This window comes from Eubalaena glacialis, chromosome 7 (assembly GCF_028564815.1).
Source record: "Eubalaena glacialis isolate mEubGla1 chromosome 7, mEubGla1.1.hap2.+ XY, whole genome shotgun sequence".
Classification (NCBI taxonomy): domain Eukaryota; kingdom Metazoa; phylum Chordata; class Mammalia; order Artiodactyla; family Balaenidae; genus Eubalaena; species Eubalaena glacialis.
Window position 1 is genome coordinate 97465358 of NC_083722.1, and position 144179 is coordinate 97609536.

The 144179-nt window shown below is 36.7% G+C and overlaps 1 protein-coding gene and 1 non-coding gene across 2 annotated transcripts; one reads left to right on the forward strand and one right to left on the reverse strand.

Moving 5' to 3' along the window:
- Positions 1 to 2164: 2164 nt before the first annotated feature.
- Positions 2165 to 2267, reverse strand: LOC133095792 (U6 spliceosomal RNA). The gene has a single exon (XR_009701656.1). It is a non-coding gene; the product is annotated as a U6 spliceosomal RNA (small nuclear RNA).
- A 34854-nt stretch (positions 2268 to 37121) lies between these two features.
- On the forward strand, positions 37122 to 117360 carry CHL1 (cell adhesion molecule L1 like). The gene is made up of 26 exons (XM_061197488.1): positions 37122 to 37212; positions 42876 to 42981; positions 45999 to 46186; positions 57126 to 57248; positions 58292 to 58462; positions 59415 to 59462; positions 61284 to 61404; positions 65973 to 66157; positions 72618 to 72782; positions 80082 to 80222; positions 80549 to 80660; positions 82043 to 82209; positions 86593 to 86758; positions 92884 to 93008; positions 96647 to 96748; positions 96932 to 97129; positions 98674 to 98744; positions 103480 to 103702; positions 104956 to 105071; positions 105207 to 105411; positions 105655 to 105777; positions 108378 to 108557; positions 111907 to 112068; positions 112709 to 112840; positions 114497 to 114569; positions 117144 to 117360. Exons 1-26 carry the CDS (start codon positions 37122 to 37124, stop codon positions 117358 to 117360), a joined length of 3711 nt encoding a protein of 1236 aa, XP_061053471.1.
- The last annotated feature ends 26819 nt before the right edge of the window (positions 117361 to 144179 follow it).

Genomic DNA, 144179 nt, shown 5'->3' on the forward strand with positions numbered 1-144179 from the left:
CACCAAACTGAGCATGCATCATGAGACTGAAAAGTGAGGCAGGCAGTTTATTACAGGGTAATTTACTCACAGGGTGGGATTGGGCAGACAAAGATCTGGAAGCATTTGCAGCTGCATTCCACACTGCCGATGGGCCATTGGGATAATTTTATAGTTAACCTAGGGTATAGGGATAGGTGCTTGGAAACAGGACATGAATTCCTAAGTCAAGATTTATGAATGGGTAACTATCAGTAGTTTTGTGGCTGGGGAGAATAGTCAGTGCAAGTTGTCATCATTGTTTGGGGAGTAATGGGACTAACAGAGCATAGAGGCCATCTGGTCCTAAGGATTATTAAATGATACCTATTAACTACAAAGCCCTTCATAACAGAAGTGATTTACTGCCCAGTACAGTCCTGGGTAGGGTCAGTGGAAGCACAGGAGAAAATGTAAGAGCCCAAGATGACATCAGTTGTGCTAACAGCCATACGTGGTGCTAGGCCCCTCTGAGTCTTAGCCACATCATCTGTCCAACTCATCACTGGAGCCTGTAATGGTTAATTTTATGTGTCAAATTGGCTAAGCCACAGTGCCCAGATGTTTGGTCACACATTATTCTAGGTGTTTCTGTGAAGGTATTTTTTTGGATGAGATTAACGTTTAAATTGGTGGACATTAAGTAAAGCAGATGGACCTCTGTGATGTGGGTGGGCCTCATGCAATCAGTTGAAGTCTTTTATAGAACAGTGTCTGACCTTGCCTGATGGCAAGAAGAAAGTCTGCCAGCAGACGGCCTGTGGACTCAAACCGCAACTCTTGCCTGAGTCTCCAGCCTCTTAGCTTACTCTGCACAAATGCAGTTTAAGAAGCCCCACTATTGTGTGAGCCAGTTTCTCAAAATAAATCTCTGTATATCTGTATCTACATCTATATACATATATACATATCCTGTTGGTTCTGTTTCTCTGGAGAACTCATACTAATACAGGTTTACTCCATCCTGGTATAGTGGCTCTGTGGTTTTCTATTCAGCTCTTCCTGTGTCCTCCCACAAAAGCCCATGGAAACTTCTGGATCTTCAATTTCCTTGTTGATCTTCTGCCTAGTTATTTTATCCATTATTGAAAGTGAAGTATTGAAATTTCCAACTATTATCGTTGAATTGTCTATTTCTCCCTTCATTTCTGTCCATTTTTAATCTTGTGTATTTGGACTCTGTTTTAAGGTACACTTAGTTTATAATTGTTATATCTTCTGACGGGTTGACTTACTAGCATTATAAAGAATGTCCCTCTTTGTCTTTAGTAACAATGTTTTTCTTAAAGTCTATTTTGTCTAATGGTAGTATAGCCACCCAAGATCTGTTTCGGTTACTTTTGCAAGGTATTTATTTTTTCTTCCTTTTACTTTCAGCCTATAAACATTTTTGAGTCAGAAGTTTTTCACTTCTGAACAGCATCTAGCTGGAAAATTTTCTTTAAGCTCTGCTTTCAAATTAGAGTGTTGAATCCATTTACATTTAATGTAATTATTGATACAGTAGAATTGACATCTAGCATTTTGCTATCTTTTCTGTCAATTTTTTTGTTTTTCTACTCCTCCCTTAGTACCTTCTTTTGTGTTAAATAATTGCTAGTGTATCATTTTACTTCCCTCGTTGCTGCTTTTTCTGTATTTTAAATTTTATTTCCTTAATGGTTGCCATGAGGATTACAATTAGTCTGACCTAAAACAATCTATCAGATTAATACTAAATAATAGTATACAGAACCTTTGCCCCAATATATTCCTGTTATCTCCTCTCTGCTTTGTGCTGTTATTGTCATACAAGTCACATCTTTATACAATGTAAGCTCATCAGTAGTTTTATAATTATTGCTTCATGTCATTATCTTTTAATCAGGAGGAAAAAAGAGTTATAAAAAATACGTATACAATGTCATATATTTTCCTTTACTGGTACTCTTTATTCCCCTGTGTAAATTCAACTTAACATCTAGTGCCCTTTCATTTCAGCTTGAAGGAGTCACATTAATATTTCTTGTGGGACAGATATGCTAGCATCAAATTAAGTTTTTATTGACCTGGGAATGTCTTAATTTCTCCTTAATTTTGAAGAATTGTCTTGAGGGACTTAGAGTTTTTGGTTGATCATCAGCACTTTGAATATGTCATCCCACTGATAAATGTGGAAGACCTCATAAATTTACATGTCATCCTTAAAAAGGGGCCATGGGAATCTTCTCCGTATCATTTCAGTTTTAGTATATGAGCTTCCAAAGCATACACTATGGGTCCCTCCATACTATAGTGGAAATGAGGAAGACTTGGAGGAAGCTACCTCTACTCCCTATCTTTTTATAAATCCTGCCTTTGCTACTTATAACCTAATTTATGAGCCATGCTATGTAAAATGTAGGACCTCCAAGGAAATAAAATTTTTCTTTTCTGTCCAGTGATCTAAGTATAATCCCCACTATTGGAGCATCTGTTTTTGAAAAGCCTCTGCTCAAACTGTTTGCCTAGATTCCAGTTTGCTACCGAATCATATGCAGAAGCATTCCATCTACATAGTTAATACATTTCTCACTTGTCACAGTGATGCTCGTTTTTGGGAAAGAGACACATGCCTTTCATTTGAAGAAGACATTATATTTACTTCATGGGGCACCTAACTAAAAACTGGTGATCGGTTCTCACTTACAGCCAATCTGTTCACAGATACCGTTAGCAATAATGCCAAAATGACCATACAGTCTCTCCCCAAACTCATGTGCATCTTTTTATGCAGTCCAATATTTTATTGTTAAAAAGAACAAGTTCTGTGGAGGCACAATAAGATGATAGCAAGACTGTAAATGTCCTGCAATTAGCAATCACTAATATGGTTTATCTTAGTCCAACACGGAGTGTTGTGACTGCTGTGGTTTGGTTTATATATGCATCTATCTATCTATGAAGTACCCATTCACCCAGCCATATATCCCTCTATCTTTCCATCTAGCAAGTCAACTATCTATTAGTCAATCTGTTTGTAATCCATCTACAACATGTCTTTTTTTCTTCACAGGAATTCAATTTGATACTAGCATATGATAGTTGTCTAATAAATATGTGTTAAGTTAAATTCTTATGAGGAATAGAGAATAGTATAAAGCATTAACATTCTTAAAATTGGGGGCTGGGTACTTCTTTTTTGTAGGGTGCTATCTTACACAATATTGGATGCTTCACGTCAGCATCCCTGGCCTCCGAGTAGATGCCAGTATCACCCTGCCAGTTGTGATAAGTAAAAACATCTTTAGATATTGTGAAATGTCCTTCCCCTCTGCACTCAGTTGAGAACCACTGGTATAAAAGGCATTTTTTCTTCTTTCATCATAATATACAAGTTCTTAAAAATCAGTATTAAATGATGCCTAAAGATGGGGTATTTATTGGATGAATGAATGTATTTCCATATGTGTTTCTCAGGTTTCCATTCTCACACATTGATTCATCCACTCACATATCATTCAACAAGCATTTATTGTATACCTCTTATGTGCCAAGTACTTTGCTAGGTAGTGGGGATGATTCATGAAATATAAGTCTCTGTTCTTATGCTGTTTACTGGCCTTGGTTAGAACCAGGGGGGGAAACAAAAGAACGAATGCCTAAACAAAAGTTATCGCTGGTAAGTGTTCTGTTAATAATAAAGCAGGAGGTTGTGAGGGAATGACGGGTACCATTAGATTAGTGAACTAAGAAGGACTGTCTGAGGTGACCATGTGAAACCTGAGTAGTACGAGGACAGCAAAGCAAGGATGTGAATGAATTATGCCTTCATGTTGACTTATGTCTTATTCACACAAGGTTTATGTTAGGAGTGTAAAGAGGTGATCGTTTGCTGGCATATTGACTTATCTGTACATGTGAACAACACTGGAATGTTTGTAGGGAAATTTTTAGAAACTGTTCCAAACGAATTGAAGTCTGGCTCATTTTTAAATGAGGGTGTATAGTCCTACCAATGTAAAGATATTCACTCTCATAACAATGCCGTGAATACTGGACCATTAAAAACACACGTGAGATGTGCAAACTTTTAAAACATCCTGTGACCAGAGCTGGAAATTATTCAGAGAACATGACAAATATGATTTCTACCTTCCTGACATTGTATATCACTGGAGAGATGGGAGTGACCAGAGAAAATTGCTAAAAGAAAATCCTGGCCTGATAGATTTAAAGAAAAGGAGGGAAATGATATTTATCTTGAGAATGGCTTTTCTCTCTGACTTCGTTAGACCCCAGATCATTAATCAGACATTCCTAATTTTTCTTTAAATTCGAATTGGACTGAAATACCCATTTTAAGGTAGGCATAACTGAATAAGCTGGCTATATTTTAGATAATTATATATAGTGGTAATGGAAAACTATGAACTTATGAGTATGTGGATTCATTTATAATTCCATTGGTGTAGATAATGAAATTAAGTATAAAATATCACAGAATCTATTCTGTCATTCTTTGACCAATCACAATAAGACAGTCTGAACACTTGTTGTATTTCCTGTTTGAAGAGAAATCCTAGATAAATCTTTTGGGGTATGCTTGCCTTTTACAAGCTGGTTTATCTATTGGAAGTAAAAGGCTGTTTGCAAGCATGATTGAAATATTAATTAGAATAATGACTTCACTATCACATCTTCATCTTTTATGCTAGACACTGGATCAAGTCAAAACTGGATCAAGCTGCCATTCAGGCATCTTGATGAAATGTGGAATTCTACAAAACAAAAATACAAACTACAAGATAAGATAGTTCTTATCTGAGGAAGGTATCGTTACAGCTGTATGATTTGGGCATTTCGGTGAAATCTGAAGTCCCTCCCACTGTTTTCTCTACAAGTGTCACTGGCTTGTAAAAGTTGTGTCGCCAGAGAAGCCAAAGTCTATTTTTATACTGCAATTATGTAATTGAGTACCAAATTCAGTACAGTCAGTGGGAACATGATTGGATGAATAAAGAAAGCCAGAGAAGATAATCATTTCAATTCTTTCCCTAATTTTGCTTTCTAGCATAGTAGTTAAAAATCACAGTCTGACAGGTCCAACTGTGCTTCAGAGTACAAACCCGACTCCTCCACAGCTGCGTAATTGCAGACAAATTATTTAGACTCTATCTTAGTTTACTCAACTGCAAAACAGAGTTTATAACACTTGCCTTCTTGACTTGTGAGGATTAAATGAAGTACTATACATAGCATGCATATAACATAGCCAAGGCTTGATAAATAATAGCTTTATTATGAGCAATTTATATCCCCTGGAAGTGACTTAACAACAGAAACTGTGGGATTTTTCTTTTCTTGGTTTTGTGGTCTTTATTGATTATGAACCTATGTGACTCTGCATTGGTGCTTGAGGTAGGAAAGAAAAATGGTTGCAGTGAGAGGGAGCAGTGTTTCCAGACTTGTGATGAAACTTTATGCAGTTTTGCTCATTATGTTTCTCTCTGGCAGTTTTTTTTTCTCCTCCCCACTTTCATAATTGAATATAATTATAATAATGAGCAACATATGAACAACATTCACAATGAATATAGTTCATAAATTTCATTACCCCCATTTTCACAATTCTGGTTCCAACATAAATATCCCAAGGGAGACCTCCTTTAAGCCCCCTGAGATGTCCTTGCCTACCCTATTCTCAGTTACGTCACCCAGTTTGTCTCTTGCATGGCGCTTACCATGACCATTATATTCATTTGTATTTCTCTTTGCCATCATTAAAATATAAATTCTAATAAGTCAGTGATGAAGTCTGTCTGGTCTTTCACTGTGTCTCTGGATGCTAGCTCTGTGCCTGGCACTCATAGACACTCAATATGTATTAGATGCTGGAGATCTTTCCTTTTCCGTTCAAACCGTAATTGCCACTTGGTAGACTTATATCTTGAATTGTTTTCTCACCGTCTCTTGTATAAACTTGAACTGAGACATTAAAGGCATGTGGCTTTGTAGTTATTTGTTGCTATAAAACTGTGCTTTGGGGAAGAGGAGGGAGACATCTCTTTGTAATCTTAGAATCTATCCTAAAGTTTCTTCTGTAGAGGTTATAAATGCCACTCTCTGATCTGATATAATTAATCCTTGAGGTTATATATTCAATACATGGAACTAACTGGATTTCTAAGAAACTGTTTAATTTACTTACAGCATCCTTTTTATTGTGATGTGCCTACTAAAAGAATTATTTTTGTTCTTGAAGAACATATGTATTATTTTACTGGTAACCTTTAGCTAGCTAGCTTCATTTTACTTTGATTCTGATCGAATTATCTCCTCCTCAGAATACAGGACAGAACAAAGCTAAATTAATGTGACTAAGTGAATATACTTGGTACAATTAGTATGTTTTGCACCGGAAAGTTCATCACTACTTTAAGATTTAACTTTCATTTTCCATTAGAGGGAGTTGGTTAATCTAGTACCATCTCTCCCTAACTTAAATCATATTAAATTCTTGCAAATTTTAGGTGCCAAGCATACCCAATTTACATACACACATACACAATTTATATACAAACATACACAATTTACATACACACGTTATCAGTTTACAATATAGCCATAAGGTAATTAGCAGTTGGTTACTGTTTGCTGCTAATGAGGTCAAGGTTACATATCTACTGTTCCTTTGAGTCTATTTTTTGGCCCAGTTCCATTGCCACAGATTTTACCCTGACCCCTGGGCTGCTATTTCACAAATGCTGTTTGTCACCAGAGGGGGCCATGTAGGAGGATGTGAGCGGTTCCCTGCCAACCCCCCGCCTCTACTGGTCAAGGCTGTCAGCATCTTCCTGACAAATGACGTGTGTGTGTGTGTGTGTGTGTGTGTGTGTGCGCGCGTGCGCGTGCATGTGTGCGGGGTGGGGGGGGGTTTCATCTTTGCATTCTCTGTGTGTCAGGCTTTGTTCACAGGGGTGGACCTTAAAGTATTTTTAAAATCAACAGGACCATGAACACCATTTTTATGTGGAGAAGACAGGTTATTAAAAAGAGCTGGGGATAAGCTTTATTGTGAAACTGAGAAGCATTTTAGAATACCTACCTATCAGAATACCTATTCCATTCTTTTGAATACCTTTAATCAATATCTCTTCCATTGGAACACAGATCAAATGACACTGAAGTGCAATCTAGGGGAAATGTGTGAACTGAAAGCCTAGAATTCAAGCAAAAAAAAAATATATATATATATATATATTTATATATGTGTATATACATATAAGCATCGTTTATTTGGCTTTAATTTCATGATCTTAAAAAATATTTTTTCATTTAAAAGGAAGTTGTGGAACAAATGTTTATGTAATACTTTGGCAATTAAAAATTCACTGCTGCAAAGTTCATTTCTTTTTACCTTAAACACATGAAAACTTGATACAATTAATATTGTGAAGGAAATTATGGAGAATAGGTTACTTAATCCTTGGATTTTTGGTTTAATCTTTTATTATGGATTAAGATTATTCTCAAACTAATTCAAAAATATGAGAGATGCTATAAAATATAACTAAAAACAATAACAATTACAGCTGATTCTCATTATTTAAGGTAGTTATATTCAATAAAGTTGCCACAAATACTGATGGAATACTGAACCATTGTTCCTAAGGGGAAACACAGGGTTAGGTTTCTTAGAGCTTTTGATCACAACATTTTCGATAACCGATCAATACATAACCTTATTGTATGTATGTTTTTGTTTAAAGACGCTTCATTATATATATTGTTTATTCATTAACATTGATCTTAGGGCCAATAGCACTGTCACTCATTCCTGAATGAAACTTACCTAATACATGTGTTTTTGCTGCAAACTCGTCACAGCCTTTTTGAACTTAGGAACGGTAGACAGCACTTGAGCACCACACTTTTAAATAGTGAGCCATTTTATGTAGTGAAATCACCAACAAAAAGCATTAAAACGAGGGAATTCCCTGGCAGTCCAGTGGTTAGGACTCCGTGCTTTCACTGTCAAGGGCACGGGTTCAGTCCCTGGTCAGGGAACTAAGATCCTGCAAGCAAGCTGCGTGGTGCGGCCAAAAAAAGAAAAAAGGCATTAAAAACAAGAAAAACTAAATAGGCCGTGAGAAGGACACTTCTTTACAGTATGAGAACTGCAACAAAAAGGCAGAGCCAACTCCTTGTTCAAGGCAGCTGGAAACACTTGTATCAGGCAACTCAAAAATTTTTGATGCTTTGTACATGTTTGTGAATGACCACAAAAGTCCTGTATTGATTTGGGGGCTACAGATAAAGTTTAGTAGCTAGGTTAATTTGCAAATATAGAACCTGCGAATAATGAGGGCCACCTGCATATGCTTTTTAGGTTAGAAAAGAGAAAACTAGCTCCCCGTAGCCACTTAATGAGCCCATGGAAGACTTTGGTTTAGTATTGCCTCCCATCTCTTGGTTCCTTATTTGCTTAATTGAGGGAGATTCTAATTAGCCATCCCTGACCAATACAATTTAGGAAGGAGCCATGTCTTCACCCCTTTCTCCTTCCCAACCCCTGGCCTTATTCTGGGAGCATAGTAGGCGTTCAATTAATGCTTAAAGGACTGCATGAACCCCTTTCCTCATGAAAGAGGAACTTTGTGGAACTGATGTTAACATCAAATGCCAATAAGGTGAGTGTAGCTGTAACCGCATGCAAAAATGTTAGCTATGGTGGCAATTGTAACGATTTTTAATAACATGGTAATTAGCATCTTGATGAATTTATAAGTGATATACAGTTTAACACATTAATATAGGACATTTTTGCTATAAAATAGGGATTGCCTATTTAATATGTATGTTTAAATATAATAATTAACTAGTGGCTCCCTTAATGCAAGGGCAGGAGGAAAGATTGGTTAACAAAAGGTTAATTTTGCAGTTAATAAAGAGGAAGGACTTTCAAATCTATTGTCCTCTGAAAACATAAATGTAAATTTATAATAGTATCATACATATCAGCCTAACTCTGTTTCACTATTTTTATAAATATATTCTACCTGCATCTTTTTTATTATTGAGGTTCCTTGCAAAACAAGTTGAATAAATAAACTATATAATTTTCTTCATGTTGAATTTGGTTTTATTTTTTAGTTTTCTTCCTCAGAGGGAATTAAATATTCCAGCAGTGGAAAGATGGCCTAATCACTCTGGCCATCCCCTTGGCTTTCTTATAACAGTGTTTAAGGCCACTGATAAAAACTTACAAAATAAGTAATTGGTTTACTTAAGCAGTCAAGTATGAAATTTTTTGGAATATTGATATTTTCAATTAACCATTATTCTTCAGATTAGAGACTTTTAAAGGACACCTTTTGATTCTTTTTTGAAATGATGACTGGCTGCCTTAGAAGTGTTAGACCTATGCTTTTTCAAAACGATTGTCAGCAAACATAATGAGCCTTGGATCAGTCCAGTAGCTTAGGTAACATATGTTTGCGGAAGGATTCTTAACATCCTGCTGACTGTACTGGTCCTGTAGAGCCTCACAGCAGGGAAATTCTCTTGCAGTTCAGCTTATGAAACCTTTGCACGTTTGGAAATACTCCTGAGGCAGGATTTATACTTACCTTTGAATCCACGTTCTTATTTTGATAGCAGTGTTAAACAGGAGAAAGAAAGGCTCACAATGATTCATCTTGCATTTTTCATAAATGTTAAAACTATCTATTATTTGTATGTCACTCTTGATTGCATTTTCTGCTATGTACAAGCTCTGGAAATGATAAAGGTGTTTCTTACGAATTCACAATCCAGAAATGCTGACGCCATATGTTAAGTCCTACAAACGTATCTAAATGACAGACGCACCATTTTCATCAAAGATGCTTTAAGTCAGGACTGTAAAAGCTTGTGCTGTTACTGCAAACAGGGAAAATGTTGCTTGAATGAGTCCTAATCTTTTAGGCACTGACAGGCTATTTGTGATATGTGCACATATCTAATCGCAAAGTTTTGCTTGCCTCTACCGTATACTTATTTATTGCTATTTTACTTATGGAAATAAAGAGTCATCTTTTTAAGTCATTCATTCAGTACATCCTTTTAAAATAATTCTTTTCTAAGTATAAAATTTTTATATTAGAAACTTTGTCTACAGCACTAGAATAGAAATTAATACAGCCAACATAATTTGTAAGTTTGATTCACCATGCCCCAGGAGGTAAATCTTGTTGGGGGGGAAAATTGATATTCTTGCATAAATAAAGTACCAATGCTTTTTAATGATTTTTATCATCCTGACTTATGGGTTTATGGTAAGACCCAATAAATGTTTATTGATTGTTTGGATGTAAGTATATAGATAGAGCATAATGCCTCAGGTTAGTTTGTAAGACATTATCTTTCCTTTAAATAATGAACTGTTGATGCATTATTAAAATTTAGAAATGCTGAGGTAGAAAATGTAAATGGAAACTTTTTAGCTGGAAAAGAAATAGATTGGATATGTAAACTAGCTGGATCTTTCCCCATTTTCCTGGAAAAAAAAAAAAAGCAAATGTAAAATGAACAGAAGCCAATAATATGGAATATTTGTTGAGAAATCAAAGGTCAGGCAGGATATGTTCTAATGTTTGAGATACTGGCTATTCCTCTTCATCTTTCACCTCTGTGCTCCTGTCAAAGCTTCCAAATGATGATTCTTAGCCCCTCTGACTTGAAGATACCATTGAATTCATGTTTGTGTGTTACATTGTGCTTTGTAACATGGATACGAGGAAAGGCTGTACAAGATTTTTAACAATAAATGTTAAAATCAAGGAGGTTATTTTTGAGTCCACTGACTTAAGTAGAAAAAGAGGGAATTCCTTGGTGGTCCAGTGGACTCTGTGCTTCCACTGCAGGGGACACAGGTTTGATCCCTGGCCTGGGAACTAAGATCCTACAAGCCATGCGGTGCGGCCAAAAAAATAAAATTAATAAAAAAAAAATTATCAGAACTCACATTACCCACGTAATATTATTTAGCTACATATGCTTAGAAAAGCAAAGTAGGATTATAGTTTGTGACTGATACTCTAAAAACAATGACCAAAACCAAATTATACCAAGATTCTTCATGATATATTAGGCATCTAAGAGAAACCGAAACCCTTCCATTTTCTTCCTTTTTTTTTTCACGTCACTACTGTTACTGTATTTTGAAAGGTAGCCATTCACTAAATCCTTAAAAATAATTCTTATTTAAAAAATTTTTCAATTTATTGAAACTTAAAACAAAACCCAGTTTACCCATTTCTCTATATTCTCCATATCTATATCTATGCGCTTGTTGTTTTTAAGATTCCACATATAAGAGAGATCATACGGTATTTATCTTTCTGTCTGAATTATTTCATTTAGGATTATGCTGTTGAGGTCCATCTATGTCATCACAGAAGGCAAGATTTCATTCTTTTTTGTGGCTGGATAATACTCCATTGTGTATATATACACACTTCTTTATCCATTCATCCATTGATAGACATTTAGGTTGTTTCCATATCTTGGCTATTGTAAACAATGCTGCAATGAACATGGGGAGGGTGCAGATTTTTTTTTCTGAATATGAAATTAATATATTAATAACAGTACACCAAGTAGGAACTAATAATTAAATCAACATAGTTAATAAGTTCAATTCACCACATCACAGGACAGAACGCATCTTGACCTTTAGAAGTGAAGTTGACCAGAATTCACCTTTCAAACTACTCACCGTGACCATGCATGAAAATATATGTCTAAAGGGTAGGAGGTCTATGTCATTGATTTATTTTTATTGATTTAATAGACATTTATGGGATGCTTACTATGTGCCAGACACTGTAATGCTGTTCTAAGATATTTTAGATTGCTTATTGTAATCCTACTTACTAAAATGATAATTTATAGATAGATGAAATTGACTCTTTTTTTTTTCCTTCCTTCCTTTTTAACTTCACAATTCAACTGAGTAAATTTTAAAGATCTAATTGGCTTTAATGAAAGACTCATGAATCAGGCAGCATCCTATCTAGTGAGTAGAGAGGAGCTCCGTGCTACAGAAAGGGAAAGGTTTTTAAAGGCAAGACAAGGAATTCATAAACAAAAAAGATGATTTCAGGCTTAGGTAACCTACCTATAGGGGAAGCAGTCTGTGTGGCAGATTTTGTCACCTTCCTTTGGGGGTTGGAGATGGTCCTATGACAGATCACCTCATTGATGCTAACCAGAAAGTTCTTGATTGACCAGTTAGGACTACATTTCTAGGGGAGGTCTGAGCTTCAGTTAGGTTAGGTATTAAGCTCTAGTTAGGTAGCGTGGCCTAGCATAAGTGACTCCATGTTGGGCCTGTGTTTGTTTGTTTGTTTTTAACACTTTCTTTCTTGGGTGTTATAGCCATAAATATTCCACCAAGTCATTTCTGTTTGTAAGCACACTTTTCCTTCCAATCCGCATCCCAACAGTTTGGAGATCCCAAGGGTTTAGAGAGAGAGCTGGATTTCACATTTCTTGAGAGGGCCCATAAGAGTGATAAGGAGCTAAAGGTCCATACAGAATTACCATCCTTACATGAATGGTTACCATTTCAAAGAAGCTAAGGGAGAAGTCAAAGAGCACATAGTGTTTGATTGCAAGAGTTATTAGTGCCCCAGAGCCACAAAAGGAACAGCTGCTTAAACGTTACTTGCCCTTTGACTAATGGGCAAAAGCACTGAATGGGACTTACATGTGTAAGTCTTAAACAAAAATAATACCACCAACAACAAAAAGTATATTAAAAAGTAGCATTAAGTCATGAGAAGAAAGGGGTCATGGACACAGAATTATCAAATGTTTTGTTCTTTGAAAGTGTGTGAGGGGGAAAATTTTTCCCTCTAGTTTCTTGGCTGAGACCCCCTGTAATAAAAAATAAAAAAAAAAAATCAACGTGGGAAAAGAAACAAAAGTTTAATAACATGTATATCTCCTGTATATATGGAAGATATCCAGGAAAACTGAGTAACTCTCCAAAATGGCCCAAGCGATAACCTTAAACCGTCTTCAGCAAAGATAAAAGGAAGATATTTAGAGGTAGGAGAGGAGGCCAGTTAAGTGAGTTTATGAGGAAAAAGCACAGTGAACAAGGGTAAGTTTATAGTGTCCATTTAAGTCATTGCTTTCTCCATGAATAGGAGTTTCTAGAGTTTTACAGTCATTCTTCTCTTCCTGGTACAGGGAAGGAGAAGCCCTTAGAAATGGGGAGATTACCCTCATAAATGAAAATAGTGTAACTATCTCTCATAGAAGAGTAACTTCTACTCAGTTTTTAGAACTTATCCTGTGTCTGCTATTTCTTAAAATAATCAGCCTAAAATGCCAATGATCCGTATGCCAAAGAGGCATATTTGGGCCTGGCAAATTCTGCTCCCCTTAAAAAGGAAGGCTTTTTTCTGTTCTGAATCATCCATCTCTACCAGAGTCCTTAAAAACATAAAGGAAAATGTTAGCCCTATTCTAAGGGAAAGAAAAAAATCAGTTCTCTATCTCTAGATAATGTAGTTGAATTTGGAAGTATTATCAAGTCAAACGCAATTTGCTAAGCACATGAAAAGGGCCCATGAAACAAAGCAACGACGGTGACTTTTCTTTTGTACTTCCTTTACTATTTGCTCTTTACCAAATGGCAGACTTCTTGTCTAGTGAAGAGGTATGCTCTGTTCCATTGTTCCAGGCTTAGGTTTTAAGTGGTGACCATAAGTAGATTTGTACAATCATCTGTCAACTCTTAACTCTCCCTCATTTGGTTTGAGTTTAGAAGATGGAGCCATAGCACGCCTCCTACCTGGGGGAGGATGGGAGTCGGAATCACTGCACAAGTCTCTCTAAAGAAATACTCCTCTAATTTTCATCCAACTCACCATCTTTTTATGTCTTTGATGTGGTGAGGAGGTTAGGACCCTTCTTAGTGAATGCTATGATTTATCCATCATATTCTTTGGAATGTACTTCTTGAGTCTCTTGGTGTCTCAGCTGAAATTTCTATTTTAGCAGCCCATTATACACTGAATTCCTTACTTGATAAATATTTTGGTTTTTCTCCAAACTGAAAACTACACCTTCCTATCACCGAGTTCAGATCTGTACTCCAAAATATAGATTTTTATATTTTTACAGATAAATTGCAAGTGATGAAAACTGAGCTCACATTAGTTAATGTCAAATATGGAATTTATTATTTCATATAAGAAAAGTGTGTGAAAATATGGATGGATCTTGCCTTACAGATACTGATATGAGGACTCGAATGCTTTTACCTCTCATATCTGTCTCTCCTTCTATTTGTGTGTACGTTTCACTTTTTCTTTAAATTGACTTATCCATGAGTTTAGAACCATGGCCACTGGCAGTTTTTGATCCATGCTTTCATAAATTCATGACCACAGGGGAAAAGAGGCTTTGGGAATTCTCAGGGTATCATTTTCATTACTCACACTTGGGCCACACATTCATATATCACAGTGACCTGGAGAAGTCAGGGGTTGTGGAAGACCCACCTTAGACAATGAGGCCACACTGGGGACAAAATGCGTGGGAAGTTATTTAAAAAAAAAAAAAAGGTAGGATTATAGACACATAATAGCTGTTCATCATATCATGACAAAAGCACTGTAAGGGGGGAAATATAGACTTAAATCAGAGCAGAATAGTTAAAACAATGTACATATGATTTTTTTTAGGTTTGTTGAAATATATACGCATATAATGACGTCACTTAAAGTGCATATGAAGTCAGGGGGACAGGGTGAATGATAGCAAGTGTGGGGAGGAGAATATGTGCATTGGGGAAGAACAGAAAGAGGTGTTGGGAATTCTGAAGTTAGTGAGGAGGGCATAGATGAGAGAGGTACCAAGCAAAAGGACTAGAACAGAGACATGGTTAGAGGATGGGGAATAAATATGAGGGCGAGAGCCAAAGATAGAGAGAAGGACCAGAGATCGACACAGGGGAAGACAAGAGATCAAAAAAGTGTCATTTGTTGTAAGAAAATTAAAGTGATATTATTATTATCTTCATCATCATCTTTGCATTTGCTCTTCTTTGCCAAGTAGAACATTTTGGCATTATTAGGAGGCATATTATCCTTTGGGGATTGTGGGTAACATTGATTTCATACTTAGAAAATGCCTTTCAATATGGTATGAACCAGTGTAATAATAACAATTCTTAAGTAGTGCTATTTTTAATCAATGGGAGATAGAACATCATATATTTTAAAATCCTACAATACTTCAGACACTGAAGAGAGAACAAAACTGTATCCAGTCATGCATGAATGCTGTGTATTATAGCAGTACTCCTTCTGATAGAACACTTGAAATATCATTCGGCTGTTACTTCTCCCTGGGTTTGCTTTGTATCCCATGGAGATGATCTGACCTTAAGCTTTTGTTAGCTTCAAAGAGAGCTCCATTCTTGCCTTATCTCTGTGGGACTGAAGAAACAGACCCTCGGTTAACAACAGGAGACCAAATTGATTTTAATATTGTGATTTCTTTACTCTGATGCAGGAAATGTTGTCTCGGCCATCTCAGTGGGCTAGTGATTATAGAGCTGAATTAGACTTCAAAATACAAACTAACTCTGTAGGTCTGTTATAGCTCTAAGGTCCAGAGGTAGCAAGTATTAGGTGGCTCACTTGATAATCATATGTGATTATGTTAATGGACTCCTAAGTGGACTTGTTACTTCCATCGGAGTGTATACAACCGAACTTCTTCACTGTTTTCAGTGGTTATGAGTCCCAGAAAGAAACAGTGTATCAGCCTATGAATGTTGGTTGGATATATCCAATGAGATCTCCCTCAGAATTTCCGCCCATTATGCTAAATAGGCATAAAAATGTGTTCTTTTAGGAAATATCTATTGGAGGTTGAGATAATATAGTGGGTTGAATAGTTCAAAACAGAATCCCGTGAATCACGGATCTGACCCAAATGTATTTTGACTAATAATTTTTTTTTAACATTTGTATATATTTATTACTTCTTGAAAGAAAAAAAGCAGCTTTATTGAGATATAATTCACATACCATGCAATTTACTCTTTGAAGTGTACAGTTTCGTGGTTTTTAATACATTCACAGAGTTGTGCAACTATCAACACTAATTGCAGAGCATTTTCAGCTCCACAAAAAGAAACTTTGTACTCGTTAGCAGTCACTCCCTATCTCCCCGCTTCCCCCCCCCCCCCAATTCCCAGCCCCTGACAACCATTAATCTACTTCCTGTCTCTGTGGATTTAAATATTCTGGACATATCATATAAGTGGAATTGTACAATAACCATACAATATATGGCATTTTGTGTTCCACTGTTTTCAATTAGCATGACGTTTTCAAGGTTTATCCACATTGTAGCATGTTTCAGGACTTCTTTCTTTTGACTAATAATTTTAAAGGTACATGTAAGGTGAAGCCCTGTGTAAAACTGGGCCCCTTGCATGCTCTCATGCAGCAAGAAAGAACTTGGGAACTTCACCGGAGGTTGAGGACTTCTTCCTGCTTCCTGTGCCTTGTGATTACCTGAGGGAGAAGTCCTTGACTTCCGGTGAAGTTCCCACGTCCTTTCTTGCTGCCTCAGAGCATGCATGCTGCCCAGTTTCACACAGGAGGTCTCTAAGTGATGTGTGCCATTCTCATGACTTGTACAAAGGAGTATTTGGATCATAAAAATCTCCATTTTATGTTCAGATAATAACACAGCTTTTTTTAATAGACTATGCCCCACTAACCTTATCATTCCGGGTCATTTAACATAGGCAGTGCTAGACAGTCAACATTTCATAGATAAGGACTCTCTCACTAGTCAGTGCCGTTAACTTACTTGCAAGGAAGTCTGTCATTATCTCCATTAGCTGGAGATTTGACTGGGTCACCTCATTTATTTCTGAGAGGTGGTCTCTTGGTAAAGGGAGATATTGAATGGCAGACCTGCTGTTTAACCATATTCTTCCTAAGTTTTTTCCTCAGTGATGTGGATACAGAGATGAATGAAACAGCCCCTGCTCTCAAATATTTTTACAATCTAATGAGGGGAACACAAAACTAACATCACAGATAAGGAATCTAAAACCCTAAACATGGTATGTGGCACAGAACAAGTCTTTCAACAGATGGCAATTTTTTTTAAGTAGTATGAACAGTGCAATGGTGAAGTGCTATAACATGGTTAAGTGCTGTGAGAAGGGTAAGGTTCTTAGTGGATAATGCAGTTGGTACATGTTTCAAGTTTACTCACTCTGCTGACATTTATTGAATAATTTCCCATGTGCCAGACACTATAGGAGGGTAGATGAGACAGAATTCCTGCTTCCCATGAGCTTTCAGTCTTGGAGGAACATAGCCAGGTAAATAAATAACACATTGTGGCATTACACAAAGTGAAGTAAGTCAAAGACAAATACTGTTCTTACTTGATTGTGTATATTCTCACTTATCTTTGGAACCTAAAGAAGTTGAACTCACAGAAATGGAGAGTAGAAGGGGGGCTGAGGTGTCGATGCTATGGGGAGATGTTGGTCAAAGGGTACAAACTTCCAGTTAAAAGGTGAATAAGCTCTGGGGATCTAATGTAAAACATGGTGATTATAATTAACAATACTGTATTATATACGTGCAAGTGAAGAGACTAGATCTTAAATGTTAACGCCCCACAAAAAATGGGTAATTATGTGAGGTGATGGAAGTGTTTAAAAAAAAACACACATTATGATAAGGGTGCTTTGAAAAATTTATTGGTTATCTTTCAAAAGAGCAGCACAGTTGATCTCCAGAAATACAGAATCAATGTACAAGTTAAATCTTGAGGCATGAGTCAGCAATTGCTGGGGTAAAGCAGGAAGATAAAATGCTTTCAGGGGGTGGGGGGCGGGGGGGGAGAAGGGCAGTGAGTTGGGCAAAGCATAAGGGAACGCAGTGGGCCCAAGGAATTGTAAATATTTACCATTGGTTCCTTTTTGGGTGATAAGGGGAGAAAATGGTGGGTAAGTAGATTAGGCCAGATGATAAATAATGTCGATAGGAATAAATTATAATAAAACTTTCGCATATTGCTACCAATTTTTGAGAACTTGCTATGTTCCAGGTACAATATTAGGTAGAAATGTTGCAACACTGAATGCTCATAGCATATTCGGAGGACATAGTATCTTGATTTTATAAATGACAGTGTAGTCCAACAGCTAATTAGAACTGTGTTGCTGAAAACCCATTCTCTTTCAATGAGTTTGCACATGGTGAGAGAATGGGTTTATATTTTACACTCCCATAGGCTTGGAGGTTGCACATGGTACTAACCTGATTGGGAAGCAATGAAACTACATCAGCAATGATGGGTGGCTTCAGGACGACAATTAGTCCCCATCTATAGTTTGCATCTGTGTGCCTCTGCGAACAGCCATGGTAACACAGAAACCTACAAATAGTGAGCTTGCTTGGAAATACGATATTAAAAAAAAGTCCACTTCCCTTTGCCTTCCATCCAGGTCGCAGCACCTGGTCCCACTTTAACACAAAATGTTTAACCTCATCTACCTAGAAGATTTCAGTAGGAGAATGACAAGATCATTACTGGGTTTCAGAAAGACAAACTGGTCAAGAATTTGAAGGGAAAAAGTGGGAAACTTAGAGAACATGGAGTTAGAGAAAATTGTTAGAAGCCTGCCATAATGGACAGCAATAAGGTAGTAAGAGAGAATCTAGAGAGGCAACCATAGATCAACTGACAGAAACGAAAACTAATAAGATTTGTTTAGGACACTGAGGGGACTCAAGCTTTTAGCTCTGATCATGGCAGGCTTGGGGGGTGGTGACGGTGCTGAGATATAAACTGCCATGAGAGGAAAATAAATGCACCTCTGGATTTGCTGAGTTTGAGGAACCTAAAGGTTGAGGTTTGGGTCTTTCAGGTGGAGATAGCAGGCAGGAATTTGATCTGAAGCAGAGTCACTGGGGAGAAGACATGGATTTCAGTGACGTGGTTCAGTTGTCTTCACGGGAGTGAAGGGGAAAGCACATTCAATGAGAAAGACTGAATGATTCTTGCTCTCATGAGTTTATAGTCTAGTGAGAGATAAATATCATCAGATATCATGCCAGTGAATGTGTATTTACAAATTTGTATACATGTTCTGATGGGAAAAGTCTTGCTCCTAGGGGGGAAAAAACCCCAGTGTAACTAAAGCCTGTGATATTGAAAGGCTCTCTAAGTAAGTAAAGGCGGGTTGGGAAATGAAAGATAAGGAGTTGTCTCTGCAAAAGGTGATGGAAGTGAAGAGTGCTCCAGACTGAGACAGAGGCTTGTGGCAAGAGATAGTTTGGAGTGTTTGGGAAGTTAGGAGCAAGAGAGAGAGCAGTGAGAGATGTGTGCAGGATGTAGACCATTCTGAACTAGTGGAACTGTTGCAGGAAGGGGGACCCCTTCCAGGGCCCAAGAGTGGGCTCTTGTCTAACACTCAGAATGAATTGTCCAAAGAGACACACGTGCTGACAAAACAAAAGACTTTATTGGGAAGGGGCTCCCCGGTGGAGAGCAGCAGGGTAAGGGAAGCCAGGAGAACTGCTCTGCCACGTGGCTCGCAGTCTCAGGTTTTATGGTAATGGGATTAGTTTCACGGTTGTCTCTCGCCAGTCATCTTGCTTGGCCCGTATTTGTTCTGTCTCAGCGTCCTTCTTGGTGGTGTGTGCATCTCTCAGCCAAGACAGATTCCAGCGAGAGAGTTTCTGGGAGGTGGCAGGATGTATTGTCTCCTGTCTCCTCCTTTTGGCCCCTCCTGAACTCTCCCGGTTAGTTTTTGGTGGCAGCACCTTGTTCCTTATTGGGACCTCTTGTTGCGAGACAACTCATGCAATTTGTTACCATTGTGCCTGGCCAAGGCGGGCGGTTTCCGTCAACAGTTTCCTAAGAGAACAAGGTAAGACTTTTATCTGTTTCCTAAGAGTGAGATACCATTTAAGGTTTTCCTATCTAAACAATTGTTAACCTTCATCTTCTTTACCTGGATAATACAGCCCAGGTAGGGAGTGCTGTGGAACCAGAGCAAAAATAGAAGGAAATCATAATCTCCCCAGAGGGTCTGCATTAGGAGAGGGGGGAGTCTCATAAAGCTTTCTCCACAGCTTTTTCTGCATGCACGAATAGGCATGGCCGGCTTAGTCCACAGACCACGTTTTTGTGTCACCTAGTGCTTCAGATGGCAAATGACACATCTCTGGAGAAACTAGATTGTTCCAGCTATACATCACCCCCCCAAAATAAGGAGAATGCAAAAGAACACTTTTTGCTGCTTCAGAGAATTGATTGCCAGCCTCTAGTGGCAACTCTAACCCAAGAAATAAGCAAAAGTGACTTGTCAGAGTCAGCAGTTATCTTCTGAGTACCATTATCCTCTGTTGAATGATTCAGTACATAATGGAGGTGATTTCAGGTTGCTCAGAGCATGGATTCCTTTGCAATTACCTAGCTCTTTGCAGAGACTCAGCATTGTCTAGTTAAAAGTGTAAGGAGCAAAATGCAGAAATCATGCTGTGAAAATCACTTGTAAAAAGATGCATCATTGCCATACAGTAGTTACCCTTGTTGTGTGATTACTATATGGAAATTGCCTCCTTGCCTGGGGATCTTCTTGCACAAAGAAGTCACTCTTTGGGTGGTTGGATGGCAGCTTTATTTATCAGTTACTCTCTAATAAATCACATGGTAGTTATACCTGATCATGGATAAATGTTACTTCCTTTTTGACTCTTTTAGATCTGTTGAATTCAGATTGTATGACAAACCACAGCATCTCTCATTCAAGGGAAAGATCTCTAACAAGGAAGATATCATGGCTAAAAGTCACTTTTAGTTCACATCAAGTTTCATCAAAACATTTACAAGACACCTTCTTTGTCACTGTCATCTGAGAGTGACTCAGGATATTCCACTCGTTGACTGAAAAAAATGCACAGTGTAAGAGTTGTGAGTTAAGTTTTATTTGGGGCAAAATGAGGACTATAGCCCAGGAGACAGCATTTCAGATATCTCTGAGAAACTGCTTCGAAGAGGAGGGGAGGTCAGTGCATACGTGATTTTGGTGAAGAGGGGATATATGCAATCAAGCACACATTTTTACGGAAGGTTATTGCTAGTCACCAGGAGCAGATGTCGCCGTTTATGATTTTAGTACTTTTCTAGATAAGAGAGGATGAAGAATTGGGCTCATAAAATCGTCTACCGAAAATATCTAACTATCCGAAGTCCTGTTCTGCCAGTTTTTCCCAGAGCACCGAGTGCCTCATTCTTGATCTCCACCCTGCAGTGGAGATCAGGGTGTGTTGAAGGTCAGCGGTCACAGCAGCTTGTGATTTAATCCTTGTAGAGGCAGATGGCAAGTGCCAATTTTTAGTTGGCACAATGCATATAGTATTGTCTTTGGAGTCACAAAATGTAATATTAAAGAAAATTTTCTATAGTAGAGAGAATGTTCTTTGTACTTAGAAATATCCAACGAATGAATTAATGTTGGGAATGTTGATGAACTTACAAACTTTCATAATACTGGCAGCAACCTATGTCCTAATTATAATTTATAGCCGGAGAAGTTTAAAATGTTTGCTTTTCCTTCAGTCATTCTTTTTCTAAACTGAAATGAGAAGAAATGACTTTCCCAGGAAGAGCCCCATGGTCTTCAGTTGTTTAGTTCTATAAATATCACTCTATAATTTTGTTGACTTAAAGAAAGACACACAACATAAGAGTTGTGGATTTAAGTTTTATTCAGGGACCTTACTGGTGACTATAGCCTGGGAGGCAGCCACTCACTTAGCTATGAGAAAGCTGCTCTGAAGCGGTAGAAGAGAAGTCTCTCTCTCTCTCTCTCTCTCTCTCTCTCTCTCTCTGTGTCTCTGTTTCTCTCTCTCTCTCTCTCTCTCTCTCTATATATATATATATATATATATGTATATATGTATATGTGTGTATATATATACACACACATATGTGTATATATATATATACGTGTGTATATATACACACACACATATGTCTATGTATGTACATATGTATTTTTTTGGCTAGGAAATAAATGCAGTCCAGAATACATCTTGGTAAATGATTACTGCTAATCACAAAGAACAGATAAGTTAATGATTTTAGTGCCTTTCTATTTATGGGGAGATGCAAGAATCTTGGGTCATTAAAATTCTTCCTGAGAGATGCATCTAACTATCTAAGGGCCTGTATATCCAAAGCACAGAGGGCCCCATCCTGTTTTTCATCCTGAATTCCTTTCAGGTGACACAGTGGGTGGGCAAAGACAGTGGGTTATGACTTAACCCTTGTGGAACTGAGTGGTAGACCAACATTCTTTTGTTCTTCTTTGTTCACAGCTTGCCTTTTTCACTTAACAGAATATCATAGATATATGATAGCATTTATGTAACAATAGATAAATTATATCCTTATAGTATATATGTTCCCATAGAAAAATGTCTAGAAGTGGTCATACCTTAATTGTTGGCTGGGTGGGGTGGAGGGAGAAGGGAGGTATGTAATCTTTTAATCTAATTATTATAATTAAATATTAATCTAATTGTTATTTTAATATTATATATTAATATATTTAATTATATTCTGTTAGAATTTCACAGGGTTATGTTTTTGTTATAAAATAGGTAAACAACAAAAAATTTTAAATGGTATGTGATAATACCGAGTACAATTTTAAAAGTATTATTGGTGTTAGAATCAAAAGGCATAAGATTGTTTCATATTGTTAACATGTATTAAGAAAGCTGTATAACTCTACCACAGAAAGTTGTATCTAACTGCTTATTGTACAAATAAAACAAGGTAATCAGTTCAGAACGACATATAAGGTGATATTGCTTTCTTGTTCTTATTTCTTATTCATGGAAAACGAGTACAAGATATAAAGGGTTTAGAGATCTAGGTCATGGGCCCAGGATTCTGCCTTAATTCTTCTCATAAAAGTACAAAGAATGATGACTCAACTTTGTCAGCTCTAATGCCATCAATGCTTTGTAAATGATGTTGTTTAGTTCTATAAATATCACTCTATAATTATAATTATATATATATATAAATATAATATATATTTAATAATATTATTAAATTTATAATAATTTATAATTTAGAAATATCAATATATTTATATTTATATAAATATAAATAAATATAATTATAATTGCTTTGTAAATGACCTAGAGGGGTGCGATAGGGAGGGTGGGAGGGAAACGCAAGAAGGAGGAGATATGGGGATATATGTATATGTATAGCTGATTCACTTTGTTATAAAGCAGAAACTATCACACCATTGGAAAGCAATTATACTCCAATAAAGATGTTTAAAAAATTTTTAAAAATAAAATAAAATAGTTAACTTTTTGAGTGAAGGAAAAAAAAGAGTAATGATGAGCCAAAGGGAATTATAACCTATTTATAAATTTCTCTTAAGTACCTAGAAATCATTCTTTGAATTTTATGACTTGAATAGGATTGCTTTTTAGGAATTGTTTGGTGACAAGCTTAAAATTTCTAGCATAACTAGGCATTCACACATCTATCAGACTATTTGCAAAAAAAATACACCTTTTTATAAACATAAATAAAGAAATCCTATTTTGACAACCCCTAGACTGTGATAATGTATAAATATTATTTCTTTAATATGCCCCAGATCTCATTAATCATAGTTGATTTGCTTCATTATATTCCACCTAAAAGTTTTGAATTGACAAGAGGGATATTTTTATGAACTACAAATTTAAAGAGGAAATAAGTCGAAAGTTTTAGTATTACTATATGGCCTTTAGCATTTTTAACCAATAAATTGCCTTGGATGCTTTTGCCTCAGAGAATGGGAAAAGAAATGGGACAAAACAGAAAAAAATGAAAAAATTAACAAGTGCTTGTGAAATAGTATAGACAGAAAATCAGAAGCAAGATACCCCAAATCATGGACCTGTTATCTTCATCATCCAGCCTTGTCCTCCCTGAAAGACCTAGTAGTGACCTGTTCCTGTGCTTAATAGTCACTAGAAGTTGATAACAATGATGACCCTCCCAGTCACTATAAGATTCTTAAGTGCCTTTCGAAGATTAGAGAAAAATAAGACCACACTCAAGTACCAATTGTTGGAATTTATTCCTTAAAGTGTTTGAAATAGAATAAGGTTAAGGTTAATGGTGTATAACTTCTTCAGATTTATAAGTATCTTTGTTGAAAGTGCCTCCTTATAGAAAGTTTACACACATAATAATTTCTTGATGTTAGCATCTTGACCTAATCCAATTCATTTTTTTCATCATTAGTTTTTTTTTCTAGATACTGGTAGTTTCCAGTACTTAGAGGAAGAAGAGGGTTTTTGTCCTCTCTCGTAACCTGGCTATCAGGTGCTATGGGGCAAGGACTGTCTTAGGCTGAAGTTTCCCAGGAGAATAAATACTGGGTTGGCCAAAAAGTTTGTTACAGAAAAACCCAAATGAACTTTTTGGCCAACCCAATATTTATTAACCATCAAATAAATACACGTGCTCATACATGTGTGCTCACACACGTGCACACTACACTCACTTATACCCTCTACTCTCTCAGCTCAGTGCCGTCCTGGCCATTAAACCTTTGAGGCATTGTGATAGAACTCTGCAAGAAAGCTTCTGTAGAGGCAGCTGAGTTGCTGTTCTAGCTGCTGGATTCAGCTACCCTTCAAGCTGGAGTGAGGAAAACACTCTCAATGCAGGAATGAGTAGGATCCTTAGCCTGGAGTGCAGTGAAATTGTCTGTAGGCTGTAGGGCTTGCTTGATTTTTATAACCCATTTATGCAGCGGCGCTTGTGTCGGGACAAACGTTTCTAGCGAGGCCACCTGTATCTTGAACACCACTTGTTTTACTATAGAACATTCTTCTAACATCTTTCCTGGTGATTAACAAGCCATCTGATATTTTAAAAAACAAAGACAGCTGAAGTACTTGTAGTAGCCAGTTCTGCTACATTTGATTAGAAATTGAGAGGAGTTATGATTAAAACCTTTCAAATATTATCTAAACTCACCATGGGATAGATTAAAATTACATCATATCTATGCAGCTCTAACATAGTTTATGTTGAAGTATTCTAAAGTAAATTTTAGAAAGTAAAATATTTCACTTCTGTTGGCAATGGTCAGAACCACTAAAAGCTATGAATATAGTTGGCCTCAAGTTGACACTGATAGAACTTTCAATGAATATCAATTTTATTTCTACTAGCTGTTATTATTGGAACAAGCCTAGCAATGTTTAGATCAATGTTTTACATACACAAATCCATATTTACTGTAATAAGTAATTCAGAAAATTTAATATCTGAGTTGTCTTTGGGTGAACAAGAAAAAAGTGTATTTAGAGTTTTATCAACATTGTACATGTTTATGCAGAATATATTTTGTGAACATGTGTATGAAATTCATTCATTCATTTATTCAGAAAGGTTTATTGAGTGTCTCCTACATTTTATTTTTTGAAATTATTTATTTATTTATATCTTATTTTTGGCTGCATTGGGTCTTCGTTGTTGCACGCGGGCTTTCTCTAGTTGCCGCAAGCAGGGGCTGTTCTTCCTTGCGGTGCGCGGGCTTCTCATTGCGGTGGCTTCTCTTGTTGCGCAGCACGGGCTCTAGGTGCGCGGGCTTCAGTAGTTGTGGCACGTGGGGTTAGTAGTCGTGGCTCGCGGGCTCTAGAGCACAGGCTCAGTAGTCGTGGTGCATGGGCTTAGTTGCTCTGCGGCACGTGGGATCTTCCCGGACCAGGGCTCGAACCCGTGTCCCCTGCATTGGCAGGCGGATTCTTAACCACTGCACCATCCGGGGAGTCCCTCTCCTACATTTTAGACATGCAAAATAAGGCAGATAGCATCTGGTGCCTGCCTCGAGGAATGTACAATCTCTTACAAATCCGTGCATGAGGCAGGTGCAAAAACAACCTGAGAACCGTTTTTTAGTTGTATAAGTAGACTGTGCCCATGAAAAGCATTTGACTAATACAGAAAAGTGAAATACCATACTAAAACCATCCAAAACTTAGGGATATTTTTAAATCAATTTTCTTTTTTAAAAAAATGCAATAATTAGTTGTAATCAAATATTATATCTATATAATTTATCCTTTTAAAAAATTATAAAATTCTTGCTTATGGTTGGTTTTTATCATTGATTTCCAGACTCAGTGAAACCTATTTTCACATATGTTTGTGTCATTGGTCTTAAATGATAAGGGAAAGAGTTTTTAACTTAGCTGGGGGTAGACCATTTCCTTTTTGAAAATGTCTTTATTGATACTCAGCAAAGTTGAAATATATAAGGAATAAATAAAGAGGGAATAAATAGAGGGGATAGTCGTTAATGAAAGGAGAAAAGTAGGGGAGGATAAAAAATTTTTAAATTGAGCTTTGATCTAATTGACAGCTGGATATCAATAGTTTATTTGTTAAAAGCTGTTAGCAATCTTCTGGAATTTTAGGTATTGTGAAGTGGGGCTAGAAGTGAGATAGAAAAAGGAAATGGAGTTGTAAGGATGCTTTCTTTAATTTAAGAACTTATATCCTGAGTTGACCTTTGATTATAGTTCAGAAATCTGTTGTAATTTTATGTATTTCGATTCTCTTATTTTAGAAAAGTGATTTCTTTTTTTTTTTTTAGATGAGACTATAATCCACAAATGCTTTCACTCAAATTAGAAGTGATGGACTCTTCTTGGTTGAGATAATTTTAGAGTGATATAAAGTTCTAGATTATCTAGTTGGAGATAATTTTTTCTCTGAAGGAAATGCTCTATTAGTGTATTTTAGCCAATTTTTCTAGGCGATATTATTCAAGACCTGATGGAATTATTCAGTAACAGACTTTCCATAGTAGCTTTCCAAATATTTCTTACTTAATTTGGTGTGTTTTGTTCTAGTTTTATTCTGATAGTCAATAAATGTCTTGAAATCTTGAAGATTATTTCTAAATGGTTGTAGGTGTAATAGTTAAGAATAATGGTTCTAGAAACATAATCCACTGGTTTTAACTTCAACTCAACATTTTAGTTGTAAGACTTTGGGCATTCTGTATTTCAGTTTCTTTATATATAAAATAAGATGTCGTTGTCATTGTAATATCTACATCATGCGGATATGAGAATTAAACGTAAAAGGAATTATGACATAAAAACTGCTCAATAAAGTTTAAAGGCTGATAGCTATTATTGATCTCATCATTAACAGTTATTATTTCTGATGATGACTCGTGAAGCAGTTTCTTCCATGTGTGGATTTTGATGAAAATTGCACAAACTCACACACAAATACACAAACAGATTTTCATAGTCAAATAAGTTTGTGAAACCCTGAATTTAGCAAAATAAGGTTCTCAGCCTTTATATGCTAATATGCACTGAAAGTTTTCACAGGTGCATATAATAGTGCATATAGCATATCCCTAATTTATTGAGCACACAACCTTCTTTTCACCAAGGACACTAAACACGAGTATAGCTTGGGGTGGAGGGGGAGCTTTTCAGCTAGGGCAGTTGTTCACTGGGCAGGACTTCTTGGAACAATGCAGGTCATTTAGGATCCATGGTTCCTTCACAGAAAATGCTAACAGCACTCCCCAGTCATTGTGACAACCAAAACTGCCCCCCTCCACGCACACACACACAATCCAGATGCCACCCACATTTGGATCCAGTAGGCTAGAGGAACACAAACTGGTTTTGCTTTCTTGTGAACTGGCCATCTGGAATCCTCTAGGAAGGAAGCTAATGTAATGCCTTGTGTCCCTAGAACTCCTTAAAAAGTTTGAGAAGTGGTTACATGAATTTATACATATGTAAAAATTCGCTGAGCTGTACACCTGAGTTCTGTGTATTTTAGTACATCTGTGTTATTCCTCAATTTTTAAAAAATTCACTAGGTGATCATCACTGATATATGAGTTTTGTGAGAAATGACTCAGAACATGACTTACATGTGGAAGTGTAATTTCTCCATCCTTATAGTCAAGTGACATTGAAATATGGTGGTATTGTTTTTCTGCATCTTGAAAGAATTTGAATTACATATCATTTCAGAATACTGCCTGGTAAGAATTTTGGATCTGTAGGCAAATAAAGGGGAAAACAAACAAAGAAAAAAATATTAGAGTCAGTTATATTCCTGTCAGAGCTCAAGCACAGTATTTTGCTATTTAATTAAACAATTGGTATTATTAATGGTATTAGTTTATTCAACATAATTATTAATGCTGACATTTTTCCAATAACATCAATTTGCTTATAATAAAAGTCTACATTTCTTTGATCTTCTGTAGGGAGGATGAATTACCACTCCAAGCAATTCTTTTGTCTTGTCACTTCAGTGACATGAAACAGAATTTGAATGGATCTGGCCATAATGTACAATATTTCCTTTGTTTTCAGAGCGAAAAGCCATTAGCAGTTATTTCAGGATTAACATGTTTATGACACTTGTAAATTGATTTATGGTATTAGCCAAGCATGTGAGTGAACAAAAGCCTTTTCATTTTCTTTGTGTTTATCCTGTCCCAGTTTCAAGGTGTTGAGTGATTCAGATCACACTTTAGTCTTAAGAAATACGCTGGACTTCCTCCCCATAAGACCTAATTCTTGAATCAGGGGAATAGTTTGCCATAGCTTGACAAGCACGTAAAAAGGAGTTTCATAAAGGGACACTTGAGGTCACAGGGAAGTGAGGGTGACATCCACCCCATCATGAAAATGTCAGATAGCCTTATATAAGACACTTGCTGTTGCAGCTCACTGATTCTTAAGCCCTTATTGTGTGAAAAAATAAAATTTAAATAATTCTATGTTATGGCACTGTCCCAGACTATTACACAAATCCAATCAGTTATTTTTAAAACCACAATTTGGACGCCAGTGTCATAATACATCCCTTCCTGCTGACTATAATAAAGGTTGCTGATCTATTTCAAGCTTCCTGAGAAGAAAAATGTTGTTTAATGATTTAGCGTGCCGAAGTTAATTATGATCTCTAGAAATCACGGTGGCTACAACAACTCAATGCTGTGTCTTAGTGAAGAGGAATGTCAACACAGCACTTTTTGGGGCTGTTCACCTTCTATGCCTTCTTTAGAAATGGCAGGTGGACTGCCGCTGACACAGCTGCTTTGTGTAACTGCTGCAGTAGAAATGAGGCTTTTAGAAACAGTGATCATAAGAGTTGGTTTTTTTTCCTTTGGAATTGCTTTATTATATTCTCTCTTTAGAAATTTGACCTGAGCATGTTTGTGAATAATTATTGACAGAAAATGCCAAGAATGTGAAAAATACCACCAAGATAAATTTTACTATCCTGAACTAGCTGCCTTCCTAAGCTGCTTTTGATTCATTCACCTCACTGGTCAGATTGTATTCCTTTTAAAATGAAGTAGAAATGTCTTTATTTTGAAATTCAAGTATATGAATTTGTGTTACATTATTTCCTTCAAGGAAAAAAAAGTGTTTATAATTCAACAGGACCTTGGAGAACAATAGTATCAAAGGTTTTGAGTAAACATGACACCATTACTGTTAAGTGTAAAAACCAACTGGTTATTAGGGAACGATTATTATTCAGAATATATTAACAATAGCCCGAGACCTTTCATTTTAAAATACTTGTGTTTCTCTTTGATTTAGAAAGATAGCATATAATAGTCCAATGTGACAATGTAATCTTCACTTCTTTTATTCCTTTTTGCCTTTCTTATACTTCATTAATGGAATTTAAAGCAGACTCCAACAGAAACAATGCAAAATCAGTGAGTTAAGACTGAAAGCATGAAAGAAATATCAAAAGACATCAAATATATACTAACAGCTACCCAGATTAAAATAATTACTATATATTGGGCTTATATTTTCTTTAGTTGGACTGTGACATTCCAAACCCATAAAACAATAAGGAACAGACATTGTGTTACATTATTTACTTGTCGTGCAGGATGTGTGGAACAGATACACTTATGTTAAAGGGACCCAAATTTTTCTGAGTCTAGTTCAAACAAAAGAGGTCTGGTTAGCGTGGTAGACTTAAAGGAATCTTTCTGCCTATGATTTTGTTTTTGTTAAAGAAGTATGCCAGTGGAAGTTCTCATGACTTTGTTTTGCCTAAAGTAATCTCCTTATTGCTGTTGGAATATTTTAGGCTAATCTCTGATTTCCACAAACTGAATAAACGTTTACAAATATCTTTATTATGGAAATATTAAAATATACCCTAAAATAGAATAGTGTAAGGAACTTCCATGTATATCTATTGCATAGCTTCAACAATTATCAATATTGTGTCAATTTTTTTATTCTATGTGCACTATATCAGTTAGCTCTTTCTGCATTGCAAACCATGCTAAAACAGATTGATTTCATACAAGAAACATTTATTATTTTTCCTAAGTCTGTCTGTTTGGGTGTGTGGAGGAGGAAATAATATATTTTTCCTTCTACTGTCTTGGCTGGGTCTCTGTAACAAAAGACAGATGAACAGAAAACATGCAACTTTATGTCATGTAAGTTTTATGTGATATGGGAGCCCTCATAAGGAAGTGAAGACCTGAAGAGGTGGTTACACCTGAATTTTTTTCATGCTACGTTTGGGAAAGAATGGAAAGCCGTGGGGAAATACGGTAGAACAAAAGGGGTCTGAGCTAAGTATAGTAAACTGCAAGAAAGTTGGCAAGGTCTGTTTATTTAGATTCTTGACAGCATCCCTCCATCTTTGGAGATGAGGATGCTTCTTTTCCCCTCTGTATAGGGAGAGCAACTCTTACATGAGGGTTTTATGAATTCGCTTCAGGGGAAGGTCAAAGAGTCTTCCCATTCCTAAAATTCCTTCAGCTTAAGATATTCAGTATGCCAAAGTATCATGTTTTGGGGTAGTGTGTCCTGAAATCTGTCAGGCAGTTCTGCTGATCTTAGCCAGTCTGGACTGATAGTGATCAGGCTGGCTCTTGCATATGTGTCCAGCTGATGTATCTGGGGCTGGTTCGTCTAGGATGGCTGTCCTTTTACATTGGTGGCTGGCTGGCTGTTGGCCAGGATTTCAGAGGGTGATGGGTGATGTCGTGCATCTTCCAGCAGGCTAGTGCAGTCTACCCTGATCAGAGTTCCAAAAGAGAGAATAAAAACATGCAATGCCCTAGCTCAGAGCTCACTCTATTGGTCAAAGGCCGGCCAGATTTAAGAAGTCAGGAAGTACCTGTAAAGTCATCTTGCAATGCACGTGGATGCAGGAGAATTGAAGACTTTTTGTTATCAATCTATCGTAGTCAAAAAGAAAAAAAAAAAATCTATCACAGTCCCCCCACACTTTGAAAAAATCTTTTTTTAGAGTGTTTAAAATCAATTAATATCATTCCACCATTAAATACTTCAGTGAAAAGTGTTTTATTTTTTGGTCATTACAATTTTATGATTTAAATAGAAGCCATACAAGTTATCTATACTCTTTGAATCAGAATATTATTACTAGAGGCTATATCCCGATTACCACTAACAAGAAAGTGACCATCGCTATCACTAGTAGTAAATTTCATTTTTTCTCCTGTCATGTATGCTACACATTTATTGCCTGACTTAACACTCATAAGTATGCTTACAGGGCAGCAACTCATATTCATTTATAGAGGTGAATGAGAAAGGTTAAGTGAACTGCCCAAGGCCACGTAATTAGTGAGCAATGGCTTTGAGGTCATGATAAACTGACTCCATTTTCCATGTTCTTATTTACTACATACCACGCTCTTCTGTGGCTGGTCAGCAGGCCACAGTATCTTGACATTTACTTGTGGAGGCCAGGTGGAATGAAAAGGCTAAGCCAACTCTCTTCCATTTCTTAAAGCAGAAAATGAATTTAAGGGAGTAAGTTGTTTCTAGATTTACCACAGTGGAGCTATTTTAAGAACATGAGAAGGATCTATGAGGTCACTTTCTAATGTTGATGATGTGTGTATGTTAGCGGCTGTTGTTTTGGAGAAACGAAGAGCTTCATTTCCTTATTGTTGTATTGGAAGTGTCTCATGTGGTATGCATGCCTGTCCGTGTTTCCGTTGCTGTCTCGAAACCAATGTGTTCTTAATCATTGTCGCGCTAGTCATCCTGGAGAGGCTGAAGCAGTCAGGAAGGGTCAGTTGTTAATGACAAGGAGACACCTATTTCCGTCTGAGTGAGATGTCAGGGATGATTTTCTTCTTTCCGAGGATGAGCTAGCATAGTAGGAAGATGTAACCCAATTGGTCCAGATTCATGAAAATTAATTGATTCTTTTTTGTATCTGAGTTAATGTCATTCAATCAGACATCAGTTTTATGTAACTGTGCCTCAAAAATAGTATATTTTTTTCTTGTCTAAGTGTCAGCTCCGTCCTGAGTTCCAATAGTGGCTTTTATCTTGAGGCCTGGTGTGAGGCATTAAATTCATATTCTTGGAAGAAAGATAAATGAGAACATAATTTTATTGCTATCTTACTGTTGTAAAACATAATTACTAAATAGTATGTCCTTTATGCATTCTGACAATGAGATTATGACTGACTTTTCCTTTTCAATAGGAAAGCTATTTTGGGCTGTCATCATCATCACATAATGGAGTCTTGCTTGCAGGGGGTCACATTTTAACTTCCAATGACTTTTCTATAACAGCCTCTTAACATATAAGTCTCAGGTAAATTGAAGCTACTCCCTGCAGGAGATAAAGTCAGATATCAAACTAACCATTATCCATATTCTGGAAACTGATGGTGTCATCAGTGTTTGTTATGGCGCTTAATTTATAGGCTTATTTTAAGCCAAGGCTTCAATGTGACAAACTTTTATGGGAGAGAATTTCTTGCATCAAGACCATGTAGTTAAAATCATTAAAATTTCAAAAGTCATATCATCACTATTGAACAATTCATATCTATAAGCCATTTACTATGGCAACTAGGGACTGTTGAGCTCACTAGCCTAAATCAGTAGGTTAATTGAAATTAAGCCTGTTCTCACATATTTGACTGTCTCGTGTTTTTATTCTCTATTTCTGGGTAGGATGATATATTAATCTGGACATATGGTCTCCTAATAGCATTTGAAAGCCTTATTCCTTACTGATAGAGGACAGCTCATTAAACAAATACATGAAATGCCCTTAAATCAGCATTGAATATTAATGGAACAGAGTATTAAATAATAGATAGCAGGTAAAGAGTGATATATAACTATAAACAATGAATTTAGATTACTATTACCAGAGTGTTTCAGAAGAGAGAAGGAAAAGGAAAATTCAAAGCCCACCCACAGCATTAATATTTTCTTCTGACTTTTCATCTTAGAAATAGCTAAATGGTTCAGTACCCCCCAAGTTTATACAAATATGCAGAACTGAGTTTTCGTCCTTAGGCAATGTTCTGCTTTTTATAATGAAAGCAATTTTTTTTCACATTTTGTTTTGTTGACTGGAATAATTCTTTCACCAGGAAAATGGGTGTCATTTAACATAATGACACATTTGAAAATATTTTTAATTACCAATGTAAGTTATTTGTTATTTTAGGAATTATTCTGAACCACACAAGGGTAGGTTTTGTTTGTTTGTTTTTTTTTCCAATTCCCATTTTACAAATGGGTCAATTGATGTCAGACAAAGTAGAGTAATGGCATTACTCTAATTTAAGAACAAACATTCACAACGTTTTGTGGGGCGGATGGCAGTATTTTCCTTAGTGCTCAATGTCACTTTTCTTAAATTAAAATATAAATGAGATTGTTGTCTCTTCAGACTCTCAAAGTTTTAAAACAGCTAAACAGCAGCATTAGTTACTACTTTAAATTTTACCTACTTGCATAAGTACATGAAAAGTTCTGGTCCATAATATCTTGAGGTACAACTTGAGGTGAAATAAAAAACTCAAAATATTTGGAGTTGAATATAAATTTAATGTCTTATCTGACTGTATGGAATTAATTTTTCTACTAGTTGTAAGTGAATAAATAAGTAAATTATTTTTATGGAAAAATTTATGTACCTAAAAAAACTAATTATCACATTTTGAAGCAAATTCATTTTTATGAATACATTATATCATTTGCAAATTTCCTCTCCCATTTAGTAGGTTGTCTTTTCATTTTGTCACTGGTTTCCTTTGCTGTGCAAAAGCTTGTAAGTTTACTTAGGTCCCATTTGTTTAATTTTGCTTTTATCTCCTTTGCTTTGGATGCAAAAGAATATTGCTACAATTTTTGTCAAAGATTGTTCTGTCTATGTTTTCCTTTAGGAATTGTATAGTATCTGGTCTTACGTTTAAGTCTTTAATCCATTTTGAGGGTTTTTTGGGGTTTTTTTTGTATATGGTGTTAGAGAATGTTCTAATTTCACCCTTTTACATGTAGCTGTCCAGTTTTCCCAGTACCACTTATTGAAGAGACTGTCTTTTCTCCATTGTATATTCTTGCCTCCTTTGTTGTAGATTACTTGACCATAAGGATATGGGTTTATTTCTGGGCTTTCTATCCTATTTCAATGACCTATGTATATGTTTTTGTTCGAGTACCATACTGTTTTGATTACTGTGGCTTTGTAGTACTCTGAAGTCAGGGAGCATGATTCCTCCAGCTCTGTTCTTCTTTCTCAAGATCGTTGCAGCTATTCGAGGTCTTTTGTGTTTCCATACAAATTTTAAAATCATTTGTTCTAGTTCTGTGAAAAATGCCCTTGGCATTTTGATAGAGATTGCATTGAATCTGTAGATTGCCTTGTGTACTATGGTCATTTTAACAATAATAATTCTCCCAATTCAAGAACACAGTATATCTTTCCATCTGCTTGTTATCATCTTCAATTTCTTTCATCAGTGTCTTAGGTTTCTGAGTAAGGTCTTTTACCTCTGCAGGTGGGTTTATTCCTAGGTATTTTATTTTTTTCGATGCTATGGTAAATGGGGTTGTTTCCTTAATTTCTAATTTTGTTAGTTCATTGTTAATGTATAGAAATGTGACAGATTTCTTATATTAATTTTGTATCCTGCAACTCTGCTGTATTCATTGCTGAGCTCTCATAGTTTTTGGTGGTGTCTTTAGGATTTCCTATGTATATTATCATGTCATCTGCAAACAGTGACAGTTTTACCTCTTCGTTTCCAATTTGGATTTCTTTTATTTCTTTTTCTTGTCTTATGGCTGTGGCTACAACTTCTAAAACTATGTTGAATAAAAGTGGTGAGAGTGGATATCCTTGTCTTGTACGTGATCTTAGAGGAAATGCTTTCAGCTTTTCACCACTGAGTATGATTTTAGCTGTGGGATGGTCATATATGGCCTTTATTATGTTGAGGTATGTTCCCTCTATGCCCACTTTCTGGCGAGTTTTATATCCAACACATATAAACAGCTCATACAACTCAACATTAAAAAAAACCCAAACAACCCAATTAAAAAATGGGCAGAACAACTGAATAGACACTTTTCCAAAGAGGAACTGCAGATGTTCAGCAGGCACATGAAAAGATGCTCAACATAGTTAATCATCAGGGAAAGGCAAATCAAAACCACAGTGAGATATCACCTCACACCTGTTACAATGGCTATCACCAAAAAGAACACAAATAAGAGAGGATGTGGAGAAAAGGGAACCCTCATATACTGTTAGTGGGAATGTAAATTGCTGCAGCCACTGTGGAAAACAGTATTAAGGTTTCTCAAAAAACTAAAAATAGAACTACCATAGGACCCAGCTTTCCACTCCTGGGTATACATCCAAAAAAAACCCCAAAAAACACAATGCACCCCAACTTTCGTTGCAGCATCATTTACAATTGCCAGGGTATGGAAGCAACCTAAGTATCCATCAACAGATGAATGGATAAAGAAGATGTGGTATTGTATATACAATGGAATATTTCTCAGCCATAAAAAAAAATGACATTATGCCATTTGCAGTAGTATGGATGGACTTGGAGGGCATTATGCTAAGTGAAATAAGTCAGACAGAGAATGACAAATACTGTATGATATCACTGATATGTGGAATCTAAAAAATACAACAAACTAGTGAATAAAGCAAAAAAGCAAATGCACAGATACAGAGAACAAACTAATGGTTATCACTGGGGGAAGGGTAATCTAGGGATAGGGGAATAAAAGGGTTATTAAGGGATTACATGAAATCATGTGTGTGAAACTTTTAAAAATTGTAAATTACTCTAGAGTTTAAAGAATCTTTCATTCAATTAAAAAACAATACATTATAAACAACGTTTGGATGTCTATTATCATAATGTTTCAGAAGAAAAGGAAAATCATAAGAGAAAGTAAGGGAAAATTGATATTTTAATCCTTACTCTATTTACGTCAACATTGGAGTGAATAAACATTCTGCCAAAGTGGAAAGTAACTGATGCTCTTATCTTCTGCTTGAGTAAAGCCTAGATTTGTAAATTTTAGTTGACATGGCCGGTCCTTATCCATTTGTTCTTCCTTTATCCCTTCCCTATATATTGCTATTCACCATCTATTAGTGTGATAATTTTGAACATGAAAATGTAGTTTGACAGGAAAATTAAATGTTAAATTTGTGATACTTAATGAATGACTTAGATGGGGTTGAATGCTTGATGTAAAGAATTGATTGAAAGAGTCACCTTTTGAGTGAAATGACCTAAATGAGGTTATTCTCATAGCCACTGACATTCATTAGAGTATACTAGAGTACCTTCCAAGTAAAAATTCCTCTGACCAAAAAAATACGATTTATTGGTTTACCATATAGCATTTATCAACTGTCTTTTATTTTAAATACAACAAGGAAAAACTAAGATTTGTGTGGAGTTATTTGAGAACAGTTTCATAAGGGGGAAATTATTGCCAACAGAAAAATGTATTCAATTGCTGTTATGTTGACCTTTTACAGTACGTGAACTTAGAATCCCTACAGTACATGAATTTGTTAGTCTTTTGTTTGTCTGTTTGTTTCCAGGTTAACCACGTTCTTCGCAGCTTTCAACCAAAAGTAAGAAGAGACATTAGGATTTTCATTCTTTCTGAGTTGCTTCCTTCCTGAAGAACAATGGGGATGCTGTTAAGTGGAAGAGGATTAATCACATCTCTAATTTTCTTCCTGTTAAAATTCTCAACAGCTGTTGATATACCACTTTCAGGTAAAGTGACAACATTCAATACCTACTTATAAAAGTCCATATTTGCATTTTGATTTTTAAGTAGAATAATTATATGTTGAGGATGTGATTTTTCTACCATATTTCTATAGATTTTACAGCAATCTGTCATCAGAATTCATGTTCTTCTAAATTTTTCAGAAGACTTATATTTGGCCGCTTGCTATAATTAATTATTTTGGAGCTTTTAGCCTCTTAGGCAAACTTGGCACATAACAAGAAATATAACCTATAGATCAGGTGCTATTTCACCATGTAAGATAATCTGCAATATTAGCAACAGCTATTACTTTTATGTATCAGATTAGTTTATTTTAGGGAGAATTGTGACTCAGAAGTTACTGGCATTCAACCAATCAGGACAAAAAAGGAACTGATTAAACTTTGTATTGTTTTTCAAAATGATTATATATTTAAGAATGGTACACTATTGATACTATGTATAAAATAGATAACTAGTGAGAACCTACTATACAGCACAGGGAAGTCTACTCAGTGCTCTGGGGTGACCTAAATGGGAAGGAAATCCAAAAAGAGGGGATATATGTATATGTATAGCTGATTCACTTTGCTGTACAGTAGAAACTAACACAACATTGTAAAGCAACTATACTCCAGTAAAATTTTTTTAAAAATTATATATTTAAGAATGAAAACAATTAGGACAATATTAAAAAGCCATTTTCATAGTACACAACTAAAAGTGTAAAATGATACCACCTCTGCAAATTTAGAGCATTCTATAGGGTGAATTCATATCAAAATGTTAGTTGTGATATATCTTAACATATATTGGTAAAATGGATGTAACTCTTTATCATAAATCAGTTTCAACAAGTTATAGTAATTAGAAGTTCAAAAAACAGTACACCTGCAAACACAATTTATGTAATAGTGTATTAACTATTTAATGTACAGGTTTGGGGAATTTCTCTTGTTTATAAGCACATAGGATTTAAAAAAAGACCGTTGAGAGATTACTTAGGTATTTTTATCCATACAGTTCAAGTATTAACCCCTACTATTTCTTCCATACCTAATTAGGAGAGTTATAATGTAAGAGATAAGAATGTTTATTAGAACATTAGCATTGGAAATGATCTGTGCAGATCATCTAAATTTCAAAGGACTAGTCTTGACTTCAGAAAGTTGAATAAATGTTAGAGAGGTGCTAACGCAACTGAAACTTTTCTTCAGAAGTACTTGGACAGTCTGAGTGTGACTAGAAAAGGAAATAATTCTCTGAGTGTATAATATGTTCCAAAACCATTTCCTAAGGGCTGCCTTAAATACTTGATGTAGCAGTTTCACGTGACACACTTTGGGTGGCCCTGCATTTGTATTTCATCCCCAAGGTAAGAATCTTTTCTCTACTATCCTCAAGTCTCTGTGTCAATATTCACCCTTTTAAGGAATTTCACTTACATGTTCTCAGATGTACAGATTTAAAGTTCTGCTTTAGTCAAGGTGAAATCTGTTAGCCTACACACCACATATACTGGCCTATTTGTACAAACACTGGTCAAGAGCCTGAAATAATTCATCTTAAGTACATTCTTTGGGCTTTGAGTATGCAGTGCCAAATTAAGAGCACAGTTCTTGGCAATCCTTGTGGAAAAAGGGGTTAATAATTTTACATTTTCTTCCCAGTAGCACCAAAGATGCACTGGGATTCCTGATTCAGATTCCTGACCATAGAATATACATTCTGACCATAGCATATACATTTTCCCTCCATCTTTTCTCATTTAGTTCACCAGTGGTGATTGGAAATTTTGTATTAGTACATAAGACACATTTTTATTCTGGTTGTCTCAGTTACTTATGCATTTTCACACTCTAATGTCGTTAGACAACAATTGTTATAAAATATTAATGACATGTTTTCAGAACATCTGAATACTACCCATTTATTTCAGTACTCTAGAGCTCTCACTACCAAATGCAAGTAAGGCAGGTATTCAATTTGAATGTCAATGAGTCTGGTGTCTCTGTAATTGGCCTAATTATGGAGGAAAGGATTTATAATGTAGACTACATATTCTTATAAACACCCAAAGGTTATTAGCTCCACTCCCTGAATAATTAGTTATGGCTGAGACTTTACAACCTTAGCAAATTTAAGAAAGAATAATGTTCTAATAGACAAGTTGTTCACAAGTTATTAGCTGATATCTTAGGGACTGTTGCTATTGTGCATCATCCCTCATCATTTATAACTGTAATAACATTTAAATAGTATGAATTTGCAGTAAGTTCAAGATCTGCTCTACTGAGAAAGAGTGGTAATCAGAAACAAGGTAAATGTCAATGAAGATATGAATGTTTTTTGCATGTTATTAAAATGTTTCTGAATATGAAGCCCGCACTTGCATTGTCACTAAACTAGTAAAATTCAATTATCAGATTCATTAGGCAAAAGTAAAGAAAACTGAAGTTTAAAATGGGAAATGGTTGTTGAGTTATTATTCTAGGCTGGCCATCAGTGCTCAAAATGTGATTCATGGACCCCTCAGGGTCACAGAGATTTGTTCAGGCAGTCCATGCAATCAAATGTTTCATGATAATACTAAAATGTCATTTTTCCTTTTCCATCATGCTGACATTTGCACTGATGTCACAAAAGCAGTGGTGCTAAAACTGCACTTGCCCAGCACACATTAAGGCATTGACACCAAACTCATGGGTTTCCTCAGGACCGTATACTCACACTAAAACAACAAAACATCAAAAAACATGAACCAAAGTTTTGCTTAAGATTGTCCTTGTTGAAACAGTTAAACATTATTGATTTTCTTAAATCTTCATCCTTGAGTACATTCTTTTTAATATTCTGTGGGATGAACTGAGAAATATACATAAAATAATTCTGCTGTGTAACAGAGTACTATGACAGTCTCTGTTCCTTGATTGTGTCATTATTTGAGTGCCAAGCCAAATACCATTTTTACTTAAAAGTACAACTGACAGACAAACTGATTACTTTGATGGATATTTTCCCCAAAACGAACCAAGTGAGCCTGTCACTTCAAGAGAAACAACTGATAATATATGCTGTCAATGATAAAATTTGGGTGTTGAAGCAAAAATTAGAATTGTGGAAAACTTGTATCCTCCGCTGTGAGATTGACAGCTTTCCCACATTTAAGGCTTTTCTTAGATCAGTGATGATATTAACAAATGTGAATTTTTAATATTGTATAGTGATGTGTGTCAGTATTTGGAAGATCTGCATAACTCAGTGAACCAATATTTTTTTCCAGATGAATATTGTATGATGTTACAAAATCATGCATGAATTAAAAAGCACCCATGGATAAAACACTTTAATGACAGAATATGAAAATTTATCCATATGGTTTCAGATTCCATATTGCAATAAACCTTTAAGAAACTGCCACTTGGTGAGTTTTGGTGTACTATCCAAAAACAATGCCCACAATAATCAGAAAGGACTATAAAATATGTCACCCTTTTTCAAGTACACATCTATATAAGGTTGGATTTTCTTCATTTATTTCAACAAAACAACTTACAGCAACATGTGGAATACCAAAGTAGATATGAGAATCCAGCTGCCATCTATTAAAATATTAAAGGTTTGCAATAATGTAAAACAATGCCACTTTTCTCATTATATTTAGTATTTTTGATAAAATATTTATTTTAACAAATGATAGTATTAAATGAATTAATAAATATTTAGAAGATTTCTCAGTTTTAATTTCTAACATGGTAAATATTATTAAATATCACCTACGTTTACAAAAGCACTTTGGGATTTCCTATAATTTTTAAGAATGTAAAGGGATTCAGTGACCAGAAAGTCTACTTACCTGGCTTGAATCTCTAATTTTACAAATGAGAAAACATAGTGGTTCAGGGCCTGGCTCAATGTCACAGGGTTTTAGGGTCTATTTGTAACTCCACTGTGGAATATTACCTATGAGAATCACACTCGGGGCCTTTCTGCAAATTGCTTTTCTCAAAGTATGTTTGCCAGAATCAGATTCCTGCTACTGAACCATTTATATTTCCTTGTGAATTCAATCCTGTCCCCTGACAGAGGTTGTTAGAACTGTACTAAAATTGTAATGTCTTAATTTGAAAACTATTGAGTGTTCCGTGACAGTAGATCTTAACATATATCATGATCTGTGTCCTATTTTAAAACTTAATCCAAGTTTGTATCTTCAGCATTAGTACATTTATTCTATAATCATAATTCTTGGCAATGCCATCCAGCTGCTTGAATTGGTGAGAGACAAAGTCACCCCCTACTTTGTAAATTTGTCTGGAAGGTACTTAACTTGTCAAACACTAAAAATGTTTATCACAAGATGAGGGAATATTTGAATATGTGGAATCCTTTTAAAAGAAACCATCATTTATTAGCTATTATTTTTATCCTAATGATTATTAGTGTTAAGTTCTATAAGGGGGAGAAGTACCCTCCAGATTCCAAGTGGGAAAAAGATATTAAAAAATGTGTGTAAATGGGAAGTTACAAATAATAAACAAGCTCAGGGAAAAATATAACAAAAGCAATAAATAGAAATAAAAATAAAGAGGAGAAGGGTTTTTGTTTTGTTTTTTTTTTGCTAATAATTAATGAAGTATCTTATTGTTTTAAAATGCTATTCTTGAGACTTCCCTGGTGGCACAGTGGTTAAGAATCCGCCTGCCAATGCAGGGGACACGGGTTTGAGCCCTGGTCGGGGGAGAATCCTACGTGCCGCGGAGCAACTAAGCCCGTGCGCCACAACTACTGAGCCTGCGCTCTAGAGCCCGCAAGCCACAACTACTGAGCCCGTGTGCCACAACTACTGAAGCCTGCACACCTAGAGCCTGTGCTCTGCAACAAGAGAAGCCACCGCAATGAGAAGCCCACACGCCACAACAACGAATAGCCCCCGCTCACCACAACTAGAGAAAGCCCGCACACAGCAACGAAGACCCAACGCAGCCAAAAATAAATAAATAAATAAGTTTATAAAATGCTATTGTTCGTTGGTGGCAAGGATGTGGGAAACCACTGTACTCATGTTTGTGGTAAATAGCCCCTTGTGAAATATTAACATTTATCCATAGTCATTACCATTTGTGTCCATGCCTGGAAATTTATCATGTCACTAATTCAATAAAGGAAAAATCTGTATGCTTGAGGCTGTCTATTGAATGAAAAAAATCTAATGTCCAAGAATAAAATTATTAAATAAATTATCAAATATCAATGGAAGAAATCATACAGAAGTAGTAAATTAATTATAATGTCTTACAAAACTGTAAAGAAAAAAACAGAATTGTCAATGACCGAACCAAGTAAAACTGTATAAACACATCAACGTACATGAAATGCCAATAATTTAAACATAGATGTTTTAAAGTTGTTACACTGTTACATTATTCTGGCATTAAATAAATTATATGACAACATGAATTGATGGCAGTGAAGTATATTCCCTACAGCTAAATACATTTTGCAAAGAGGAAGTGAGATTTGTTCTATAATTTTCATTCTTTTATAATCCTTGTACTTACCAATATAGAAAGCGTGTTTATTTCAAAGTATTTCTGTCGTAGCTAAACTAACTTCACCCAATTTTTGGAGAGCATGTTATTTAAATACGTATTTTAATATTTAGTTCAACAGGTTCCAACAATCATAAAACAGTCAAAAGTACAAGTTGCCTTTCCTTTTGATGAGTATTTTCAAATTGAATGTGAAGCTAAGGGAAATCCAGAACCAACGTGAGTATTTCCTTCAAACTAAATAATTGTTTAAATGTATACAATCCTTTATATTAATTTTTACTCTAATCATTATAAGCTTATTGGACTATAAATCTACATACGATTGAAAGTTAAGGATTTCCAAATGAATGATAGCCATGTCTATAAAAATAAAGTTTTGTTATTTTACATATGTTCTTTTGCCAGTTAAAATTACTTTTATCATAAAATGTCTTACGTTAAATACTTAGCATAGGCTTTGGCATTGTGGAAATATTAAACAATTCTTTACCTTATGAGTGAACAAGATAGCTAGAAAACAGAAGATACTTTATTCTGATTAGTGCAAGGTAGCATTTATTAAGCCAAAGTTAATATATTTATAAACGATATTCTATACATATTTATTACTGCATGTCTTTTAATGTAACCATATTGTATTCAGTGAATAGGTTGTTACTTGATATATTTTAAGTTGTCATAGAAATGTCGACTCATCCTAGATGGCAGAATACAAATGACATGGGATATTACTATCTAGTATTTTATTATTAATGAAACAATTATTACTGTAGGTAACTGTAATCACTGATGAAGTTTTTTCTAAGTACCTCCCAGTTTGGAGAGAAAGAAATGTGTGTGTATTGAGATTGAGGAGGGAAAAGATGTGGGGAGAATTCAAGATTTTAAAGTTCTACGAACGTATGGATACCAAGGGGGGAAGGCGGGGGAGGTGGGATGAATTGGGATATTGGGATTGACATATATACACTATTGATACTATGTATAAAATAGATAACTTATGAGAACCTACTGTGTAGCACAGGGAACTCTACTCAGTGCTCTATGGTGACCTACATGAGAAGGAAATCCAGAAAAGAGAGGATATATGTATACGTATAGCTGATTCACTTAGCTGTACAGTAGAAACTAATACAACATTGTAAAGCAACTATACTCCAATAAAAGTTAAAAAAAAAAAAAGATTTTAAAGTTCTAAATGATTCTGGGAAGCAAACCTACATACCTTTATGGATTTACCTGATCATTTTATATCCATTAAGAATGAAAGAATGGAAATTGATTATTTAAAATTGTAATGTGAATAACATTTTTATTGCCTGATAATTGGATATTTTAAAAATTATTAGTGAATCATTAACATGTTAAATTGTCATTATTCACTGGCCAAAAACAAGATTTTACAAATATGAATTAAGCAGTCTATCATTATTCTTTCTTTAAGGTGTAATTAAATGCCTATACAAAACAGAAAATATTAGAAAACGAGAAAGAAAAAAATATCCCATCACAATAGTAAAAGGAGCAAATCCAGCAATTTCAATAGTTAGTAACAGCAATATCAACAAAACTGATATCAAAAACTACGTAACATGAACTGTTTAGCATCTACATTGCAGAGTAGGATAAAAGAAAACTTGAATGAATAGAAAGATATAACATGTCACCAATTGGAAATGTTTAATTTTGAGTATGTGGAGTTATCCTAGTCAATGTATTGGAATTTTAAAGAACAGATTCTATGTGTTCTTTTGTAAGTAAAAGCAGTAACATATAAAACACATAGAGAGAAAAGAAGTAAAAGTTGTTGTCAGGAGAGAGACATGCTCCGAAGAAAAATATGTCTCATGAAATTTTGTTATTCTTTTTGAAAGATTATCAGATTATGTAATACTGTGTTGTCCTGAAGCAAATCTAAATTTGCATGGGTAATTCATATATAAAATACTAAATAAAATCTAATTGGGAAGTCATTATGTATCTGTTGGATTGATAAAGATTTAAAAAAAGGCTTTTTACAGCCTTGTCCATAGGACTGACTCTGTTATATATGGGGGTAGGAATTTAATTGTGTATGTTTTTTCTGGAATACAATTCTGCAGTGTTTATCAAAAGTGATAAAATATTTCTTATGTTATTGGTTTATCAGTCTCATTTTTAAGGAATTAACCTAATGAAATATTTGGATAAGTACCCCCAAAAATAAATATGTAGGGTTTTTTGTAACAGTATTGTTCATAAAAGGGAAAAATGGAAATGGTTAAGTAAGTTAAATAGTAACTGTAAGACAGAAGGTAATAAAATCTGTCTTTAGTAACATTGTAATAATTGGAAAAACTCACATGGAAAAATTATACATCCATTGTGGTCTCAAATATGTTACAGCTATGTCCAAAAATATTGATGATATATGACCAAATTTAATAGCACTTGCTTGTGTGTTTTTGAATTTTGAGTGAGCTCTTCACACGCACGTGCACACACACACACACACACACACACACACACAGAGACATATTGTATATTTATATTTTTTAGTCTCCAAATATTGCAGTCTCTAAAATACTAGTAAAGATCCTGCATTATCTTTCTAATTGGAAAAGTTTTAAAATATAATTTTAAAAAGAACAGAACAAAACCTATTTTCACTTTTTTTTCCTCTCAATTATCACAGCTTTTTCATGGCTTGTTTCTCAGTCAATTCTGGCTGCTGTAATAAAAATATCACAGATTGAGTGGCTTAAACAATAAACATATTTCTCACAGGTCTGGAGGTGAGAATACCAAGATCAAGTCACTGGCAGATATAGTGTGTGGTGATGACCTGCTTCCTGGTCACAGACAGCGGTCTTTCCCCTGTAACCTCACATGATGGAAGGGAGCAAGAATGCTCTCTGGGGTCTCTGTTATAAGGACACCAATCCCGTTTGTGAGGACTCCACCCTCATGACCTAATCACCTCTCCAAGGCCCTGCCTTCAAATACTATTACAATGGGAATTAGGCTTCAACATACGAATTTTAGGGGGACATAAACATTCAGTCCATAGCAGTTTGTAAGACTTCTCAGATTCTTCAGAGACCCTCTTTTGTATTCTATTATATTCAATTAAATGTGTAAATATATACTTTTTTTTTTACTATAAAATATCTCATTTTCCTCATTTCTGTACATTTGTTTATAAGTAAGAAATACGATTTTTCAGGATTACTAACTTTAGTTTTATCTTACAGATTTTCGTGGAGTAAGGACGACAAGCCTTTTGATCTCTCTGACCCTCGGATAATTGTATCCAACAACTCGGGAACATTCAGGATCCCGAACGAGGGGCACATATCTCACTTTCAAGGGAAATACCGCTGCTTTGCTTCTAATAAACTGGGAATTGCTATGTCAGAAGAAATGGAATTTATAGTTCCAAGTAAGTATCACAATGGAGATTTCATTTAATGTTTTAATGAAGTTTAGCAGGCATTATACTGGGCTGCAGTGAAATAACAGATTATTCATTTAATCAGCTTATATAGGCCTTATATTTTATTTATAAGGGAAATTGTCTTCCAGATCTTGATACTTAGAAGTGGATGACCTTGAAAGCAACCTAATTTTGCTGTGTTTCAGTAATAATATATGTAACATGGGAAAAAAAGAGTATTTGTTTTGCCTCATAGGATAAAGTTAAATATATTAGTTAGATTTGGCTAAATTATATTGCAGTCACAAGTAATCCCCAAGCCCTCGTGTTAACACAAGGTTATTCCTTGATGATGCAGTTTGCTGTGGGTCTGGCAGCTCTTCAGGGCAGCTGTTCTCCTTGCAGCCACTGGGCGATCCAAGCTAATGGAGATACCCATCATCCTGTGTCAGCACCATGTGAAACTTGTGCCATCTAGGTCAACGAGTGGGGGACAGAGAACATTGCTTCCAACAAGAAGTTACACAGGCAGCTTCTACTCACAGTTTGTTAGGTGGGGGCAAAGCAAATGACATGGGCCCACTTAAGTTCAGTATTGTGGGTGCCCCCTAGGAGAGGAGAACCAGTGATTAGTATACAGTAGTAATATTTTCCATAAATCATAATCATGGAAAACTGCAAGCTCCTTTACTCTTAAGAGTGTTATTTATCAATAACTATCCCAAAGAGTAAGCAACTTCTTCATTATCAGATCTGGCCTCTGCAGCATGGGATCTCTGATGACTGACTTCCAAGTTTGGTCATTTATTTTCCCAGATTTTTAGGGATCCAATACTACTTGATTCTAACCAAAGGGTTTACAGGAAAAAAATCTTAGACATAAAACTGTCAAGGGTTGCTATTTGGCAATTTCTTCTTACAGAGTTCTAGACACTGAAGAGAAAGTCATAGACCTTCCAGGATATGGACAGTTGATGCTGGGGGAGCAGAATGTACACAAACCTTGGAAAAACAAATAATGAAAAACTTGTGTGCATTATCCTCAAAGTTGGGACAGGGAACTGGGTTTAAATTTTTTTAAGTTTTTTATGTTTTTCTAGAGGAGAGAATATAGCTCAAATTTAGACTCTGACAAGTAAAATATGCATCTTAAAATTTATAGAATAATTACATTAAATGTACAGAACAAATGTGAATGATTATCAAACTATGTGGTATGAGGAAGAATAAGGCAAGAAAGGAGAGAAAAAGAAAGAAAAAACTATAGAAATAAATCTAAATATATCACTAGTTAAAGGTGAAAGTAAACAGACTAAATGCTCCAAAATTTTTTAAAAGCTATAAGCTATCTACCATATAACACATCTAAATCACAAGAAAATAGAATTGTTGAAACTAAAAGGATGGAAAAGATGTCCCAACTTTTGAAAACATAAATAGATATCTTGAATAAATATCTTGACTAGGTAAATACTATTCAAAAGAAAAGTAGGTATGGCTATATTAATATCAGTCAAAATAGACTATTTTATAAAGGCTTCCTGGAGGTTAATGTACTAGGCATATATAATACGAAAATGTTTGAAGCAGAAAAAGGAACTACAAGGGGAAAGAGAAAATACATCTACCATAGTGATGAGAGATGCTAACATATCTGTTTCATTATTTGGTAGCTCAAGCAGAGGAAACATTAGAAAACCCATAGAAGATTTAAAGAACCCATTTACAAGCTCTAGCTAATGAACATGTATAGAACATTATACCTAAAACTGCAGAATGTTTTTCAATATTTGATGGTATATTAGCTATGAAGTAAATACGACCAAAATACAATGGAGAAATCAGTATTAAAAAGAAAATTAGAAAAAGTCTTATATCTTTCAAAATTAAAACATGTCTAACTCAAAGGGCAAATAAGAAATGGCAAAGGAAAATAGAATGTATTTTGAAGTGATGATAGTAGAAATTATGCTTAACAAGACAGACTTGAGGCAGCTAAAGTATTATGAGGAGAGAGGTTTTTTCATCTTCAAAATACTTTAGAAAAGAAGAAAGGATGGAAATTAATGATCTTAGCTCATTCATTTTCATCTTAAAATTGTTATAAGCTATCTTTAGATAACAGGTTAAACTTCAAAAGAGAGCAAAGGGGAACACTAGTATAGAAGCAGAAAATAAATCCAAGAAAGAGGTGTGAAAAGTACACATATTTATTGAAAAACATTTTTAAAAGATCTAGATGTGGGGAAAAAATACCATTTTCACTGATCTGAAGACTCAGTAAAGCTAAAAGGTTAATTCTTCTTGACTTGATGTATAGAATAATCAAAGTCAAAACTGTATTTGGTTTTTGTTTGTCTGTTTGTGAAACGTGACCAGTTTGATTCCCAATTGTATTTGAGGAACACAGTGCAAGGTTTGGTAGAAACTTGCAGAATATGTCAGGAGGAGTTGGTCTTATCAGATAACAAGACTCAATGTAAAACTCCAGTAATGAAGCCTATGGTTTTGCACAGCGTTAGACAAATGGACCAGTGGAACAACATGGAGGACCCGTAAACCAGCCCTCATATATGTGAACGTAGTGTGAAAGAGCTGGCATGGGCTTGCTTTCTTCCTTTCTTTTCTCCCTTCCCTTCCCTCCTCTTCCCTTCCCTCCCCTTCCCTTTCTTTCTTTTCTTTTCTTTTTCTTTTCTTTCCCTCCCTCCCTCCCTCCCTCCTTCCTTTCCTTCCTTCCTTCCTTCCTTCCTTCCTTCCTTCCTTCCTTCCTTCCCTCCCTCCCTCCCTCCCTCCCTCCCTCCCTTCCTCCCTCCCTCCCCCCCTCCCTCCCTCCCCCTAAATGGTATCTAACAACTGATTATCCACATAGAGACACACTTATTTCAAGTCCTAGGTCACATCATATAAAAAATACATTCCAAGTGGATTAAAGGCTTAACTTTGCAAGGAAAAAAATTTTTTTAACTTAGAAAGTGATTCAGACAATGTATTTATGACATCAGGGTAGAGAAATATTTCTTAAACAAGACGAATTAAATCTCCATTAAGGATAATTTGACTACATTTGATTTTTAGATTCCCTTTCATCAAAAGACCCCAGGAAGAAAGGGCAAAGGTAAGCCACACCCAGAAAAAAAATCATTGCCAATGAATATAACTAAAGATAATACTAATGTATTTATAAATAATTTTACCATCCTCTAAGAAAAAAACAAAAAATAAAGTGGTAAAAGACATGAACTTGCACCTCAGACTGGTATGACGAATAAAAATATGAAAATGCTTTTAATATCATTAGTAATCAGAAATAAATCTACTGTAACTCAAATAATAAAAGCATTTGATCCCACAAAATTGGGAAATAAAACAAAGTCTGAGAGTAACAATTTTAGGTGGGAATGTGCAGCTACCAAAACACATATCCACCGCTGATGAGAATAGTTTACTGCTTGGACTGTGGAGAATATTTGTCACTGCCTCCTTAATTAAAGATGTTCTCACCTATGACCCAGAAATTCCATTTGTTTGCTCATGTGCACATGCCCCTTACCCACGTGCACCAGGAATAGCTGTGGTAGCATTTTTGTATTTTTAAAATATACTGGGAAAAACTTAAGTTCATTCGTGATAGAATGAAACAATTGTGGTATATTCATACAAAAATTACTACTCAGCAGTGAAAATTGATGAACATTAAGAATATGTTGAACAGTAAAAGTAAATCTTAGGAAAAAAGGGTGATTTTATTTATTTAAGGTCAGTATATGTAAAAATTAATAGCATATTGTTTAGGAGTATCATTTCATGTGGTAAAATTATAATGCAAAGCAAGAAAATGATGAAAACAAAATTTAGGATGGTAGTTACCTCTGATGGAATGGGGAAGGGGTAGGATCTGCACCAAACAGAAAGATAATGGTGATTTTGTTTTTCTTATGATGGGTGGTAGGTAGAGTGTTGTATTTCTTTTTTTTTATTCTTTACATTTATTTTATAAATGGTCTTTTAATATATATAAAATTAATAAGTATGTAGCATACTGATTTGTCTTAATTAGATATCCTGGGTTATTAAGTGTGATATTATAGAATAATAATGGACAGAGCAGTGGCATACAGTGTTGAAAATTGGCCTCTGGAGTTTGGGTTTGAAATGATACTCAGTAGGAAATGTTCATGAATTCTGGGTCAGAAAACTGTGGTTGAGAATCATAAAATCATATAACTATAAAGCTATACTTACAGTCTATATTATATAACTATACTATAGTCTATAACATAGAACTGTAACTATATAATATATATCTAATTGACTGAAATAAGATGGGAGAGAGGGAGAGAAAGGGAGATGTTAAAAATCTGTTGTAGAAGACAAGGCACGAGGGTGATCCCTAACCTGAATTCTAGTGGTTGCTATGGAGACACAGAGGAAAAAGGCAGTTGCTAGACCTATTGCAGAGAAAGAAATGGCACATTTTAGTATAAGATTCTACAATGAGGATTTAAAAAAATGTTTTCTCTCATTATCTAAGCAGACCAAGTGAAGACATGAACAATGTAAGGATAATTCTGGCCAGAATCTGCTAGTATTGTAGTTAAGAGATGAGAGTTGAATCTGAGCTATGTAGTGGGTAATTGCTCCATCTTTTCTGCTGCTATAGAAAAGAGCAAAATAAATTAGGTTTCTTATGCATCATTTCCAGCCCCTCCTGAAATTACTTCATCATCTAACAGCTTTCTGTAATCATTTACATGTTGAATAGGACTGCCACCCCAATTGTTAGGAGTTTACAAATCAGAGACCATTTAAAGCTTCCTGCGACCTTTATCAATTGATTCTTCTCTTAAGCTGTAAAGAATTGATTCTTCTTTTATATTAAACTTTGTAATTTGAGTTTTAGAGTTTGTATGTCTCATTTCTTAAACTTTTCTTTAAACCAACCTTAAAGGCTTGATCCACCTAAGTTTGAACACAAGTACAGTAGCTAAAAATCTGGTTATTACTCCCTACAAACAGACCTTTATACACAATGTTTACTTTGCTGCTTTTAACAAAATTGCAGTTGAGTTTGCTGGAAAAAGAAAGAGTAAAAGAAAAACAACCAACCAAACACAACGTGCTATTTTCAAACATGGGGAAAAATCATTTAACTAAATGGATTTTCCAAGATATGGCATGGAGAGTTAGTGAATTATTCAACAGATCTTTATTAAGCTCCCTTCATGTGGCAGACACTCTTTTAGTAATTTGAGAGATAGCAGTGAACAAAACCAAGAACCTTAAATCCTGTGGGTGTGGTGAGTGGGTCTGGGGAGAAGGTGAGCTGTATTCTTGCCTTCATTATGACAGACGTCAGTGGAGTTAAAATGATGCTGTAAAGAATTGTTCTGGCTGTTCAGTACCATCCATCCTTCAGGGCACAGATCAGCCTTCTCCACTTAGCATTCTTAGTCCATCTTAGCCTGTACTAATTTTCCTTACCTTGGATTCTTTAAATAATTTTTGAAGTATTATTTACACATCATAAATTTTATGTGTTTAGGTACACAATCAGTGATTTTTTTTCATAAAAATTTTTAGTATAACTATCATTAAAAGCCAGTATTAGAACATTTCCATCATCCCCAAAAGATTCCTTGTGCCCATTTGTAGGTGCTCTCTCTCCCCACCCCCAGCCCCAGGCAATCACCAGTCTGACTCTTGCCTCTATAAATGTTTTTTCTGAACATTTCATGTAAATGGAATCATACAATATATGATCTTTTGCATCTAGCTTCTTCCACTTAGCCTGTTCTTCGTGATTTGTTCATGTTGTAGGATAAATCAGTAGTGTGTTCATTTTTATGGCTGAATAATATTCCATGATACAGATATACCACATTTTGTTTATCCATTCACCAGTTGATATCCATTTAGATTGTTTCTAACTTCTGACTATTACAAGAAGAAACGTTAGCAATAATTAGTAATGTTAGGAATATCCACGTGTAAATTCTATGGAATTTTAAAAGCATTATTTACTGTTTGGGGGAGTGTTTTGACTGTCATATGATTAATCAGGATGCTTAAAAGTGAGAAAGATAGCATCCTGTCTTATTCTTCCTCCTCTACATTGTCTTGATGCTGCATGAATGAATGTTATCGGTGATTGACTTATTAGTTCATAGACTAAAGAATAAAAGAATGAATAAAAGTAATAATGCAATATCTACACACTATTAAAGTAATGTAAGAAATGGCAGGCTTAGGGATGAAATCATCTGTATACTGTTTTAATGGAAACTAACTTGAATTTTTAATGTGCTGGGTTTCTACATTTGTACAGCTTCCTCAGATTCCTCAGGTCAATTTCCTTAAGACATATCTTGGCTATTTACTGCTCTGATTTGGGAGGGCTAGCAAAAGCAGGGGTCCAGTAGCATATGTTAACTTCTTCTACTAATATATGCAAACCAACCAAAGAAGATCAATTTGTTCAGTTGAGAGTGCAACTTAGAGTTTTAAAGGTTTATTGCTGGATTTTGCTGTCATCCGTCAGAGTATGTGAATGACTAGAATGAAATGGGCTGAATTGGTTGTCCTTCCTTAGTGTGAGTTCACAGACTGAAAGGCAATGTTATTTCTCTGTACTTCTAAGTGGGTTAATGGAGTACACCACAGGAAATGGGAATCAATTAAATCTCTTTGCAGACAGAAACTGGAGTTAAGGGTGATACAGCATGTGAGCTCAGTAGCATGCATTCATGATAATGGTGCCAGACTGTAAGCAATTTGCCGAGCACATTCAAGGGAAATGAAAGGCACTCAAAAGCTCCCCAGGCCAGTCCTGTAAACAGTGAGAAATCAAAATAGATAAAGTTCTTTGGCATAGGAAGGGCAGCACAGAATAATTCATTAAACAAATCATAGGTTCTCCATGAAATACGTAGTGTTTCTTCCCTCTGGCCCCCTCCCTATTTTCTCTAATAAAGTTAATTCCAAATAGTTGCATAAAATTGCAGAAGTTGTTATGATATAGGCTACACGAAAAATCAGAAACAGCAGCAAAGGAAAGCTCTTTGTCCCGTTGCCCATCTCATCTCTATACAATGTGGCTGGGTGTACCATGCAAAGTGAAAACATTTGAATAAGAGCCAACATATATTGAGTGATTTTTAAGTGCCCGGCACTATGTTAATTGATTTATATGAAATTGTTTATTTAAACTTTGACACAAATCAATGTATTAGGTGTCATGACAGTTTCCATTTTCTGAGTGAGGAAACTGAAGCACATTAAGTAACAGGCTCGAGTCACATAGTAAGTGACGAAGCCAGGATTCAGCCCTAAGCAGCTGGCTTCAGAGCACCTGTATAACGCGGTGCTACACAGTGTTGCCTATGCTTTGATCATTCTGTTGACACATCTTCTAGATGAGTTAGAAAGCGTTATACTTCTTTGTTGAACATAACCTTGGCAGTAATTATCAGACTCACAGAGAGGTAGAGAATATAGGGAGATTTGATTTTATTCTTTGGGTGCCAGAGAAAGATAATCTGTAGTTTACATAACTTGATGGTGGTTAAGTCACCAGTATCTTTTCATTGAAGTGATTAGTTAGAAAGATTTGTATTTAATTAAATTACTCTGATGCCATTTCATTACAGTTCTTTACTGTTAAGTGTGTTGGAATGGTGGGACTCTACAGCTTGCTCTTAAGAAATTTCTAACCTAGTGAGACTTTTGAGGAGCCCAGAGAGATGAGTTGAAAGGATTCTAGGATGCCAGAGAAAAGTAAAAGGGGGCACAGAAGGGTAAAGATATTGGTCTGAAGCTACATAGCCGTTAGTTTTAGTGTCTGGGCTAGAGCCTAGTTTATCCTGTAGGCTATCCTATAGATAAAAAATACCTTTTTCAGAAGTCTCTGTATTTCAAGTACAGAGATGTTATTTTTTTCAGTATATTAAGTTGAAAGAATTGAGATGATTAGTTTCAAAACCAATTGTCAGCATCTCAAGTTGTAGAGCCCCTAGAGATTTTGTATTTGCAGGTTTGCCGCGTGTTGATAGCTCCAATAAGAAGACTAGCGTGTAGCTACTTTGTCTTTAGGAAAGGTTTTTCATGCTAGATGGGTTTTCAGGAAATTGTACCCTTGGAGTTGTTACTAGAAATCTGTCTGCTACACTGAATAATAAATGTGGAAACTTGCTGGAGAACAGTAAAGAGATGAGTGCTATGATTTGCTTGATTTTCTGATGCAGGTAGACTGATGGGGACAAAATGTATATAGCTTCATCTAGACTTGATTATTGTGGGATTTCCAAACATTTTTAAAGTCCTACTTAGGTAGATGCTGATGTAGAAGTTGGTTCTGATCCCTTTGCAAAGAGACCATTCCATGATCAGGTCCAGTCTTACTGAAACACAATTAAATGATTTTGTTTTTGGTGATGATGGAGCACTCATTTGCAATGTTTTGGTAAGCTAAAGCAGGGTAGTTGGCTCACGCAAAAGAAAAACAATTGTTTACAATTCATTTTTTAAAGTATTGCATCTGTCCAGACTCAACAATGCTAATGTTTATACCAGAGAAACACAATTAGCGAAAGTCATTGGTTGGAGTTATTTTTAAATAGACTCATTTCTTTATTTGAATTAAGGTCAACTTCATGCCTGCTGTTAAGTTGGAGTAATTAAATTTCACATTTATCTGTGGATGTTAACATGTTCCTTTTTAGCTTTGCATCAGACTCGCTAAATAGTTTCGGAGTCAAAGAGTAAGACTTAAGAAAACCTGACAAATTTATGTCCTTTACAGTGTTTATTCTTAGACCTTAAATTATTAAATATATAAATATTCTTCCCTGTTTCCAGGTATTAATTTCATCTTTGGTTAAAGCTGTTCCAAAGATTTATGGTATGTGATAAAGGTTTTGTAGACTTCTAAATTTTATTTTATTTATTTTTTATTATTGATGCCTTGGAAGCCAGTTGAATAACGTAGTTACATTTTTGTAATTAGAATTTTACAATGTAGATTTAATTAATGCAAGGATGATAATGCTTCACTGGCGATACTATCTGTTTGAATTATTAAATTTTTACTGAAGAGGCATCTCTCCAATTAGGGCTTTGTGCAACTTAATTAGCTACTTTACAATAGATACCACCCAGAAAACTGTATATTCATATTTGGCACTGTAAAGTTTGCTGGTTATAGAACAGGATTACATATTCCTTCCATTTCCTAATCTATGTTTCCCTTCCTCTTTTGCTGCTTGTATCTGTATATAAACAGATTCAATAACTACCATGCAACACAGCTAACTTCAACACCAACAAACACCAGGCTTCAGTTATAGCAAGTTTCACTAAAAGATGATTTGAATTTAGAGCTTAGGGTACATACTAGTTTTGTAAGTTACTCTACTTTACTTGCATAAGGTATACTTTCTGCAAAATGACTTGCATAACATTTGTCAGTCAAAGCTAAGTTTTTACCAGATAGGTGGTATTGATATTTTACCTACAAGGTAAAGGTAGGGAATGTACTCAGCATTCTGTCCGATTTTTTGATGGAAATTTCATGCTACCTAGAGCAAAAGGATGATTGCAAGATAGTTACCATCTCAAATGTATTTCCAGACTCACCAGGAGAAATCTGTTACAGTGAGTTGACCAAGAGGGAATCCACTGAGGACTGTCACATGACTGATGCCTGCCTTTTGAACTGGCAAAGGCAGTGTAATAACCACACTGCCCCCTGCAATGTTAAGCCTTGAAAGGTCCCTGAATTTAGACAAAAAGCAATTCACTGTAACCAGCTAGTGCGTCGATAAGAAATGTCAGCAAATTCCCTCAATCACAAGGAGTTAGGTTAGGGGGTGAGGGGCAAGGGAACAAATATACAGGAACTGCACAAAGCTTCTCAAGAAGAAATTGTACAATAAATGAGTATATCTTTAGACTCCCAAGAATAATGATAATCTTTTGTGAACCATAATTTAAGAATGAGATACAAAGATGGAAAACCTGCTAATAAATTCCATCAGGTCAGGAAGGTTATAAATACCTTCTTAAGGTCTTTCTCGTCCATCAGAGTCTGAGTAATTCTATAATGCAAATTCCCATACCAAAGTTGAAAGGTACAAATAATGTTGAGGCAGAATATATTTTGAATATTCCTAGAACTATTTTATAAATAACTTCATAAGAATATCAAACATTGGTGTCAGATTTCAACTTCTGCCCAGTTGCGACTTATCGTCCCAATGCACTGATTTTTAGGAAATTGATTCCAGCATGGGAAAGAAGCAATATGCTGAAATACTGCAAACTCTCCTTTCCTACATCAATTCCATTTCACTTAATATTTTCATTTACTGGGTGTGATTTCAATGTGAATGACTCTCTTTGCAAAATATAGTGATCATGTTTGGCTTTTCATTGCATTCGTACCGTTTTCCCCACATGGGTTTTGAATTGTTTATTTAGTTTGATTATGCTCTGAATGGAATATTTGCCAATTACATTCAAGGGCTTCACAATAAAGCAAAAGACAGAAAATAAGTACCTCCCTAAAAATAAATCACAGTGTTTGGAGAAAAAAGATTCCTTATCTATCAAAACTTAAAACGAGCGACTCCTATGACTCAGAGCTTACATCTCTGCACAGAGAAATATGCACAGGCATACTGTTGCCTTATTGATGGCACAGCAAAGATATTTGTTGTCTACAGTTACAGAATGCAGAAATATTTTTAAGGTTGTATAAGGATGCACCACATATTTTTAACAGTATTTTCCTCTTCAGGAGAGATACGAGAACCAAGATTTGGGGTGTTGAATTTATTAAAAATACTCTAATTTTTAAAAAGAAGAACGCTTTAAGATATTACTTGTAACGTTAAAACATTACTTGTAACATAAATTTTAAATAATGTCTTTAAATGATTTTTTATACCAGATGTTCCAAAATTCCCAAAAGAAAAAATTGACCCTCTTGAAGTGGAGGAGGGCGATCCAATTGTCCTCCCGTGCAACCCTCCCAAAGGCCTCCCACCTTTACACATTTATTGGATGAATATTGGTAAGTAATGTTCTATTCTATTCTAAGGGGACATTTTAATTTCATGCATCATGTAAAATAACATACTGGAATTAAAGATAAAAAATTAATATACGGTTGTCAATGTGAAATCAAGTAGATTTTAGAAACTATTTCTATCTGTTGTCTTCTCTAAGTTCTAAATATACATGAAAGCACTAGAAAACCACTAAATATGTTTCCTGATTTTGTCATATCTGGAAAGAGTAGAGGCTATTGATATGATAAAGTATGTCTATGAAGGAAATACTTTTTGTATTCCAAACCACTTACCTTTGGGATATTATCCATGTCAAAACTGAGGATGGCTTGTATCTATGTTGCTAGCTTTAAATTTCTCTTTTAATAATGTTGTACCCACTTCATACAGTGACGCACATAGAAATTAGTATTAACTTTTGTGTTTAATTTGTCAAAAACTTTTACCAATTGAGTTGGAATTCCAGCTTCTTGTAAAGCCTACTTCTGGCATGTGCCTTAGCAGGGCTCTCTAAATGTTTTTCCATTGTGTCCCACAGAGAAAAATAATAATCGTACAGCATTTGAAAGAAAGCAAAAGAAGCTACTCTTGGCTGCAGCCAAAGTTCCAGATTCCATTCATCCTAGAACTTTCCAGGCTGCATCCATGGAAGAGAGATTAATATCTCAGACACACTTCTGTGAAAATTTGTTTTAAAGAAATATGATCCTAATAAAATAAGAGTAATAATTAGGCCATTATCTGAATTGGACCAGTTTTCAGATAAGCCAGTGCAGACCCATAAAGCACAGGTAGAGTCCTGGATGGTCAGGAGAGGTAGAATGCCCAGACTCGTAAGTGCACTCCCAAGGGTTTTGTTGTTGTTTTTTGTCTTTTACTTCTTACTCACTAATTGCTTTTATAGTAAGACCAGACTTGAGAGGAATAGGAAGAGCCGACATGAAAAATAAAATGAATTAATATAAAGGAAAGGATAATGAAAAAAGGAGATGAGACATGATAAAGGACAGTTGCCCCTTTTAATGACAAGATATTTCTTTTCCAGAATTAGAACACATCAAACAAGATGAAAGAGTATACATGAGCCAAAAGGGAGATCTGTACTTCGCAAATGTGGAAGAAAAAGACAGTCGGAATGATTACTGTTGCTTTGCTGCATTTCCAAGATTAAGGACTATTGTGCAGAAAATGCCTATGAAACTAACAGTTAACAGTTGTAAGTCCAAATAATTTATCATGCCAGCATGATTGGGGAATACAAATGTGTCTATAATTTTATTCTGGTTGAAGCCAGTTAGAGCTGGGTTGATATTTTCCACCAGTGTTTAGTTCAACTCTAGAGATGTCATCCCAATGAAAGAGGCATCTGCAGCTGTACATCGACGGTAGTTCTGCCTCCTGCATCCAGAAAATCAAATCTCAATTCACGGTACAAATGTATTTCACTTGACGTCCGGAAGGTCTAGTCATTTCCCCTGGGCAAAATACACGAGGAAATTCCAGGGTTTTCTAAGCAAGTCTCAGGCTCTGGATCTCTGTGATTTTGGATAAACCGGCAGGCTGACAATGTGGGAGAAAAGAACAGAGTCAAAAATAAAAAGAAGCAGTATTACAGTTTTTATCACATCAAGCTTTTTTGTCCTTCCCAAATTGGCAAACTTATTTGAATTGCTCCTCTATCCTACTTGATTCTGCAGATGCCAGTCTGGGTTCCTACATTTGAAAACAGTCCTTATTAGTGGGAGAAGGAACCGTAGATTCAAAGGGCGGAGATAATCTCCAGCAGTTCACTGACTGAGTAGTGGGCTCTGGTAGAGTCAAAAGTTGGTATGACCATTCCATTGTCTAATTTGGTTCATAATTTTGTCATCATTGTGTGTAGATTCACTATGCCAGGGCTTCACTATAGCATCCTTTTGGCAACCTCAGTTCTCTTTAATGGAGCTATAATTTGTGTCTTTTCCACCTGGATTTCATCTGTAGTAGTTCAAGGTTAAGCTCGTTATAAATATTTTTCAACTATATCCCCAAAGGTGCTGTTCTAGTGAAGCATGGTTATATCTCATTTTGTAATTTTTCTAAGAGAAAACTATGGCTTTTCATTCTGTTTTGATATCCACATCTACCATTATGTTTGTGAGTTTTTTTCTTCCATTTTTTTATTTCAGTAAAGCATGCTAATGACTCGAGTTCATCCACAGAAATTGGTTCCAAGGGTAAGTTGATGACGTGCAGAATATTAACATTTATTTTCACCTACGGTAGCTCATTGTCATCTTAGAATTTGAATTTTTCCTTTAATACCTTCGTGAGTTTATTAAAATACTAATATTCTTAGTAAGGAAAACTCCTTAGCGTAGAGGGTTCTATTTTCTCCCGTCCCCATTAAATATATGTAAAAAGGAGTGATATTTATAAATGCATAACTATATAAATACACCTATATACTTATACATGATATAATTAACATAAGTAAATACATAACACATATATAACACATTTTTTTTCTTTATAACACATTTTTAATGGAGTAATTATTATAGGTCTCCCAAAATGTCTCTCATGGTTGATCAGCAGTTTGGTTCAGAGCTGTTACACGAAGAAAAGGAAAAAGGACTGGTCGAGTGTAATAGACCTAGGGAAAGCGTTGGGTGTAAGAAAGTTAAATGGTTATTTTCCTTGCACGACCTCTTGGAGTACTTAATACACAACTGCGCATTGTGACTCACTGAGAAAGAATATAGGTTGCAGCATTTTCCAAACTCATTTGTCTATGAAAAGGTTTTTATTTTTTTTTTTGTTTCCCATAGAGCACTTACCACAGTAGTGTTCTATGGAAGATGCCTGAGTAAACCTGAATTATATAGTAGGCTGTTTTTCTGTAAAGAAAAGAATCATTTGCTTGAATGCGACAAATATTCCTTTTAAAATTGGCACCAGCATTGAACCCTCCATGCTAACTTAGATATCTAATACACTGGTAACATCGGCAGGGCTGGATGAGGGCTCCTCTTGGTGCACCCTCAGTTTGAAAATGGACTGACAAAGTATATATGGCCAACATCATTTCCTTTGAGGTCAAAAACACAAACATATATTGTCATATCTTTCCAGCACTCAATAAAAATCATTGCACATACTACATGTTCAAAATTATTTTTCAAGAAATAAACACTTGGAAGGAAGCTATAGCAAGGTACACACTGCTGCCAGTAACTTTCATTCGTCTACTCTGGTAACAACACGTCACCTGTTTACTCTTTGCATATCGCGTCAAATTACTTTGACATTGGATGTGAAACATAATTTGTGTGAACACTTGGAAATGAAATCAAAGTTTGCATTGAAAATGGAAGTTTCCTCATTTTCCATTGTATTTGAAAGTATTCTTAGGAAAATAAGAAATGGAACATTTCCTTACCCAGTTACTGAGAATGCTTCTGAATCTTTCCTACAACAGTGTTTGTCTTTGAGGGCCTGAGACTGCAAGTAGAGTCACCTAAAGAGCTTGATAAATTCATAGATGCCTGGTGTGCACCACAGGCTTCCTGAATCAGAATTTCTGGGTGCAGTGCCCAGGAAGCTTGTCAAATATTTAGGCACATTTAAATTCAAGAAAAATACACATGGCCATCAAACATGAACAGGTATGATTAAAATGTAGAATATAAAACCATTGACTGTCAATTAAGGGCTTTCATCAAGAAACTAATTATTGTGAACAGTGTTTGAACTTCTGAATTTGAAGATGTGGGTTAAATCATAACCTTTATAAAACTTGATGCAACACTTAATGCATCTGAAGGGCAACCCATGCTTCGTGGTACGAGTGGAATCTATTTAAATGGGAATATATTAAAATGTGTGAAATACATGTGAAGTAAATGTGTGAAAATAAATTAAAATGTGTGTGTAAATATACATACACACACATAGGTCCATATGGTTAAATATTTTTTAAGAAAGATCGAGTGCCAAAGGAGTTTACTTTTCTTAGTTTGAAAAAAAATCTGAGCCTTTTCTGTTCTGCTTTGTAGCGAATTCAATCAAGCAAAGGAAACCCAGACTACTGTTGCCTTCTCCCGAGAGTGGCAGTGAGTCTTCGGTTACCATCCTCAAAGGGGACACCCTGCTGCTCGAGTGTTTTGCTGAAGGCCTGTGAGTAACTTAACCCCGTTCCTGATTTTTTCCATTCTGTTCTGTAAAGAATAAGGTAGCAGTGAAGGGTGTGCCTGCATCCATCTTTAAAAATGATTTCTTTAAAAAAAAAATCCTGTTACTACATTCCTGCAGAAAGTAATTTGCACTTCACTCTACAGATTTCAGGCTGTGACTGAGATTGATTTATAATTAGATCGCTCTGTCAGTTGGTGAAAGTGTGAACGGAGGTGTCAGTGACAGCATTCTCCTTGCCTCAGTCAGCAGTGGGATGCCATCCTTAGAGCACGAGGTTGTTAGGAGTCAGCCCATCACTGTTAGTGCAAAGGTTTATGTCTCTCTGCTGTATTATGTGTCCTGCTCCTGCTTGTTAATGTTTCTTCAGGTTCCACGGAGCCCTATTTATCTATTATTTCACCCACCTGTCCTTTGCACACAAGCACGTCCAGATCATGCAATTTAAGAGAGTTTCACATCAGAACTAATGAACCAAACTTTTTTCACGACTGAAGAAGTACACTTTTCCAAATCCTCCAAGTAAAGGCTAAGGAGTCTTCGCTTGGTCACCTCTTGAAATTGTGACTTTATTGAGTAACTACCATTAAGTCAATGTAAACAAGGACCATCTTAGTTAATACTTGGTCATACAAGGTCACCTGTTTCCTATCATCATCCTTCTATGCTTACCGCCACATACCCATCCCTGCCATTGGGAATACCATGAGAAAATACATTCCACCTTCCTAGCACCCAAGTTTACATAATCAGTTTGTAAACTAAGGACTTTGCATAGCTGGGCATCTGGTTCATGGACTAGAGTTTGAAATTCATACTCATTCATAATCCAGTGTATATTCTGAATGGGTGGTTTTAATTGGATTATGAAGAAAAGGAGCAGACTTTAATGGTTTTACAACCCCTAAGCTTTGTAAATTTCTCTTTTCATCCAGCAGAAATATTCAGGTTGCTTATCTGTCTTAAATTGCCAAAGTGTATGATCATAAATTAATTAGACGTGCAGGGACATGGCCTCTGTTCGGGAATTTGGTCTCTGTATTATGTGAGGAGATGAAAGACTCAGGTTCAGTTTGAATCATGTTGGTAACTGCCTACTCTTTTGTTCTTATTCATATGGGTTTATAGTGGTAGAAATTAAATTCTTGCAGGGTTCATCACTATTCTTGGTTGACTCTTTGGGCAGGGAGAATATGTCAGTAATCCTTTTTTCCTATTTCTCACAAATGCTATAACTTACCTCTTGAGTGTGCCGGCAACTGCATGGATTGTCTTCAGTATAATAGAAAGGCTCTCATGTGCTTTTTGGAAAATGCAATGTCATGAGGCAATATAGAAGAAGAAAGTGAACGTCCATATGTGTTGTCTTTGGGGACTTGAGGATGCCTGATGCCTTGTCAGAAGAGGTTCACCGGAAGTGGTTTCTTCTTACTCATCGTGGGTTTGGGTTGGGAATCCTGGCTGATCTGGTTGCCTTTCAGGTGAAGGTGATACATTGTAAAACTTTTAGAGTACCTGAAAAATTTTCTCCTTAGAAGTTTTAAACCGCTGTAGCAAATATAATTATAATGAGGACATTGTCCTGTTTATTATGTGTCAGGCGCTGTGTTTTGCCCTTTACATACATTAGCTCATTTTTTTTAATATCTTTATTGGAATATAATTGCTTTACATTGTTGTGTTAGTTTCTGCTGTATAACAAAGTGAATCAGCTATACGTATACTGATATCCCCGTATCCCCTCCCTCTTGCGTCTCCCTCCCACCCTCCCTATCCCACCCCTCTAGGCATTGACATATATACATTAGCTCATTTTATCCTCACTGTTTCTCATGACAGTTATTCCCATTTGCAGGTTAGGCAAATGTAGGCCAGAGAGTTGAAATCACCTCTCTACACTTAGTATGAAGTGGAGGCTGGGATTCCATCCTATTTGTCTCCAGAACCCTAAACTCTCTAAATTTAACTTCTTTGGCATATTTCAACCAAATGAACTGTTTTGTTCAGTTAAAGGTGGGGTGAACAAAGGATGGCATTACCCCTGAATCTAAAGAAGTGGGATATAGTAGATGTTTCAGAAAATGGCTATTAATAATGAAAATATTGATACCATTAAGTAAAATGGGGAGGCTTTCACAGGGAAAGGTTGAAGGGTTCAGATTCTACAGATTCTGTAAGGTGGAAACTGAGAATAGTTAAAATGACATTGTGAATTTCATTCAGAAAAGAAAAGAAAAGTGTTCCCTCCCCGGAAGAAATGCAGACCGTGAGTCCCTCAGTGGAAAAGACCATATTCATGGGCCAGTGCACACTCAGTCACACCCTGTGAAAGCTTCAGTAGGATTAAAGGCAAATTCCCTCTGCTGACTGTTGGGCTCAAATCTTCTCTCTTTTCTCTCTGTTTTGTAAATTCACGAGTTTAAGCTAGGTACGATTCTTTTGCAAACAAAGGAAGTATAAGAATTAAAGTTGGCTGGGCAAAGAGCTGAACAAAAGCTTGAGATGATGACATGGTGTATATTTATGTATAAAAATTGATTAAGCAGTATATTTTCCTTCAAAAATTTATTGTTCTAGTGCTGTTAGTAAATGCTTATTAAATTAAAAAAAAAAAGAAAGAAAAAAATTAGCAAGAATATCGCTGGACCTTCTTGCAATGGTATAGATGTGTCCTTAGGTGAATTATGTCTCATAGTCATATGATACTTACAGATAATCATTTCCTCCCGTTCTTTCAAAGAATAGGTATTAGAGGATCAGACTGGTTTCCAAGGCCTAACCAAAAAAAAAAAAAAAAGATTTTACAGCAAGTGAGATGCTTGTACTATTAAAGCATGGACTCAAGAAAAACTCCTGATTTGGAGCAACTGAGGTCCAGAGCAGCCTGTAATTTGTCAAATTGCCATTTTGACAGATGGAGTGCAAAGCAAGCAGTTAGGAGGCGTGGGTTATGCATCCTGTTGGGTGGTGTGCTCAGGAAACCAACGGCTAATATACTCTCACAACTACCTGTCAGAGCTTCATTACTGTTTCCTACAGAAGTGTGCCATGTACTGTAAGCCTGGTAAAATAAAAGGTAGTGGTTCCAGATCTGTAAGGCTGGTAAGTACTTGAGCCTCGAGGGAAGGGGAAGAGACTAGATGTGTGTAAAAGACCTTCATCTTTACCTCTAATATTTTTTGCATAATAACCTTATTAGTTTAACCACCGCCTAAAAATACAACGTAAGATAATTGACACAAACAATATGAATTGTTCAATTATTAACTAGTAACCAAGTTGCCTACAAGCCTATATTCCAAGAATACACAGTTAGAAAGGAAAAAAAAAGAGCTGGAAAAGCACAAATGAAATAGAACACACTGATCAAAAGAACAAGTTTAGTCAGGCAAATTCAAGTTCTAATGTGTCATTTATTACCCCAGTGACTTTAAACAAATTAACTTTTTGAACTTTAGAATCCTCACTGGTAAAATGATGATAATAATGACCACATTTAGAACATACTCAATAACTTTCAGGTATTAATGATAAAAAGAAATATAGTGGGAAGGAAAAAAAATCATCAATAAAAGCAACAAAAGTGTGTCTTCCACTCAGTCATATAGCCCAAGTGAAGAGGAGAAAAAAAAAAAAATCCATCAGTTAAGATCAGGCATCAGTGTTTTCCACATCATTTTTAAATCACAAAAGTCTAGAGGGTCCCGCTTCTCCCAATTGTCTGGTTTTCATGAGATGGGATTTTTCTGTTTTAAACCCAGCTGGCTTGATTCCTCCTTCTTGTTTTCTACCCAGATAAGGTGGGAAAATGTTATTGTGTTGGTGTGTGACAAGTTATCAGTTTGGTTTTTGTTTTCTTCTTTTATCACTTGTTTGTTTTGATTGGGTGATCTAGTCTTTCTAAGCAAGGGAGATTTGGTTCATTCCTCTATTGGTGTATTCCCCATCAGGGTGGACAGCTACCTGCGTGGCCAGGTCTGTGCTGCAGAGCCCACCTTGCCCTATAATGAGCTATTCCTTGTTCCAGACAGCAGTTGGGCTCCCACATCTGAGTTTTATTGTCCAATATCAGCTTCATAAGGATTAAAGGGGGTACCACAGTTTCCCGCTACTTGCTGTTGGGCCTTACTTTATCGTATTTTTCAAACTCTTCTAGGGAAGAGGGCCATTATTTCTGGCTCTTTCAAACCACCCGCAAGGAGATAGCACACTTGAAAAATATCTTGTAATATTTCTACAGGTCCAGTAATCTATCATTCATCTAACCATATCTATTCAACAGTTACATGGAGTTAGCCCTCTCAGTAGAGGAAATAGAGGATTTCTGAGGAAGCAGCTTAGTGAAGGAGCTTGCAATGAAAGAGACTTGATCCAACCCTGATGTTCGCCATGGATGGTGGTGGGCAGGTCTGTGCACTAGGAAGCCTGATGTTTTTCAGTGGAACTCTGAGTGCAGACCTAAAAGCACCACAGTGAGGGATGTGTCCTGTGGATTTCTTTACTTTTTATTTTTCACTTAAAAAAATGTTTATCATTTATGTATTGTTTCACAGACCAACTCCACAGGTTGATTGGAACAAAATGGGAGGTGATTTACCAAAGGGAAGAGAAACAAAAGAAAATTATGGCAAAACTTTGAAGATAGAGTATGTCTCCTACCGGGACAAAGGAAACTATCGCTGCACAGCCAGCAATTTCTTGGGATCAGCCATTCATGATTTTCATGTTATAGTAGAAGGTACGTTTCCCACGTTGATTTATTTTTCTTCTATTTAAAAAACAAAAAAGGAATCCATATGTAGTCGACCTCTAATGCATATATGTTAAAACAGGTAAGCTGTTTCAACTTTTAATTCTAGAGAGAGCAATGGAATATATTACACTTCAATTAATCAGGTTTGTCATTTACCCCACAAAACCACACAGAAGGGACAAATGACAAGAAAAGATCTCTGGTTAGGGACTGAACACAGATGACTTCCATTATTTATTTGAATAGTCACTAAACCTAATCTCCTATATCATCATATTATGAGAAGAAAAATTTATTTTAATATACGTGTGACACTGCATAATATGAAATCTTAAAAGAAGTAAGCCTTACCATGGGAGAAAGTATGATGATGGGCCTGGAAGAGACCTTGGACTTTCCCAGTCCTTTCATTAACGTCCTGTGTCCTTGCCCAATTTACTTCACCTTTCTGAACCTCCATTTCTTCACCAATGAATTGAGGGAGTCAGACAAATTATTGTCTTAGTTCTTTCCTATTTTGGGAGTCTATATCTTGGGTTCAGATGATGTTTCATATGTTACTAATGGGGAAAGAAACATAGACAGTATGGTGTAAGTGTTATTTCTCTGTCAAAAGGTCCAGAAAAACATGTTATATTCAAGTCATCTTTCTGTAAACAAGCCTTTTGAGCAATAGAAGTTGGGCTCTTGTTTGTTGTACTCATAGAAATAAGTAGGTGATGATGTCACCATTTAAAAAGAAGGTAAGCCACAATATGTAGATAGCAGGGTTCTGCCTGCTGGGCAGATGTAAAGGTTACCCAGTCATCCTGTGAATTTGATTGATGCAGACTATTTTCTGTGGTTCTGATCACATTGAGGTTTCTGTGTATGGTTTGGTTGACTGTATTGATCAAATTAATGGGATGATTACTGCATTTGTACTTATTTAGTGCCGTGTAGGCTTAACTATTGAAAGGAATGGTCTCCTTCAGGTTTCCATTTAGTGAACTGGTGCTCTAAGTCTTCCATTTTTATTCCAATAAAGTTCACCTCTTAAAGTTTCATTTTGCACAAGGAATGCCTAAGCAAAGGCCCACTGTTTTAATCAGTGGAACAAAAAAATACTCAGACCCAAATTATATTCACAAGTAAATGTTAAGATAACTGTTTTAATCATGCTGCTGTTTGGAAGAGCAGCGTACTTCCAAGACCTCTCTCACAATGTGTGTGACTGGTAAAGTTAGGAAGAATGAAAAACCAAAGAGGAGAATATCGTTTCCCTGAGTTCAACACAAGCAAAACCTGTATAGGAGAAAGCCTAGTATTATGGATAAATATCAACATTTGCCAACAGTGACATATTCCTCTGACGTTAAATTATTCACTAAGAAAGTCAGAGAGGAAGAGTTTGGCAGATTCATTTTTTTCTCTAATTTTAGTCATCATTTGATGCCTGTACATAATATGGCTATACCATGCAACAGGGGTGTGTTTCTGTAACCCCCTGACCCAACCCCCCACCCCCGCCAGCTCCAGCACATACCCAGGAACCGGACAGGTCTCATTGTTAGCTGCTCCACTCCGAGTTGCTGACTATTAGAAACCCTTCCAGATGGCTGGAACATTGCTACGGTAGCTGAATATTTTAACAATCTGGCCATGGTTTTCTTGACTATAAGACTGAAGCTTGCAGAAGAACTGCAAAGGTTGCAAAAGGAAAAAATAAATCAAGGATGTAAAATTAATTACACAATTTAAAATGTTGACTGTAGGACTCCAAAGGAATATAGGTTTCCCAAACAAATTGTCCTCACTATTCATAAAACAGCTATTAGCACTATTGAGATGTAAATAATGTTTTTATGAGGAACATTTAATCCTTTATCCTTAATGAGAAACTACTAAATGTGCCCTCAGTTGTATGTTTCAGGAGTTTTTCTTCACACATGCGAGTGAAAAGCAAACTGAGCTCAAGAAGTCTTTTTTCTGTTAAGTGTGAAAGCAGTAAATATATCCTTCATTAATCATATGGACGGAGGAGTTCACTTTCATTCAGTTTTCTTCTGCCTTCCTGCACCTTCTTCTTTCCCTTTCTTTGTCTCTTGCTTGGACACTCAAATTAAATAACAAGGATTAGCCATATAGGAAAAGAGCAGTGTTACCGTGAACTTTGAAAATCTAGCCCGTTCTGAAAACACTCATTGTGCTTAAGTAAAAGCATGTATTTTACTGTATTCTCTATATCTGTGATACTTCTTCTTTATTACTAAACACAATCAAACTCCGTAATTTAGGCTACAACATTCTAAGTAGGAAAACAAACTGCACTTTCAAATCCTATAATATGTATAAGCAACAACAGCCGGGATGTCTTGATGAGGCACATCTATCCTTTCTAGGAATCCATGGTCTAAGTATCATATTACACATTCAATGAAAAGAGATCTATTAAAATGGCATCTAAAAGTTTCTAAATCCAGAAATCAAAGTATGACCACAGTCGTATTTCCACTGATTATATAAAGCCACGTTACAAAAGTTTACAGCACAAACATTGGTATCATGTAAGGCTTTTGAAACTTAGTAAGTATAATAGGAAAGTATTTATACATAATTATATACCCATAATTTTGCTGCATTTTAAAAAGATGTCATGAGCTCAAATGCAATTCAGTCACTGATCTATTTAAGAAAGCCTCATTTTCAAATAAATTTATTTCCAAAAAGTTGCAATGGAATTCAAGTTTGCTGAACCTAATAATTTTTGATTTGTTAGAATATAGATATTTTATAGAAATCTGTTATAAGAAAATAACCTGTGTTGTATGTTTCATAGGTACCAAATTTCCTGTTTTATTTTGTTTTCCTTCTAGTGAAAAACATCTCTCATTAGCTTGCTTATTACATTCTAAATGTTCAGACGTTTGCATCTCAGTTTTGAGCAGTGTGAGAGAAATTTATCATCTTATTTTTAAATTTACAATTATGACTAAATGAGTAAAGTTTCAACATAAGTTGTTTTCATCAGTTACCATAGATCTTAGGATAATAGATACAAGACTGGGATTCAATGATGTTGTTTTCTCTCAGAATTCTCCATTTTAATCATTCTTCTCTCTTGAGCCCTTTTTTCATCCTTTCAAATAGATCTTACCGGTTAGGAATAGAGTTGCATGTTCCAACCTCTGGAAAAATCTGTTCTCTGTCCCTACATGCCCTTAGCCTCACTTCAGCCACCAGACATTTCCTGTCCTGTAGCCAGTGTCCTCAGGCTCACCATGCGTCCTATTGTCAACAAAGTAGCAACGAGGTAAATATGTTCAATCAAGATATGAAATTATGAGATTGTGAGTGACCAGAAGTCAGTGATTCCCTCCTGTCCAAGGCCCCTTCCTTTTTCTCTATGCCTTTTTCACCGGAGTCTTTGGGGATCAGTCATTTCAGTTCAACTCAGAATTACCCCACATGCATCTGTCCTCATTGTGCCAGTGTCGGGGAGAAAGAAATTTTCCTCTTTCCTTCTATTTTGCTGGGGCTCATCTAAGAATTAAATTGACATGAGACAGATTAACAGGAGAAAATCAAACAAAAGTGTAATACTATGTATACATGGGAGAGAGCCAGAAAAACTGAATAACTCACCCAAATGGCCAAAGCCTCATCTTAAATACCATCTTCAGCTAAAGACAAAAGAGGATGTTTGGCACTTCAAAGGGGGACAGGACCGCATCTCCAAGGAAGACTGGAGATGGAAGAGCAAATGTTTGGTGTGCAGATGTTTGCTGGGCCAGACAGAGACAGTGGGACAGAGAGTGGACTCTCATCTCTAGGCCCTGCAGAGCTGCCCCTACCACAACTAGCCCATGTTCTTGGCAGATATTTCTGTAGTAGCTCTCTTCCAGAAACAGGCCTTCTATCTGAACTATTTTAGGCGGTTAGGGGGGAGGTCAGAGTTTCTTCCTGAGTCTTTTGGGCCTTGATTGTTTTCAGCTCAAAATAATCTGCATGCCAAAGAAATATTTTGGGGTGGTAGATTTTGTGCCCCTATACAAAGCAGCGGAGTCATCAGAAAGAGAACAATTCTGCCCTGGCTCTTCAGAGATCACTAATCCTAGTGATCTAGTTTAGGTGCTCTCACTACAGATCCCAGTTGTGAGATTCTCAGTCTGGGCTGGAATTGAGAGCAGTGTCATGACAGACCCAAGAGGAAGATGCTCTGAACAAGACAGGCTTGAAGTCCCTTTCACATTGCACAGCCAGTTCTACCTTTGCTCAGGAACAGCTTAATTCTTCAGGAGAAACAGGGATGAGAAGCGTAAAAACAAATTTCCAAACTTTTATAAACAAAGCTTATGAGAAGGGGTTCAGGTACAGTTGAACGATGATTTCTAGTGAATACGCAAAACCTCTTGAGTCAGTTGATAACTGTTGGGGAAGTGTGGATTTCGAAGCACAGAGTGAAAGTTGGTAAAGCTATTTGGCCTTGGTTCCTATCTGTGATCCAAATTAGTGAAATAGTAATGAGTTAGAAATAACACCACGTTTACTTGGGAGTCTCGGTGCTGATCATCCAATAGGTCTGCAGGTCCATGGAATGGCAAGAACAGAAAGTGGGGCTTCTTTTCCTGGTGACCCTGGGCAAGTTAGATGACTTCTCCAAAGCTCAGTTCTCCATCTGTAAGGTGAAATGGTTGGATAAGATGGTCATTTAAGCACCCTTTACCTAAGATCTAACAGTAGTAGATCTAAATACAGATACCGAAGGATTAATGAAATTTGTAGGATGAGAATAGAAATGGAGATCTTGATTTTATTATTCATAAAGATTTAGAGAAAGGTCATAATTACATGGTATCCTTTATTATTTTTATTGAAATATAATTGACATATTACATCATTTGTTTCAGGTATACAACACAATGATTTGATATTTGTATGTATTGCAAAGTGATCAGCACAAAAAGTGTCGTTTTCATCCATCACCACATAGTTACAATTTTTTTCTTGTGATGAGAACTTTTAAGATCTAATCTCTTAGCAACTTTGAAATAAACAGTACAGTAGTATTTATCCATTATAGTCACCATGCTATATATTATTTCCCCATGATCTCCTGTATTTTTACATGTTCTAAAAGCAATAGTCTTAGTTTTCTACTGTGAATAAGAAAAATTTCATGTTTTCTCTCTAACTCAAATGTTTAATTTCACTGTGGTTGTATGAAAAGACCAAAAGAAAGTAACAGTCACATAAAAAATGCAGACAAACACACAAAAACTAAAACCCTTCACCTCGGAGGGTCATGTGCAGTTTATCATTTGGACTACTGTATTTTAAACTAAATGACTAAATATTTACAAATTGTAGATTATGAAGACACATATGTAACTTGGAATTTAACAAGTCCACACGCTGTTGAATAATTACAAAGCCATGTCTCTTGCTCGGACTTAAACTTGCCAGGGATATTTGTATATTTTTGTTTTCCCTGGTGAATTTATAGACTTTTTTTTTTCCACATAATCCCTCTTTTCCTTAAAAAATTGTTTAAATGACATTTTTCATTTTATACATATATGTATCTTAAAGACTTTCCTTTCTGACTAAAAACGGAAATCCAGAAATGTCTTGGGGAAAATAAACAAACAACACTTGATGGGAATTACTACCTGCCGGTATTGTGCAATTTTCTCTGAAATCAAATTATCCAAAGCATCCACACTTTAATATGAATCTTTTCTTCACTCCTGACATAGTAATATACTTAAGGTGACAAAACATGACAGTAATGTTTGCACTAAAGAATGTCTCCTTCTATACTGAAGCACCACTTAGAATTATAAGATTGGAGCATTAGGGCATAGAAAGATGCAAGTATATGATTTAAATCTATCTTTTCCTCCATTGTTTTGAAGGCAAAAAGGTAAATATTGGTTTCAGGATTCCTTCTCCCACCCCCTTGCAAAAAAAAATTTCTAGGAAGTAATGTCTCCCAAATTCTTAAGATAGATAATTAGATATGGACAGATAAATGTTATAGAGTCATTAATTAAGAAATATTTAAAATAACGGCTGAACATTTTAATTTCATTAAAAATTTTTCAAAATATATTTCTTGAATATCAGCCACTTTGGATGACTTGCACTCAATAAACTTCACATGTTTTACCCCTCCTTCATTTTCTGTAATGAGATAGATACTTGCGTAGCTAAATAAAGTGACTGTAGGTAACTATTTTTAGTGTGTTGATTTTATTATACATGCTAAGATTCCAGATTGCAACACACACACACATAAAAGCACATAAACACACAAACCCTATTCCAGGCAAAAACAATGCCCGTCTTGCCTTAGAGAACATTTATGAAAAACAGCTAGTGTGAAACACTTTGTTGTGTCTGCCATCTGCTGGTGCATACTAGAAATACAGCCCTTAACATTTTTGGACCTTCTGTGATTGAGAAAATGCTGATGAGCTCTTCAGTTTATTTCCAGAGCCCCCTCGCTGGACAAAGAAACCTCAGAGTGGCGTGTATAGCACTGGGAGCAGTGGTATCCTGTTGTGTGAGTCTGAAGGAGAACCTGAGCCCACAATCAAGTGGAGAGTCAATGGTTTCCCAATTGAGAGTAAGTGAAAACACCAACTGTGAGGCAATGCTGAAGGCAGTGGTTTGCTGGGACACAGTGTTTAGACACCCTCGTTATGGCTAAAGTGGAGTTGGTAAGTGGCTGGACTGACAAGACAGATCTAACCAGGAAATCCAAAATTGCATCTTTCAAAGCAATTTGATTTATGCTTAGATTTATGGAAAAGCCATAAATAATATTTGTTGGGCTATTATGTTAATTGTATAAAAATAAGGTTTAAAAAATAAGACAACTGAATGACATAGAGGATGCGTCCAAGGAGGAAGGTTCCTCTCCCTGAGAAGAAACAGGTGCAGGGACCTAGTGGTTGAGAGCACAGGCTGGAGTGCAGGACTTCGCTTGGATCCAGGCAACAGGGGCTCCTCACTGGGCTCTGCTCTTTACAAGGACCTGCTATGGCATGCCTATCTCCATGATTTGAGAAATCCGCAGGGCCAAAGACACATGCAAAGCCTGAACTTGGCTCACTGCAGGTTCTCGACCAAGCTTCAGTACCCAAGACCAGAAAAATCCCCTGTGCAGTCAGCTCTGAGCCCTTCCCAGATGGGCTGGGTGTGGAAAAGAAGGGATGGACCAGGGCTGAAGGCCTAATCTCCCCACTCCACTGTGTTCCAGCATAGAGCTCCAAGAAGTCCCAAATCCTCAATTTGAACCTAGAGCCCTGGTCTTTTTTTTTTTTTTTTAAGTTTTTTTTGATGTGGACCAATTTTAAAGTCTTTATTGAATTTGTTACAGTATTGCTTCCATTTTCTGTTTCTGTTTTTCGGCCGCGAGGCATGTGGGATCTTAGCTCCCCGACCAGGGATGTACCTGCACCCCCTGAACTGGAGGGCAAAATCTTAACCACTGGACCGCCAGGGAAGTCCCATCCCTGGTCATTTTGAATGTCTTTGTTAAAGTAGGATAATAGAACAGATCTTATTGGTCAATTGATCAGCTTGATTTAGAGCATTTACAATATGGAGACATATGTGTGTTGATTCTATTAGTTCCTTTGCCCTAGACCCACTCGTATCAGGGTAGGCATCCTGGTAACATATAGACCTGGAGTCCCAGCTTGGCTGTGCACCGAAGCTTGGGGAGATTCACTAAACAGCTCAAGATCATACAGCTGGGAATCTCCTGAAGCTTAAGTTTTTAACTGCAAAATGGAACTAATGGTAGTTGGTTGTAATTGAAAGAGATCAATGGAGTCTACCAAGTAGGATATTACTTACCTGTAGAACATTGTGAAAGGTTATAAACTCTGGATCCAGAGGGTCTTTGTTTGCATTCAGGCTCTACCATTTACTAGCTGTGTGATTTGGTGTATTACTGACCCTCTTAAAACCTGTTTCCTCATCAGTAAAATGGGGATGAAAATAGCACCGACCATTGGGGGTTTTTATGTAGATTAAATGACACACATAGAGGATGTTTAGCACAGTGACTGCCACACAAACAACACTCCCAAAGTACTGTTTACTATTGTTTTCACATAGCAAATACTGAGGAAGCCTTCGTGCTCATTGTTATTTTTGAGAGAAACATCTGTTTTATTTTCTTTGTATGACAATAGGTACAGTGTCAATGACAAGCAGATACTAACTGAACACATTCGATGATGAGATTGAAAATTAAAATGATAGTTATTTTAAAATATCTATTACTCACACAAGCTTATGACTATTAATCTAGAAATTGTCAAATAACAGTATGACCATATCTACTTTCTCAGCAGATAATGAAACAAAATCACTTTCAGTTCTGTCTTGTTATAGCTTTCAGAAGAAAGAATGTGCCTCCTTATTTAAAATACAAATACTTTGGTAAAACAATGAACAGTTCTGAAAATTTTTTTTCTTTTCTTTTTTTGATTGATACATAACAAACATGCATTATATTAGATTCAGGTGTACAACATAATTGTTTGTCATTTGTGTATATTGCAAAATGATCACCGTGGTAAGTCTAGTTAATGTCTGTCACCTTACAGAGTTACTGAATTTTTCCGCTTGTGATGAGAACTTTTAAGATCTACTCTCTTAGCAACTTTCAAATATGCAATACAGTATTAATAACTATTACTGCCAGGCTGTACATTATATCTCCATGACATTCGTTTTATAACTGGAAGTTTATACCTTTTTACCCGCTTCACCCATTTGGCCCATCTTCCCACCCTCTGGCAACCACTAACTGTTCTCTGTATCTGTGAGCTTGTTTTGTTTTGTTTTGTTTTCTATATTTCACATATAAGTGAGATCATACAGTATTTGTCTTTTTCTGTCTGACTTATGTCACTTACAATAATGCCCTCAAGGTTGATCCAGGCTGTTACAAATGACAGGATTTTCTCATTTTTATGGCTGAATAATACTCCATTGTGTGCATATGTGTGTGTATGATATATATATATCTCACATTTTCTATTTTTTTTGCTTTTGTGGATCTGTCTTGTTTTTATTTATTTATTTTTTAACTTTTTATTGTATATTGGAGTATAACTGATTAACAATGTTGTGATAGTTTCAGGTGAACAACAAAGGGACTCAGCCATACATATACAGGTATCCATTCTCCCCCAAACTCCCTTCCCATCCAGGCTGCCACGTAACATTGAGCAGAGCCCCCTGTGCTCTACAGTAGGTCCTTCTTGGTTATCCATGTTAAATATAGCAGTTATCTCACATTTTCTTCATTCATTCATCTGTTGATGACACTTCAGCCCTCATTATTAGTTTCCTCAATTTGAGACATTTTTCCTCATCTCTTTAGAGAACAGAATAAGAAATGAAAAATAAGACTTCAGGTAAATCAGAAATGAAAACAACTTTTGTTTATAAAGAATGTTAAGGATGCTAAAATAAAAAATGCAGATTTTCTGGAACATAAAATCATAAAATTTTATATTTGAATAGCACTTGGCTGTTTATGAAGAACATTCACATACTGCTTTGTCCCCACAGGAGCCTTTTAAAGGGAGTACAATTATTTATATTTAACAGATTGATTATTTCATTCAATAATATTTATTGAATGCCTTCTTTGTGCCAGGCACTGGCCTTGTTGCTTGGGAGATAGCAGTGAATAAAACAGACAGTCCCTGCTCTCATGAATCGGACATTCTAGTGGGGAGAGACAAGCAACAGACAAATAAACACATAAATGTGGTAAAGTGAAAACTAGCTGGGGAAGGGGTGGGTGTAAGAGAAGTCCAGGACCTAGAGCTGCTCTCCAATTTTAAGATAATACTAGTAAGATCCTTGTGGTTATTTACCTTTGAGTAGAGATCTGAAAGAGGTGAGTGATGCAGCTATGCAACTACCTGTGAAAGAGCTTTCAGGGTGGAGAGGTCAGTGAGTGTAAAGACCCGAGGTATGTTTGGAGTGTTGAGAAAAAGCAAGGACTGCAGTATGGCTGAAGCCGAGTGAGTGAGGAGGGGCAGTGCTGGGAGAGATTAGTCCGGAGGTGCAGGGACCACATCATATGTAAAGGGGAAGGTCCAAAAGGGGACTTGGGATATTATTGTGAATAAGATGGGCAGCTCTTGGACGATTTAGAGCAGAAGAGTGACAGGCTCTAATTTATTAACAGAATTTTTCTGGCCTCTGAATGGAGAAGCAACTGTATGACTCCAATTAGGAGCTGCCTAAAAGATACTGGACCCTTGGGCTAGATTGGTAGTAGTAACAGTTAGGTTATGGATTTATATCCAAAATAGAACCAACACGTTTGTTGATGGATGAGCACATCAAGGCTGAAGACAAACTAATGCAAGATAGCAGAGCTGAGTAATGGCAGACCCAGAACCAAAGCCACATTTTTGGAACCCATGTTCTGTGTTCTTTCCACAGCTCTCCTTGCTTCCCTGCCAACAGGTCATAACCATTTATAATTGGGATGTTTGGTGACAGTGGGATCTTTCCACAGCTCTCCTTGCTTCCCTGCCAACAGATTATAACCATTTATAATTGGGATGTTTGATGACAGTGGGATCACTAAAGGGTTTGAAATCTCTTTAAGCTTATATTTTTAGCAATTACATATCCTTTATATAGAATATTTGAAAATTAAATCAAAATGATTACTATTATTGATTACAAGCCTAACCTTTTTCAAATACTTTGCATCCAATATTTCTGAGCCTCCTAGTGGGCCCTGTAAAGGAGATATTTTTATTCTTCAGGTTGTAGATGTGGCAAATGAGGCTCAGAGATTACATTACTTACTTGATTGAGGACACAACCCGAGTGAATTTAGAGCCATAAATGGAACTGAAATGATTAATTCCAGAGCTGAAGTTTCTCTCCCTATATTGCATTTTTGCCCTTTGAGCTGACCAAAGACAACTTATGTCAGGACTAGTGGTTTTTGTTTGATAAAGAACTTGGCTTTCTAGAATTCTGGAAGCTCCTGGAAGTCTGTATGCCACAGTACTCTGCAGTTTCCATACCTATCCCAGAAGGCATCTTGGAGCAATGTTTAATTACTTGTCACCCAAACAGGAGGCCATAGTTTCATTTCTTCTTTTTGTAATGCTATGCAGACTCAGTTTACCATGGGGCAAATGGTCTAAGAACTGAACAGGATGATGGGGTTTACTCTGACACTTGTAAAAACTCGAAGTAGGGTGTGAGAGTACAGGATGAGACCAAAGACACTATTCTTTTTAACGTTAAAAAACTTGTAAGAGCTACTCATCTTGACGCTTCTTAAGAGATAAATTGTCCTACGGTATTGTATCAAATTTCTATTGTTGCCATAACAAATTACCACAAATTCAGGGCTTAAAACAGTGCACATTTATTATTTTACAATTCTGTAGGTTGGAAGACCAACGCAAGTCTCCCTGGGCTTAGATCAAGGTGTCGGCGGTGCTGTGCTTCTTTCTGGAGGCTCTAGGAGAGAAACCCTTTCCTTGTTTTCTCCAGCTCCTAGAGGCTGCCCACATTCCTTGGCTCACGGCTCCCTTCCTCCAACTTCAAAACAGCAACGTTGCATTTCTCCGACCATCCTTTCGTAGTCACGTCTCTCTTTGGCTGGCCATAGCCAGGAAAGGTTTTCTGGTTATAAGGAGCCTTATAATTCCTTTGGGCCCCCTTGGATAATCCAGGATAATCATCCAATCCAGTTAGACTGTGGCCATCTTTCAGGGGCTATTTTTCTGCCATGGGTAAAATGCCACCCAACAAAAATGTTTTCAGTCATTCCAAGAGAGATTTACTGACTGCCTCCTCTGTGATAGCTGCTCTTTAGGCACTAGGAACATAGTGCACAACACATAGACAAGGTCTTGCCCCCATGGAGCTCACAGTTAAGTGTAAAGATGTATTTATTTCTCACTCCCAGAGGGAAAAATGATGTATAAGAATCTTAAAAAAAAAAAAAAAGGTTCTGAAGGACCCAGGGGCAGGACATGAATAAAGATGCAGACATAGAGAATGGACTTGAGGACACGGGGAGGGGGAAGGGTAAGCTGGGACGAAGTGAGAAAGTGGCATGGGCTTATATACACTACCTAATGTAAAATAGATAGCTAGTGGGAAGCAGTGACATAGCACAGGGAGATCAGCTCGGTGCTTTGTGACCACCTAGAGGGGTGGGATAGGGAGGGTGGGAGGGAGGGAGACGCAAGAGGGAGGGGATATGGGGATATATGTATACATATAGCTGATTCACTTTGTTATACAGTGGCAACTAACACACCATTGTAAACCAATTATACTCCAATAAAGATGTTAAATAATCTATTTTATTATGTAATATTCAGTGTTTTCTATGACCTTAAACTTAGCATAGTCACTTTTTCTTTTTTTTCTTTTTTTTTTGGCTGCATTGGGTCTTCATTGTTGCACGCAGGCTTTCTCTAGTTGCAGCGCACAGGGGCTACTCTTCATTGTGGTGCGTGGGCTTCTCATTGCGGTGGCTTCTCGTTGCAGAGCATGGGCTCTAGGCACGTGGGCTTCAGTAGTTGTGGTGTGTGGGCTCAGTAGTTGTGGCACACGGGCTTAGTTGCTCCGTGGCATGTGGGATCTTCCCGGACCAGGGATCGAACCCGTGTCCCCTGCATCGGCAGGTGGATTCTTAACGACTGCACCACCAGGGAAGCCCATAAATGAAAAATTTTAACATTTGTGCCCCTTATTCAACATTCCTAGCTAATATGTTTCTCTTCCCACTTCTTGTTTGTAGTTTCAGAGCAGGGCACGTGCTTTGGCACATGGCCAAATGCTGTGGGAATGGGGCTCCCCTGGTGGTGCAGTGGATAAGAATCCGCCTGCCAATGCAGGGGACAGGGGTTTGAGCCCTGGTCCGGGAAGATCCCACATGCAACGGAGCAACTAAGCCTGTGCGCCACAACTACTGAGCCTGTGCTCTAGAGCCTGCGAACCACAACTACTGAGCCCTCGTGCCACAACTACTGAAGCCCGTGTGCCTAGAGCCCATGCTCTGCAACAAGAGAAATCACCGCAATGAGAAGCCCGTGCAGCGCAACGAAGAGTAGCCCCCGCTCGCTGCAACTAGAGAAAGCCCGCGTGCAGCAACGATGACCCAATGCAGCCAAGATAAATAAATGAATAAATAAATCTTAAAAAAAAAATAAAGTACCATAAATATTAGATTTTCTCACTTCCAAAAGATATTTCCAGAATTATACATGGATAAGCAGTGGGGTAAGATTTATTGCCGAAAAGGTAGAAAACCTGGTCTGTGCTCTCAAGAAGAGTTTAGTCCTCCTGGGAAAATGAAATATATGAGCTATTTATCTGAAGTGGTTAAATAGCAAAGCAGGGCAATTGAAATGAATGGTGTAGATGGGAAAATTGCAGAAGGGCAAAGAAGTGAAACAGAGGAACAGCATGTCAAGGGGGAAGATAGCAGTCAATATTGGTGGATTGGGGGGATCCAGCTGTGTTGGTCATGTGGTTTATGCTGGGCAGTATCAGGACTTCAATTACAAGAGTAAGTGAGATTCAGTTCATAGTGGGACTTGAGTGCTAAACAGAAAATGTGGAATCTTACTTGTGGGTGTGGGTATGGAGAGGCAGACAGCTAGAGATCAACACATATTTTGGCAATAAATACTCATGTGAAGGACGATTGAAATTGCAGAAGGGTCTGGAAAGAAAAAATCATGGTTGATGTTAAGAAATTCTAAAGAATTGGCTTCAATGAACTCTTATTCACCCTAAACTGGTCTTAAAATATAAATACTGTGTGATACGTGTAATGAATAGTGTATAAATATTTTAGGTTCTATTTTTTATCACACTGACAGTCTTTAATCTCTTGTAGGAAATCCATTTTCTGGTGATGTCATCTCCCCCAGGGAAATCAGTTTTACCAATGTGCAACCGAATCACACCGCTGTGTACCAGTGTGAAGCCTCGAATGTCCATGGCACTATCCTTGCCAATGCCAACATCGATGTTGTAGGTAAGCATACCTGGGAGCAGACTATTTGTCTGCTCTTTTCTACAGGAAAATGTTCACGGTCATACTCACAAGTAGATTGAACTCTCGGCACATAAAACATGGGGAAAAATCAAAGTACCTTTCACCTTACATTTGAGCATGAGACCTCATACTAAAAGTTATACTTCCAAAAATGTATTGCATTGGGATACTTTCTAATTCAAGAATACATACTGTGATATTCAACTGCTTTCCCTTATTAATATGGCTAGGATATAGAAAAAAATTAGTTTTCTTGTATTACTTATATGAACATTTAAAACTGCATTTATATTGTTTTCCAATAGATGTCCGTCCATTGATACAAACTGCAGATGAAGAAAATTATGCTACGGTGGTTGGGTACAGTGCTTTCTTACATTGTGAGTTCTTTGCTTCACCCGAGGCAATTGTGTCCTGGTAAGCTGTTACACAGTTTTCTTAAGAGAATGTCGGTTGTAGATTGTGCCTTGTTTCTTCAACCATCATTTGATAGGCTGCACTGTGTCAAGTTATTACATGTAGTGAGTGCCTCTGAGAAATAAGGCAGCGAACTTACTTACCTACCTTTCCTGGCACTGTTGATTAGATTTGTAGTAGTCTCTCACATGGGGAAATATGGAGAGCCATTTTTGCTCACAAAGGAAAGCAAAAGATTGAAGTGATTGCTAAGACAATCTTATAGGTAGTTTAGGTCTCCATTACGGATATATCTAAGGTCATACATTACTGTTGCTGTTTTGGGTATTATCTAAATAATTGTTAAGTCTGCATTTCATTCCAAGTGCCTATATTTAAAACTTTGTCAACGTGTATTTTGAATTTAATTTCGATATATTGGTTGGTATAGTGACTCCAAACACATCATTGTATGAATCGACCATATTTGTTCCTTCACTAGAAAAACTTGGTTAAACTAGTCTTAAATAATTTTTCCCAGGGCTCTGCAGGGCTGAGATTAGAATGAGGAGAGCAAGGCAAGGTCATCCAAATATAGGGTCAGATTCTGTCTTTATTTAAAATTTGGATATTTTGTTCATTGTGGATTTTTTTGTATTATTTTTGATTTTTAGAAATACCTCATTAAAATATTTATCTTGATTATACTGAGATTTTTTTTGGCAACGCTTAAATTTTGTCTCTGAGGCAAGTGCCTCACTTGCCTTACCCTAGTGCCCGCCCTGTAAAATCTCGTGTGAACAGCAGCCAGACTTTGTCCTTTGGATATTTTCTCTGCAGTAGCCTCTTACTGTGAAATGTATAGGGAGAATCAAGCTGTGGCAGCAAATGCTTGGAAAATGGATGAATGTAGGAGAAAATGACGCTGGGTGATGAGGGTCAATGTAATCCATGTCCACAGGACAGGAAAGACTTCCTGGCCTATAATATTTCTGAGTGACCAGTGTTCCTCTAGGACAGCAGGAGGTTCAGAATGTTCATTATCTCTTTCAATTACTAGCTTTCCCATTTAGTACCCTGAAGCAATGACTAACTAAGGGGTTCACCATCAATAAGGCAGAAACTATTTATTAAACTCTGAGGACAGATGCAAAGTGGTACTGAGCGCTATTATAAATACAGCAGAAGCATAGAGGTCAGACGCAGATTTCCTCCAGTCAGTCTATTTGGGCAGGTAAGATGTATACCTATCGCCTATTTTGGAAAAATTGTGAACTCTAATGGAACATTTCATAAGGTCTGCTAAGCTCCTGAAGAAGGGATGAGACTGAATGACATCAGCGGCCAGTTTGCAAAAGAGTGTAGGATTCTATCAAACCCAAATTGATTTCTACTTTCTATAGGCAGAAGGTGGAAGAAGCAAAACCCCTTGAAGGCAGACGGTATCACTTCCATGAGAATGGCACATTACAGATCAACGAGACCACAGAAGAAGATGCTGGTTCCTACTCTTGTTGGGTAGAAAATGCTAAAGGAAAAACAGCAGTCACAGCCAATTTGGATATTAGAAGTAATTTTATTTTGTTTTTACTTTGCATGAATTGTCACATGGCTTCAGTTTTTCATTTTCCCAAGTGAAACAATACGATTTAAGTTCTGGCATCCGTTAAATTTCTTTAGACTGTTTCAAAACTCCTAGATTGGGTTTCATCTAAACGACCCTCACAAGAATTATAGGATATGTCGATGATGTGTCCATGGCTTTATACAATTGTAAGAGGGAACTAGGTGTTCTTGGTGATGGATGACCAGCAATATTTAAAAGTCCTCTATTTTGGTGTATTCCTGTAACTCTATTTTATTTCAATAACCAACTCAACGTAATGTCACCAGTATTCAACTCTTTGAACTAAAAATTTCACAAACTCATAAAGGATCAGTTTCGTAAAGACTCCGGCATGACAAAATGAGGAGGGTTTTGTCCTCTTTTTGAGTCATAAACAGCTCTGTATTTTTTCTCTTGTTCAAGCAGCCTGTTTCATTTTTAATTGCTCCCAATAGTTAAGTATGTGCCAAGATATGTCAGCGTCCCAAAGAGGAGCATCTCAGCACCTAGATTCAGGCTGACCGGAACCCAGATCCACAGGCATCAGCAATATTTTGATTTTAAAATTGCTCAGAGAACCCTTTTCAGGGAAACACAAAGAATAGAAAGGTTCTATAGTAAATGGAGGGAGGGTTTGTATTTCCTGTGACAGGTCACTCTCATGGCCTGCTACTACCTCTGCTTCGATAACAGGTACATATTCGTTTAATCATCTGTTTTCACTGCTACCTTAACATTTGTCTCTCTCTCTGCACACACACGCACACCCTTCTTTCCTTCTTTGATTCTTTCATCGTATTTTTTTCTGTACCCTAAGTTATCCAACATGCCAGCCCCATGGACTATATTTTTAAGGCACATTAATATTCATTGATGTCTACTTATAGTGGATGTCTCTCTGCATTTTCAAGTGGTATGTGCAATTTTTAAAATGCTCTTATAACATCAATGAAGATGATTCTTTTTATACTTTATAAAACCAACCTAGATCAAAGATAAGCAACTCCGCCAGGTGAAAGATAATGAGAGTGAAGTCTGGAATCCAAATGAACCTTCACATTCCTATTGCCCAACACAGCGCTTGGCCCAAAGTGGACCTCAAAACAGCTAGTGGCCAGAGAGAATGCCAAGTTCATAAACTTTTGGTCTGCTCTAATGTCCATTTTATATGTAAGGGTTATATAGGAATCGTATCCATGAGAGTTAAGGGCATACTTTTTACATATGAAAAAGGAAGGTCAGGAATGGAATTGAATAAGAGGCTATGCAGCATGAGCTTTAGTCTCTTCCAGTCTTGAGTTCAAATCACAGCTCAGTCCCTTACTAGTTAGAAAATATTAGTATCCTTACTTAATTTCATTTTAGCCTTAAGTTATCTTCTCGGTAAGGTAGAGATATTAATATTCATAGGATTGTTGTAAAATGTCACAATGAATGTGAACTTCTTCACAGAGTCTAGTTAAATAAGTGCTTATTAAATGGTATCAATTATTATTCAATGGATTTCTTTAAATTTAGAATTAGGAGTAGGATGTTTAGTAATTCACTTGAAATTAACTCAGTTTGATAACCTCTTCAAATTTCATGCTTGGAATATCAAAAACTCAATTTTACTAACACTTCAATTTTTAATCAGTTTCTTGAGTAACATATAGATAGCAAATATTAGAACATGATTGTGGAGTTGGAGGTCAGCTCATGAGATTTGGCTTCTGAGAGGATTACCAAGTGCCACTTTGGGGTAAAGTATATCTGCCTTTAATATGGTCCTTAAGAGTAAGGATTATATGTTTTGAAACAATTATAAAGAAACAGACATTTTCCAAGAGAGCCATGGTACCAATGTTTGAGCTTCATATTGTTTTGTTTTGTTTTTTAACATCTTTATTGGAGTATAATTGCTTTACAATGTTGTGTTAGTTTCTGCTGTATAACAAAGTGACTCAGCTATATGTATACATATATCCCTATATCCCCTCCCTCTTGAGCCTCCCTCCCACTCCTTTAGGTGGTCACAAAGCACGGAGCTGATCTCCCTGTTCTATGCACCTGCTTCACACTAGCTATCTGTTTTACATTTGGTAGTGTATGTATGGCAGTGCTACTCTCTCACTTCGTCCCAGATTACCCTTCCCCCTCCCCGTGTCCTCAAGTCCATTCTCTACGTCTGCCTCTTTATTCCTGTCCTGCCCCTAGGTTCATCAGATCCATTTTTTTTCTTTCAATTCCGTATATATGTGTTAGCATACAGTATTTGTCTTTCTTTTTCTGACTTACTTCACTCTGTATGACCGTCTCTAGGTCCATACACCTCACTACAAATAACTCAATTTCGTTTCTTTTTATGGCTGAGTAATATTCCATTGTACATATGTGCCACATCTTCTTTATCCATTCATCTGTCGATGGACACATAGGTTGCTTCCATGTCTTGGCTATTGTAAATAGAGCTGCAGTGAACGTTGTGGTACATGACTCTTATTGAATTATGGTTTTCTCAGGGTATATGCCTAGTAGTGAGATTGCTGGGTCGTATGGTAGTTCTATTTTTAGTTTTTTGAGTAACCTCCGTACTGTCCTACATAGTGGCTGTATCAATTTAGATTCCTACCAACAGTGCAAAAGGGTTCCCTTTTTTCCACACCTTCTCCAGCATTTATTGTTTGTAGATATTTTGATGATGGCCATTCTGAGTGGTGTGAGGTGATACCTCATTGTAGTTTTGATTTGCATTTCCCTAATGATTAGTGATGTTGAGCATCCTTTCATGTGTTTGTTGACAATCTGTATATCTTCGTTGGAGAATTGTCTATTTAGGTCTTCTGCCCATTTTTGGATTGGGTTGTTTGTTTTTTTGATATTGAGCTGCATGAGCTGCTTGCAAATGTTGGAGATTAATCCTTTGTCAGTTGCTTCATTTGCAAATATTTTCTCCCGTTTTGAGGGCTGTCTTTTCATCTTGTTTACGGTTTCCTTTGCTCTGCAAAAGCTTTTAAGTTTCATTAGGTCCCATTTGTTTATTTGTGTTTTTATTTCCATTTCTCTAGGAGGTGGGTCATAAAGGATTTTGCTGTGATTTATGTCATGGAGTGTTCTGCCTATGTTTTCCTCTAAGAGTTTCATAGTGTCTGGCCTTACATTTAGGTCTTTAATCCATTTTGAGTTTATTTTGTGTACGGTGTTAGGAAGTGTTCTGATTTCATTCTTTTACATGTAGCTGTCCAGTTTTCCCAGCACCACTTATTGAAGAGGCTGTCTTTTCTCCATTGTATATTCTTGCCTCCTTTGTCAAAGATAAGGTGACCATGTGTGCGTAGGTTTATCTCTGGCCTTTCTATCCTGTTCTATTGATCTATATTTCTGTTTTTGTGCCAATACCATATTGTCTTGATTACTGTAGCTTTGTAGTATAGTTTGAAGTTGGAGAGCTTGATTCCTTCAGCGCCATTTTTCTTTCTCAAGATTCCTTTGGCCATTCGGGGTCTTTTCTGTTTCCATACAAATTGTAAAATTTTTTGTTTTAGTTCTGTGAAAAATGTCATTGGTAGTTTGATAGGGATTGCATTGGATCTGTAGATTGCTTTGGGTAGTATAGTCATTTTCACAATGTTGATTCTTCCAATCCAAGAACATGGTATATCTCTCCATCTGTTTGTATTGTCTTTAATTTCTTTCATCAGTGTCTTATAGTTTTCTGCATACAGGTCTTTTGTCTCCTTAAGTAGGTTTATTCCTAGGTATTTTATTTTTATTCCTAGGTATTTTATTCATATTGTTATTACTAATTTACTTTCCAAATATGACTCACTGTAACTCATTCAACAAATACGTATTGAGTACCTACTGTACACAGGCTCCCTTCTGGGCTCTGGAGTTACTTGAATGAAACAAAACAAGCAAAGCCTCCACGTTCATGGTGCTTATGTTCGCATTCCACACCTTCATGTTGTTAGTTCATCTATGCATGGGCTTCACCATTTAATCTCAGATTTGAGTTAATAATAAACAAGTTAATAGAAAATTAATTGATTTCCTCTTTATGGTATTTTGATCACATGTCCAGAAGCACTAGAAGGACAATTTATATTATTTTCAATATCCAGAGGCATTTGCTTGCTTACACTCTTGGGAAATTGCTATTAATATATACTTCTACCCAGGTGCCCTGGCTTGGAAGGAATGAAAATAGTAATGATATGTGATGTTAGGAAATAACAGTGTGACAAACATTGCATGAGGATTTGACTATCAGTGTTGACCATTTTGGTTGATTAAATTGCAGGCACTTGACAGCAAAGTAAGCTGTGCTCTATAGCTCTAACTAGTATCTTTATTTTATAAAAACAGATGCTACAAAACTTAGAGTTTCTCCTAAGAATCCTCGTGTCCCCAGATCACACACACTTGAATTACATTGTGAGAGCAAATGTGACTCACATTTGAAATACAGTTTAAAATTATCCTGGAGTAAAGATGGAGAAGCCTTTGAAATTAATGGCACAGAGGATGGCAGGTAGGTAAACTATTTTTTTTTTATCTTTATTGGAGTATAATTGCTTTACAATGTTGTGTTAGTTTCTGCTGTACAACAAAGTGAATCAGCTAAATATATACATTTATCCCCATATCCCCTCCCTCTTGAGCCTCCCTCCCACCCCCCCATCCCACCCCTCTAGGTCATTACAAAACATTGAGTTGATCTCCCTGTGCTATGCAGCAGCTTCCCACTAGATATCTATTTTACATTTGGTACTATATATATGTCATTGCTACTCTCTCACCTCGTCCCAGCTTCCCCTTCTCCCTCTGTGTCCTCAAGTCCGTTCTTTATGACTGCGTCTTTATGCCTGCCCTGCCACTAAGTTCATCAGTACCATTTTTTTAGACTCCATATATATGCATTAGCATACAGTATTTGTTTTTCTCTTTCTGACTTACTTCACTCTGTATGACAGACTCTAGGTCCATCCACCTCACTTCAAATAACTCAGTTTCGTTCCTTTTTATGGCTGAGTAATATTCCATTGTGTATATGTGCCACATCTTCTTTATCCATTCATCTGTCGATGGACACTTAGGTTGCTTCCATGTCCTGGCTATTGTATATAGTGCTGCAGTGAACATTGTGGTACATGTCTCTTTTTGAATTATGGTTTCCTCAGGGTATATGCCCAGTAGTGGGATTGCTGGGTCATATGGTAGTTCTATTTTTAGTTTTTTAAGGAACCTCCATACTGTTCTCCATAGTGGTGTATCAATTTACATTCCCACCAACAGTGCAAGAGGGTTCCCTTTTCTCCACACCCTCTCCAGCATTTATTGTTTGTAGATTTTTTGATGATGGCCATTCTGACCGATGTGAGGTGATACCTCATTGTGTTTTTGATTTGCATTTCTCTAATGATTAGTGATGTTGAGCATCCTTTCATGTGTTTGTCGGCAATTGGTATGTCTTTAAAGAAAATTACAGGCCAATATCACTGATGAACATAGATGCAAAAATCCTCAACAAAATACTAGCAAACAGCATCCAACAACACATTAAAAGGATCATACACCATGATCAGGTGGGGTTTATCCCAGGGATGCAAGGATTCTTCAATATACACAAAACAATCAATGTGCTACACCATATTAACAAATTGAAGGATAAAAACCATATGATAATCTCAATAGATGCAGAAAAAGAATTTAACAAAATACAACACCCATTTATGGTAAACTATTATAGTATCTCATAATATTTGCTTGGGATTAAACCTTGCATTTGAAAGAAAAATAGCTGTAAAAGTATACACACTGAATTAAAATATAAAAACTGCTTATTACATTTCAGTCTTTAAGGCAGTATTTAAAAGGTCAAACAGTGTACTTGTTTCACTTTACTTCCACACATTTCTCTCATTTTTGCTACCGATTTTTCATGTAACGTGTACCATCCTGTGAGTGCAGGCAACAGAAACCGCTCCTGTTATTTGAGGAATATTTATTGCGTGGGCTTGGGTGCTCACAAAACCATTGGAAAGAGTGGAGGAGATAGGTCTATGGGTGCTGCTTACTAAGCTTTTGGGTTCTCGGTGATGTGGCATTGCAGCTGCAATTCACATGTCTGGAAATTGCTGCTGTCTTCACTGCCCCCCTCACTCCACTGGTTCTCCTGGTGAGTCCAGCACTGCCAGCTCTTATATCTGCCAGAGTCGCTGTCTGCTCACAAGGCCCCAGAGGAGATGGTGCCCATTTCTCTTCTACCTCCCAATCTCATAGGAATTTATCTCATGGGTGGAAGCTAAATCATATCTCAGATCCTTCCCATTGGTAAGTATTGACAAGTATATTTTTGAGCCTTCCAGCTTCTTTGTAAAGAATATGTAAAAGTGTAGAAGAGAGAATATAGAGTAAGTGTGACTAGACGCTGACTAGTACTATATTTAAACACTGTTAAGTGTATCAAAGGAAGAGAAAACAGTCGATATTTAATGAATGCGTGTACTGTCTTTTGGAAGCAGAGGACATTCCTCTTCCTTTTGCGTTGTTGCTGAGTTAGGGGTTAAAATTTGACCATCCTTGATCCAAATCTCACCCGCCGTCTTATTTTGTTATTCATCATTCTGAAAAACTAAATCTGAAGGTCTTCAGACAGGACTTGCATTCCTTAGGCGAGATGGTGGCAGTGTCATCATTAAGAGCATGGGCTCTGGAACCCAGGGGCTTGGGACTGAATCCCAACTTTGTCACTTATTGGGTCTGTGACCTTAGACAAGCTGCCTAACTTTTCTGTGCCTTAGTTTTATATTCTATAACATAGTTTAGTTCAAAAAAATTGTTTAAGGTAACTTCATCATAGAGTTATTATGAGTTAACACCAAGCACTTAGAATATACTCAGTACTCAGTCCAATTTAGCTGTGATGACTCATTCTCCTCATTTCTCTGGTAGTCTTGTCTCATTTCTGTTACCTGCTTGGTCTTTTTTGGTATTTGTGGGTGTGTGTGCCACTTCTATATAAAGGCATTGATTAGTCTCAGGCTGGGTACTTAATATATTCCATCTCATCCCTCCTCTGTGTTTTGTGTTTGTGGAAAGGCAGCATATGTACTGCAACCAGTTGTCAGTGACACAGAAGGAGAATAATTGTTGATATCTAACAGGCTACACGTTGCAACAGAGATCTTCAGCCTTTGGTTAGGTGTGAGTTGATTTGTCATCTGCTCAGATCCCCCCCATATTCTCCCTCTTTTGTCTACTGTGTAGTTATTTGGGGTCTTCCGTATAACCTCTGGGTTATAGCCAAGAAGGGAATCAGACTTATGCCTTGTTGGTAATGTGACCTGCATATTTAGGCCCTGAATCCAGACTCTCCAACCAGCCTTTTTGTGTGACTCAGTTTTATAGCTTCTGCAGGATGCTGGGGCTGACACTCAATTGAGCCTCTGGCTCTCTGAGTCACCTAAGTAATGCAGACATTGTTCTAGTTTTCCTTAACACAGAAGTGATATTTCGGGTGGGAAGGGCTGGGAGTGACTGTTGCAGGCTGGTCTTGACTGGAGCCAGGAGCAGGCATGGAATTGTAGCAGGGAGTTGAGATCACAGGTATCTGCTAAATTTCTGTAGAACCATTAGTAAGCTCCCATTTCTCACCTTCTGCCGGGACACCTTCTCCTTATCACTAGGCTGGGAACCAGAAGCTTTTACCTAGAAAGTGGTTAAATTTCCGATCCAAAGGCACATAGAGGAAAATGAGAAGTAAAATACCTTCTTGTCTCCCCTTTTGTCCCCTGTTATGTACAGGGGTATGAGAAGCGTTGGAAACTGCTACCCTGGACCATTATACCTGCTGGGTGCCTCACGTTACGTTAGTGCCTCCCATACATGCTTTCCCTCTATTATCCTCACAGTAAACCTATTAGGAAGGCTGAAATGACCTCAAGGAATTTTCTGTGGATTTCTAACCTGCAGGTGGCTCTAGACAATACAATGTTGTTATGAAAAATGAAATGGAGTATGGATATGATCTCAAACCACTTTTAAAATTTAGACTGTCCTTAACAAATGTAATGGGGACTGTTCATGACCATAGACAGAGTGAACGACCCAGTCCTGAAGGAGAGGGATGGCAGAGGGATATGGGATGTGAATAGGCGGATGAGAGGGAAAAGGTGTCAAAAGCACAAGTGGGAGGGCTTTATCGTGGTATCAAGGAAGGGCTTCTTTTTCCCCTCAGAAATGGCAGCAGATGAATGGGGTAGAACTCAGGGCTGGGGAATAAGAATGCAGAGGTTATAAGGCATTAGATTAGGCAGAGATTATAAGGATAGAAGGGTCTCTTCCTAAGAAAAGAGGAACTAAGGTAATTTGTTCAAGCAGAAAGGCAGGAGGAATGGGAGTTGGGGGCGTTAAGAAGTGTGATTAGTTACAAGCCAACAATGAATTAAATCAATTTGATTAATATTATTATTAACCCTCTTTGAGGACATAGTAAGCCAGGCTCTATACACGAATCACTTTATGTGTTTTCCCTCATTTACTTCTCCTGAAAAGAAAGAAAATATTGTTATCCCCATTTCTTAAATAAGGTGAATTAGGCTCCAAGTTTTGTGCAAGATTATACAAGTCATAGTTGGTGGAACTGAGCCTCAAACACAGGTCTCCAAAGAAAGCAACATTTTTAATATTGCCTGGAGCGAAATTTGTTACAAGACGGAATGGAGCAAGAAAACACCGGAGGTTAACATGGTTCGGGGACTAGCGATCTGGATATTTCAGCTGAAGGAGGTGAGAGGTTGTAGAATGATGGCAAGTTCCTCATGGGAGGTAGTTAAGCAGGTAAAAACAGGGGAAAAGACTGAGAGGAACAGAGATGACGATGAAGCCAGAGAACAGGTTCTATGTAGAGTAGAAACCATTTTTAAAATGTATAATGTGCTTAACAAGGATTTCTTCAGGCAGAATACATTTGACCTATGATGGAAACATAGTGTAAGACAGAAATAAAGAGTTGTGGTCTTAGGCACTGAGAATTTGGAGCTGTTTGTTACTTCAGCATAGCAGAGTGTATCCTTGCTAACACAAATAGTTGTCAGATTTTGATGTGAGCCGGAATTACCCAGGTATCATGTTCAAATGCAGTGGCCCTTGTCCTATTCCCAAAAGTTCTGACTTGGAAACTGGACTGAGCCTAACAAAGGAAATTTTTAATAACCTCCCTGGGTACATCATACCTACCAGATTTCAAGGACCAGGGGGTCATTCTACCTTGATTAAATGAGGTACATTTGTGAGTTTTAAAAGACAGTGCGTTACAGAAAAGTTGCCCTAAAGTTGCCCTTTCTTTCTGGCGTGAAGCAGCCCCACACCAGGGTACAAATCTTGGCAAGAAGATTGTAGGCTAGATTTCAGCTCCCCTGGGCCCTCGTGGATGTGCAGGGCACAAACAGCCCTCTTGAAGAGGTTATTAAATTGTATTTCTTCATCTAAGAAGGTAAACTTTGCAAAATTGTCAGTGTATGTAATATTCTGATATTTGTACCAAATGGACACATAACTAACATGAACTGAGAAACTGTGTCAAAGCTTTATCATTAGAATTATAGTGAGATTCTTGACTAGCAATACCAGGTAGTATTGATTAGCAAATCATTCAGTGATTGGTGGAGGGGTAAGGGGCCGACTTTGTCTGTAATCAAAGGGCAGAACCATGTTTGACTTTACTACAGTTTTAATTGTTTTTCTATAACTCGAACTTTTCAGCAGCCTATACGAGTTTTATGTTAAGAAACTAAATTATTTAAGATTTTCTCTCCCTCCCCACAAGGAAGACATTGTTTATTTCAACTAAATAGCACACTGCTGTGAATATATCTCAGATTTAATGGAACTTTATTTTTTAAAAAAATACTTGAATAGTTATGCTAACAATACATAGGCATAGGGTAAAATGTATACTTCATATTTAAAAAATTCATATAGTAAACTCAATTACAAATTGGCAAAAAGAGAACAAATAATAAAAAGCCAGCACCAAATGATTTGCAAAAAGAAGTACTAGTCTGCCATCTACTGTTCAGATAAGTCACAGAGTTCACTTTTTATCACATCTTAAAGTGCATTCTATGTGGGAGGCGGAAGGATGGAGAAAAGAGAAAGTTGTCAAAAATAGAGATTGCCAGACTTCATCTCAGATATTCTGGTTCTGTAGAACTGGGGTGTGATTCAGGAATCTGCCTTTGTAAGAAGCACCCAAGTTGATCCTATGTAGGTGGTTCCCTAAACATACCTTAAGAATTATTCAAATTTATCTTAGCTATTGTGAGGTACGGTACACTCTTCAGACACACCAGGCAAGATGGTTCCATCACTGACCCATGAATCACAGATGGTTGGATTTGGTAATTTAAAAACCAACCAACCAACCAACTAACCTGATCCCTTTCATGGCTTGTAGACATTTGTGTGTGCTTGAATGATACTTTCCAGTTTTCAAGTATGGCATTCTCTAATAAAATTTGCATTATGGGACAAGTTTTTTTTAAATTCTTCCTTAAATTGCTTTCTATGCAGAATATTTAGTTTTGAAAGGATTACATTTCTATTGTTTCTGTTTGTTTCATCCTCATCATAGACTCACTTTTTTCCCGGTAGGATAATTATTGATGGAGCTAATTTGACTGTATCTAATGTCACCGTAGAAGACCAAGGTGTATACTCGTGTTCAGCTCACACTTCTCTGGATAGCACTGCTGCTATGACTCAAGTAACTGTCCTTGGTAAGTGCACTAACGAATAAAGAAATCTTTGTTCATTTCTTCTCCATTACTGATTAAATTCCACTGTTCTTAGGCAATTAAACCAATGATTATTTAAGCCCGTGCAATTTATTGTTAGTTTGAAATGTTCAATTAAAGAGTGACCCTACTTTCAAATGCTTTCGCCTCTTCTGGTTCTAAAGAAGTTAATTGATGCTTAATTTCTTTTCTTCTACTTGGGTAATGTTGCCAGAAGCAGTGGGAGGTGATGCTATCAGCAGAAAGAAAACTGAAGCATGCTTGAGTTCCCAGGACCCTTGAGCTACACTTTCCTAGTGCACAGAGAAATGTGGCTGAGGAATGGAGATGGGCTAGCATGGAGCGGTCAGGGTAGGGGCCCAGTGGTGATTAAACAGTGGTCCTGCCCTAAACCAGTGGCCTAGACCGAGCTCAGCTCCCAGGGTCCCAGGAAGGGGGGGAGGGAGGGACTTCAAGGGTTCTTCTGCAAAGAAAGGCCTCTGATTTTTTTAAATAATAATACTAATTAGAAAACAATGTGCACACCTCAGTGGTGTAATCAGTGCAATTACCCCTGCAGTTACCCATGTTGATAGCTCTTAGACCATCTGTTGGATAGCTCTCCTAGTTTCCCTTCCAGATTCACCGTCCACCAGCTCTCTGAATCTGGAAACCTGACCTGTGTGGACACCAACAAACCACTTACCCTCAAGCTTTCATTCGGTTCAGCCATCGGGGAGCCCTGGCAGCAGAGGCAGTGGGGGGAGAGTGTTTTTTTTCTGGATAATCCCTCCCTGCAGGCTGGCTGTGTGTGTCCCTCTGCCAGTCACTGATTCTCTCAGAGGCTTTGTCCACACAGCTCTCTCTGATGGGATTCCAGTAACTGCCCTCCCCACCCCTCACCCCCCACCCTGGATATCCCGCTCACATCTTTTGAAAGAGCCTTGATTAGAATCTCTTCGAAGTACCCTAACTTGTGTGAACTGTTTACTCTCTGCTGGGACCCTGACTGATAAAGACATTTTTACAGTTTTCTCTCATAATTCTGTTTCAGTGGGCACCATTTAGTTTTCCTTGAGTTTGCTGATAGTCCTTAGAAGAGGTTTGATTTGGCCTAAACACCTTTACCATATGTCTAGATTAATCCTGATTATTAACAGGTATTTGTATCTTTAGCGCTTTGGTTGCTGGGATTCACAGGTAGGTTGCCTACCGTGGGTACAGACTGAGAGGAAAGAATTCAGTCTCTTTTGAGGTAGGCTGGTGAAAAATGAGTAAATAGGCAGGTTCTCTCCTAGTGAAGCAAATGGCCACTATATTTTAAGTGAGATAAATGACCACCATCTTTCAAGCGAAGCAAATGGCCACCATGTTGGGTTTTCAAAAAAAAAAAAAAAAATGTAGTTCCCAGGTGGTAGGTGGTATGGACTTGGTTCAAAAGAATGAAACCTTTAGGTGATATGTTTCCGCTACCTCAGGGGCAGAAAGGTTCAATCCTTAGTAATCATTCCAGTAGTAATTCTCCAGACAAAATAGTTGAGCCTAAGGTAAACTGGAATTTATCCTAGGCACGACAATTATAAGTGTAAATGTCAGGATCCATGGCCTTTGCCCCCGAGTATTTTGAGCAATGGCAAGGGGTCCCTACCACTTGGTACATGCCATCTAAATTTTCTTGTGACATTTAATACATCTGTCTTGTAATGAGGCTGCCATCTTCTAGAACTGTTCAATTTTGATCATTTTAAATAAATAGTGGCTAGGATTACATGTACTATTTACTTATGAGGTAATTACCAAATGTTTTTAGAATGAAAAGAAAATAATAAAAAATAATCTATGAGATAGGCTGCATTTTCTTAACCTCTTGTTGGCATTTACATTCTAATTTTCAGGCTAGCCTCTGATTTTAAGAAGCATAGCCCCATAACTGACAGTAACAAATGACAAATCCATGTATAATTTCTAAAAGACTCTTTTTCCTGGAAAACAGTGTTTTAAAGTATATGCTTGACCCATTTTAAACAGAAGTTACTTTCAGAAGCCTTGCCGGAAACCTCCTTTAAGAGCATCATTCGTTTAGGTCTCAATTGCAGTCCATCCATCGTAGCTCCACGTGGTTCTCGGAAAGAGCAGATTTTAATGTCAGACACAACAGGCTGCATTGGTTGGTTCAGAAAACGTCAGAAATGAGTGGCTTTAGTAAGTGCTGAAGAGAGGAGCCTAAGTTCTCTGAGCTCAGAGATCCTCAAGCCTGTTGAGGAAATAAATTCTTATTTAAGGCTCTACAGTGTGGACGCAGTCACTGACCACATTTTTAAAATAAACACATTCTCTTCTGAATCGAAAACAATTTTTTTGTCAGTATCAATTTCCAACAATTGTCAGATACTCAGCAGGAGCAATGGATGTTGCTTCCCACTTGGAAAAGAAAGAGCCCATAAGAAGGCCCCATTAGATATTACTTTCATTGTCTCCTCTGAGAAAAGATAAATGTCCTTGAATACATGGGAGAATTGAAACCAAAGTTTGGAAGTCAGGATCATTAGGGATCAGATTTTTTTTTAACTGTTCCTTTTATTTTTAAAGTACCAGAAATTTCCATGTACTTTAACACTTAAAATTTGTCATCGCCTACTCAATTTTCTAGTCTCTGTCACAACATTCAGTGCCATATCTTCCTCTTCCCATATAAACGCCCTTCCTATTCTTCTTTAGAACTCCAGGCCAACAGAGTAGAAAAGTTGCTATAATATACTGATAACTGACTGTTAAAAATTAAAATAAAAATCCAAACCATGTAGAAAAGAAAGCCTGATTTCATGTTCTCTTATTTTCCTGTAGTCATAGGGACTAAATTTATTGCTCTAATATGATAATTAGATGCATGGCTGAAGTGATAATATATTTTTCACTTAATTATTTAGTCACAAAACATTTATGTGCAAGGCACTGTGGGTGGTGCAAAAATTAATAAAATATGATTCCTACTCTGGAAGATCCGTTTAGTCACATACAGGAGATGAACCAGGCATATAAATAAGCATATGAGCTGGAAGATACTGGTCTCCTTGATCAAGTTCATGTTTCTCAAAATTCATGGTTTATGATATCTACCAGGACATTTGTTTACAAATGCAGACTCCTGGGCCCAGCTCCTTCAGTAAGCCAGAGAAATAGGGCCCAGAAATCTTCATCATTAATAACTACTCCTAAAAAAAATTCTGATGCCGGTGGTCAAAGATGGCCCCTTGAGAACTGGGAATCACCATAGAGTGAGGTAATACAGTAGGGAAGGAATGTACAGATGTGAAGGAAGCTGCATTTGTTTTATGGTGTTTTTTTTTAACATCTTTATTGGAGTCTAATTGCTTTACAATGGTGTGTTAGTTTCTGCTTTATAACAAAGTGAATCAGCTATACATATACATATATCCCCATATCTCCTCCCTCTCGCGTCTCCCTCCCACCCTCCCTATCCATTTGAAATAGAACCAGAAGGATTGGTGAGATTTGGCATTCAGAGTGGAGACAGGGGCCCCGAGGGGAAGGGGGCTTGCAATGTGCCTGAGTGAGGAAGTGGGATCGACAAAGGCAATGATCTGCCTTCTCCTCACCGTTTTTTTTTCATTATTAATCAGATGTTCCGGATCCACCGGAAAACCTTCACTTGTCTGAAAGACAGAACAGAAGTGTTCGGCTGACATGGGAGGCTGGAGATGATCACAACAGCAATATTAGCGGTAGGGAAGACTTGGGATAACTGTAGTTTCCAGAGTTAAAATTAACATCGAAGCCATTAATACCACCAAGGGTGGATTATCCTTAGAACATCCTTTAAAATGTTTAATATTGTATATAAATCTTAGTATAACTTAAACATTCTCAATCCATTCTAATGTGTTTTTCTATGTTCCTACTGCCAGAGTATATTATAGAATTTGAAGGAAACAGAGAGGAACCTGGAAGGTGGGAAGAATTGACTAGAGTCCAAGGAGAGGAAACAACAGTCATGTTATCTTTGGCTCCGTATGTGAGATACCAGTTCAGGGTCATAGCCGTGAATGAAGTAGGGAGAAGCCACCCTAGCCAGCCATCAGACCATCATGAAACACCCCCAGCAGGTATGTCAGTTCACACCTCAAGTTCCTAACAAGTTTTTAGTCTGTCGCATCTTTGAACATCTAGGGGGGGTAAAAGGAAAGGATTGATAACCTGGTGTAGGATTTTAGATTTCTCCCAGTAGAGAGCTTGAATAGCTCTGTAAACTTAACAGCATGCAAACTATTTAAAGTACATCAGTCTCAAAAGTCGTATGTAGATGTTTGATAGATAGCAGGATATTACAAGGCGGTACATGAACAAGCATTGCTCTGAGTAATTTCTGATAGCTAAGTATTGTGTTAAAATCAGGTACCGTAAAGTAAGTTCTAAACTGAAGTTCAGTATATAGGGAGAAAGTCAACTTTCTCTCTTTATTTTTCTCCTCATTTCAACTTTCTGAAATAAAACATTTGACATGTTATAGGCAGCTTGTTAAATTTTCATTGCATCTAATGTCATTAATTTTATCCATTTAGTGTATTTTCGTATCTCAATAGCTAAACGGATATCTAATACCTATCTAAATTCCCAAGATGCTTTTTAAAAAAATTCTCAAGAATGAGCATGCTGTAGTAGTGTATACAGAATTCAAACTATAATATTGTAAGAATGAGACTTATATAATGTTATAAACCAATAAAATAATGACAGTGCTGAAATTTGTATTACTGAATTGGGATTGGTTATCAATGTGGTCATAGCCTGGTTTTTTTTTCCTCTGGCTGAAGTAAATATGCTAGGATAGAATTCCCTTTTAGGATTGAGAAAAAGCAAGGGGAGATAATAACTGAATCAGATACTTGTATGATTTTAGTATAAATTCATCTTGGCACTAAACTCCATATTTAGCCCTTTTTTATAAAATGGATCTATCTGAATATATTTCATGGGCACATTAACTGCTGTTTCCTATTTGATGCCCCTAAAACTTGGCTGTTGATATTAATACATGATCTTTAATTTTATTCACTTAGAGGCAAATATGCACAACAAAATTTCTAACAATAATTCTAATAGAAAAGGTAAAGCAGATTTAAAACTTAAAATGTATATTTAAATAGTGGGTTTAGATTTTTAAAAGCAGGTTTAAAATTTAAAGAGCAGGGTTAAAATGAAGACAGGTAAAGAAAACCTTCCACTCTCCATTGAATAATAATTATATCACTCCATGAACACGATTTTACTCCCTGAAGTAAAATATATATTTAAAAGCTGCCTTATGTGAGGTGATAGATGTGTTAACTAACATTATTATGGTGATCATTTCACAATATACACATATAAATATTATATATATGTGATATATATACATTCTAAAATCATTATGTTGTACACCTTAACATAATGTTAACTTACACAATGTCATATGTCAATTATATCTCAGTACAGCTGGGGGGAAAAAAAAAACTGCCGTAAATCTTTTTTCAAACTGGGCCAGATAGAAATAAACAAATATAATCAAAGTTTTTAAAAATCTGTTTTTTGTGGGAGGAGGGATGATATGATGATTTATCTATGGACCACACAGTGGGAAAAAGTAATTTTAATACTTGTAATTTTTCAGCTCCAGACAAGAATCCACAAAACATAAGGGTTCAAGCTTCTCAACCCAAGGAAATGATTATCAAATGGGAGGTGAGGATTCTTTATGTGTTATTTATTACCTTTGTGTGTTTTTCCTTATTTTAGGTTCACATGCTAAGTATAACGATAGAACAATATCTTTTAAGAACAAAGGGCTAAGATTTGTATATTTTATAAATATATTTTATTTGTCTATTTTAAAGATCATCATGATTAGAATGTTGTGAAATAGAGTTTAACAGTGGTAGATAACTTAAGAAAGGTTACACAGGTTGATTTCATTATAATCCATCCCCCAAAGTTTACAATTCCTAATATTTTTATTACCAATATTCTAAATCCTCTCCCATTCAAAAAAATACTGAAAGTCTTTCAGTAAATTTTGGTACATGGGCTAATAAAGATTATTCGTATCAAAAGGATGACTCGCAAGGAATAGTCACCACTTACTGAGCACTATTAGGCATTTTGCGTACTCATTTCACATTCTGAGAACAATGTTGTCAAGAGAGCATCATTAACACTGTGTTCTAGATACGGAAACGGAGGTCCAGGCTGATAGACAGACTGGCCCATCACCACACAACTAGAAATCAACAGAGCTAAGATTTCGACATGAATATCTTTGGATTTCAAACCCTACTCATTTTCTCTTTATATACGTCTCTGTTAAAAGTTACTAAAATAGACTTTCCTCCTTGAATTTGGCATAACATCTTATATCTGCTCAGATGACTTTAATTTTTTTGAATGTCATTTCTAAATTTCTTCTGTAACAGTGGAAAGCTGTTTTCCCCCTCTATTATTTTGACATGTTTGATGAACAAGTATTTTAACTTACTTGAAAGTAGATTGCCATCCAAAGATTCTGATAAATAATAGTTTTCCAACATTGAATTCATTGAATTTTACAAACATTTTTGAATGTATGCTGGAATATATTAGTTTATTTCCACACCTCATTTCAGATGTGATTTTTTGAAGAAGTTTAGAATGTACAAAGTTTGATTTCCTTTTTTCTTCATCATATATTGGTCTTATATGATAACATTGCCCATACCTGCAAAATATGTAGTCAATAATTTTATGTCAAAACTAACCCTTTATTCCCATTTCAGTGAAATTAAGTTTTACAAATTTGAAAAAAAAAATTGGTAATATACAGAAACTAAATATATTCAAGAATATTATTATTTTCTTGAATATGTGGCCATAAACAGCTGCTACCACATTGTCCTGATGATTATTTAATTTAGAATTTGAAATTATGTTAGTATCTTATTCTTTTAGAGTATCTTCTTTTAAATTCCATGGAAATTTCTGTAAGAGAGATGATATAACTGATTGATTAGATGACAGTAATAGTGTATAATTACCAGGTCAGATCCTCAGAGAAGTATACCATTTTCCACTAACATTAGCTCCTTAATCCTTACCACTCCTCTGGGAGGGCTACAGTAGCTCCATGGTATCAGCATTACATTCTGTCCAGAGAAGCTGGGACTATCAGTTTAGTGACATTATCTAGATGCCATGCCCTGAGTCAGTAATGAAAAGAGGGCAGGAATCTGCAGTCCTTCTTACTGATCATCTTATTCATAAATCACTCTTCCCCCCCACAAAGATATATAAGACTGATTACTAATGCTCTCTTCTTGGAAGAATGGGATTATACCATGAAAGTGTTTATAATTTGTCTTTGAAGAGTAAATGACATGTAATTTAGTAATTAATTGACCAGAGGAAGAAAGTACTCAGAGAGATTTGGAACTATGTTGACAATTACATTCATAATATATTCCATTGTGTTTCATATCATTTTGAAATGTCAGAGATCTAACAACTATAAGCACAACCAGTGAAGTTTAAGTACATTTACTCATCAGTTACTGTTTTGCATCGATTATCCTGTAAAAAGGAGTTAAATGCCAGATAATTCCCCAAGTTGACAAGCGCACATGTGAACGTATTACCAGATCCCATCCAAAGACTGACTCACAAAATAATTCCTGTCTACAAGATAATGACCAGAGAGAAGCAATTTGTTTAAAAAAAAAAAAAAAATCTTTCACAAAAGGGTTAAATAGAAACAGACTAGTTGTCCCTAATTTTTGTTTTATGTTTTCTTTTTAGCATTAAATATGAATAAAAGTAATGTATTATGAGGTCCTTGGTTTATTTATGGCTTATTTATTTATTTATTTATTTAAGACTTAAAAAAAAGTCTTTGTTCTCCTGGAATGTATAATCTAGTTGGAGAGACAGACAGTAAGCAAATACATGAGAAATAAAATAATACCAGTTTGAAAGATTCAATGGAGGAAAATAATATACAGACTTTTGTATGTAGCTTGTTAATGAATATGCATTTACTCATTGAATGGGTGAACCTTATATTACAGTCAAAAATGAATTTCAGTTTATTTTATTTAGCTCATGTTCTATTATATATGAATTATCTTTATAAATGTCACATTAAATATTAAGGATACAAAATTTTTTAAAATGTAATGTATTAAATTTGAACTTACTGATAGAACTAGTCTTTATAGTTAGCATTATCTTCTAAGTGTTAAAAAATGATAATATCTTATCCCTCAAAACAGAGAAAAAGAGCCCACTGCACCCTGATTGGTTAAATAATTATACCATGATGAGTTTTGCTTGACTTTTCCCTTTGTTCTTACGTGTAAATATATTTGTTAAATTTGAACTTCTATAAAATAGCAAATTTCTAATCTCAAAGACTCCAGAAAACAGGAGAACAAAAACAAAACAAAAACAAACAAACAAACAAAAACCCAATTCACTAATGTTTGGGAAATAGGAACTGCTTCAGTTACCTGATTATATGATCACAGCCAAGTTGTTTCACTACTAAAGGACCTAGGATTTATTATTTCTACTGCAAGTATAATAAGAAAATCCACCACCTTTAAAATGAATTTAGGCAGTACAGAAAATCTGTCCAGTTTCTAGATGAGTCATTATAACCTTGCTTTGTTCATAGATCTCTTTGAAAATACGACAGAAGTATAGTTTTGCTGTAGAAAATTATACATAGAAAGTTTTCCTAACAGTTTCACGGCTTTTCAGATCCTCTGAAGGGCACTCATGGACCCCATCTAGAGATGTCTAGCCATCAAGTTAAGAACCTCTTTTATAGAGATTCCTTCCTTCTGAGCAGCTTCATGAGCGGAGGGGAGGCTGGTGGTCTTTCCCCACCACTCACATCCCTGGCTCTGTATTGCTCCTCTGGTCTGTTATCTTTGGTGGGGGCCTATTTGAGAATTTGCTGAGGTTTTGTTGTCCACTGTCTGAAAGCCAAATACGAAGTATTCCTGCAGTTTCTTTGGGAGCCTAGGCACCAAGGAGGCTGGCAATTTAGGTAAGATTTTTCTTAAAAGTGTTGCCTATGGTGGCACAGTTAGTTTTAAATTTTTCCAGAGAGCTTTATCAAATGTAACTATTTTTCTTGAAGCAAAACATGTGTAAATTGAATCACAGTATTTGTACACATTTATTGTCAGTTGGGACTGAAGGAAATTGTAATTGCAGATTGTAGTATGGAACTAAAAGCTTGTGGCCTGATTTATCCCGGCAATGCTAAAGCCTCTGGTGAATTTATATCTATATGAGAGTAGAAAATATCTTGGGGCAAAACTTGGAAAGCAAAACATAAACAATGACTATGAAAATCTCAGAAAGTTTTTGTTTTGATATTTTTTCCTCCTAGCTAATTTAAGTATTCACCCTGGAATAGGCATAGACTTGAAATTATTTTGCTGATGTAGTGCTATACTTTCAACTTAATTCCATCCAATCCCTCTAATAAGTATTTTAGTAAAGTAGACTGAGTCCAGAAGCATTGTAAATTCTGTAAGAACACTATATATGATATTATTGAATCACTTGCGTATACAGACAAAACTACTGTTTATATAAGTGACCCTTATAAATCTATGACTAAAATCACATTTTTTATGTATTCTATATAACTGATTCACTTAAATGCACATTCCCATTTTTATGATATTAAACAGATGGTTTAAATCACATTGATTTTTTTGAATTAAAGTACTGTTCAATTAAAAACTGGAGTGGAAATAACCAATTTTCTATATGAGAAATTCCTCCACTATATATTTCTATACAGCAAAATAAAGTGGAGGGTGGGGAGCGCTTTCTTGTAAAAGAAATAGAAAGAGAATGGGCAAGGAGCTGGGGAAATATTTTACTGTAGAGAGGAGTACATCTTCTGGGTGCTAATGTATAAAAATGCATATTATCCAAAAATATTTACTTGCTCTCTCTCTTCTCTTGGAAGGAAGATGGATGGAGTCAGGTAGAAAGAGTTCTGACTGAAAAGCCATGGAAAAAATCCTATTTACATCCATGGAATTCATGGCCATGTCCTTTTTATTTCTGCAACTTCTCTGAGAGTGGAAAAAAAAAAAAACCAGAATATAGAACAAAGTGTAAACAAAAGCTAAAACCCTCTGTGGAATTTCTTAGTAAATTCTTTCATATGTGAACTGTTAGGCATAATCCAGGCATCTAAATTGTGAGAGTCTCTACTTGGGGAGGTAAGGGAGTAACTTTCAAGGTTAAATTTACAGAATGACAACATTTTTCACAAGGATTTCCAAACCAAAGAGAGGGATTGAAGATCTCCCAAGAAATGATACCTTTATTGCAGTGTTTCTTGGGCCACTTAGGGTGGCTTCTCTGTCTCTGACTCAGCATATCTGTGATCACGCGGGATGAGTCTGGCCTTCTGTTTTAGCCTTTGAAACCCATGGAGCAGAATGGACCTGGACTGGAGTACAGAGTGACCTGGAAACCACAGGGCGCCCCGGTGGAGTGGGAGGAAGAAACAGTCACAAACCACACCCTGCGGGTGATGACATCTGCTGTCTATGCTCCGTATGATGTCCAAGTCCAAGCCGTCAATCACCTGGGCTCTGGCCCTGAGCCTCAGTCAGTGATTCTCTATTCTGGAGAAGACTGTAAGTGGCGCACCTGAAACCCCAAGTACTTCAAGAATAGTTTCTCTCAAGTATATTACACTCTGTCGATGAATATTTTTGAGCAACTACTGCATGCAAAGTGGATGTACTAGCTGTAGGAGATAAAAAGACATAGCACACGGTTTCTACTCCAGGGTTGACCGCAGGAGAGTTGATCAGTATAGGGTGGTAAGGAAGAATGCTGAAAGGTTTAATTTTATTCAGTTTCCCAAAAAAGCTATTTCTATAATGAAAATCAAAGACTTGGAATCAGCAGTGCCCACAGTTAAGCGGCATAACTGTCATAAGGTTTCCAATCACATCTGCCCTTACTTGTCAAGGACTTCCTAACAGCTGCCTGCTGTCGCACCCTGGCCTCAGAGCTGGAGCCTTCCTAATGAAGATGAGGTGCACACCCAGATTTGCATATAGAATCTCACGTGCGCGCGCGCGCACACACACACACACACACACACACACACACAGAGTTTTGAGGTACTGGTGATATGATCTTATTATTAAATATACCATAAAAACAGCTGCAAATAAATTATTGGAAAAAGGAAAGACTGCATTCCAAATCTCTACACGGTAGGAGTTATTCTCATTGTTCTTGCAGTATCCAAAGTAATATTTCGATCCAAGAATAGAAGAAGGTCCAGTTCACCTGCTACCTAAATTCTCACTACACAGGACTTCTCACTGTGAACTAATATATTAGTCTTGGCTGCGGTGGGTTTGGTTTATTCGTCTGTAGTTAGCTCCCCTGTAGAATGGGGATAATAATACCACTTTATAGGGTTGTTCTAAGAATGATGTGAGCCAATCCAGTATAGGCCCTCAGCACAGTGTCTGACACACAGAATATGCTCAATTAACGTCAGCTCTTCTTATGAATATTAGATTAGTCAAACTCCCCAGTAATTTTAGTTATATTATTAGTCTAGCTCACATGTTTCTGGAGGCAGATGCCCAGAGTAGATTTTACTGGCCACTGTTTCCAGTTACATTGCCCACACTGTATCCATCTGAAGGGGGGCTTTTCTCAGTGTGGTCTAGGCTCTCCTCTTCTCTAGAAACCTATTTGGACCCTGAAACTCTTCTGTAATGAGAAACTCTTGGTTCCATTTGGAATTGATTCGAGACAAGTGTTTTCCTCAGATTAAAAAACATGAACGATCACCTTTTGGAAATGATCCTAACGATCGTGCTTGGAGATTACTGAAAGCTAATCCTTCTCATGTGCTTAACAGATCCTGATACAGCTCCAGTGATCCATGGGGTGGATGTGATAAACAGCACATTAGTTAAAGTTACCTGGTCAACAATTCCAAAGGAAAGAGTACATGGACATCTGAAAGGATATCAGGTTTTTATCATAGATTTTCTTCTTCTCACTGTGGAATTAATATATTTCCTGTAAATAAGAACTGATTCCAGAAGAAGCCAAAAGAGAATGTGCCACCACGGCTGATATGTTAAAGGGTTCCTATTTTCATTGCAGGTAAATTGGTGGAAAACAAAAAGTCTGTTGGATGGAAGAACATATCCCAAAGAAGTAAACATTCTGAGATTTTCAGGACAAAGAAACTATGGAATGGTTCCCTCCCTAGATGCCTTTAGTGAATTTCACTTAACAGTCTTAGCCTATAATTCCAAAGGAGCTGGTCCAGAGAGTGAGCCTTACATATTTCAAACACCAGAAGGAGGTGAGAGAAAAACGATGTAGAATAACGATGTATTTAATAAATTAAATATCCAATTTTAAAATAAATAACAATTTAAAATAAATAACAAAGTAAATATCCCAATGGCCAAGACATTTCCTCCCTTATTAGTTAGTTAATCTGTACTTACGTCATATGAGTTAGCTTCTCAATTTAATAAACTGTAATTTTTTAAAAGAAATTTACCAATTTATGAGCGTCTGTTGTTGGCCTTGTGTTTTCCAGTACCTGAAAAGCCAACTTTTCTCAAGGTCACCAAAGTTGATAAAGACACTGCCACTTTATCCTGGGGACTACCTAAGAAATTAAATGGAAACTTAACTGGCTATCTATTACAGTACCAGATAAGTAAGTACATATTTGAACTGGATTTGCCTAGTAATGTTTCATTTTTTCTGGTTGCGTATTTGGTTTACCATGCTGAGAATCCAATTCATGGTTTGTAAGCTGGCATACATCCTTTACAGCACAGGGGTTTGTAAACTGGCTGGCAGACCAAATCCAGCCTGCTGCCTGTTTGTATAAAGAACGTTTTATTGCAACACGGCCATGTCCACTCACTTAAATTTGTCTATAGCTGCTTTCTCACTAAAGTGGCAAAGCTGAACAGTTGCTCCAAAGATTGCATAGCCCACAAAGGCTAAAATATTTACAATCTAGTCCTTTTCGGAAAGGTTTGCCAATTCCTGTTTTAGAAGAAAAGCAGTATGTTAATAGGTACCAGAAAACATGCATTTAATACGTATATATAAGAGGCCTTGAGCATTAGGAAATATGCAAAGAAAAAGTTAATGATGTAGTGGAGATTCAAAGCACACTAACTTCCACACTACACTGCCTGTTATGTCTCTGGTGCATGTTTCCAATCTCAACCCTGCATATATTTGTATTTGAGAATCCTCTATTGGTAGCCCAGTGGTACAGTCATGTAATATTGAGAGAACCAAGGAGTTGTCTTTGGACCATTACCCTAGGCTCTCCCCCTATGCTGCTGTGCCGTTAGGGTAAAAAAAAAATGTTTAGATGAAATCAGCTGATTTTAATCATAACACCTCCCATCTTCAATAGTTTTCAAATCTAGGCATCATCTCAAAATGGAAATTAGGGGACTGAGCTCATAGAAAAAATTTAAACTTTGAAGACATGAATTCCTAAACAGTAAAAACACCAGGACTATAGAAACCCAGTCTACACTGCTTGCAAAAGTCAACTTGATATAGCCCTGAACTGCCATCAGTCAGTTCAAGGCTTGCAGCAATTCAGGTCAGGTACCAGCTTTAGCTTCTGATGGCCTATTCTGTTTTAGGTACCTATGATTAAATGGATACAGCCATAACCCTAATAGAGGCGGCATTTTAGTGTCTTTGAATGTTTGGTATATAGCAGGATCAGTAAGTACAAAGAATTCTCCCTGCATTTTTTTTCATTAAAACAGGAAATCTATGAGGTATGTACCATCACTACTTTATGGATGAGAAGCATATAGAGCTCACTTACAGAGAGCTGTGCAGTAAAATAAGTGTTACACAAGGATTCAGACCCAGCTCAGTCATTCTAGATGCTGAACTGTAAAGCCTACACTATTCCATGAACTGGATTTCAAACATGTAGAAAGCAGTGAAGAAATATTTGAAGGCTTTTCAAATGTCACTTTGTTTGATAAAGATATGCCTTATCTTTATCTTCATAATGAAGAAACTCAACATTAAATTCCAACCTTCATGTTGATCTGTATGTAATCTATAAATTTATTTTTAAAACAAGTTCTTAGAATATATAGAGAAAAGGCTGAAATAGTAACAATTGCAGTGGTTACTGTACTACTTGATATGTGGATTTTTTAATAAAATGATATATACTTATTCTGCCCTCTATTAATATTAAGTGATTGAAATATTTTTAGGTGGCTTATATATTTTTGTGGCTCTTATATGTTCTAAATAGTTGTCGAGTATGTATATGAGAGCTCTCTCTGTACTTTCCTGAATTCTTACGTTGATTGTGGTAGTTTTTCAATTGATTGGTGGTATTTTACAGGAATGCTCTCCAATAATCTACAAACGGTGATTATTTTACTTTCTTCTTTCCTGTGTTTGGATTATTAGTTTCTTTTTCATTTCCATTCATATCGTTGCATTAAATAGACCAATGGAGGCATTTTTATGTTAAAGAGTAAATGTATTTTTTGATGGTCTCTTGGACTGAGAGTCAAGAGTGTTTATTCTAGTCGTTTTCTTACCACTAATGGCTGCACAGTTTTGGAAATACCATTTTCCTCTCTTGGATTATTCTTACGGCAATCTTACAGTACTTTGTGCTCTTGCACAAATATCATGATCTTGCTATGTGGCAGATTCTTTGAAAGGCACTATCTAAATCATCTTTTTCCGTATATCACTTTACATAGTGCTTAGTATACAGTAGATATTTAAAAATATGTAATTTATCAGTACATATGTGAGTACTTATTTGGTGCCACATATTAAACCAGAAACTATAGAAGACTCATGTAAATTATTGTCCAAATTATCACACCAGAAGGAGATTAAAAAATACTTAAGGATACAATGAAAATATAATAATGGGGGAAAGTTCATCATTTTAAATAGGTGTGGTAAAGCTGGAGTGATTTTCCAGTACGGCATAGTGATTAAGAACATGGGCTCTGGAGTTAAAAGGCTGTAGTTTGGATTCAAATCCCAGTTTGCCAGTTAGTGGCTCTAGGTCTAGGCAAGGTGTTTATTGTTGCTAGACCTTCATTTTCCCATGTGTAATACATCATAGTAATTACATCTACCTCAGAGAATTAAGTAAGTTGATAGCTCTGAATAATTAAGATAATATCTTGCAGACCACAGCATAGATAGAAGCAAAAATAAGAGACAACATAACTTGAATGGTTAAGGCTGTGAAACTTGAGCCGTTGATATGCCTGTTTATTTCTTTAGTAAATGACACCTATGAGATTGGAGAACTAAATGATATCAACATTACAACTCCATCAAAGCCCAGCTGGCGTCTCTCAAACCTCAATGCAACTACCAAGTACAAATTCTACTTGAGGGCTTGCACTTCAAAGGGCTGTGGGAAGCCCATCACTGAGGAAAGCTCCACGTTAGGGGAAGGGAGTAAGTACAGGAGGTTTATGCATGCTACGTTTTAAACTGCTCTGAAAGGACTGCACGTTGCTAGTCACTGTAAATTACAAATGATTGTGATCTCAATCTGTCTGACCTTCTGTTTTCCACTGACGTAGAGAATTTATTTATCTTGTTTCTAAAGTTCACATTGACTCAATGTATGAACTTCTACACATCAGTAATCAAACTATAGCCTTAGTGTATATAAGGAACTATAGAACTATAGTTCCTGATATAGTGTATATCAGGAACTATAATTTTGCTTAATTAAAATAGGGGGATATAAGGTCAAAAAGTTACTCGTAAGATTAGTAGACGGATATTTTTCTTCTGGAAATGTTTCCACACAGGAAAATATTTGCCTCTTGCACTGGTAGACATTTTGCAACACTGATCTAATACATTTCACCTCCATGTCATGACTCATATATACATTGATTCATATATCAATTTTATTTTACTCTCTACTGGTTTGATGCCAAGTAACTAGCTTGAAAATGGCTCATAAATCTCTGGTTTCATTTATACAATTCTCCTAATGCAATTGCACTTTTTTTTTTTTTTTCCAACTCAGGCCATTTCCCTTCCCCAATTATTTCTCCAATTATGATTTTAACGGTATTTTTACTAAGCTTTCTATGTTATCAACAGGGCATCAGGAGAGAAAATAAGAAGGTAGAACAAGAAAGGGAAATGGACTGGAGGAATGGATATACACACTAATAAGTTTAAAAAGAGGGCCTTGTGTAGAATTCAAGTCGATCAGACTTAGAGGGATATTTGAGGCAGGCAAAAGGAAATGGGAGATGGTAGGAAGGGCAATGTAAATAAGTCATTTATGTGTCATATACTACGTGTCCGCTGTTCTGGATACTTTCCCAATTTTTAGACTATGGAAAAAGAGAAAATAATAATGAAGAAAATTGAATTGTCTATCATTTATAAAAGATACATATGGAAATGTATTTAAATTTGTGAATCAGTATAAAATCAATGTGTTTGTGTGAATGGTTATGCTGTGACCTTTATTGTCAGTTTGTTTCTTCCTCTTATTTTGTTCCTACTGTAGCTAAATAATGAAGAGCTTATGTTTTCCTCAGACTCCCTAAATACTCAAAACTCCCTTTTATGGGGAAAAAAATATATATGTATATATTCAAAATGGTTTCTCCCCAAAAACCCACAAGTTATTCCCAGGGATGAATTAGACACCAAGTGAAATGAAGAACTCATTTACTTACTCCTAAGAGGTAGATTTAAAGATGGTGATTGAAAACTTTCTAGTAACTAAAAGGTTCTTATTTCTCAAGAGTTCAAATGGGTATCAAGTGTTCAACACAAAGAAAATAAGTCAGAATAGTGGTAATGTAAATATGCAACTTTCGTATTTTCTAAAACAGAATTTAAGGCATGGAGAGGGTTTTTTTGGTTTTTTGTTTTTTAGGACCAAGACCATAGTATGTGTCAGAAATGCTAATCCCATTCCTGCCAATTTGAAGCATGTAAGAAAAAAAATTCACAAAATTGCCTTACAATAGTTAGGCATTCTAGTATATATGGAAATATTTGGAGAATTTGGGCTTGGTTGTGCTTGTGTTTGACAAACTCTTTTCAGAGGGTAGAAAATGCTGTTTCTGTGGTTTTATAAATGATGCTACCTCTTTTCTGCAAATTAAAGCTATAACTAATGTGCTTGAGTGTTTTACAGCATATTTCTTCACTCTCTCATGTGTTGTAATTTGAAAATGTTTCTTACTAGTATGTTTGTGCTCTTTTTCAGGATTCTGCATTTTCAGCTACTGTCCCCTTCCCTAGTTGACACTGATTTTTCTTCTATAGGCCTATCTTGCCATATTTACAGGAAAGAAACTGTAATCTCCTTCTGCCACTCAATTTCGGCATGATCTTTGAAAAAAAGAGAAAAAAAAATATATATATACTTCTACTGAGGAGATCCATCTTGCTATCACTAAATACTCTAAAAATGATAACTTCTGTGCAAATTGGAATGTATTTCTGTGTATCTTTCTTCTCTTTGCATAGATGGCACATTTTAAGGTCATCTGGCGTTAAATCCGAGAGTGGGATCTGATACACAGCATTTTTTTCCCCATCATTTTCTGGTTGTCACTCTGAGTTTCAGGTGGCTCACATTCCATAATCTCACTGGGGGAAAAAATGGAGTTAATCAGAAATATTCTTTTTTGTGTCATTACTGGTTTGAATAAAACACTTGCTTTGCTCTATTTTTCAAAAGCTTGCGCTACTTAATGTAACACTAAATTTCGGTTTTTCAAAGGCAAAATTAATTGTCTTGTTTCAATGGTGCTCAATCTTGAAGGCTTTCTTCAGCTAATATAACTGGTCTTATTTTTCCCATGGTGCCATTTTTTAACGGTCCTTGTGTTGTCAGTAACTATATAATCAATTTTTACTCTGTGGTGAAAAGTTGTAACTAAATTTTAACGTGTGACACATTCTCATTTAAAACAGTGTAATAACTCCTAATAGTCTCAACATGGAATATATATCCTTTTCAATATAACTTGTTAACATTTCTTGGTTTACATTTATTTTATTGAGTTAATTCTTAGCAAAAGTATGGATCAAAAGGAAAAATATTTTAGGTGTTTTGCTATAATGTTAGAAATTAAATGTATATTTTAATGACACTTGAGTCATAGTTTTATCTGCTACTGATATTCTACAATTAATATATTGACATATTCACGTTTCTTTTGAAAAGTGTAAATTTCTCACTTTGAAAATCTCAATGCATTTCATTTAAATGTACCTGTAAACCTGCACTTTTATGTAGCTTAAGTTTCTACAAGTTTCAAATATTTAATATATGAGCATACTATGATGCTATTCCATCAATATTTATGAAGACAACCAAGGCAAAAAGAAGTAATAATACAGAGTTAAGATTTTAATGCCATGTGCTTTCACTTATAAGCCAAAATTGCCATATTCTGTCCCTGCTAGGTTTGTGAGAGTCCAAATTGCAACAGATGACATTGTATAATTTTTTTGAAGTCTGTGTTTGGTTTTAAACCATTCGTATGACCAGGCGGATTTATAGTATCACTTCATTAATAAGTGCATCATCTTAAAAGGACATGAATTCAGTTCATTTCATTTACTCCATATCAGCATATTAAAAAAGAAAATCTTGAAACGTTGCTTTTCTTGATCTTCTGATAATTCAGAAACTGAGGGAAAAAATGCCACAAAGGGCTCTCTTATTCATCTCAAATAACAATACTTTTTTACTTTTCATGTCCTACTTTTCAGTGATGACAATTCGTATGATTTACCTGTGTACGTTTCTTAGGTAAAAGTGTCGGGAAGATATCAGAAGGAGTAAATCTTACTCAAAAGATTCACCCAGTAGAGGCATTTGAGCCGGGAGCTGAACATATAGTTCGCCTATTGACTAAGAATTGGGTTGATAACAATAGCATTTTTGAAGATGTAATTGAGACAAGAGGGAGAGGTGAGAAATGAGACTCTGTTTGGAGCCATCTTAGACAATACATCTGTGTTCTGTAGATTATTTAATGTTACATACTTCCTATGTTAAAGATAAAAATACGAAGTATGTTAGCTATAAAAACAGTAGTTTCCATTTGTTTTGGCATAGCATTTTAAAATTGTCAAAATGAAAAATGTTTCACCAAGGTCCGAGTTATCCCTTATTGTTTTTACCAGAGTAGTTGCCTAAAAATGTCTGCTGCTAATTAACGTGTGTTAATAACAGAAACTAAAAAGAAAACCACAACCAAAACCCCAGAATCTCCATAGCAATCTGCATGTAACCGAGGCAGCTTGTGCTTTTGCTTGCTTGCTGTCGCTGCTGTATTTAACTGCATCTGTCTCTACTGTCTCTCTTTGGTTTTCATCTTCAGAATCAAACGCAATTTGAGAGGGCCCTTTCTAAAAAATGATTAAATGATTTATCAGTATTCTCCCAATGAAATGTCCTTCAAATCACATTCCCTCTACGGTCACTCCAAGGAAAAAATAAAATTGATGCTATTTTGTACATTTAAAAATGATGTTTAATTTTCCCCAGAGGGGCATAATTCCAAAGACCGTTTCTAGTGATCAACGTGTGACTTCTCTCTGTACAACAGAATATGCTGGTTTATATGATGACATCTCCACGCAAGGCTGGTTTATTGGACTGATGTGTGCGATTGCTCTTCTCACGCTAATATTGTTGACTGTTTGCTTTGTGAAGAGGAACAAAGGTGGAAAGTACTCAGGTAAAGTTGTTTCTTAATATGACTGAATTTTATTCAATTCTCTAATTTCTAGGAGGCCATCTTCAGAGACATCTTTAATTTTTTTTAATTACACATTTAAGTCAAATTGATATTAGCACATTAGGTATACAGTTTACTGAGAGGGGGAAAAATTCCTATATTAACTAACCAAAGGGAATACATGTGGTCTAGAATATTATCTCTAGGTGGTTACTTGTTTTCTTGTTTGTAGTACATAAAATAGGCTCTAGGGAGACATATAATACTTCCAAGCTTCTATTTTCTCTCTGTAAAATATCACAGATATTGGGAAGACCTGTTACTAAGTCACACTCATATATTTCAGTGTTTAAAGAAGGACCCATTTATAGTGTGCCTCTCTACACATTCATGACCCAGAGTTGTTTTGCACTAGTCCATTCTAATAGTACTGGCTCTGCTAGTCAACTGTGTTAAACTGAACCAGTGCTGGGAATGCATTTCTTATTACCATGACATATATCGGATACGCTGCCTCTTGAATTAATTAATTATTAATTAATATCTGGCTTTACTTTCATTCAGTTTCCAAATTTGTTTTGTCTTTTTCAGATATCCATGTTTTGTTGTTACTATTATTATTATTTTTGCTTAGCATTCATGATGCTTTTACACAGGGGGAAAGATTCAGATCCCAGTGCTATTCGTTTGCTGATGTTCAGATCAGTGTGAAATTCTTTACTGGCTTATGATTCATCCAGCAAATACTTTGGGGAGCCCATTATGTATATTGTACAATCAAACAAGAGAATAATTTCTATATTGTAAAGTTACACAGAATTTATGCCATTATACATGTTTTTTCTTGCTTAGACTGAATTTGTTAGGAATTAGATTTTTAATGACTAACTAATGAACGCTCGAGGTAATTAACTGGAAACTTTAAAGAGATAGAGCATTTCCTTTTGAGTGTCCCCAACAAATTGTCATTTGTGAAATGTTGCCGTATCCAAATTCTGAAGAAGCTTCTTCAAATCGTGCCCAGAAAAGAAAAACAAGTCAGCGTTTCATTTTTAGGACAACTAAGAGAAACTCTCAGGTCTCGGCAAGTAGTAGTAAAAGGTGCCATGAAGAAGGCTTTTAGTTCGAGTTTTCCTGGTAAAGTGAAGCAAGAGCCTCCTTGGCCTGGACCCCACTATGCAGAATAAATCTAATTTATTCTATGTCATTATAGACTTGAATATTCTGATTATTGAGGCAGTTTGGAGTAAGAGAGAGAGAACCACCAAATGATTGACTTTTTCTTAATTCCCTTTAGTTTAATGACATAGATCTGCTAGCAATCAGCCAATGACATCTTCAAAAAGTTTAGGATAGTAGGATGTATATACAGTAATTTGGTCTTCATTAAGAGACCATAACGAAGTTACGGACTCTTGCAGTACGACGCGCTGCCACATAACACTACATTACTTGTGTGCATATCTGCAGCAGCCTGTAACCCTGACGACAAACAAAGACAAGCCAGAGGATCCTTTTTCTTTCTTTATTTGAACACAGAGATAACTCTGATGGGTGACAAGTACAACCACAACAAACCTGGCTTTCACTGTCAACAGCACCGTTAAATATGTCTTTGAAAATTCCTTGTATTACTCCCCTCCCCCTTTTTTTCAGTAAAAGAAAAGGAAGATCTGCATCCAGACCCAGAAGTTCAGTCAGTGAAAGACGAAACCTTTGGTGAATACAGGTAAACATTACGTTCCATTGTAAAATGTACCAAAGCACATATTCATCAGGTTATAAGCTTACAAATATAAAAAAGTGTTTCTTCTTAACGATTACAGGACTATAGTTTAATACTCCTATAAAGAATAGTCTGTTTAAAAAGAAAAAAAAGGGGGGGGGCCTTCTTAAAGTGGCCCAATCAAATTTGCTAGCAGTCAGATTTCTCTGTGCCGAGGTGGAGATGTAACTGCTGTCTAGGTAGCATGCGTGCTAGGACACTTTTCTTGAAAGGTGTTATGCAAAGGACACTATTGTTATTTAGACTGAATATCTATATATGGAGTAGCTAAAACAGCTTGTAGTCTCTCCTCACCGTGGCCATTGTGAACCCAGGTTGTGTGCAGTTTACACCCATAAACCTGTATCCTGTGCACCTACGGTGTGTACCTAAAAGGTGATTGAGTCACAGAGCATGTCCTCAAGATGAACCTAGTCTTCAGAGGAAAAAAGTATCAGTGCAAATAACTGTAATTAATGAAAGAGAATAAGAGAGCAGAAAAGGGAGCAACCATTTCTGCCTAAGAGGAGTTCTGGGAAGGGTCCATTCCAAAGGAGGAAAGGATAAAAAAAGACTGTGTTACTCTTAACCACCAGACCAAACTTATGAAGGTATAAAAGTGTGTCACACGTAGGAGAAATTGCAAGAAATCTGGTATGAGGTAGGTACCTCTTCTTTTCTTACCTGTTCTTTTTTAGGATGCCATTGTTGTCAGTCAGGTCCTCTGTATATGGCAGCCAAAGGGGCTGTTACAGTTTCCAGGCATACATGGCCATTGGCACACAAGACCAGCGTCCATACCAAATAATGGACTTGATTGGCCTCACCCTGGATCATTACTGTAATCAGGGATGTGGAGTATTCTGATTAGCCACCCTGCATTAACTGATGTACATCTGAGCCTCATTCTACGCTCCACTTCGCTCTATACTTATTTTTCTTTCTTCCATCTGAGGTACTTTCCACGAAGGAGCATTAAAGGCTGAAGGGAGAGAGAAAAAGAAAACTTGGAATTATACACATTTAGGAAATGGTGACTCAAATCCCACAAGGCAGGGATCACTGAGAGCCTATGGCAACTGTTGAAAATACTTTTGAAAGATAGATATTACTAGTTTGATTTTATGAGGAAAACACTAAGACATGCCTTATTTAAAACCCATTCCCTCATATTTTGCTGCTGCTGTAAAAAGACGGGTACAATCATCCCCTGCAAGCTTTCACCTGGCATCTTGTTAGTTAATACAGTTTCCCTCATCTTTGCCCAAAACTACATGTTTATCTGGAAAATTATGCAAGGAGACAGTTACATAACGTGAATTCTCGTCTTTCCAGCCTCTGGTAAGAGTTGCTTCGCTATTTGTGGCCTGGTCCTTAAGGTAATGCCACATTTTGTCTTTTTGTTTTCTTCGTATTTGCTTTTATAACTGTAGCATCCCAGTTCGGGAGCCAATTACTGTATGAGTCAGGACAGTCTGGGTCATGCTGCTGTTGAAAACAACGCCACATATTTTTCTTTCTCAAACTGCGTGTGCAACACAGATGGCTCGAGCCATCTTGGTCACTTGGGAGCACCGGCTGGTGAGCGAGCATTGAGGGTCAGCACAGCAGAGGAAATGGAAGATGGCAAATGGAGCACGGGCTGGAAAGTGACATATGTCACCTCTGCTCACGTTGGCCAAAGCAAGTCACATGGCAATGCATAACTCAGAGGGCAGTGAACTGTCATTCTGCCATGCTTCCAGAAAGCTGAGATATGGACCTCTTTGATGAACAGCACCAGTGACTACCCCATACTGTCAAGTGCTAATAGCACGCTAATTATATTTTTCTCCCAAATTTTCCTGTTTTAGAATTTTATAAAATCTTCTAATTTGGTGTACAGCTTTCTAGTGTGATGGAAGTTGATATTAAAAAAGACCCATCATCTAGAAATTAAGAAAACTATATCATTTTATAGACCTTTTACTAACTCAGACTTGCTTTTGTTGAATAGAATGCAAAGCATAAATGAATGTAGGATACTTGTAGTATTTCTGTTCTAAAAATGCCAGCTTTTTTTTTTTTTAATTTAACAAACCTGAGTTTATTAAAGAAAGTTCTTTGGTTACAAGAAACAGAATTTGATTGATTAACCTAAACAAGAGAGACATTTCTGGAGGGATTTGGAGGAACATGCAGGATCAAAGGTAAAGAAAGAAGATCGAGACTTGAGTTCGAGACTAGGGTTCTAGAAGTTCATGAAAGTGAAGGAAATAACATTTGTTCTCTATGTAATCAACAGATTGAATATCTTCATGTCTCAATTTTAAAGGCAAGCAGGAGTGTTGTGAGTTTCTCAGTTACTCAGAACGACACAAATTGGTAATGACGATTTAAACATTTCTTTGTGAAAGGGGTCATTCAGGATTTACCTGTCTTCAGTGCTAATTTGAATATCCGGAAAATTTAAAAACCTATTAGCACTTGTGCATGAGTCTTGCTTTACATAAGTACCTCACATTAGATTTTGTCGAATTCTTCTTTTTTATTTTCTAGTGACAGCGATGAAAAACCTCTCAAAGGAAGCCTTCGGTCCCTTAACAGGGATATGCAGGCCACAGAAAGTGCCGACAGCTTAGTCGAGTATGGAGAAGGTGACCACGGTCTATTCAGTGAGGATGGGTCATTTATTGGCGCCTATGCTGGATCTAAGGAGAAAGGATCGGCGGAAAGCAATGGAAGTTCTACAGCAACATTTCCACTCCGAGTGTAAACGCAGAGCATAGAAACACATCAGCGGTTCACACCAACCTTCCATATTTATCTGTTCAAGGGAGCAAGAACTTTTCCTATAGGAATAGAAACATTGTGGCAAAAGACTTCATCCAGAATTTGAGCTTCCTGCAGTTGTGTTGAGAACAATAGCACTGCCTTGAAAAAGTAAAATATCTAGCACTACACGCCTCTGTTTGTTTTTTTTTTCCAGGTGCTCAAAATGCAGAACACAAAACAAATCCTGTATTTAGATTCACCTCACCTGAATCCAAAGTATCCATCCAGTGAACTCCATATTTGCCTGGTTTTACTCTTCACTGTGTTTGCAGAGATGTTGCTACCTTGTGGGTTTTCTGTGTATGCACATGTGTGTTCCATCTTGGAGAACTGTCTGTCTTAGTGACTTCGCTTCCTGACAGGTTAAAAGATGGTAAGCAAACTGGTTATTTAAAATGTAAAGAGAATGAATGTCTTACTTAAACAGTTCGTTGAATATAGACAGTCTAAATTTATTATTTAAAATTTGAGTAGTAGAAGTCTTAGGTGAAACGATCAGCTAGTATTTATTGAGCTCCTAACTCTTTGCCCAGAGATGCTCATGCTTAAACAGAATTCTACCTTTCTCAGTATCAACGTGAATTTGTAATTTCTATCACTTATGACATCTACAAACATCTTTGTTTTTTGTGTTTTATTGGACTCAATTCAGCTGCAAAAGAAGCAGTGGTCAGAAGGTTATCTTATGAAAGAACAGGCAGGAGGTGTCCGTGATGCTGTGGTCTAATAACTGGTATCTATTTAATATCTCCATTTCTAAATTGACTGCTTGCACCTTTTCTCTATGTTTGTATAATGGTATGTTCCATATATTTCATGAATGCATTGTAAATATTATGTTAATATTTACACAGTTTAAAATAGAGATTGTTTTATTTTGGAGTGAGAAAAAGAACATTAACAGGCATGTCTGTACAGCTGGAGTATATAGTAATACACCATGTTTCATCATTCCAAAGCTACAACCAATCACATGAGGTTCCCAAACTGAAGACTTTGTACAAAGCATTTGGATTTTGTTCTTGTGTGCTTTTCCCACCATCTCAAAATAAAATATCATATAGATATTGAGGGGAATGATTCCATATTTTTCAAAGTAAATTTTTGTTGTTGAGTGTACTCCTCCTACCCCAGCCCCCCAAAAGAAAAACTGTTTGTTTAGAGTACAAATTCCTATACATAGGTTTTGCCTGTATCACACTTTAAACATCTTCAGGATGGGATAGTTTTCCATGTTCTCCTTCTGTCAAAGCCAGTACAAATTCAGGGAATTTATTTCCTGGCACGTGAGCTACTCGTCCTTCTAAAATTATACATGGAAGCGGTTTAGAAATACTATGAAGGACGGTGCATGCATGTCAGTAAAATTCGGTGTGGAGCTTCTCATTTTACGGAAAAAATGTTTAACCTTACCTCGACATTCTTCTTAAGTGTATTTCTTAGTTATGTTTAAGTGAAATTGACTCACAGATTTTACTTTATTTTTTGAACTGTACCCATGGGTGTATATTGTTAAAGCCTTGACTTTGATGTATGTAGCCCGCTCTCTTTCTTGTGGACCAAAATGAGGGAGTGTGTATAATGGTCAACGCAATAATCCACGTGGAATATCTAATTATCGTTTTAAACCTTGTCTGTCCTCCAAAAGGGAGAGGCGGCAAAAGACGGTCTTACTTAAAACAATACTTTGTGGGCTCAGGACTTGACCACACCTCTGAAGTAAGAATTCCCAAAGTGGGAAGGCACTGTGGGCCTCACCCTATCAGGATCCATGCACCCACCCATCCAGCCCCTTGAGCTTTATCCCCATCTAATTTTAAGGCACAACTTTTCTCAAGGAAGAATCATCACATTTTGACTTACCTGGGAGGAATTTCGGGTACTCAGCCATCGATGAGGCCAAGGTTAGGACTTCTGGGTTTAGTTCCACTAGTATTCCACTTGCTCTTCTTTGTCATCAGCTAAACAAGGTTTTAACAGAATCGTGCAGGATGGACCTAATCTCAGAAGTGCATTAGGATTAGATTTATTACCAATTTAATTACCTTTAAGTTAGAAGGAAACACAAATAATGAAATGTTTGCTTTTCCTAGATCGTAGAGTTCTCCCTTAACTGTGTGAGTAATAAGGATGTTCCTGCTCATATTTTCTGAACGGCCAAAACTTATGGATTTGAAAAATGAGATTGCTTTCAGACTGCCTTTTGCTATCACTCTCTATTACCTTTTCTCAGTAGCATGTGGTTTCTACCGGGAAGCTTCACAGAAGGAATAGGTCCATGACTAACTTTCTCTGGTCTACTGTCAATAGGATTTCAATGTAATAGGTTGTACATAATCTCAAGGACTGTTTTGGTGGGGATCAGTTCCTAGAGAGCTGTCCAAGGGTTGGGAAAATCCAAGTTCTCTTCCTGGTTCCAGCACTGATTTTGTACATAAACCGTAGACAAGTTGCTTGACCCTTTTGCTTCAAACTGTCTCTAAAGTGCTAATGATTATCTCAGTTACCTTCTCTCTGTCACAGGGTGTTCTTTTTTATGAAGAAAAATTTGAAAATCATAAAAGCTAACATGCCTTCTAACTTCATAAACCTATAATCTAATGATAGGTCGAAAATCACCCCACACATACCAACTCAACTTTTTTCCTGTGAACACATAAATATATTTTTATAGAAAAACAAATCTGCAGGAAATAAATCTACTGTTCAACGAGCAGTATGATTTGCACATGCCATCAAAAATTATTAATCCGAAGATAATTAAGCAGGGTCTTTGCTATACAAAAGTGTTTTTCACTAATTTTGCATGTGTATTTATAAGAAAATGTGAATTTGGGGGATTTATTCTGTTGGTGTAAAGGCATCTGATAGTTTAGATGTATCCATGTTTATAAAAGTGTAAAGCACAATGAAATTATCCTGGAATTCTCAAATACTATTTTTCCTACTTTATATTCATGGAAGAGATGAGCTCAAGAGAGAACAAAAATGAGAAATGTTGGTGTGATTTTCTAAGCATTTAAAACATAATTGCCAATTGAAACCCTAAAAATGTTTACATGTCATTAAGATACGACTCTTGTAACAATTTTACATTGATCATAAAGGGATTGGGTTTGTAATCTGTGGTCATATATATCCTAGTGTGCCCGTAGTGAAATAAGTAGGGTTGAGCCAAAGCTTTCTTTGTTTATATCTTAAATTGTTTGATTACAACACCAAAACAGATACAAGGTATGTAGAAACTGGTTTACCTGATTTTCTGTTGGCTTAGATTAATATTGATAGTAGAACTTGCTTAAAATGTGTTTGTATTGTAGGTGGTGTTTGTATTACACTTAGGAATATGTATTGTTTAAAAAAATATTTTCAGTATACAAGAAATTCAACTTTCCAAATAAACGTTCGCCTTCATGTACTCTAAAAACGTTTCTATTCTTTTCTACCCAGATGAGAAGAATCAGAATTTACATATCAACCTTAACTTCAGTTGCCTCTGATCCTGGGATATCTATAAATGAACTATAATTTAGTAGAGCATAAATGAGGTATAAATAAAGTATTTTGATTTGAATGACTATATTTACAAACAGACCATCTAACATCATGCACATCTACAAACTAATATGCCAATAAACTCTATGTTTATGATAATGTAAAATTAAGATGAATGTATATTCATCTGATTGTTTTTAGAACAATGTAGACGTGTTGCTTTGCAAGAAAACATCCAATATGCTATACTTTCAAATAAGGCTAGTGGGTAATTGGGGTACTGCTCAGCAGACAATCTATGGACAATTGTGATTTTTAAAAGTGTTTTCTGTGTACTAAGCAGTTTACATACAGTATATATTTTTTATTCCCTCCCTCCTCTTAGGAATGCTTTAGAAAGGTGAGGTTGAGTTTAAAGCTGACTTATTGATCATATTTAGAAACTGCTTGGTTTTAAGATAATGTGGTCAGAACATATAATAGGGGAAAACGAGCCAAACTATATCTAGAAAACAGCTCCCTGTATGCAACCTAAAGAGCAGTACTTGAAATGAATTGATAATTTTGCTACATTGCAGTTCTCCAGGAAGAAAATATGGCATCCAAACTTACTGGATCCTGAAGTTCTTGGCAGACTCAATTCCAAGTCTGTTTCCCACTCTATTGTCTCCCTGAAGTGTCACATCCATCCAAAGCTTTGATTGTCACATGCAGGCCAGCGACTTCAAGGTATTTTTAGCCCAGAATTCTTCTTATATCTGAAGTTTTGATGTCTGCTCTCTGATGACTGGGGGAGAAGTGTTTCAAAAGCGAAGGCCTAATTGCCCCCTTCCAAAGCTGTTCAGCTCCCACCCGCCTCCCCCTGCCCCCCCGCCCTGCAACTGTACAGTTCAGTGATTTGAAGCAACAGCACCCATCCAAGTACTCAAGCCACAAACCTAGGCATCATCCTTCATACCCAGCTTTCTCCTGTCCCCCACACTCAACCTACACTGAAGTCTCTTGAGATTATTGCCTGTGTATCTCCTGCATCAGCCCACTGCTCTGCCCTGTGAACACGTTAGCTGGACCGCTTTCATCCCTATTCTGATCCCCCACAATGACTTCCCAGTGCCCTCAAGAGAGGGACAAACATCTTTAATTGTTCTTCAATATCCAGCATGGTCAGACTCCTCCTAAGCTCCCAGATCCCATCATTTCCCATTCTTCCCTTCCTCACTCCCATCCTGTTACAGTGATTGCATCCAATGCCTCGTATGCCCTGCTTCCGATACTCTAGGTGCTGTCTGCCTGTAGCAGCCGCTGCTGGAGTGGGCGGCTCTGCGTGGACCACAGCTGAGCAAAACCAGGTGGAGAGTAAGGGCGGGGGGTGGGGTGCTCGGGACGAAACGCTTCCGGCAGGCTTCTTCCCTTGCTACTATGGCACGAGATGCCACGGAACCCTGCTCATGCAGGAAGTAACACCCCATGGAGGAAAGGTTTACACAGTAAGACAGGGACACTGGTGGAGAGATTCCAACCTTCGCTCTTTTCCCACGTCCCCTCCCACCTCCCTTTTACAGGATGGTCCCATGGATTACAGCAGTCGTTTGCATTTAACAGTGACCAGTGGAATAGTGCATCCTCTATTAATAGTTTCTCACTTGTTCCCTGCCTCATTCTCCCTTTCCCTTAATGCCTAATACTAATTTATGAGGACTGTACTCCCTAATAAATTAGTAGCCCACATCCTGACTGCTGCAGGCTCTGCTGTTAAGGAATTCAGGCTAAGACTCATATTTTATCAGCTCCAAGTATTTGGTCAATTTCTTCCTGTCATGAGCCCCTTAAACTTCTTATTTCTTCTTCACAAGATCACTGATCTGTTTTAAAGTTTAATGTCGTTTCTTAAGAGAGACCTCCCAAGACTTCCATAACTAGGTCAAATCACGCTACTTTAGCATATCACAACATTACTTACCTCTCATTTTTTGCACTAATCACTGTTGCAGTTTTACTTTTATAGTATGGCTATTTAATTACCATGTCTATTTCTCTGATTAGTCTAGAAGTTCTATAAGGGTAGGGGCTGCATCTTCTTTTTTTTTTTACTGGAAACATCAACTGTCTAGTATAGTGTATGACATCTGACGGACATTTGTTAAATATTTGTTAAATAAATAAAAGAATGAGAGTCACAAGGAGATATCCCAACTAATGAATGCACTTGAGAAAAATGCGAGTCCAGAAATATGAAAGAATCTCCATTAGCACCCCTAAACTGTTCTTTCCCCGGGTTTTCTGTCTTAATAAATGACCCCAGTATCCACTCAATGACTCAGGCCAAAAGCCTGAAAGTCATTCCTGGATCCACTCTCTCTCATTGTTTCACGTCACCTCCTATCATCAGTTCTAGCTCCAAAATACATTTTTAACCCTTTCATTGTTCTTCACCACTATTACCACCATCCTAAACCAAGCAAAAGACATCTTTTTCCTAGGGCTGGTTTTCTTGCTTCATTTTTGTCCTCCTCTGCAATCTGTAAACAATCCCAGGGAGCTTTACAAAGTATAAATCAGATTATATTAATGGTTTCTCAGTGAACTTAGCCAAAATTCCAAATTGCTAACCACATGACCATATGAGCTATCTTAGTGACCTGCCTACCATACTGACTATATCTCATACTCTCTTTCTGGAGAGAGCTATGCTTTGGCCACTCTGACCTTCTCTGTGTTTCTAGAGCCCAGGAAAACTCATTTCTACCTAATGACGCTTGCAATTGCTGTTTTTCTGTCTGAAATGTTCTCCCAAATCTTACATAAACTGGCTCTTAGGCCATTTAAAGGTCACTTCTTCAGACAAGATGTTTCTGACTATCAACTCTAAAATAGTCACGGGCTGCTACTTTATTCCTTTTTCTTTCTTCAAAGCAATCATTACTGTATTAATTTATATCCTTATGTGATTTCTTTTTCTTCTCTGCTCCTACTACAATGTAAGCTCCATGAGAAAAGCAACTTTGCCCATCTTGTTCCCTGCTCTGACACCCAGAATTGGCCCCAGCATGTAATAGATCTCAAAAAGATAACTGTTGGGTAAATGAATGAGCTAAAGCACCAAATGGGAAATAACAGGAAGGGAAAAAACAAATTAGTCTGCTTATTAAAACCTACTGAACCAGGTTGAACTGAAAAAAAAAAACCTACTGACCTGGGAGAGACCAAACAAGATGGCAGAGTAGAAAGACCCTGAGCTCACCTCCTCACAAGGGCACATCAAAATCACAAATATTCACAGAATTGCCCTTGATGCAAGACTGGAACCTACCAGAAAAGACTTTCTACTAAAGTACAAACCTCAAGGAGACAGGTAGGAGGGGTAGACTGGTGATATAGTCAAGTCCCATATCCCTGAGTGGGCGATCCACAAACTGGAGAATAATTACATTGCACAGGTAGGTTCTCCCAAAGGAGAGAATGATTTGAACCCCATGTCAGGCTCCCCAGCCTAAGGGTCCTGCACCAGGAAGCAGAGCCTCCAGAGCATTTTGCTTCAAAGCCCAGTGGGGCTTGCTTCTGGAAAAACGAGAGGCCTAGGGGAATAGAGACTTCATTCTTAAAGGGTGCGCACAAATTCTCCTGTACTCCAGAACCCAGGGCAGAAGCAGTAAATGGATAGGAGCCTGGATCAGACCTACCTGGTGATCCTGGAGAGTCTCGTGGAGAGTCAGGGTGCTGATGCAGCTCACCCTGGGGACAAAGACCCTGTGGCAACCATTCTTGGGAGCTCCTTCTACCATGTGGATACTGGTGTTGGCAAGCACCATCGTGGAATCCGTGCTCTAGCATTTTAGCCCCAGGATCCAGCCCTACCTTGGCCCAATAGCCTATAGGCCACCAGTGCTGGGATGTGTCAGGCCAAGCAAATAACTGGGCAGGAACACAGTCCCACCCATAAGCAGACAGGCTGCCTTAAGACCCACTGAGCTGCCTCTGGACACCCAAGAGCCCAGGAATCAGCTCCACCCACCAGGGGGCAGGCACCAGCCCCAGAACCCCTGGGCCCTCACCCTGCCCTCCAGGAAGCCTGCTCTAGCCTCTGGACCGGTTTCAACCACCAGGGGGCAGACAGCAGACATAAGAAAACCACAATCCTGCAGCAAGTGGCACAGCATGCCCACCAGCAGGCCAGACCCTGCCCTGGGACCAGCTGGGCCCTAACCCTCACTACTAGCGAGCCAGCACAAGCTTTGAGACACCCCAGGCCCCATACCAACTGTGTCAGGAACTGACCCCCCTCCCAGCAATTAGACACCAGCTCTGGGACCCCTGCACCCTGCAACCAGACTCCAGGACCCAGCTCTGCCCACCAGTAGGCCAGCGCTAACCCCAGGACCTGGCTTCACATACCATTGGGCTGGCAACTGCACCAGAGTCTTCTGGACCCCGACTCTGCCCACCACTAGTGAGCCAGCACTAGCCTTGGGGCTCCTTGGGGTTCTGCAGTCAGCTGCCTTGGACCATCTAAACACATAGGACCACCTAAATACATAAGGCAAATATTAATGGGCATAAAGGGGAAAAAAAACAGTAGCACAGTAATAGTAGAGAATTTTTAACGTCTCACTTATATCAATGGACAGATCATCCAGACAAAACCAATAAGAAAACACTGGCCTTAAATGACTCATTATATCAAGTGGACTTAATAGATACATATAGGACATGCCATCCAAAAGCAGCAGAATACACATTCTTTTCAAGTGAACATGGAATATTCTCAAGGACAGATCACATGCTAGGCCACAAAACAAGCCTCTATAAATTTAAGAACATTGAAATCATAACAAGCCTCTTTTCCAACCACAACACTATGAGACTAGAAATCAAATACAAGGAAGAAAACTGCAAAAAACACAGACATGGAGGCTAAACAACCAATGGACCACTGAAGAAATCACGGAGGAAATTAAAAAAAAACCTGAAGACAAATGAAAACACAACAACCCAAAATCTTCTGCAAAAGCAGTTCTAAGAGGGAACTTTATACCAATGCAAGCTTATCTGAAAAACAAGAAACATTTCAAATAAACACCATAAGCTTACACCTAAAGGAACTACAGCAAGGGGAACAAACAAAACCCAAAGTTAGTAGAAGACACCATAAAGATCAGAGCCAAATTAATGGAATAGAGACAGAAAACAACAACAACAGAAAAGATCAATGAAACTCAGAGCCGGTTCTTTGAAAAGATAAACAAAATTGATAAATCTGGGACTTCCCTGGTGGCACAGTGGTTAAGAATCCGCCTGCCAATGCAGGGGACACAGGTTCGAGCCCTGGTACAGGAAGATCCCACATGCCATGGAGCAACTAAGCCCGTGCTCCACAACTACTGAGCCTGCTCTCTAGAGCCTGTGAGCCACAACTACTGAGCCCACGTGCCACAACTACTGAAGCCCGTGCGCCTAGAGCCCGTGCTCCGCAACAAGAGAAGCCACTGCAATGAGAAGCCTGCTCACCACAACAAAGAGTAGCCCCCACTCACTGCAACTATGAAAGCCCGCATGCAGCAACGAAGACACAATGCAGCCAATAAATAAATAAATAAATAAAGGAAACCTGTAAAAAAAAAAAAAAAAAAAATTTGATAAATCTTTAGCCAGACTCATCACGCACACAAAAAAAGAGAGGGCCCAAATCAATAAAGTCAGAAATGAAAAAGAACTCACAACTGACACCACAGAAATACAAAAGATAATAAGAGACTACTACAAACAACTATATGCCAATAAAATAGACAACCTAGAAGAAATGGACAAATTCTTAGAAAGGTACAATCTCCCAAGACTAAACCAGGAAGAAATGGAAAATATGAACAGACCAATTACCAGTACAGAAATTGAATCAGTAATTTAAAAGCTCCCAACAAACAAAAGTCCAGGACCAGATGGCTTCACAGGTGAATTCTACCAAACACATAGAGAAGAGCTAACACCTATCCTCTTCAAACTATTCCAGAAAGTTGCAGAGGAAGGAACACTTACAAATTCATTCTATGAGGCCACCATCATCCTAATACCAAAACCAGACAAAAGTATAACACACAAAAATTATAGGCCAATATCAATGATGAACATAGATGCAAAAATTCTCAACAAAATATTAGCAAGCTGAATCCAACAACACATTAAAAGGATCATACACCATGATCGAATGGGGTTTATCCCAGGGATGCAAGGATTTTTCCATATCTATAAATCAAGCAATGAGATACACTGTGTTAACAAAATGAAAAACAAAAACCATGTGATCATCTCAATAGATGCAGAAAAGCTTTTGATAAAATTGACCATCCATTGATGATAAAAACTCTCCAGAAGGCGGGCATAGAGGGAACACATCTGAACATAATAAAGGCCATATATGACAAACCCATATCTAACATCATACTCAACAGTGAAAAGCTGAAAGCATTTCCTCTAACATCAGGAAGAAGACAAGGATGTCCATTCTCACCACTTTTATTCAACATAGTACTGGAAGTTCTAGCCACAGAAATCAGACAGGAAAAAGAAATAAAAGGAATCCAAAGTGAAAAGGAAGAAGTAAAACTGTCATTGTTTGCAGATGACATGATACTGCACGTATAAAATCCTAAAGATACCACCAGAAAACTACTAGAGTTCATAAATGATTTTGGTACAGCTGCAGGATACAAAATTAATATACAGAAGTCTCTTGTATTTCTATACACTAACAGTGAAATATCAGAAAGAGAAATTAAGGAAACAATCTCATTTAACATCACATCCAATACAATAAAATACCTAGGAATAAACCTACCTAAGTAGGCAAAAGACCTGTACTCCAAAAACTGTACGACACTGATGAAAGAAACTGAAGATGACACAAAGAGATGGAAAGATATACCATGTTTATAGATTGGAAGAATTAATACTGTTAAAATGATGATACCACCCAAGGCATCTTACAGATTCAAAGCAATCCCTATCAAAATAACAATGGCATTTTTCACAGAGCTAGAACAAATCATTTTAAAATTTGTATGGAAACACAAGAGACTCTGAATAGAAAACAATACCAGGAAAGAACAGAGCTGGAGGAATCACACTCCCTGACTTCAGAGTATACTACAAAGTTGACACAAAAACAGACACACAGATCAATGGAACAGGATAGAGGGCCCAGTACTAAACCCACGCACTTACGGTCAATTATCTATGACAAAGGAGGCAAGAATATACAATGGAGAAAAGACAGTCTCTTCAATATGTAGTGCTGAGAAAACTGGACAACTACATGTAAAAAATTAAACTAGAACATTTGATCACACCATATACAAAAATAAACTCAAAATGGATTAAAGACCTAAAGTACGACTGGAAACCATACAACACATAGAGGAAAACATAGGCAGAACACTCTTAAACATAAATCTCAGTGATCTTTCTCTGGATCTGTCTCCTAAAGCACAGGAAATAAAAGCAAAAATAAACAAATGGGACCCAATTAAACTTAAAAGCTTTTGCACAGAAAAGGAAACCACTGACAAAACGAAAAGACACATACAGAATGGAGAAAAGATTTCCTAATTATATCACCGATAAGTGGTTAATATCCAAAATATATAAACAGGTCATACAAGTCAAGATAAAAGAAAAAAAAAAACAATTAAAAAATGGGCAGAAGAACTAAACAGACATTTTTCCAAAGAGGAAATACTCTGGCCAACAGGCATATGAAAAGATGTTTAACATCGCTAATCATCAGGGAGATGCAAATCTAAAGCACCTCAAACCTGTCAGAATGGCTATCATCAAAAAGAACACAAATAATAAATATTGGAGAGGATGTGGAGAAAACCCTAACTCTTCTTGCGAATGTAAATTGGTGCAACCACTGTGAAAAACAGTATGGAGGTTTCTCAAAGAAAACAAAAGTAGAACTACCATATGACCCAGCAATTCCACTCCTGGGTATATAGCTAAGAAAAACAAAAATACGAAATCAAAAGGATACATACAATGTTTGTAGCTGCATTATTTACAACTGCCAAGATAGGGAAGCAACCTAAGTGTTCATCAAGAAATGAATGGATAAAGAAGATATGGTATACATATACAATGGAATACTACTCAGCCAAAAAAAAAAAAAAACCATAAAACCACACACACAAAAAAAGAACAAAATTTTGCCATTTGCAGCAACATGGATGGACTTGGAGGGCATTATGCTAAGTGAAATGAGTCAGGCAGAGAAAGACAAATCCTGTATGATATTACTTATATGTGGAATCTATAAAATAAAACAAATTAGTAAATATACCAAAAAAGAAACAGACTCACAGATATAGAAAACATACTAGTGGTTACCTTGGAGAAAGGGAAGCGAGGAGGGGGCAAGATAGGAGTAGGGGATTCAGAGGTACAAACTATTATGTACAAAATAAATAAGCTTGGAGGATATATTATACAACACAGGGAATATAACCAATGTTTTATAATAACTATAAATGGTGTTTAACCTTTAAACATTGTGAATAACTATGTTGTACACCTGTAACTTACCTAATATTGTATACTTCAAATAAAACCTGCTGACCTGAATTTTGCATTTTATAAGTATTCATATATTTAGACTATATTAGACTTATTTTGGTGATCATTTCAAAATATATATAATATATATATATATATCTGAAAATAATATAATGTCATATGTCAATTATATCTCAGTTTTAAAAAAGAATATACAGGTGCCTCAATAAAAATACAAAACTACATACAGCAGGCCTGATCATGGAAAAACAATTTTTTTTCAAACCTGATGCCAAGCCCTCTCTTCTGCTTTCAGCAGAAGTTGTTTTTAATGTTTTGTAAAACAACTATGTAACTCAGTAATTAACTCAGTGAAACCACTTATGAGATTGAATACAAATTTTTTGGGGGGGGAGGTAAATTTCAGCAAGTTACATACAAAGAAGTTAACTATAGTACAATGTATATTAGAATGATTTTGATGATTAAATATTTATAATTTATGTGTATAATTTCACAGGACAAATATTTCTAAGATAATACATTTCATCATAGAGTATAAAAATTTACTATGTTTTACAATTAATTTTTAAAATACCAACACATGCCTCTTTGATGAAGTTAAAGAGTGGAAGTATCTTATAATTTTGCTATTTTAATAAAAATGTAATTAAAAGAGTCAACCACCAGATGGGAGTGTTTCACAATATTATACCCTTTGTAGAAAGCATTCTACAGTCAAGGTGTTTTTTTCCTTGAAGGCAGTTTTCAAGATTGAAGCATGTATTGTGTATATATTACTTAGAGATTTTTACTCTTACTCTTTCACTTCTAAGTTGTGGTCATTATTGAACTTCATTAATTCAAGTTTTGTCAATTATACAGGTCTTTTCTAAGGGATCAGGATTTTTCAACTCTTAATATATGATGAAATTGTGTTGTAATACTTAGGACATGAAAAAAATATGTTCTTTTTCATCTTTTCCTTTCTGGTAGAAACAGAAGTGACCTCCAATTTGTTTATATTATTATCTATTTCTAAACAAATTGATAATTCTTCCTTTTTTCTGTAATTTATAAATACCATAGGTACGAGGATACAGTATTTTCTGCTGAACATCTGCATAGCTAAATTAATAGTAACACCTGTATCATCAGCCTGTTGTAAAGATGAAAATGAGTTAAAATATGTGAATAACTCAGCCATATGCAAAGTGCTAATCACACATTATGACATTATTAATGAAACACTTTTTAAAAACTGTTAACTGAAAAGATGTAGTTATGATCACGTTGATCATTCTGCAGTAAAAGATAGAGTGCCATTTGAAGCAAACTATTTTGTTAAGAAAAGTGACGAGGTGAAATCTGAGTTGACATCTAATACAAATAAAACATTAACTTCAAACTCAAGTTGAACTTTCACTTCAGTACATAAAAGTTAACTTTGCACTGTCAGCAACTCCTGAAGGGCTTGTTAGCACAAGAATGCTGGATTCCATCCCGAATTTCTGGTTCTGTAGATCTGGGGTTGCACCCAAGAATTTGCATGTTTAAAAGTTCCCAGGGCTTCCCTGGTGGTGCAGTGGTTGAGAGTCTGCCTGCCAGTGCAGGGGACACGGGTTCGAGCCCTGGTCTGGGAGGATCCCACATGCCGCGGAGCAACTGGGCCCGTGAGCCACAATTACTGAGCCTGCGCATCTGGAGCCTGTGCTCCGCAACAAGAGAGGCTGCGATAATGAGAGGACCGCGCACCGCGATGAAGAGTGGCCCCCACTTGCGGCAACTAGAGAAAGCCCTCGCACTGAAACGAGGACACAACACAGCCAAAAATAAATAAATAAACCTAAAGTTTAAAAAAAAAAAAAAGTTCCCAGATGTTGCTGCTTCCCCTGCTGGTCAGGTGATGGCACCTGGAGAACAACTGACCTACAACAATGCCGATATTTGAAAACAATCCATTAAAATAAAGAAAAATTTAGAAAGAACAAAATTACATTCCATCAGTTCTCTGAATATTCTTTTCACAGAAGTAGTAAATTAACTTCCAGAATGATAAGTAATAGCATATCCCCTTGATGATTTACGGACTAAAATCCACAACAAAGTAATATTAATCTTCAGTGTTTTCAGATAGCTGACAGATGTTTTCTTTTTTACCCCAAGAAATGCTGGTCTAGGATAAATTGCGCAACTTCCTATTATACGTGTGTGTGTGTGTATCTATATATATATATATATTTTTTTTTTTTTTTTTTTTTTTTTTTTTTTACTTAATTTATTTTATTTATTTTTTGGCTGTGTTGGATCTTTGTTGCTACACGCAGGCTTTCTCCAGTCGCGGCGAGCGGGGGCTACTCTTCGTTGCGGTGAGTGGGCTTCTCATTGCGGTGGCTTCTCTTGTTGCAGAGCACAGGCTCTAGGCGTGCGAGCTTAGCTGCTCCGTGGCATGTGGGATCTTCCCGGACCAGGGCTTGAACCCATGTCCCCTGCATTGGCATGCGGATTCTTAACCACTGCGCCACAAGGGAAGTCCCTATATATATTTTTTTAATTAAGCAAATGAAACAGCTACTCTTGAGGGACTCTGAGAAGTTATGAAATGGTTGGAAAATTGCTTCAGCGTCTGTTCTGGTTCTGCGGCAGAGCAATCTCACAGTACTTGGTTCTCTACAAGTCTGAGCAGAAAGTCTCTTTGCACTGGAATAAGCAACACTACTTAAATCCTTCAAAACCTTTCATCAGTTTCTACCCCACTCTCTCGGCCATTTCTTTATCTTCCCAGCAGCTGCAGAAGTGCATGCCTACAGCAGATTACTGTAAACCATTTCGAAATTATCCTACTTCCCAGGATCCTCCAAGCCTCTGCTTCCCAGATCTTTAGAAAGTTTTTTAGTTAATGGGGACGCCTAGAATACATGGTAAAATAAACATGCAGATTATACCAACACTGAACTTTCCTAGAGTTACACGAGAACCCACTACTCCAGAGAGAAAGCATCTATGTTCGTACTTCTTCCTGAAACTATAACTGTTCAGAGGGTAACATTTTTCATTCTCAGATTTTGCCGTGATGTTAGAAATATTTACAACCAAGGCTGTAGCTGTGGCAAATTCAAATCTGAGACACGCAAACAGGGTGCAAAAAACGTAACAGTAAAATTAAAATTTAAAGAAAGAGCACAATTAGTCTCCACAGGATAGGTAAAGAGGAAGAATGATCATAGTATTTAGGGTTAGCAAGGGAGATGGTCAACTGTTGATAACTCCTGGTAACACAAATTGGTAAAACATTTTAAAAGAGCAATTTGACAGTATGTATCAAAATGTAGAAGAAGTCCCAAAATATACTCTAGAAATATAATTAAGAATACTGTATTTCCTACAATTTATATTCAACTGTAAGGGAAAAAATAGCAATACAACTCAAATTTTAAAAGTGGTCATTTTCAAGTAAACCTGTTATGAAGATAGCACTTTACAGTGATAGAAAGTCACAATGAAAGCTTTTGGAATTCATAGTCCGGGAGTTACTATTCTGACATATAGATAAGCCTGGAATCTATTTGCACATGTCTATTTTCTGAGAAAAATCTGTAATAGCTTTCATCAGATTCCCAAAGCTGCTCATATGCACAATTTTCCATTTAAACAGGGGTTTGGAGAATTTGCTGAAGCCCAGTTTATTCACCTTTCTTAGGAACTCCTGATCTAGTCACCCCCACGTTTAATTTAAGAAGAAACTGAGGTCTAAAAAAAATGTTTGAGGAGGAGCAGAGCATGGCAGCCAGGAGGGAGTAGGAGAGACTGGATGGAGGCCAGGTCAAAGGTCAGGGCCTATTCCTGGCCGCCGTGACACGGATCCCTACCTGAACACTGCAAGTGACTTTTACCCTGGGATTCAGAAATGTCTACAGGACTGAGACGGGACCCGCTAAGGTTTACACCAGCACACAGATAAAATATCCTTCAACTGAACTTCATGTGCCCAGTCACTCGACATAACTCTAAAGCCATGTGGTTGACAGGCTCTTGGTGCTCCAGCCAGGCGTCAGGGCTGTGCCTCTGAGGTGGGAGAGCCAAGGTCAGGACACTGGTCCACAAGAGACCTACCAGCTCCAAGTAATATCAAATGGCAAAAATCTCCCAGAGATCTCCATCTCAACGCCAAGACCCAGCTCCACTCAACGACCAGCAAGCTACACTGCTGGACACCCTAAGCCAAACAATTAGCAAGACAGGAACACAACCCCATCCATTAGCACAGAGGCTGCCTAAAATCATAATAAGGTCACAGACACCCAAAAACACACCACCAGACGTGGACCTGCCCACCAGAAAGACAAGATCCAGCCTCATCCACCAGAACACAGGCACTAGTCCCCTCCACCAGGAAGCCTACACAACCCACTGAACCAACCTTAGCCACTGGGGACAGACACCAAAAACAACGGAAACTATGAACATGAAGCCTGCAAAAAGGAGACCCCAAACACAGTAAGTTAAGCAAAATGAGAAGACAGAGAAACACACAGCAGATGAAGGAGCAAGGCAAAAACCCACCAGACCTAACAAATGAAGAGGAAATAGGCAGTCCACCTGAAAAAGAATTCAAAATAATGATAGTAAAGATGATCCAAAATCTTGGAAATAGAATGGAGAAAATACAAGGAACGTTTAACAAGGGCCTAGAAGAACTAAAGAGCAAACAAACAGTGACGAACAACATAATAAATGAAATTTAAAATTCTCTAGAAGGGATCAATAGCAGAATAACTGAGGCAGAAAAACGGATAAGTGACCTGGAAAATAAAATAGTGGAAATAACTACTGCAGAGCAGAATAAAGAAAAAAGAATGAAAAGAATTGAGGACAGTCTCAGAGACCTCTGGGACAACATTAAACACACCAACATTCGAATTATAGGGGTCCCAGAAGAAGAAGAGAAAAAGAAAGGGACTGAGAAAATATTTGAAGAGATTATAGTTGAAAAGTTCCTTAATATGGGAAAGGAAATAGTTAATCAATTCCAGGAAGCACAGAGAGTCCCATACAGGATACATCCAAGGAGAAACATGCCAAGACACATATTAATCAAACTATCAAAAATTAAATACAAAGAAAAAAATATTAAAAGCAGGAAGGGAAAAACAACACATAACACACAAGGGAATCCCCATAAGGTTAACAGCTGATCTTTCAGCAGAAACTCTGCAAGGCAGAAGGGAGTGGCAGGACATATTTAAAGTGATGAAGGAGAAAAACCTACAACCAAGATTACTCTACCCAGCAAGGATCTCATTCAGATTTGATGGAGAAATTAAAACCTTAACAGACAAGGAAAAGCTAAGAGAATTCAGCAACACAAAATAAGCTTTACAACAAATGCTAAAGGAACTTCTCTAGGCAGAAACACAAGAGAAGGAAAAGACCTACAATAACAAACCCAGAACAATTAAGAAAATGGTAATAGGAACATACATATTGATAATTACCTTAAATGTAAATGGATTAAATGCTCCCACCAAAAGACACAGACTGGCTGAATGGACATAAAAACAAGATCCGTATACATGCTGTCTACAAGAGACCCACTTCAGACCTAGGGACACATACAGACTGAAAGTGAGGAGATGGAAAAAGATATTCCATGCAAAAGGAAATCAAAAGAAAGCGGGAGTAGCAATTCTCATATCAGACAAAATAGACTTTAAAACAAAGACTATTACAAGAGACAAAGAAGGACACTACATAATGATCAAGGGATCAATCCAAGAATGAGATATAACAATTGTAAATATTTACGCACCCAACATAGGAGCACCTCAATACATAAGACAAATACTAACAGACATAAAAGTGGAAATCAACAGTAACACAATCATAGTAGGGGACTGTAACACCCCACTTTCGCCAATGGACAGATCATCCAAAATGAAAATAAATAAGGAAACACAAGCTTTAAATGATACATTAAACAAGATGGACTTAATTGATATTTATAGGACATTCCATCCAAAAACAACAGAATACACATTATTCTCAAGTGCTCATGGAACATTCTCCAGGATAGATCATATCTTGGGTCACAAATCAAGCCTTGGTAAATTTAAGAAAATTGAAATCGTATCAAGTATCTTTTCTGACCACAATGCTATGAGACTAGATATCAATTACAGGAAAAAATCTGTAAAAAATACGAACACACAGAGGCTAAACAATACAGTACTTAATAACCAAGAGATCACTGAAGAAATCAAAGAGGAAATCAAAAAATACCTAGAAACAAATGACAATGAAAACACGACAACCCAAAACCTATGGGATGCAGCAAAAGGAGTTCTAAGAGGGAATTTCATAGCAATACAATCCTACCTTAAGAAACAAGAAACATCTCAAATAAACAACCTAACCTTACACCTAAAGCAAGTAGAGAAAGAAGAACAGAAAAACCGCAAAGTTAGCAAAAGGAAAGAAATCATAAAGATCAGATCAGAAATAAATGAAAAAGAAATGAAGCAAATGATAGCAAAGATCAATAAAACTAAAAGCTGGTTCTTTGAGAAGATAAACAAAATTGATAAACCATTAGCCAGACTCATCAAGAAAAAAAGGGAGAAGACTCAAATCAATAGAATTAGAAATGAAAAAGTAGAAGTAACAAATGACACTGCAGAAATACAAAGGATCATGAGAGATTACTATAAGCAACTCTATGCCAATAAAATGGACAACGTGGAAGAAATGGACAAATTCTTAGAAATGCACAACCTTCCGAGACTGAACCAGGAAGAAAGAGAAAATATGAACAGACCAATCACAAGCACTGAAATTGAAACTGTGATTAAAAATCTTCCAACAAACAAAAGCCCAGGACCAGATGGCTTCACAGGCGAATTCTATCAAACATTTAGAGAAGAGCTAACACCTATCCTTCTCAAAATCTTCCAAAATATAGCAGAGGGAGGAACACTCCCAAACTCATTCTACGAGGCCACCATCACCCTGATACCAAAACCAGACAAAGATGTCACAGAGAAAGAAAACTACAGGCCAATATCACTGATGAACATAGATGCAAAAATCCTCAACAAAATACTAGCAAACAGAATCCAAGAGCACATTAAAAGGATCATACCCCATGATCAAGTGGGGTTTATCCCAGGAATGCAAGGATTCTTCAATATATGCAAATCAATCAATGTGATACACCATATTAACAAATTGAAGGATAAAAACCATATGATCATCTCAATAGATGCAGAGAAAGCTTTCGACAAAATTCAACACCCATATGTCATAAAAACCCTCCAGAAAGTAGGCATAGAGGGAAATTTCCCCAACATAATAAAGGCCATATATGACAAACACACAGCCAACATCATCCTCAACGGTGAAAAAGTGAAACCATTTCCACTAAGATCAGGAACAAGACAAGGTTGCCCACTCTCACCACTAGTATTCAACATAGTTTTGGAAGTGTTAGCCACAGCAATCAGAGAAGAAAAAGAAATAAAAGGAATCCAAATCGGAAAAGAAGAAGTAAAGCTGTCACTGTTTGCAGATGACATGATACTATACATAGAGAATCCTAAAGATGCTACCAAAAAACTACTAGAGCTAATCAATGAATTTGGTAAAGTAGCAGGATACAAAATTAATGCACAGACATCTCTGGCATTCCTATACACTAATGATGAAAAATCTGAACATGAAATTAAGAAAACACTCCCATTTACCATTGCAACAAAAAGAATAAAATATCTAGGAACAAACCTACCTAAGGAGACAGAAGACCTGTATGCAGAAAATTATAAGACACTGATAAAAGAAATTAAAGATGATACAAATAGATGGAGAGATATACCATGTTCTTGGATTGGAAGAATCAACATTGTGAAAATGACTCTACTACCCAAGGCAATCTACAGATTCAATGCAATCCCTATCAAACTACCACTGGCATTTTTCACAGAAGTAGAACAAAAAATTTCATAATTTGTATGGAAACACAAAAGACCCCGAATAGCCAAAGCAATCTTGAGGAAGAAAAACGTAGCTGGAGGAATCAGGCTCCCTGACTTGAGACTATACTACAAAGCTACAGTAATCAAGACAATATGGTACTGGCACAAAAACAGAAATATAGATCAATGGAATAGGATAGAAAGCCCAGAGATAAGGTGACCATATCATACCATAAACCCACGCAGATAAGGTACGTGGGTTTATCTTTGATAAAGGAGGCAAGAATATACAGTGGAGAAAAGACAGCCTCTTCAATAAGTGGTGCTGGGAAAACTGGACAGTTACATGTAAAAGAATGAAATTAGAACACTCCCTAACACCATACACAAAAATAAACTCAAAATGGATTAAAGACCTAAATGTAAGGCCAGACACTATCAAACTCTTAGAGGAAAACACAGGCAGAACACTCTATGACATAAATCACAGCAAGATCCTTTTTGACCCACCTCCTAGAATAATGGAAATAAAAACAAAAATAAATAAATGGGACCTAATGAAACTTAAAAGCTTTTGCACAGCTAAGGAAACCATAAACAAGACGAAAAGACAACCCTCAGAATGGGAGAAAATATTTGCAAATGAAGCAACTGACAAAGGATTAATCTCCAACATTTGCAAGCAGCTCATGCAGCTCAATATCATAAAAACAAACAACCCAATCCAAAAATGGGCAGAAGACCTAAATAGACGTTTCTCCAAAGAAGATATACAGATTGCCAACAAACACATGAAAGAGTGCTCAGCATCATTAATCATTAGAGAAATGCAAATCAAAACTACAATGTGATATCATCTCACACCACTCAGAATGGCCATCATCAAAAAATCTACAAACAATAAATGCTGGAGAGGGTGTGAAGAAAACGGAACCCTCTTGCACTGTTGGTGGGAATGTAAATTGATACAGCCAGTATGGAGAACAGTATGGAGGTTCCTTAAAAAAACTAAAAATAGAACTACCATACGACCCAGCAATCCCACTACTGGGCATATTCCCTGAGAAAACCATAATGCAGAAAGTCATGTACCAGTATGTTCATTGCGGCTCTATTTACAAAAGGCAGGACATGGAAGCAACCTAAGTGTCCATCGACAGATGAATGGATAAAGAAGATATGGCACATATATATAATGGAATATTACTCAGCCATAAAAAGAAACGAAACTGAGTTATTTGTAGTGAGGTGGCTGGACCTAGAGTCTGTCATACAGAGTGAAGTAAGTCAGAAAGAGAAAAACCAATACCGCATGCTAACACATATATATGGAATCTAAAAAAAAAAAAAAAAAAAAATCGTCATGAAGAACCTAGGGACAAGATGGGAATAAAGATGCAGACCTACTAGAGAATGGACTTGAGGACACGGGGAGGGGGAAGGGTAAGCTGGGACAAAGTGAGAGAGTGGCATGGACATATATACACTACCAAACGTAAAATAGATAGCTAGTGGGAAGCAGCCGCATAGCACAGGGAGATCAGCTCAGTGCTTTGTGATCACGTAGAGGGGGTGGGATAGGGAAGGTGGGACAGAGGGAGACGCAAGAGGGAAGAGATTTGTGGACATATGTATATGTATAACTGATTCACTTTGTTATAAAGCAGAAACTAACACACCATTGTAAAGCAATTATACTCCAATAAAGATGTTTAAAAAAAAAATGTTTGACAAAGTCACTGTGCTAGTTATAGCATGTGGTTAAAGTATATAGATATAGGGACTTCCGTGGGCGTCCAGCAGTTAAGATTCCACGCTTCCACTGCAGAGGGCATGGGTCTGATTCCTGGTTCGGGAACTAAGATCCCACATGCTGCGTGGTGCAGCCAAAAAGTTAAAAAAAAAAAAGAAATAAAGAAAAAAGTATATAGATATAGCATAGTTTCTTATCTATATTTACATCCATATATCTATATACATATATCTATATATATTTGTATTTAAATATATATGTATTTAATATGTATGTATGCAAATATGGATACAATGTGTGTATGTATAACCTCTATAATGTGCTGTGTTGTTTGTGCTTTTACATTTGTCATTGTTCAGGATTAGAATCCCTTGGTAGAAAAAAATAGGATATCTAGTTTAACATCATTATTTTATATGATGAATTCAGAAAAAGGGACTTGCCTAAGGTCACATTGCTTACCTGTAGTGATGAAATCCAAAAGGTAGCCTTCAATATTTTAGGTAGATATGAACCCAATATTTCAGACTTCAAAGCCTGGCTCCCCCACTTTCCAGTTGTATGACCTAGCAAGCCCCTCGAAATTCAGTTTTCCCATCTGTGATGATAACTTTCAGGTTTGTGGGAAGGAATGAGTAAGAAAATTTTAACTAAAATAACAAGGAACAAAATAGGTTCTTGCCAAATAGTTGCTGGACACTTTAAGCCAAATGTAAGTATTTGTAAGATATAATGATTTTCATGTGTGAAAGCAAGTAAGAAAATGACTATGATTGTCAATATGGAAACACCCATAACTGCTTACATAAAATATAAAATCCCTTACAATTTATGTTACGGATTTTTATAAAATATCTTAATGTCTTAACTACTATCTGTACCACAAGTTATAGGAAAAGAGCTTTTAAGTAGGAACTATTGAATTTTTCATCTCACCAGAGGTCTTGCATCTTTCTACTCTACTAGACGTAAAGCTTCTGTAACAGCCGTCATGGATTTCTCCATCCTCTCGCTGAAATCATCACATCAAAAATGATCATTGTCTGCAGCCTTTCTCAGAAAAATGTATGGGACTTGTTATAATTGAAACAAGTGTTGAAAAATTCTATGGACTCACTTCTAATTGTAGCCCACTGCTGGGTTTCCCTTGGGTGGGTAGTTCTCCATTTTTTATAGTCTGAGGATTTTCAGGAAACTAATGTAACACAGAAGAACTTAACCTGCTTTTAAGGATTTCAGGACACTTATACTTTCTTTGGGACTATGCGCAAATGGCCATAGCATTCATGACACCCCCACCCATTAAAACTATTTGTCTTTACTCTTTTTCCTTACAAAATTCTTCCTTCCTCTGCCAGCCTTGGTGAAATCAGAGGACAAAGAGAAAGCAACTAATTGCTTGCACAGCTCCCAATTGTATAGTTAAGTTCATTAGAACACACATTATACTGGAATCCTGCAGATGGTTGGACACATGGTCTCTAAAGTGTTATTTATACTTTGGAACTAGTAACAATGAGTCACTTGCCTAAATAATTAAAAATGCATATTCCATATCAAACAAAGTCTGTGATCATCACTCTTTGGCTGCATGCACTGCAGTCCAAATTAACAATCCTTCACCTCTTTTCCGACCTGTCACCAACTAAAAGACATATATAGCCATGCCTATGTGATATTACTACTGACAGCGTGATAATAATTGATGATGAGTTAGCTACTTTTTTCCTCAAAGTATATCTTAGTGACTGAGAGTATGAATTTTTAAGTCAGTATAGTTGATGAAAGAATGGCAACTCATGTTACACGCCAACTCCAATCACATAGTAGTGGCTGTTGGCAGAGCTCTGTGGGGAAGGAAGGCACACTGAGGTAGTCCAATAGAAAGTGCCGGTATCGATTAATAATGTCTGCCGTGGACATAGGAATAGGGACTGGCAGCACATACACAGGGTATTTGCATTTCCTGGGTTTGTAGTTATGAACCCTAGGTTTTAAGAGTCAGACATTCCTGGATTTACTGTCTGGCATCACCACTTACCAGCTAAGTAACCAGCTAAGTAAATGGCTTCAAGGGAGTTCTTTAATCTCTCAGAGTCTGTATCACTCAGTTTCATCAACTGTAATTGAGGAAACTAATATTCTCTCTCTTTCTCTCTCTCTTCCCACCTCAGTCTCTGTCTTGATGGTTACAATTTTTAAATGCATGTAAAGTGGTACCAGGCATATAGCTACGTAGTCAATAAAATTAGGTAGTACTATTACTGCTCCTACTAATGATATTTTAAAGAAAGAATATTTTCTCAGGTTCCTCACACACTGAAAAAGTAACTAGACAGCAGAGATATTAAGAATTCACAGAGGACCTGTGCAGAAGGGGAGAGGCAGCATGTCCAAAGCAGGCCAAAGCAGGGCCTCCAGAGTGTGGGGTTCTGGAGTTTTGAGAGCCTCATCCACCAGAGGGCACACAGCAGAAGCAAGAAGAACTACAATCCTTCAGCCTGTGGAATGAAAACCACATTTACAGAAAGATAGACAAAATGAAAAGGCAGAGGACTATGTACCAATGAAGGAACAAGATAAAACCCCAGAAAAACAACTAAATGAAGTGGAGATAGGCAACCTTCCAGAAAAAGAATTCAGAATAATGATAGTGAAGATGGTCCAGGACCTCAGAAAAAGAATGGAGGCAAAGAACGAGAACATGCAAGAAATGTTTAACAAAGACCTAGAAGAATTAAAGAACAGACACCTAGAAGAATAAAAGAACAAATAAATAGAGATGAACAATACAATAAATGAAATGAAAAATACACTAGAAAGAATCAATAGCAGAATAACTGAGGCAGAAGAACAGATAAGTGACCTGGAAAACAGAATGGTGGAATTCACTGCCACAGAACAGAATAAAGAAAAAGGAATGAAAAGAAATGAAGACAGCCTAACAGACCTCTGGGACAACATTAAACACACCAAAACTCGCATGATAGGGGTCCCAGAAGGAGAAGAGAGAGAGAAAGGACCCAAGAAAATGTTTGAAGAGATTATAGTCAAAAACTTCCCTAACATAGGAAAGGAAATAGCCACCCAAGTCTAGGAAGCACAGAGAGTCCCAGGCAGGATAAACCCAAGTAGAAACATGCCAAGGTACGATCAAATTGACAAAAATTAAAGACAAAGAAAAATTATTGAAAGCAGCAAGGGAAAAATGACAAATAACATACAAGGGAACTCCCATAAGGTTAACAGCTGATTTCTCAGCAGAAACTCTACAAGCCAGAAGGGAGTGGCACACTATATTTAAAGTGATGAAAGGGAAGAACCTACCACAAAATTACTCTACCTGGAAAGGATCTCATTCAGATTCGATGGAGAAATCAAAAGCTTTACAGACAAACAAAAGCTAAGAGAATTCAGCACCACCAAACCAGCTCTACAACAAATGCTAAAGGAACTTCTCTAAGTGGGAAACACAAGAAAAGAAAAGGATCTACAAAAACAAACCCAAAACAATTAAGAAAATGGTCATAGGAACATACATATTGATAATTACCTTAAAGGTGAATGGATTAAATGCTCCAACCAAAAGACAAAGACTGGCTGAATGGATACAAAAACAAGACCCGTATATATGCTGTCTACAAGAGACCCACTTCAGACCTAGGGACACGTACAGACTGAAAGTGAGGGGATGGAAAAAGTTATTCCATGCAAATGGAAATCAAAAGCAAGCTGGAACAGCAATTCTCATATCAGACAAGATTGACTTTAAAATAAAGACTATTACAAGAGACAAGGAAGGACACTACATCATGATCAAGGGCTCAATCCAAGAAGAAGATATAACAATTATAAATATATATGCACCCAACATAGGAGTACCTCAATACACAAGGCAAATGCTAACAGCTATAGAAGAGGAAATCGACAGTAACACAATAATAGTGGGGGATTTTAACACCTCACTTACACCAATGGACAGATCATCCAGACAGAAATTAATACGGAAACACAAACTTTAAATGACACAATAGGCCAGATAGATTTAATTCATATTTATAGGACACTCCATCCGAAAACAGCAGATTACACTTCCTTCTCAAGTGCACATGGAACATTCTCCAGAATAGATCACATTTTGGGTCACAAAGCAAGCCTCAGTAAATTTAAGAAAATTGAAATCATATCAAGCATCTTTTCCAAACACAGCACTCTGAGGTTAGCAGTAAATTACAGGAAAGAAAACGTAAAAAATACAAACACACAGAGGCTAAACAGTATGTTACTAAATAACCAAGAGATCACTGAAGAAATCAAAGAGGAAATCAAAAAATACCTAGAGACAAATGACAACAAAAACACGACGATCCAAAACCTATGGCATGCAGCAAAAGCAGTTCTAAGAGGGAAGTTTATAGCAATACAATCGTACCTCAAGAAAGAAGAAAAATCTCAAATAAACAATCTAATCTTACACCTAAACGAACTAGAGAAAGAAGAACAAACAAAACCCAAACTTAGTAGAAGGAAAGAAATCATAAAAATCAGAGCAGAAATAAATGAAATAGAAACAAAGAAAACAATAGCAAAGATCAATGAAACTAAAAGCTGGTTCTTTGAGAAGATAAACAAAACTGATAAACCATTAGCCAGACTCATCAAGAAAAAAGGGAAAAGGCTCAAATCAATAAAATTAGAAATGAAAAAGGAGAAGTTACAATGGACACCACAGAAATACAAAGCATCATAAGAGACTACTACAAGCAACTCTATGTCAATAAAATGGACAACCTGGAAGAAATGGACAAATTCTTAGAAAGGTATAACCTTCCAAGACTGAACCAGGAAAAATAGAAAATATGAACAGACCAATCACAAGTAATGAAATTGAAACTGCAAATAAAAATCTTCCAAAAAACAAAAGTCCAGGACCAGATGGCTTCACAGGTGAATTCTATCAAACATTTAGAGAAGAGCTAACACCTATCCTTCTCAAACTCT

What these genes read in the sequence shown, in the direction of transcription:
- CHL1 (XM_061197488.1), top strand. Translation starts at nt 37,122, where the DNA reads ATGGGGATGCTGTTAAGTGGAAGAGGATTAATCACATCTCTAATTTTC. An exon ending in CAATGGTTTCCCAATTGAGA is followed by an intron (nt 72,783 to 80,081) that starts GTAAGTGAAAAC and finishes AATCTCTTGTAG; the next exon opens with GAAATCCATTTTCTGGTGAT. An exon ending in CAAAGGTGGAAAGTACTCAG is followed by an intron (nt 112,841 to 114,496) that starts GTAAAGTTGTTT and finishes CCTTTTTTTCAG; the next exon opens with TAAAAGAAAAGGAAGATCTG.